The sequence below is a fragment of the Prunus dulcis genome, chromosome 8 (genome assembly GCF_902201215.1).
Source record: "Prunus dulcis chromosome 8, ALMONDv2, whole genome shotgun sequence".
NCBI classification, from domain to species: Eukaryota; Viridiplantae; Streptophyta; class Magnoliopsida; order Rosales; family Rosaceae; genus Prunus; species Prunus dulcis.
This window is the reverse complement of record NC_047657.1, coordinates 18,346,950-18,459,030: the sequence shown is the minus strand read 5'-3', so window position 1 is coordinate 18,459,030 and position 112,081 is coordinate 18,346,950. Positions and strand designations below refer to the sequence as shown.

General features: G+C 37.3%; 16 protein-coding genes, 4 long non-coding RNA genes, 1 other non-coding gene and 1 pseudogene across 39 annotated transcripts; 11 read left to right on the top strand and 11 right to left on the bottom strand.

Annotated features, from left to right (window-relative positions):
* Positions 1 to 8,086: 8,086 nt before the first annotated feature.
* On the bottom strand, positions 8,087 to 11,618 carry LOC117637598. 8 transcript variants are annotated; one of them, XR_004587210.1, is made up of 6 exons: positions 11,167 to 11,618; positions 10,828 to 10,919; positions 10,548 to 10,698; positions 9,049 to 10,181; positions 8,862 to 8,918; positions 8,087 to 8,311 (listed from the first exon to the last, which is right to left on the bottom strand). It is a non-coding gene; the product is annotated as an uncharacterized LOC117637598 (long non-coding RNA). The 8 variants fall into 8 exon arrangements; XR_004587204.1 differs by lacking the exon at positions 8,087 to 8,311 and having other exon boundaries at positions 8,685 to 8,918; positions 9,049 to 9,153; positions 9,435 to 10,181; XR_004587205.1 differs by lacking the exon at positions 8,087 to 8,311 and having other exon boundaries at positions 8,685 to 8,918; positions 9,049 to 9,674; positions 10,103 to 10,181.
* A 1,064-nt stretch (positions 11,619 to 12,682) lies between these two features.
* On the top strand, positions 12,683 to 14,806 carry LOC117638255. The gene is made up of 2 exons (XR_004587285.1): positions 12,683 to 12,858; positions 14,497 to 14,806. It is a non-coding gene; the product is annotated as an uncharacterized LOC117638255 (long non-coding RNA).
* Positions 14,807 to 15,808: 1,002 nt separating this feature from the next.
* LOC117638664 (GABA transporter 1-like) lies at positions 15,809 to 17,773 on the bottom strand. Its single transcript, XM_034373759.1, has 7 exons — positions 17,572 to 17,773; positions 17,356 to 17,478; positions 17,147 to 17,241; positions 16,851 to 17,037; positions 16,634 to 16,764; positions 16,311 to 16,526; positions 15,809 to 16,204 (listed from the first exon to the last, which is right to left on the bottom strand). The coding sequence occupies exons 1-7, from the start codon at positions 17,771 to 17,773 to the stop codon at positions 15,809 to 15,811; spliced, it is 1,350 nt and encodes a 449-aa protein (XP_034229650.1).
* A 4,244-nt stretch (positions 17,774 to 22,017) lies between these two features.
* On the top strand, positions 22,018 to 24,778 carry LOC117638254 (signal recognition particle 9 kDa protein). Of its 2 annotated transcripts, XM_034373390.1 has the most exons (4): positions 22,018 to 22,246; positions 22,616 to 22,684; positions 23,746 to 23,839; positions 24,397 to 24,778. In XM_034373390.1, exons 1-4 carry the CDS (start codon positions 22,175 to 22,177, stop codon positions 24,471 to 24,473), a joined length of 312 nt encoding a protein of 103 aa, XP_034229281.1. In that variant the 5' UTR covers positions 22,018 to 22,174; the 3' UTR covers positions 24,474 to 24,778. The 2 variants fall into 2 exon arrangements, with proteins under 2 accessions (XP_034229281.1, XP_034229282.1); XM_034373391.1 differs by lacking the exon at positions 23,746 to 23,839 and having other exon boundaries at positions 22,091 to 22,246.
* Positions 24,779 to 29,546: 4,768 nt separating this feature from the next.
* LOC117637462 (probable WRKY transcription factor 21) lies at positions 29,547 to 32,705 on the top strand. The gene is made up of 3 exons (XM_034372354.1): positions 29,547 to 30,963; positions 31,103 to 31,228; positions 32,215 to 32,705. The coding sequence occupies exons 1-3, from the start codon at positions 30,167 to 30,169 to the stop codon at positions 32,357 to 32,359; spliced, it is 1,068 nt and encodes a 355-aa protein (XP_034228245.1). The 5' UTR covers positions 29,547 to 30,166; the 3' UTR covers positions 32,360 to 32,705.
* A 2,114-nt stretch (positions 32,706 to 34,819) lies between these two features.
* Positions 34,820 to 35,596, bottom strand: LOC117637704 (ethylene-responsive transcription factor 8-like). Its single transcript, XM_034372681.1, has one exon. It carries the CDS (start codon positions 35,527 to 35,529, stop codon positions 34,984 to 34,986), a length of 546 nt encoding a protein of 181 aa, XP_034228572.1. The 5' UTR covers positions 35,530 to 35,596; the 3' UTR covers positions 34,820 to 34,983.
* A 1,463-nt stretch (positions 35,597 to 37,059) lies between these two features.
* On the bottom strand, positions 37,060 to 39,877 carry LOC117638663. Its single transcript, XM_034373758.1, has 5 exons — positions 39,865 to 39,877; positions 38,786 to 38,920; positions 38,567 to 38,618; positions 38,399 to 38,458; positions 37,060 to 37,463 (listed from the first exon to the last, which is right to left on the bottom strand). The coding sequence occupies exons 1-5, from the start codon at positions 39,875 to 39,877 to the stop codon at positions 37,376 to 37,378; spliced, it is 348 nt and encodes a 115-aa protein (XP_034229649.1). The 3' UTR covers positions 37,060 to 37,375.
* A 3,225-nt stretch (positions 39,878 to 43,102) lies between these two features.
* LOC117636621 (histone H1.2-like) lies at positions 43,103 to 44,487 on the top strand. Its single transcript, XM_034371211.1, has 2 exons — positions 43,103 to 43,442; positions 43,547 to 44,487. The coding sequence occupies exons 1-2, from the start codon at positions 43,245 to 43,247 to the stop codon at positions 44,246 to 44,248; spliced, it is 900 nt and encodes a 299-aa protein (XP_034227102.1). The 5' UTR covers positions 43,103 to 43,244; the 3' UTR covers positions 44,249 to 44,487.
* A 3,953-nt stretch (positions 44,488 to 48,440) lies between these two features.
* Positions 48,441 to 52,002, bottom strand: LOC117636620. 3 transcript variants are annotated; one of them, XM_034371209.1, is made up of 9 exons: positions 51,884 to 52,002; positions 51,578 to 51,760; positions 51,165 to 51,388; positions 50,983 to 51,044; positions 50,640 to 50,864; positions 50,125 to 50,251; positions 49,333 to 49,655; positions 49,084 to 49,228; positions 48,441 to 48,685 (listed from the first exon to the last, which is right to left on the bottom strand). In XM_034371209.1, exons 1-9 carry the CDS (start codon positions 51,891 to 51,893, stop codon positions 48,446 to 48,448), a joined length of 1,539 nt encoding a protein of 512 aa, XP_034227100.1. In that variant the 5' UTR covers positions 51,894 to 52,002; the 3' UTR covers positions 48,441 to 48,445. The 3 variants fall into 3 exon arrangements, with proteins under 3 accessions (XP_034227100.1, XP_034227099.1, XP_034227101.1); XM_034371208.1 differs by having other exon boundaries at positions 51,578 to 52,002; XM_034371210.1 differs by having other exon boundaries at positions 48,616 to 48,678; positions 51,578 to 52,002.
* On the top strand, positions 48,541 to 49,784 carry LOC117636622. Its single transcript, XR_004587093.1, has 2 exons — positions 48,541 to 48,656; positions 48,867 to 49,784. It is a non-coding gene; the product is annotated as an uncharacterized LOC117636622 (long non-coding RNA).
* A 506-nt stretch (positions 52,003 to 52,508) lies between the features above and the next one.
* On the bottom strand, positions 52,509 to 54,886 carry LOC117637561 (small nuclear ribonucleoprotein Sm D2-like). Its single transcript, XM_034372470.1, has 6 exons — positions 54,694 to 54,886; positions 53,919 to 53,957; positions 53,795 to 53,813; positions 53,126 to 53,203; positions 52,926 to 53,030; positions 52,509 to 52,804 (listed from the first exon to the last, which is right to left on the bottom strand). The coding sequence occupies exons 2-6, from the start codon at positions 53,921 to 53,923 to the stop codon at positions 52,688 to 52,690; spliced, it is 324 nt and encodes a 107-aa protein (XP_034228361.1). The 5' UTR covers positions 53,924 to 53,957; positions 54,694 to 54,886; the 3' UTR covers positions 52,509 to 52,687.
* A 604-nt stretch (positions 54,887 to 55,490) lies between these two features.
* Positions 55,491 to 58,061, top strand: LOC117637531 (putative pentatricopeptide repeat-containing protein At1g12700, mitochondrial). The gene has a single exon (XM_034372439.1). The coding sequence runs from the start codon at positions 55,596 to 55,598 to the stop codon at positions 57,489 to 57,491; it is 1,896 nt and encodes a 631-aa protein (XP_034228330.1). The 5' UTR covers positions 55,491 to 55,595; the 3' UTR covers positions 57,492 to 58,061.
* Positions 58,062 to 59,573: 1,512 nt separating this feature from the next.
* Positions 59,574 to 60,675, bottom strand: LOC117637872. Its single transcript, XR_004587237.1, has 2 exons — positions 60,378 to 60,675; positions 59,574 to 60,003 (listed from the first exon to the last, which is right to left on the bottom strand). It is a non-coding gene; the product is annotated as an uncharacterized LOC117637872 (long non-coding RNA).
* A 2,627-nt stretch (positions 60,676 to 63,302) lies between these two features.
* On the bottom strand, positions 63,303 to 66,732 carry LOC117637998. Of its 2 annotated transcripts, XM_034373086.1 has the most exons (3): positions 66,651 to 66,732; positions 66,396 to 66,446; positions 63,303 to 65,911 (listed from the first exon to the last, which is right to left on the bottom strand). In XM_034373086.1, exon 3 carries the CDS (start codon positions 65,809 to 65,811, stop codon positions 63,514 to 63,516), a length of 2,298 nt encoding a protein of 765 aa, XP_034228977.1. In that variant the 5' UTR covers positions 65,812 to 65,911; positions 66,396 to 66,446; positions 66,651 to 66,732; the 3' UTR covers positions 63,303 to 63,513. The 2 variants fall into 2 exon arrangements, with proteins under 2 accessions (XP_034228977.1, XP_034228978.1); XM_034373087.1 differs by lacking the exon at positions 66,651 to 66,732 and having other exon boundaries at positions 66,396 to 66,640.
* Positions 66,733 to 69,814: 3,082 nt separating this feature from the next.
* LOC117612168 (fructokinase-1) lies at positions 69,815 to 73,162 on the bottom strand. 2 transcript variants are annotated; one of them, XM_034340923.1, is made up of 6 exons: positions 72,997 to 73,162; positions 72,555 to 72,958; positions 71,840 to 72,087; positions 71,425 to 71,716; positions 71,122 to 71,274; positions 69,815 to 70,662 (listed from the first exon to the last, which is right to left on the bottom strand). In XM_034340923.1, exons 2-6 carry the CDS (start codon positions 72,945 to 72,947, stop codon positions 70,276 to 70,278), a joined length of 1,473 nt encoding a protein of 490 aa, XP_034196814.1. In that variant the 5' UTR covers positions 72,948 to 72,958; positions 72,997 to 73,162; the 3' UTR covers positions 69,815 to 70,275. The 2 variants fall into 2 exon arrangements, with proteins under 2 accessions (XP_034196814.1, XP_034196815.1); XM_034340924.1 differs by lacking the exon at positions 72,997 to 73,162 and having other exon boundaries at positions 71,840 to 72,091; positions 72,555 to 72,648.
* Positions 73,163 to 73,397: 235 nt separating this feature from the next.
* On the bottom strand, positions 73,398 to 77,816 carry LOC117637156 (iron-sulfur protein NUBPL). The gene is made up of 8 exons (XM_034371977.1): positions 77,591 to 77,816; positions 77,386 to 77,503; positions 76,812 to 76,934; positions 75,996 to 76,093; positions 75,539 to 75,665; positions 75,066 to 75,151; positions 74,827 to 74,952; positions 73,398 to 74,182 (listed from the first exon to the last, which is right to left on the bottom strand). The coding sequence occupies exons 1-8, from the start codon at positions 77,615 to 77,617 to the stop codon at positions 74,012 to 74,014; spliced, it is 876 nt and encodes a 291-aa protein (XP_034227868.1). The 5' UTR covers positions 77,618 to 77,816; the 3' UTR covers positions 73,398 to 74,011.
* On the top strand, positions 77,774 to 77,935 carry LOC117612324. Its single transcript, XR_004583364.1, has one exon. It is a non-coding gene; the product is annotated as a U1 spliceosomal RNA (small nuclear RNA).
* Positions 77,936 to 79,686: 1,751 nt separating this feature from the next.
* Positions 79,687 to 90,230, top strand: LOC117637151 (probable myosin-binding protein 4). 4 transcript variants are annotated; one of them, XM_034371969.1, is made up of 4 exons: positions 79,687 to 79,854; positions 80,503 to 81,770; positions 81,952 to 83,516; positions 90,065 to 90,230. In XM_034371969.1, the coding sequence occupies exons 2-3, from the start codon at positions 80,621 to 80,623 to the stop codon at positions 83,493 to 83,495; spliced, it is 2,694 nt and encodes an 897-aa protein (XP_034227860.1). In that variant the 5' UTR covers positions 79,687 to 79,854; positions 80,503 to 80,620; the 3' UTR covers positions 83,496 to 83,516; positions 90,065 to 90,230. The 4 variants fall into 4 exon arrangements, with proteins under 4 accessions (XP_034227860.1, XP_034227858.1, XP_034227859.1 ...); XM_034371967.1 differs by lacking the exon at positions 90,065 to 90,230 and adding an exon at positions 83,628 to 83,807 and having other exon boundaries at positions 79,688 to 79,854; XM_034371968.1 differs by lacking the exon at positions 90,065 to 90,230 and adding an exon at positions 83,628 to 83,807 and having other exon boundaries at positions 79,688 to 79,854; positions 80,435 to 81,770.
* LOC117637154 lies at positions 85,943 to 87,983 on the top strand (annotated as a pseudogene).
* Positions 88,931 to 89,594, top strand: LOC117637157 (inhibitor of trypsin and hageman factor-like). The gene is made up of 2 exons (XM_034371978.1): positions 88,931 to 89,146; positions 89,245 to 89,594. Exons 1-2 carry the CDS (start codon positions 89,083 to 89,085, stop codon positions 89,436 to 89,438), a joined length of 258 nt encoding a protein of 85 aa, XP_034227869.1. The 5' UTR covers positions 88,931 to 89,082; the 3' UTR covers positions 89,439 to 89,594.
* A 1,502-nt stretch (positions 90,231 to 91,732) lies between the features above and the next one.
* On the top strand, positions 91,733 to 93,691 carry LOC117637153 (cytochrome P450 94A2-like). The gene has a single exon (XM_034371971.1). It carries the CDS (start codon positions 91,955 to 91,957, stop codon positions 93,482 to 93,484), a length of 1,530 nt encoding a protein of 509 aa, XP_034227862.1. The 5' UTR covers positions 91,733 to 91,954; the 3' UTR covers positions 93,485 to 93,691.
* Positions 93,692 to 93,739: 48 nt separating this feature from the next.
* On the bottom strand, positions 93,740 to 96,689 carry LOC117637155. 4 transcript variants are annotated; one of them, XM_034371975.1, is made up of 7 exons: positions 96,444 to 96,689; positions 96,291 to 96,317; positions 96,063 to 96,113; positions 95,419 to 95,466; positions 95,060 to 95,306; positions 94,816 to 94,881; positions 93,740 to 94,664 (listed from the first exon to the last, which is right to left on the bottom strand). In XM_034371975.1, the coding sequence occupies exons 1-7, from the start codon at positions 96,497 to 96,499 to the stop codon at positions 93,966 to 93,968; spliced, it is 1,194 nt and encodes a 397-aa protein (XP_034227866.1). In that variant the 5' UTR covers positions 96,500 to 96,689; the 3' UTR covers positions 93,740 to 93,965. The 4 variants fall into 4 exon arrangements, with proteins under 4 accessions (XP_034227866.1, XP_034227863.1, XP_034227864.1 ...); XM_034371972.1 differs by lacking the exon at positions 95,419 to 95,466 and having other exon boundaries at positions 95,991 to 96,113; XM_034371973.1 differs by lacking the exon at positions 95,419 to 95,466 and having other exon boundaries at positions 93,740 to 94,661; positions 95,991 to 96,113.
* Between the last annotated feature and the right edge of the window lie 15,392 nt (positions 96,690 to 112,081).

Below are 112,081 nucleotides of genomic sequence, written 5' to 3'. Positions count from 1 at the left end.
CATTTCTAGCCACATGAGAGTAATCAAAGGTCAAAACTTCAGTATTATCTCGGGTCAGAACTTCACTACTTCTGTACTCCCCCTGAAGTGAGGATGTGGGGGATCCAAAAAACATTTCATTCTCATGGAAAATCACATCCTGAGTAATAAACATCTTTTTACTCGAAGGATGATAACAACGATATCCTTTCTGGGTAGTAGCATAACCCAAAAAAACACAACGAATGGCTCGAGGCTCAAGTTTATTATGCCGTTGATGGGGATGGAGGTGAACAAAAGCAACACACCCCAAGGTCCGTGGGGGAAGATTGGGAGTCGGTGGACTGCTAGTCTGAGATGTGAGCTCCTGAAATGGTGTATGGAAGTTGATAGTACGAGAAGGAAGACGATTAATAAGATAAGCTGCGGACATTAACGCCTCTCCCCAATAATGTAGAGGCAGATGTGCCTCAATGAGCGAAGCACGAACCATTTCTAACAGGTGTCTATTTTTGCGTTCAGCAACCCCATTCTGTTGAGGAGTATATGGGCACGTGGTCTGATGAACAATACCATGCAGTTCTAGGAAGGAACGAAGTTCCATATTAACATATTCACCACCATTGTCACTTCTAAGAACCTGGATATTCCGATTGTATTGCACAGCAACCATTTTATGGAACCTTTGAAAGTCCGAACTAACTTCGCTTTTCGATTTTAACAAAATAACCCAAGTCATTCTGGTGCAATCGTCAATAAAAGTAACAAACCAGTGAGCACCACCGAGAGTAGGTATTTTTGACGGTCCCCATACATCAGAATGCACGATCATAAAAGGAATGATACTTTTATTGGAACTGGGAGGAAATGAGGTTCGATGGCTCTTAGCCATTTCACAAACATCACACTTGAATTGAGAAACATCAGTCTTGACAAACAAACTAGGAAATAACTTATGTAGATAGCTAAAGGAAGCATGCCCAAGGCGCCTGTGCCACATCCAGATGTCCGACACTTTATTAGTATCCCCATGAGAATCATCAACAGAAAGAGCTTGAGTCAGCAAGCTAGAACTACTGGTGGTCAATTCCAAGTAATAAAGTTTTCCTCTTCTAATACCATAACCAATCGTCTTCCGCGTCCGGATGTCCTTAAAAACACAAAAATAGGGCCAAAAAATAACCAAACATTGTAAGGCAAGGGTTATTTGAGCAACAGACAACAAATTATAATTTAAAGAGGGAACCACAAGAACAGTGTCAAGTTTCATGGTTTTAGAAAGGGAAACAGTGCCTTCCCCAATAACCGGGACGACATTACCGTTAGCAACATTGACCTCGGTTTGTGTTGATGTTTTTAGTGATGGAACCTGTCTAGAATCGCAAGTCATATGTTCAGTAGCTCCGGAATCAATTATCCATGTATTATTCATAACAGAAGTAGAGGTACTTAGTGCCTTACCATCACTACCTGCCGCAGCAATCATGGCAGATGCCTTGTCTGCGATTTGGTCCGAATCATTCTTGGTTTCTGCAACAGAGGCTCGAGACTTGTTGCACCGAGGATCACGGGTCCTATCCCAATTCTCGGGATATCCAATCAGCTCAAAACAGCGACTCTTGGAGTGTCCTGACATGCCACAGTGTGGGCACTTACCTTGAGGACGATCTCGGCTTGGCTGGCTAGTCCGAGTTTGTCCTGGCCGGTTTTGTGACCCTTCTCGGTTAGGCCCATAAGGTGATCCACGGGCCTTTGCTGCCATGGCAGCGGGTTCACTCTTGTCAACCTCCGTCTTCATTGCTTCCTTCCGATCGGCTTCACGACGAACATATGCATAAGAAGCCTGAAGGCCAAGTGGGGGATCCTTCCGTAGCACTTCTCCACGCACCTGATCAAACCTATCATCGAGACCACCAAGAAACACATAGACTCGTTGTCTCTCAGTGGATTTTTGAAACACCTTGATGTCATTTTCACACTCCATGGATACTTTATTAAAGTGATCCAATTCTTGGAAAATCTCAGTTAGCTCCCCAAAATAGGTAGCCAAAGGTCGGCCATTCTGACGAAGACGTGATGCCTTCTGATTCAACGAATAAATTCTAGCCTCGTCATTCTCATCGAAGTATGCTGTCTTAAGGGAGTCCCAAATCTCCTTTGATGTAGACAGCCTAATGTACCGTTTCATAATCTCAGGCTTCATTGAAGACAAAAAGCCAACTCTTAATTTTTTGATCTTCAGAGAACCAATCATCATATTTAGGATCATCTTCATTAGGTGCCTTGATAGACCCACGAAGATATCCCATCTTTTTCCTTCCAGCAATATGGATTTGAATGAGAGGAGCCCATAAATCATAGTTCTTTTCATCCAAAACCATACCAATATTAAAGCTTGAATTCTCTGACTGCACCATAATTGGAGCGGCCGCTGGAACAATCTGAGAACCAGCTCCCTTTTCTTCAGCCATCTCTCTTGCTGTCGGTATAGCCTAAAACCTGCAGCGTTGATGGGATTCTGGAACAATACGGACAGACTAACAAAACAGGGGGCAGCAACAACTTCACAATTGCTCGCTGCAATTGATCAAGAACACGGCAGAAGAGAAAAGAAAAAAAACAATCAGAGAATGCTAGCTCTGATACCAAAAAGAAAGAATGCTTTTTTCCTTTTTAATTTCAAAGGTCGGGTTGTTTTTAATTACAATTGTACAACAACATATATAAGGAGATTGACTCCTTGATTTATGCCACACTTGGCGTCACAATTGGAGGGGAGACAAAGGAGACAAACTAAAGTGGAGGGAGACAAACTAAAGTAACTAAAGTGCAGAGGCAAAGTGGATCCAATAAGGAATCCAATAAAGAACAAGTCAACATAAAGAAGTATTAACTCATCTCTGTAACCCTTGCTGGCTGAGATTATTATTGATTTAACTTCATGAACAAGACAGTAATAATGAGTAAGTCTGTGTAACCCCATTTATTGTTTAGGAACTTCAATCAACTTTCTTTTGTTAAAAATTGATTTGAATTACCGCAGTTTTGAAAGGCATAGGAAACGAGCAGCCTGTAATGTTAATGCTCTTTCTAGTGACAGATTAAGTGAACCTGTGATCTTCTTTCTTATAATGTTATATTTTGATCAATAAAGTAGTTACATCATTTTCGGGCGAATCTTTTGCTTGTTTCGTTATGATGTTTTATATTCCATATTTCTTTTTTCTTACAGAACAGGGTTTTCTGAGAGATGTTAGGTCCACAATTTTAATTTTTTTGGTTTACATGATTCATTTCTCTTGTTTACTCTGTAGGCAGGGTCATCAATTTTGTTTTGTCTGTTCCCCCTTAAAAGAAAATAATCAAATTGGTTCATTTCGGTATGTGGCTTATTAAGTGTTAATATTTTCTATCAACATTGCTGCGACTTTTTATTTCTTGGGAACCTGCCTGTGTGACAGAAATTTATGTGTCACCCCTTTGTTTGACTTAGATGCTAAGATCCTTCACCTCTATTTTTCACATTATGCAAATCTGTTAATGTCACCTAATCCATTTCAAACTGTGTTGTTTTGTTTTTTCTTCTTTGTTGAGCTCAGGGAGTGATACTCAAACTGTTTTGTATAGGAAAACATCTTTGAACACAATAAAAATACTTGAAGGATTCCTTTTCTTGCCGAATTGTTCCCAAATTGAATTTGTGAATGCCATTACTTGGAGTCTGGGTAGTTTTCATGGTGATGGTGCATAGCTGCATAACAATGTATTTCCTTTTTTTTCTTCTATCTTCCTTTTCTTTCACTATACTTTTTTTTTGGGTGGACAAATCCAAATCACGGAAAGTTCATGTAAGTAGTCAAATGAGACGTCTGGCTGAATTTGACATGATTATGGTTGTCTTTCTGCATTTTAGGAATATGGAAAATCTCCTATGCATGCTTATATTTAGAACACAGACTATATAAAATCCTGATATGTCCTGTGGTTGTCTTTGGAAACCTGGATTGAAAATTTTATGTTGCTTACTAGAAGCTTGGTATATTTTCTGTAAACTCAAATTTTTAGATACCAGAAAACAGTTGAATATCATTGTTTGAATTTGGAAAAGTTAGGTTCCAATAGTGGCTCCTTTTTCTAATCATGCTCAATGAAGCTTTCATTTTATGAATTTGCAGGCGTGGTTGTTGATGTTTTCTGGATAGAAATCAGCTCGAGGGAAGTATTTCATCTTCTAGTCCGTGACATTAAAATATGAAGTGCGTGGGGCAGATCAGCGCAGGCCCTTGGTTTATTGGATTGTCATTTTGTTATTTGTGGATGTTTTATTGGATCACTTATCCGAGAATATATTCTAAAAAAATGTACATATCTGTAGACATTTTCACACAAACGAACTTGAGTGAAGTAGTTCAAAATATTAAGATGAATATTTGTAGACATAATTAAGTTGTTGATATAAAACTACAGCCTAAAGTGTTAAAGGGAGCGAATTTTTTGCCCTTTTACAGTTTTAGCGACGGTCTCACATTTCGCTGATAAATATCTTATTTGCTGCGGCTAGCGACGGTTTTATTCGTCGCGAAAGACGTTTTACACATTTGAGACCCAAAATTCGTCACGGAAAGTGTAAAAACCGCTGCTAAACAACAAAAATCGCCGCAACAGCGGAAAAATCGTCATTTTAAATGAGATTGCCTGTTCTCTACTGGATTTAAGTGTATTTGCTTCTGTTTTTCGGTGGACATTTATATTCCTTCCCTTCAAATACTACAGGCAATTGAGGGAACCACGAAAAAATAATTCATTTCTTATTTCTCTGATGTTATATATGTAATCAACAATCAACTTGGAGGAGCATATTCTTCTATCGTGTGAAATTAACCTGTAGAGTCGGATATCTTTCATTAAATTTGATTCCACCAGAGCTACTCGACTCTGGAACAATTGAGAGCCAAGTGACTATTGCAAAGTCAAGATTTGAATGTGCTCAAGTTTCTTAGCAGCGTATGGCTTCTAAGACAAAATGAAAGAAAAGAGGAGAGGGAAAAAACCAAATTGTGTGAACAGGAAAAACAGAAAAAAGGCCACTAAGCAATATTAATCCCTATTCTGTTTTGTATTATCAGCTAGTGCCTTGCACCTTGATTGCTTAGACAGGGCAAGAACACTTTTATGCTTGAATCTAAACATGCATAAGTCAAAGTACACTAAGTCTTCCTTGCATCGCGCATGAGGTTATGTTCATGGTTTTGTTCTCTTGACCAATGTGATATGCATTCAATTTATGTCAATTTTTCTTCAAGATTTTTGTTTTGATGTAAGGGTTATCTTTTAAAACTTTTTTAACAAATAAATAAAAATCATTGCTAAAATACAAGAGGCAATTTGGTAAACACAATGAATCTGTTTATTGTTTGTCCAATATGCTTTACATATCATATAACTAGAGTTCCTCACATATCATGAAAGAATTTGTAAGTCTTGACATCTTCCACAATGAACTTGACTGCACCAATGGAGAACCAAGCCTCCATGGCAAAGTTAAGAAGCAGCAAAGAAAGGTACATTTTGGTATTTTGGGGCCGTCTTCTCGCTTTTAGATATGCCAGAGCAGGGAACACAAAATCCAGTGGTGTGAACCCAGTTGCTCCACAGATTGACAGAAAATCCCCAAAGAAAGGCATGGCTGCTGCAACAAGAGTAATGAAAACCATATACGTGGACGTAAAAACAAGACGAATTAGACTGTTTCTGGATGTGATGTGATTGGTCCTGATTTGATGATTTTGTAGTCCAAATATGTTTATCAGGATTTTCTATATCCGATTTGCGTGCTTTATGTATATCAATTCTGAATTAACACATCAAGAAGACAACTTAGCTATGCTTTTCAGATATTGATTACCACTTTAGTCCTTAACCATAATTTGTGTTCATTATTTAATGAAGTGCTTAAATCAGGCATGACTATAAGTTTCTAAGCTCTCAATAGAAAAAGAAAAGTAGTTTTTCTTGTCCACATTGAAAGGACGTCTTAGGGAATCATCTTCGGTTTTCACAGAATTGGCCTTGCCAAGTTCTTCTTAGACAGTGTGTTCCTGGTATTTTGTCTTCCTATAGTCTGTTTGCTTGAACTTTCTGAAAGATACATTAAAGAAATAATTTCAAGCTCAAGTTTGGACTTCCATTGTTTCTGTGTCATATTGGTTCCTCCCCAGGTTTCGAGGATGGAAATTTTGATCTGCCAAGTGAGTTTGGACTTATATCATGCTTAGTCTAGGTTTGAGAAATAATCAATTTTTCTGGATTATTTTTTTTCTCTCTTCAAGTGAGTTTGTTTTGTACTATAATACTCAATTACTCATTTCAATGCATGTAATTTTGAAGTTGGACAGATGATTTTGAAACAAAGTGAAGAATCTGGAGTATGTTCGACCTTCAAGTTTTCAAATTTTGGCATCCTTGGAATACCTTATTGGTTGTCTTCTTCTTTGGAAAAAGTTTATACTCTGTATGCTTACAAAGACAACAATAAGCTAACTAGTTTCCTTATAATTCCAATTTTCTTTTATACTTTTCCATGTTCTGATTATGTGACAATGAATTGCTGAATTGTTTTCTCACCAACTCCATGTTTTTCTTCATAGTTTTGGCTGATTTAACAGTGCTGGCAGACATCAGGGAGAGATTGATCATTTTCAATGTTTTAGTTTGTTACCAGCTATTTTTCTTACTCTTAAATATGCTTCTGGTATTCCTTGACACGGTATTTCACTCTTTGGTGTGATATTTGAATTGGTTCTGCCTATATTTTCTTGATATTTCCAACTGGAATATGCATCGCCTTGCCATGATTTATGATTATTTCAAAGTTAAGCAAAAGAGCGACGTTTCCTCAAGATGTTAGAGAATATTTCAACTTGGTGGAATGTTGTGCTAGTTGTTTGTCTTAGCTTCCTCGCATCTTATTATTGGCATCAAGTCAACATGCTGGACCCAGAGAAAAAGAAAAAAGAAAAAAAGGTCCTTTCCCAACATTAGTTCTCATGTAGAGTAAGCTGTTTTGGTAATCTAGGCAACTTAAAAAGTTAATGCTTCTTTGATCCTAGAGTTTTATTGTCTGTGTATGTTGAAGAATACACAGTCTCACATCGGAAACTTGATAAAATAAAAAGTCCTATATAATGAATGACTCCACTCCTAATAACATTGAGGCCCGCGCGGCTATACTATTTCCGCTCGGCTATCCTTTTTTTTGTTTTTTTTTTTGAAATAGTATATTATTTAAAGAGTATAGTTGCGTGGCTATACTTTAAAACTATAGTAAATGTCGATTTTAGGCCTGCGATTTAGGCCAACTAGTTATCGTCGACATAATGTGTTGCAAAATCCTCAAATCTATTAGACCAAATACAAAATCCCTAACCCTAACTCTTCAAAACATCGTTGTGTGCCATAGCTGTTGAAGTAGACATTTTTGGGTGTCAATGCCTTGTGCATGACAACCTTACTGGGGATATGGGCTACTCCCTTTAGGAGTTGATACATGATTCTTTGAATTTCCACACCAAACAACTTTGTCACCGGATAGTCCCTTAGCCGATGCATGCCCACCGAGGCTTCGATCAGCACCTTGTGCACTCCATGCTTGCTAACCTTGTAATCCAATAAATTCATGATATATCTTGAGCCCTGGACCTTTCTTAGAGAAGAAACCTCGATGGCGACCTGCCTTGTGGTGGCGGGTTACCCTGCTTCTCATCATAAAGTTTGATGATGACACTTTCCTTCGAAGTGTTGTTAACGCCACGGTAAGCGAAATGATCTTGCACCTAACTTACTAACTAGCTTCTTAACTAATTACAACTAATCAATATAGTTAACGCTAGCAAAGGTCCCCGCACGATGTTGCGGTTTTAAAATCGTCTAAAATGTCTACAAAGTTGTGAAAATATGTAGCAAGTTTAAGTTACAAAATAAAGACTAATAACATGTTTTATATGTTGCTTGTCATGTTTATTAAAATATGATCAATATTTTAATAAACCCAAAAGGAAAAGGAAAAGGAAAATACGAAGACAGTATGAAATGAAAGAAACCCAAAAAGAAGGATGAAATACCAAACTTTCATTCAAATCAAGAAACACAAATAAAACATTTTGGACGAAAATTTAACTACTTTGAACATAAAATTCAAGGAGAATAAGTGAACAAAAAGTTTTGAAGGAAAATAGGGAGAGAAAAAAAAAAACCATTTTCAACCTTGTCTAGCCTGCAAAGAACCTCCTTCTACTCACCGCCTCTTCTTGACTCTCTCGTACACGGTTAACATCTTACAAAAATTGAAAATCCACAACAACAACAAAAATATAGGATAAGCATCTTTCAAAATAGAAACATAACAAAGTGGATGAAACACATTAAATAAGAGATATAATTAACTGCAATCATTAAGTTTTACTAAAGGTTTGGCAAAATCTGGGAATCAGGAGATTGCAATCGACAAAAGTCTCTCTTCCAAAAGCATAAGCAAATATCATAACAAAATCATTAGCCTTCAAAAAGGATGGAAGCAGTTTCATAATATCAGAAAAATCAAAAGGGGAATTTAACAATTTGTCGATTGTTACAATTGTTTTCATGGTCACAGGCTGCACTTATAGCAAAGTGTAGAATTGGGACAAAAATCTTTGAGAAATTAGACATAACCTTTAAGAATTGGCAAGACAACTTGTCATACTTCATACCAGTTATGAAATTTATATTGAAAGTGCAATTACTGCTCAAGTAATCATAAAGGCAAAAGTAATAGAAATGTTATTTCTGTACATGGTGTACAACCCTCATAGATACAGAATCCATTTTGATGCATTCAAAATTACCTTGCTCTTTTGCACTCTTACATGAACCCGAACTCCAATTACTTCCTCTCCATTTACCTAATCAGTACAGAAGTACGTTCTATGAGCAAACAACATAGATCAAACTTTATTAGATGACCTAAGAGATAAATATACTCATCCATCAAAAAGCTGTCATGCAATAAGAAACAATGGCTATTGTTCTTACAGACTTTATCTTCCCTGTAGAACATATTTCAAGCCGAACTGAGGCAAAGAATTTTAATGCAATTCCTCCAAATGTCGCTTGTGGAGTACCATAGTATACACCAATCTTGCAAAATGAACGAATGATGCCATTAGTTTCTGGAAGTGAAACAATTGTGATTAGGGGAAAATAACTAATAAAGAAACCTGACGGAACAATCAAAATCATACACATCTGAAAAATTAATGACTCAAATTCAGCTGCTTAGACCTAAGCACTCAAATCTCAATTATTGCAATGGGCCCAAGAATGGGTCATCATAAATATCTGAAAATTTTAAGGCTCAAAGTCAGCTGCTAAGATATAAGCACTCAATCTCAATTGTTTCAATGAATCCAAGTACATACCATCCAAATATAGATATACACACCATCCATTCAGCTGCTTAGCCCGTACTCTAAAATCAAGCCCCAACTCCTTCAGTTGCTTCTCATAGTGAAAGGAACCAACCCCAAAACCAGGCAGAAACAGCACTGGAAGGGAGCCTAAGGTTTCACATCCAGCTTTCTCATAATGCACACTGAATTCGGGCTTCCATTCCCAAAAGCAACTATTTACTGGCGCACCTGATTCACCTTTGGATTCATCTGGTAGACCAGGAATCAAAACTTTAGTTACTGGTTCCCCTATTTCTGAAATACTTTCATTCTCTTCCCTTTTAATTACGTAGCCATCAGAGCTTCCACTTGATAAAATTGGACCAACATGTTTGAAGTTTTCACCGGTGTCTAATGACCTAAAACCTCCTTGGTGATTTAGTTGCTTCAAGAAAGGCTGATCTAAATTGTAACAGCTCAAAAACTTCTTTCTAACATCAAATTTAGCACCAAAAACTCTGTTTTTTCTAAAACCTAGGAGACTGAATTGATGTGAACTTGAGCTTTTCACAATCAATTTCCACCTTAAATTAAAAGTATCATAGCATGGTGCAGAACTGTATGAGAGTACTTCCATACCCACAAACTGTTCTACAATGACCAATCAAAACAGGGATTCAACAACAATTTGACTTTACCTTTTATTGCATGAGACTAATAAAGTATCATAGCATGGTGCAGAACTGTATGAGAGTACTTCCATACCCACAAACTGTTCTGCAATGACCAATCAAAACAGTGATTCAACAACAATTTGACTTTACTTTTTATTGCATGAGACTAATTGAGAAAATGAATAAGAATAATTTGCAAATCACATGTTGTATATGTAGCTTTCATGCTTCCAACTTTTCCTCAACACACACACACACACACAAAGCATAAACTGATATGAACAGAACTTAATATCAATTACCAATCATGAACTTCAGTAAACACCCAAAAACTGGTTAAGATATTTATTATAACTTGAGAAAAAAGACTAAACAAAATTAGCAACCAGTAGCTTTCCTGCACAACTCTAAAGGAAACACAAAGATTTATGGCAAAAGAAGAACAAATTTCTTAATTGTTTTGGGTTACCTTTAAAGTGAGCAGCCAAGTGTCGTTAGAATTGCGATGCTTTGTGGAATTCTCAGTCTTCTCCAAGTATTTAGGAGATCCTTGCAAAATCGAGAGAGAGAGAGAGAGAGAAATATATTTGGGCAGTTGCTTGCTTACACGCTTCTTCTTGCTTTAATGACCAAGCAAAAAAATGAACTTTTAAATTTGTGTTTTATATGCATTTGCTAAATATCAATCAACCGGCCAAAAAACACGACAAAAGATTAGTTCAGGCTTGCACACTGTCAAGTTCTTGTACCTGCTGAATGGATTCTTTTAACCAAAAAAGTGCACCACAGTAAATGCACTTATAATTCTTCTCTCCCAAATCGACACATCCTTCAATACTTCCTACAGAGAAAAGAAATGTGGAATGGAGACAATAGAAGACACAAATGGAGGTTATCAGCAATAGAACAATACAGTTCAAATTTAGGAGAAAAAATTTAAATCACCCTATACGTAGCAATATCAGAAAGTCAAATATGAGCAATTGCATATCTGAAGTTTAAATTTTCCAAGCACAATTGCAATTGCATATCTCACCCTTAAATTCACTAAAAGCAGAAATTTTAACAATAAAAGGAAATGGAGTTACCTATGCAAAAGTCACCCTCTAAACAATCAAAATCACAAAACAACTATCTCTGCATTGTCGTTGTCATCAAAGATTTGAAAATTCTCTCTCATAACCCTACACCACCAAAAACGCAGCATCAATGCTAAACTCAAAGAATAAAAACTATGGAATCAATTTGGGCAAGGAATCGAGGATTCAACAGTATGCTCAGAAACCCATCAGCAATGGAAGAACTAGCAGATCGAAAATCTCTCAGACGAACGTTGGACAGAGGATGAAAGATGGTTGAACCAACGAATGAACAGATGAGATGCGATGAAGACCAAACGAACGGTGAGATTCGCAAGGCGCCAGCCCAAATGGAAATCGACGGCCCCAAATGCCGAAGACCGAATCCGTGCATCCCATGGCTGCCCCCAAATAGCCTAACCAAGCTGGTTCGAAGCGGACGATATTTCTGTGGAAACGAAACAGTGCAGAGAGTTGGCATCCAAAGAGAGAGGGGCAAAAAGGGGAGAGCAGAAAAGGTTTAGGGGAGGGCATTTTCGGTAATTCACTGTGATGAAAAGAAAACAAAACAGCAAACAACAGTGAAGGGGGGCATTTCCGTCATTATACTGTGCTGAGCTACAGTGTTTAGTTGCATTAGTATATATAGAATTTTCTATGCACATATAAGTTCCCTAATTGCTCTTTATGTAGGCATATGTATTGTACAACCAAATCTTTCTTTTGCTCTTTATCTGTTACAAAGTGATAATCAATATCAAGTGTTTTATTCTGGAGTGATAAAACTGGATTGGAATTGTAAGTGAGAGATAGTGCAGACAGATTATCACAATAAGAGGTGAATTAAGAAGATATACAATCCTGCAATACTTGTTGAATCCAAGTAATATCAGCATCAATATTTGCCAGTGCTCTTATGTGGAACTTCTAAGACACTGAAACATGTTTATTGGATTGCTAGAAAATAAGATTATTGACCAAGAAAACCACAAACCTAGTTTTAGACGATTGAATATTGATATCTCCAGCAGAGTATGCATCAATTTATGCATCACTTGTAGCATCTTATCAAATATGTAGGTTTTTACCATATATCATACCAAATATATAGATTAGAGTTGATTTGTGAACTTATTATTTTCAACATGGTTTAAGTTCTCACGATTGTCTCAATCACTCTCACTGCTGCTAACTTGTGTTGAATCAAATTTAGTTTTCTCCAATATCTTACATAAATGACAAAAACAAGAATGTTTTATTTTTTTATCCTATTCAAAACCAGCTTTAAGATTTCTCTTTTATTCTCACATTTTCATATATTGTAATAGATCATGCTAAACCTTTGGGCTAACACGGTTAATCAATGTATAGAAGCATGACTGGGTTGATCACACGAAAAAAATGTTGGAAGTTAGAAATGCTGATGATGAAGATAAGGGTATTACAGGTATTTCAGATATTAATTTTTGGGTTTTTTTTTTCAGAAATGTAATGGTCTAGAGAAAGTCCGAAGTCCAAAGTTTAAAACGACGACGTGTACTGGTATCGTCGTCCAGAACCAGAACGAGTGCCTTGTATCGTCGTCTACAGCGCTGCATGGTGTTTGATACGAGCTCCATTGTTCGACGGACGATTTGTTTGTGCTGTGGAAGCGATTGAAAATTTCTCTAATCGCATAGAAAAATCCTGGTTAATTCTAAGGTAATTCCGACTAATCATATTTTGTAAGACTAATTTTCAACAATTTGGGGTTTAGATTTTCTGGGCTCCGATTGTTGTAGTCGCTAACTGGGTTTGTATCAAAATTTCAAACTTCAATCATATTGTTAGATTTATTCAATACTTTAATTCAATGAAGTTGAATTTGAAAATTGTTCATATATACCAGTGCTATATTTTCAACAATTTTGTTGATATGATTATGCAAAATTTTGAATTAGACACAGTGGATTAGTGGACTGGACGGTTCCAGTTTTCTAGTGCATGAAAACCCTAAATCTTCAGTAGTCTAGTGGATGGGAAATTGGTTCTCAAATTCACTGATAATAAAGAGGTACTAATACTTTCTTTCTCCAACTGTGTATTAACTCATCTCTGTAACCCTAGCTGGCTGAGATTATTATTGATTTAACTTCATGAACAAGACAGTAATTTAGTAAGTCTGTGTAACCCTATTCATTGTTTAGGAACTTCAATCAACTTTCTTTTGTTAAAAATTGAAATGAATTACCGCAGGTTTGAAAGGCATAGGAAACGAGCAGCCTGTAATGTTAACACTATTCTCGGTTTTGTACTGTTAATGCTCTTCTAGTGACAGATTAAGTGAACCTGTGGTGATCTTCTTTCTTATAATGTTATATTTTGATCAATAAAGTAATTACATCATTTTCTGGTGAATCTTTTGCTTTTTTCGTTAAGATGTTTTATATTCCATATTTCTTTTTTCTTACAGAACAAGGTTTTCTGAGAGATGTTAGGTCCGTGTTTTTTTCCTTTTTTGTTTACATGATTCATTTCCTCTTGTTTACTCTGCAGGGTCATCAATTTTGCTTTGTTTGTTCCCCTTTAAAAGAAAATAATCAAATTGGTTCTTTTTGGTATGTGGCTTATTAAGTGTTAATATTTTCCATCAAAATTGCTGTAACTTTTTTTTTCTTTGGGAACCTACCTATGTTGTGGCAGAAATTCACTTGTCACCCCTTCGTTTGACTTAGATGCTAAGATCCTTTACCTCTGTTTTTTACATTACACAAATCTGTTAATGTCACCTAATCCATTTCAAACTGTGATGTCTTGTTTTTTCTTCTTTGTTGAGCGCAGGGAGTGATACTCAAACTGTTTTATATGGGATTATCTTTAAACACAATAAAAATACGTGAAGGACTATTTTTCATGCTGAATTGTTCCCAAATTGGAATCTGGGGAGTATTTACTTTTCTTCTGTCTTCCATTTCTTTCATTTTACTTTTTTTAGGTGGACAAATCCGAATCGCAGAAAGTTCGTGTAAGTAGTCAAATGAGACATCTGACTGAATTTGACATGATTATAGTTTCTTAGTGCATTCTAGGGATATGTTGGAAAATCTCCTATGCATGCTTATAAGCAGAACACACACTACATAAAATCCTGATATGTCCTGTGGTTGTCTTTGGAAACCTGGATTGAAACATTTTTTAGGCTTACTACAAGCTTTGGTATGTTTTTTGTAATCTCAAATATTTAGATACAACAAAACAGTTGCATTGCATATCATTGTATGAATATGGAAAAGTTGGGTTCCAATAGTGGCTCCTTTTTGTAATTATGCTTAATGAAGCTTTCATTTTATGAATTTGCAGGCATGGTTTATTGATGTTTTCTGGATAGAAATCAGCTAAAGGGAAGTATTTCATCTTCTAGTCTTTGACATTAAAATATGAAGAGCATGGGGCAGATCAGCGCAGGCCCTTGGTTGTTGGATTGTCATTTTATTATTTGTGGATGTTTTATTGGATCACTGATCCGAGAATAATATCCCACCATGATTATGTTTAGTTGTTGTATTCCATTGATTGGGTTAATGGACTGTCCAAAAAAAATGTACATATCTGTAGACATTTTCACGCAAATGAACTTGAGTGAAGTAGTTCAAAATATTTTGATGTAATATCTATTGACATAATTAAGTTGTTGAAATAAAACTACACCCTGAATGGATGGAGGAGTCGAATTTTTTTCCCTTCTCTAGTTTTAGCGACGGTCTAACTATTAGCTGCTAAATCCATTATTTGCCGCAGTTAGCGACGGTTTTCTTCGTCGCTAAAGACGTTTAACACATTTGAGACCCTAAATTCGTCACGGAAAGTATGAAAAACGCTACTAAACAAATAAAAATCGCCGCAACAGCGGAAAAATCGTCATTTTAAACGAGAGAACCGCGAAATACTACAGGCAATTGAGAGAACCACGAAACAATAATTTATTTCTTATTTCTCTGATGTTATATATGTGATCAACAATCAACTTGGAGGAGTATTCTTCTATCATGTGAAAATAACTTCTAGAGTCGGATAGCTTTCATTAAATTTGATTCTACCAAAGCTACTCGACTCTGGAACAATTGAGAGCCAAGTGACTATTGGAAAGTCAAGATTTGAATGTGCTCAAGCTTCTTAGCAGCATATAGCTTCTTAGACCAAATGAATGAAAAGAGGAGAGAGAGAGAGAGAGAGAGAGAGAGAGAGAGAGAGAGAGAGAGAGAGAGAGACCAAATGTGTGAACACCAAAAACAGAAATAAGGCCGCTAAGGAATATTAATCACTATTTTGATTTGCATTATCAGCTAGTGCATTGCACCTTGATTGCTTAGACAGGGCAATAACACTTTTATGCTTGAATCTAAACATGCACAAGTAAAAGTACATTGAGTCTTCATTGCATCGCGTGCCCGGTTATGTTAATGGTTTTGTTCTCTTGACCAATGTGAAATGCATTCAATTTATGTCAATTTTTCTTCAAGATTTTTGTTTTTATGTAAGGGTTATCTTTTGAAAGTTTTTAAAAATAAATAAATAAAAATCAGTGCTAAAATACAAGAGGCAATCTAGTAAACACAATGAATCTGTTTATTGTTTGTCCAATATGCTTTACATAAGATATAACTAGAGTTTCTCACATATCATGAAAGAATTTGTAAGTCTTGACATCTTCCACAATGAACTTGACTGCACCAATGCAACCCAACACTGCAACACTGGAGAACCAAGCCACCATGGCAAAGTTAAGAAGCAGCAAAGAAAGGTAAATTTTGGTATTTTGGGGCCGTCTTCTAGCTTTTAGATATGCCAGAGCAGGGAACACAAAATCCAGTGGTGTGAACCCAACTGCTCCACAGATTGACACAAAATCCCCAAAGAAAGGCATGGCTGCTGCAACAAGAGTAATGAGAACCATATACATGGACGTAAAAACAAGACGAATTAGATTGTTTCTGGATGTGAAGTGATTGGTAGTTTTGTGAGACAATAGTCTTTCCTCAAAGTAGGCATATGTTGGCCTGCAATATATCTAACACAAGGAAATACAAATACACTATCAGAAGATAATTCCAAGGGATTTAAGAAACTATTGACACTTGTTTTCTTTTGAAGTATAGGAAGGAACTGAAGGGTACCTGAAAACATCCTGAGATCTGTATAACAGCAAAAAGATTGGCCATGACAATAGTCCATTGGGGAACAGTTAGGGAAGACAAGATGTAAGGCTGGACTCGTGAACCAAAAGCCCAGTAGCCAGTGAAGGCCAATTGCCAGTAGCTCAACACAATGACAGCATATGCTGCTGATACTCCTTTATACATGTTCTTCTTTGCAGGTTCTCTCACAGTATTCTGGTATAAAAAACAAAATGACCCAAATTTAACAACTTGGTTACTATTGACTCTCAAAGTTTCAAACTTCAAATTGGTAAAGAAATATATACAGATGTATAAATGACCTGTATCTCTGGAAGCATGGCATCTCCAAAGGAAAAGGCAATTGCCCCAAGAGCATTAAAGGCTCTGAAGGCTTTAGAAGATGAGCTTCCATCCAATCTGTAACTGACTGATTTCCTATCAATCTTTTTCCCTATAAGCAAGAAGAAAGAAAATAACTCAAATTTCACAGAAGCCAAACTTGACAGATTAGTAAGATGTGCAGGATGAGGAGGCTACCGTTATAAATAGTGACACCAATGGTTGTGCCAGCAAAGCCAATGGTGCTGAAAGTGCACAAGGCATTTACCCATCTCAAGGAGTGAATATCAGGGAGCTGAGACAGCAAGAGCTCAAAGGCCCCAAAGAAAATAATAAAATGCTGCAGGGTTAAGCCACCATCCTTGTCATAATATTTGTAAACAGCCTGCAACAAAAGATTGCAAAATACATATACAATACAATTCCTTCTCAAGTCTCAACCTACAAAGACCAAAAGCAATATGAGATTGATGAGTTCAGTCAGAGGAACCAACCTTAAGGCTGCTTCCAGCTGCAATATGAATGGCAATATTATTGCCTACAGAGGCTACCTGTTGAAAAAATGCAATTGACCAATAACCCCAGAACCCTTCAAGATAATTACATAAAAATAAGTGTATATGAAGTATTCAACATGGAAATATTTGTAAAGTAAAACTCAGAAAATCAAACTGAAAGATGAAAAAGTTAGAACAAGTGGTACCAAAAATGCTGTGTGCTAAGTGGCGATAGGTGACATGTTTCTTGCCATCCCAATTCCACAGAGATGCAATGAGAAAGCTAGAATACCACGTGGCTAGTGTTGCAGCCACCAAACTGCTTACCCCTATTATAAAAAGTTAATTAAAACAGCAAATCAATCACTTAATAATAATATTTGATATAATTGGAGCATTAGAAAATGATAAAAGTTAATTACCGAGAGGCCAACCGAGAGAAGCGAGAGCAAAAGGCAGGGGAGCATAAGCGGCTGGTGTGGCAATCGTGGTGGCCATGTGGAAAGCAGCGTGCTTCCACGTCCCTGTGCCTTGTTTTGCTGCTTCTTCTTCTACTACTAGTACTACTACTGGTCTTTCTACTTCCACTTCTGCTGTTGAATTTGGTAGTTCTGTTTGTGACATTTTCTTCTCTCTTTTCTTTCTTTTTTCGCTGCCTTCGGATCAGAGTTCAATGCTTCAAGAGTTCATGCGTTTGAGTTAGCTAAATGCCTGATAGCTAGCTAGCTACTTTTGACTTTTACTTGTTGAGGTGGTGGAATGTGGACGCTGGAAGATTAGAATCTTTGGGATTAATAGTATTAAAGAATCTTTGAAAATAATTAATAAAACAATGATGGGTGGTTGGTACCCTCACTCATATCAGACTTGTTTTTTATTTATTTATAATGTACAAATAATAGTCTCAATTATACGAGATTTCTCTCATACACACAACTAAAATGCTAAGACTTTTTTCAACAGTACTTATTGTTTTGTTTATTTGTTATTCGTTAATATGGTTTATTTTTTTATACAATCTATAATCTATACTAAAAGGGTATAAAAGTTTCTCCCACATATATTACTAAAGTGCATTGGGGTTCAAACTTAAGACTAGTCAATATTCTTTTTTATTGTTCAGACCAAAAAAAAAAAAAAAAAAGAAGTCATTTTCCATTAGGCTAGACGACATTGACATTATTAGTATGGTTAGTTTTGCTTTTCAATTTAATATATTATTAACACCCTAAAATAGTTATCCTATATTTATTTTCTAAATGAAATTCTTATAAGAGAGTTGTTATTTGGAAACTAACCGACTTCCAATGAAACCCAAGGCCCAATCCTAAGTAAAACCCAGGCCCAATTTTCTTTTTACACTTTCTGCTCCTCGAATTTCTCCTCCTCTCTCTCTCTGAAAGACGCAGAGTTTTAACCAAGCAATGGTTCTGGGATGAGTTCGTCAATCGATCCGTACAGCCTGTCCGTGCCGATCTGAAAGACGCAGAATCTCTACGTTACGTTCTTTATTTTTCTTATTTTCTGTTTGTCTTCCCATAAAATCAAAGAAAAACGAGTGGCATTGCATAGTTCTTAATTGTGTGTTTCATTTCAAAGTCTTTGGTTTTCAACAAACGCTCTCTACAAGTAAGAGCGAGTAAAATTTTGAATTAGGCACAGTGGACTGGACGCTATAGTTTCTTTCTTGGCTCCAGTCTTCCAATGCATGAAAACCCTAATCTTCAATTGTCTGGTTGATTTTGTATTCTTATGTTTTTAACAACCAGATTATTCTGTCCAAATTTGAATTCTACTTCTTTTAAATACCTTGCAAACGAAGAATTAATTTCTCTGAATTTTATTTATTTGACTGTTACTTAACTATTTATGATAATTCTGATGGGAAATGGGTTCTCAAAGTCACTGGTACTAATTACTTTCCTTTTCCTACTGTGTATTAACTCATCTGGGTAATCCTAGATGGCTGAGATTATTATTGATTTAACTTCATGAACAAGACAGTAATTTAGTACTTCTGTGTAACCCTATTCATTGTTTAGGAACTCCAATAAACTTTTGTTTGTTAAAAATTGAGTTGAATTACCAGTTTTGTTTAGAAAGGCATAGGAAACATGCAGCCTGCAATGTTAAGTATTCTCAGTTTTATACTGTCAATGCGCTTTCTAGTGACAGATTAAGTGAACTTTTATATATAATGTTATATTTTGTAATTCTATCATATTCCGGTGCATGTTTTGCTCATTTATACTTGTTGTGCTTGTTAACAGTATCACGTATGCTTTCAGAAAAATAAATATATATTTGTTTGATGTTATAATTTTAGAGTTCCATTGTATATACATTAAACTTTGCCCCTTCATGCCAAATTGTTCCCAAATTGAATTTGAGAATGCCATTCCTTTTTCTTCTGTCTTCCTTTTGTTTTACTTTACTTTGGCTGAGATTATTATTGATTATTATTAGTTATGCGGTACTTCTGTGTAACCCTTTTCATTGTTTAGGAACTTCAATAAACTAAGGATTGAGTTGAATTACCGCAGTTTAGAAAGGCATATGAAACAAGCAGCCTGTAATGTTAAGTGCTCGCAGTTTTATACTGTAGATGCTCTTTCTAATGACAGATTAAGAGAACATGCGAGCTTCTTTCTTATGATGTTATATTTTGATCAATAAAGTAATTATATCATCTTCCATTGAACCTTTTGCTCATTTATACAACTCGTGCTTTGGCGCGGGATTATGAATTTTACTTGGTTTTTGCAACATGCGCTCTTCTACTTAACTTACTGAGATGTTGCAAAGAAATGCTTTACACATCATTTTTATTGCGAATTTTGTGAAGGAATTAGTTTATGGCTATTTGTATTTAAAAATTAATTGTTACTGGAGGAAGCAAAATGCATTGATTGAGTAAGGCCCTTTTTTTTTTTTTTTTTTGGGGTGGGGTTAAGATGTTTTATCTTCCATATCCTTTCCTTAGAGAACAAGGATTTGTGGGAGATTTTAGGTGCACAATTTCTTTTGGTTTACATGTTCCATTTTCTACTGTCATAAAACTTGTGTGGTTGAGTTTGGTGATCACTGTATTGGCATGCATCAATTTTTATTTGTTTGTACCCATTATTGGATAATAATCAAATTGGTTCTTTTTGGTATGTAGCTTATTAAGTGTTAATTTTTCTATCAAAATTGTTGGGACATTTTTTTTCTTTGGGAACCTACCTATGTGCAGAAATACACTTATCAACCCTTTGTTTGACTTGGATGCTAAGTTCCTTCGTCCCTGTTTTTTAGGTTACAAAAATCTGTTAGTCACCTAATCCATTTCAGACTGTCTTGTTTTCTCGTCACTGTTTAGCACATCAAGTGATACGCAAATTATTTTATATAAGAAAACTTCTTTGAACATAATACAATAGCCAGTGAAGGACCCTTTCATACCAAATTGTGCCCAAATTGAATTTGAGAATGCTATTACTTGGAATCTGGGGATTTTTCATGGTGAAATGACTGGTGGTTTTTTGAGAAAGAAGTGTTCCCTTCAGAGTAGGCATATATAGGCCTGCAATATCTAAACACAAGGAAATACAAACGCAGCATTAGAAGATAATTCCAAGTTGTGATAAATGGGTGATTGGGGATTTAAGAAACTATTGATTTGTTTTTTGTTTTTTGTTTTTTGTTTTTATGTTTAAAGGTACGTGAAAGAATTGAAGGGTACCTGAAAACATCCGAGATCTGTGTCACAGCAGAAGGATTGGCCATAAACCCTGAACCCTAAACCCTGAACGGGTATGGGAGGCGAATTTTATTTTCCTCTCCAGTTTTAGCGACGGTTTCTTTCTCGCAGCTAAAACTATTATGTGCGGCGCCTAGAGACGGTTTTATTCGAATATTTTCGTCACGAAAGATATGTAAACCGCCGCTAGAGAACAAAAAACGTCGCAACAGCTTAAAAATCGTCATGTTAAACAAGATTTGCTATTTTCTGTCGGATTCAAGTGTATTTGCTTCTGTTTTTCAGTAGACATTTATATTCCTTCCCTTCCAATATTGCAGGCAATTTGAGGGAACCACGAACTCGGAGTATTATTCTTCTATGTTGTGGAATATAACTTATAAAAGCGAATGTATTCCATATTAAACTTGATTGCACCCAAGTTACGTCGACTCTAAAACAATTGAATGTGCTCAAGTCATGCTTCTTTACAGCATATATAGCTTCTTAGATTAGACAAAATGGATGAAAAGATTTTTAAAAAGACACAAATAGTTTGAAAAGGAAAAGCATAAATGAGGGCCATTAAGCAATATTAATCACTATTTTTATTTGTATTATCAGCAAGTGCCTTGCACCTTTGGCAAGAAGAACCCTCTTATGCTTGCATCTAATAATGTTTTGCTTCTTCTTCTACTTCTAGTGTTGTGACGTTTTCGTTTTTATTGGTTTTTTTTTTTGGTTTGGGCTGCCTTCATATTTGAGTTTACAAATCAGACAAATTATTGCCTAAGACTAACATTAGTAAAATTGTTCTTTTGTTTAGGGTTAGCTATATAGAACTCCCTAATCTATTACCAATTTTTCAAGTTTATACACTATTATGTATTAGTAATATTATTTTTGTTTGTCAATTCAATCTGTTATTTATACTACAAAATAGTTATTATGTACTAATTTTGTTTTTCATATTATTGTAAGAGAATTATTATTGTGATTTTCAACACACGTGAACGACTGATGCTATTTCGAAGCACATGAACAATTAACGCCCCACGTGAACGACTAATGCTATTACGACGCTCGTGAACGTTTGATGCTATAACCGAGCTCGCCAAGGCCCAAATAGCCAACCCGACTTTCAGTGAAACCCAAGGCCCAATCGTAAATAAACACTAAACCGAGCTTGCCTGCACTGAACACATTTAAAACCCCCTTCCCCAAAATTCTGTTTTATTCCTTCTACTCCTTGAATTTCTCCTCATTCTCTCTGAAAACGCAGCTTTTTACCCTAAACCCTAACAATGGTTTATATAACTTCCTGGGATGAATTCGTCGACCGATCCGTACAGCTTTTCCGTGCCGATCCCGAATCTGTACGTAACTTTCTTTTTCATATTCTCTGTTTGTCTTCCCAGAAAATCAAAGAAAAACGAGTAGAATTGCATAGTTTTTAAATATGTGTTTAACAAGCGCTCCCTACAAGCAAGAGCGAGTAAAAATTTTCGTTAGGCACAGTGCTCTAGTGGACTGGATGATTTATTTTCTTTCTTGGTTCCAGTCTTCCAGTGCATGAAAATCCTAATCTTCAATAGTCTGGTTGATTTTGTGTTCTTATGTTTTCGCAACAAAGAATTAATTGTTTTAAATACCTTCCAAACAAAGGATTAATTGGTCTGAATTATTTATTTGACTGGGATTTAACGATTTCTAATCATTCTGATGGATCTATTTTGTTGATGTAGACGCGATATGTGATGAAGTACAGGCATTGCGATGGGAAATTGGTTCTCAAAGTCACTGATAATAAAGAGGTACTAATTTATTTCCTTTTACTACTGTGTATTAACTTATCTGGGTAATCAGAGCTGGCTGAGCTGAGATTATTATTGATTTCACTTCATGAGAAAAACATTAATTTAGTACTTCTGTGTAACCCTATTCATTGTGTAGGAACTTCAATAAACTTTCGTTTGTTAAAAATTGAGTTTAATTACCGCAGTTCAGAAAGGTATAGGAAACAAGTAGCCTGTCATGTTAAGTATTCTCAGTTTTGTACTGTTAATGCTCTTTCTAGTGACAGATTAAGAGAACCTGTGGACTTATTTCTTAAAATGTTATATTTTGATCAATAATGTAAATATATCATATTCTGGTGGCTTTTTTATTAAAATTGTTTAGACTTTTTTTTTTCTTTGGGTAGTGATGTGGCAGGAGTACACTTATCACCCCTTTCTTTGATTTAGATGCTAAGTTCCTTCGCCTCTTTTTATTATTATTACACAAATCTCTTAATGTCACCTAATCCATTCCAAACTGTTGTCTTGTGTTTTCTTCACTGTTGAGCACATGAAATGATACTCGAACTGACCTAAGTAGGAAAACTTCATCGAATATAATAAAAAGTATGCATTTGAAGGACCCAATTTCATGCCAAATTGTTCCCAAATTGAATCTGAGAATGCCATTACTTGGAATATGGGGATTTGTCATGGTGATTCTTTTAGTTGCATAAAGCAATGTGTTTCCTTTTTCTTCTGTCTTCCCATATTTTTTACTCTACTTTTTGGGGTGGAGAAATCCTAATCACGGAAAGCTGGTGCAATAAGTCAGATGAGGCATCTGGCTGAATTTGACATGATTGCACTGTTCTTTGTGCATTTTCGGAATATGGAGTATATGTAGAACACAGACTAAAGCCCTGTAGTTCTATTTGGAAACCTGGATTGAAGCATCTTTTTGTGGCTTACTAGAAACTTGGGTGTTTTCTGTAAACTGAAGTTTTTAGATACAAGAAGACTGTTCCGTATCATTGATATCATCATCAACATTTGCCTGTTTTACTCATGTGATTGATCCTTTTTGCATTTTGCAGTGTCTGAAATTTAAAACAGATCAGGCACAGGATGCAAAGAAGATGGAAAAACTTAACAATGTATTCTTCACTTTGATGTCCAGGGGTCCAGGAGGTATTATCTTTATCCAAGCCTAATCTTAAACTTTTTAATATTTCTTCTGGAACATGGATGAAGTATTTCATTGTGTATTCATATTAGTTTAAATCCAGTTAGATTACTTGCTATGTGCCCTTTTCACTTGGTCCTACAACTGTAGGGCCCAATCCAATATACCAAAGACTAAGAAGTTAGATTACTTGCTATGTGTTTGAACTTGAGTGGCCTTTTACGAAAGGTCCTTCAAGGGGTAGGCACCTAGGCACCTTTCACTAATACGTAGGACCTTTGGAGAAGCTAAAAAGCTTGTTTCAAATGGCATGTGAAATGTAATGGAGAAGTTATTTTCTGCATGGAGTCTAGAGAATTAATGTTCTGGAATGATACAATGGTTGAAGCAGCATTGCCTTTCTTAAGCTGCTATTTGGGGCTCCCTATGGACCCCCCTTTGGAGCATCTGTTATGGTGCTGTAGTGTTTTATGTATAGCTTCCAGTTTGACCTTAATGTGAGTTTTACTAATTATTCTAACTAGAACTCTTTCTTTCTTTCTTTCTTTTTTCTCTTGCACAGCGGATCCTGCAGAAGTTACCGGGAAAGACCAGATGGATGCACAGCCAACCAAGAAAGGAAGGGGAAGGAAACAATAGTTTTTGTTGGCGTACAGTTAGAAATTTTTTTGGATTGATCTGTTAGGATCCAGGGATTTTATTACTTGAATGAATCTTCTACAACTACGAAATTTGTAACTACAAAAGTTGTCTTGAATTCTCATTCGCTAATTTTCGCTTTTGATTGCATTTTATAAACCAGGATTATTGGCGACGTTCACTTGCTTTATCTTGGTCAACATGTTCAACAGTTGAAAATAAATTTGTGGTAACACTGACTCCCTCAGGAGTTCAAACAAACAGAGGCCGTTATTGGGTAATAACTGGCCTGAACTATGTGATCACCTTGAGACTCCTTTGCTCTCTTTTTGTTTCTAATTTGTGGGTTTTGTTTTGGGCCTCAATAAAATGATCTGTGTGAATATATTTTTTGGGTCAATGATCTGTGTGATTTAGGTTATAAAATTTTGGGACAAAATCCAAATGGCATATAGATCTCAATGATTGACTGGGGACTGCAGTCAGCTATGTTACTATGTACATTGCTCGTGACTGGTAAGAGAGGCATTTTCCTTCGTGGTTTTAATGCTCAATCATAGCCTAGGGGGAGCAAAAACTGCAGCCCACAGTATATTTCCAGTTACCAAATAAATCAAACTGGGCTGGCAGCAGCAAATGCTAGGCTAGCAGATAGCCCACACAACAACACATCACAACTCCTTGGCTCAAACGAAGCTAGACAAGCTTTACTGTGAAGAGACGTACGCACTTTCTGCTCCAAAAATACCACAAATGTTAAAAAGAATTCAAGGCTACTCCATCTACAAACAAATTGGAGATGCATATGAATATGGAGAAACACTTCCACATCTCTATTTCATTGTCTCGTTTTCTTTATCGCTTTTGATATGTGATATGAGAAAAGAGAGAGAAACATTACGGCAATAAAACGGAAATAGATAAGTTTTTGTCGTGAATATAAGAAGGAAGAGCTCTCTAGACAACCAAAGATAATGTTTTTGCCTTTGGCATTCTAATGATAGCCGTACAGTCTTACCAGATCCCAAGACACTCTTTGCCTTTTTTTTTACTTTATCCTGTTAGCCCATTAAAAAAGGTTAAAGTGTTAAATCCATGTTCCACAAAAGCTTGTGAAGCTGAGCTCAAGCTCTGTGCCTTTCATTTGCCCCTAAGAAAGATAGTATCTGTAATAAGAGAACAAAATAAAGCCGGAGCACTTGGAGCTTGGGAAAATATTCTTCAATCAAATTAAAGAGACAGATGGATACTGTCACACTGGGACAGAATGTCTAGGAGGAGGACAAAGTGAATTAATGTTATCTTTATGAACAGGGTTCCTTCCAATGAGGACCATTTTGTGCTTTGCTTCCATCCACAAACATTTAAAAAAATAATAATAATAGTCTTTTCTGTCTCTCTTTAATGTGGGTTTTGCTCATGCAGGCACTAACCTGAAAACATGCAAGCTTGGGGCGGGGGGGTTGATGAAATCATTACGTTGTAGAAGTGTGAGTGAGAAGGGAAGAAGGAAGAATAAAAGGGTAATAAAGAAGCTTTTGTGATTCCTTAAAAGATAGTTTTAAAAATTCAATCCCACGTATGCGTGGGTTGAATCAATTAACCATAAATATATGCTCGTTTCTTTCAATCAATTAGACTATTGTCTTGCTAAATAAGGAAAATTCAATCGTCATTTTAGTTCTTTTGTAAACAATTAGGAAAAGAGGATCACGAAACTCCCATAATCCATATCAACGGAAGGAAAAACAGAACTGTTGAGAACAATATTAATGCTCCAATGAAAAAAAGAGAAGAAAAAACTCGATAACCATAAAGAATAAGAGAAAAAAGCAAAAGATTTGATGTGTTTCGTGGCCGTACATTTTGGGTAAAGTTAACCTTTTGTTCCATAAAAAATCTGAATTGTTCCAAGTAAAACGTTGTAAAGTTTGAATTCGTGCACTTTGTGAAGGAAAAAAACCATGCTTTGATGCGCCTTTTCTTTTTCTACTTTTTATTACTCATAATTATGTTTTGATTCTATATAGAAATTAAATTAATAAAATAAAATATTCGTGTGTATTTCACTTTCATGTAGAAAAACTAGAGTGCTAATAAACGAACCCTAAAATTAACTGAGTACACCATACTATAAAAGTATATATTGAATTACTGATTTACCATAATATAAAATGACCAAAAAGGATATATGGAATTGTGAAACAAATATAATTTTAATAAGTACACTCTACTAACCATATTCAACCATAATCAAGAGATTGCTTGTCCTATTGTGTTTTTAACGAAAGAGGTGGTGATTGCAAGAAGTTGGAATTGCACAAAAAGTATCAACAGTTTTAGTAGAAGCATAAATCCATATTAAAAGTCAAAGATTTATAAACACTATTAAAAAAATCAAGTTGAAAATCAACTATAAAATAATGCTACAAATATTATGGTGTACCAGAGGTATTTTTAGTAGTTTTATAGGGTGTACTTAGTTAATTTTACATTTTAATTAAAATATTATGGTGTACTTATATTATAGGGTGTACTTAGTTAATTTTACATTTTAATTAAAATATCAGGGTGTACTTATATTATAGGGTGTACTCAATTAATTTAGGATTCGTTTAGCAGCACTCAAAAACTAACACTACCAAAAAAGACATTTTTGGTAACTAAAGTCTTTAGTCACCCCAACATTAGTCACCAAGACTGTTGCCATTTTTATTTTATTTTATTTAGTGAGAGAAAATTGGTTGGTTAATTGAAAGTACAACGAAGGGAAATTAAAATGATAATGTAACATACAATTTTAGTAATTCCTGTTGTAAATGTCCACTCTTCTTGTTTTTCTTTCTCTAGTAAGATTTGATTTTATGCTTTTTCTTTCCTTCATTTTATGTTGAAATTTCATCATCGGGAGATATGGTCTTCCTCCTTAAAAGGGAAAAGGATTTAAAACCCAAAAAGGACTGTGAATGTTGGTTTCCTCAGATCTATCAAAGCAATTGTAATTGTTTCCATCAAAATAAGAAAGAACCACATCATTATTGTTAGGGTTTCAAGTACAAATAGAACATGTATTCATCTCTCAAGGGCAGTCTGAAAATGATGCTCATGATGTCAACTAATTTGTATGAGTCCTAATTACTTTATCCTTATATGGAGGAGAGTATAACTAATTATGGTGCACTATTAACATCTCACTTAGTTATGGTACAAATCATCATTTAGAGATCATTTTTATTTTTATTTTAAAAAACAATCATATTGAATTTCATATTTGTCACGAGGAGGATTTGGATGACCGAACTATCTCCAATATGATTTTTTTTTTTTTTTTGCATGAACAATCTTCAAATTTTAATTTAGTAAATAAATGGTCACGATTGTAGCAATGTGATCAATATTACTTAATCACAGCGGGACAAAGAGGTGCACCGACCTAAGTATTATATTTTAACATTTTCTTATCACTAATTATGGTACACTATTAACATATCGCTTAAAATTTTGATCATAATAATTACATTATGATCACCATTAATTATGACAAATATGCATGATTGCAATATTATAAAACATGAATCATTATTAATAAGAAAAAATTGCATGGAATATATGAAACATATTAAACTGAATAATAATTATATAAGATACATTCGTTATAATATCAAAACATTTTCACGATTCATCATAATTAGGTATGTAAAAGTTCATAAAAAGAAAGGAAGAAAAAAAAACTATAATTAGGTATTAAATAATTAAATTGTGTTTTATTTAATATGTATTAATTAATTGGAAGTGGGCTGATTACGCCAATTAGAGAGGGGGTAAAGTCAACGGTGCTAGGATCGTGGACCCCATGCGGTGTCAGGCACCGAACTAACAGTGTTTCCACGGCGCAAGATAGAAAATGAGAGAGTCGGGCAGTCAAACAACACATTGGTTTACGTGTGAGACTTTAGGGATCAATTTTACGCGTGTCGACGTACGATTGGCCATCTTCGGCAACGGCTATATTGGATGCTCTCGAGTGCTGGACTGTGCTTGGGCCCCACTTATTGACGGACGTTGGGATAAGCCGCGCAGACAGAGTAAAAAAAAAGACTTCAAAGCAAAGTAAAACAAGGAGCTTTGGCTGAGCCTTTTATTTTCTATAATAAATTTGTTTCTTATTTGACCCAAAGAAAATGTTTCTTATATTTTATTCTTTGATTTTTTTAGTTTTAATTCATCTCTGACTATTTGCTTTTTTGGTGTACCTTTAAAATTGAATCATGAAACTACGTTACTTCATGATCTTGAAATGGTAAAATTCAACACTTAAAGTGGTGCAACAATAAGAGGAGTGATATTTGTGAGGCACAAATAGCAATATCTAGCAAATATAATGGGGGTCATTAATATTGATTCTTAGTAACATTATATGTTATATAGAGTTTTGTTGCGCTATGCAGGTGCGATCAATTTTAAACCGTTGATACATGTTATTCACAGTCGTTACGCTGTATAAGTGCGAGTAATTTCTAACCGTTGATACTACTTGTTCACGACACATTTTGCATGTGAGTAGGTTCAAACAAGTGTCAATGAATTGCAGACTCATGAGGTATGCCTCATTTTTTTCACACCCAAAATCCAAATCTGCAGGTGCAGGTGCAGCAAAACATGCAAAGAGGCCAAAGCTCTGAACAAACCTCAACAACCTAATAACCGTATGACAACTCAACAAAGCGCACAGTTTTTTTTCTGGAACTGGAAGTTACAAAAGCTAAAGCTGAATTAGTGGGTCTGGTCTCTCAGGAAGGATAAAAAATTTGAAAGTTGAAAAATTGAAATTGGGTTGAAGGAGTTTTATACATGCAATACAAAATCAAATCTGAAAAAGTAAAAGCAAAAGTGAGAGAGAAAAAAACATCGTGTACACCGAAAAATCAAAGGCTCACTTTAACATTTTGTGGACGTCTGTGTAGAGAAGACTATTTCCCAAAAGAGAATAACAAAGGTCTTTGGTGGGACCCGCCTTCAAATCTGTGACATAGACGGCAGTTTCATTTTATTTCTGAGCTTTCCTGGTTCACTGTTTATTTAAATGCCTCTCTATTCTCTCTCTCATCTCTCTCCCCTATTAAATTTTTTGATTTCTATATCTCCCCTCATTCTCTCTCTCTGTTGAATTCTTTGGGTTTCTCCCTCTAGAAAGAAAGAGATTATATTATTAAATAAAGATGGGGGCTTTGTATTCTTATGGCAGAGTGAATTCTCAAGCGAAACAAAAGTCTTCTCATTCACACCCTTCAATCTCAAAAGCATGAATTGAGAATCTAGGGTTTGACAGCACCAAGTCCAACAAGGTCTGTTCTTTGGTTCTTTTCTTGCTCTATCACTCCAAATTTTGTCAATTTCTATGTTATAATGTCTTGATTTCTATCTGGGTTGTCCTCTTTATCAATCAATTTTCTTAGACCCAGTTGGTTCTGATCTCCTGCAGAAATTTCAATAGAAAAATCGTAGCTTGTTCGGTTAAAAATGGGATTTTGGCTATCTAGGTACTTGTTTTTGTCTGATGTGGATTGTTGAACATCCTATGACGTAAGTAGGCTTTCAGAGTTTTTGGTTTCTATGGTGTGTTTTGGTTAAATTTTTGGTATTTCAGAATTTAGGATAGGGGTTAGTTTTTGTTAGTTTGGTTGGGGGCTAAAATGGAGGACGTCGAAGAAGCTAACAAAGCAGCTGTTGAAAGCTGCCATAGAGTTCTAAGTCTTTTTTCTCAGCCCCAAGATCAAGTTCAGTATAGGAATTTGATGGTGGAAACTGGGAAGGCCGTGTCTAAGTTCAAAAAAGTTGTTTCCCTTCTCAATACTGGTTTAGGTCATGCAAGAGTTAGAAAGCGTAAGAAACTTCAAATTCCTTTTCCTGAAAGAATCCTCCTAGATAATCCCAATTGTATTACAGACTATCCATCCAAAACTCCTCACTTTATTCAGTCTAGCTTTCCTGAAAACCCAGTTCAAGATTTGGGTTTAAATGTTAAAAATTCCTTGTGTTTGGGAAACCCATCATTGGAATTAAGCACTAATGGGAAAAATCCGCTTCAACCGGCGCAACAAGCACCTCCAACACAGTATCATTTCCTTCAGCAACAACAGCAGCAACAGCAAGTGCAACAACAGCAACAGCAACAGCAGAGGTTGTTCCTTCAGCAGCAGCAGCAGATGAAACACCAAGCAGAAATGATGTACCGTAGGAGCAATAGTGGCATAAACCTGAATTTTGATAGCTCTAGCTGCACACCTACGATGTCATCTACAAGATCCTTCATTTCTTCCTTGAGCATTGATGGAAGTGTGGCTAACTTTGATGGTAATTCCTTCCATTTGATTGGGGCTCCTCTCTCTTCGGATCAGAATTCACAACATAAGAGGAAGTGTTCTGCAAGGGGAGACGATGGGAGTGTGAAATGTGGTAGCAGTGGTAGATGTCACTGCTCAAAGAAGAGGTGGGATTTATCTCCTTATGTTCTACTTGGTTCATCTAAACCTTGTCAACAAATATCTTGTAATGTTTCTCTTTCATGTCATGGAGGAGCAGTTCTATTTGTTTTTAACTGCTTTTTGTTAATTATGTTCTGTTGGCAGGAAACATAGAGTGAAAAGATCTATTAAGGTGCCTGCTATTAGTAACAAGCTTGCAGATATCCCTCCAGATGATTATTCATGGAGGAAGTATGGACAGAAGCCAATCAAAGGTTCTCCTCACCCTAGGTATAATATATTTCTGCACTTTGAAATGAGAACTTGATTGATTATGGTGCATAAAATTTTGTTTCAATGTTTTATATCTAATATGCAGAATTGCAGTATTTTAGTTAATCTTATTGATAGTTATGGGAATTTAGCTTGAAATGCAAAATAAGTTGATGAGCATGGTTGAATATTTATTTTTTGCGAATGTCAGTGTTGTTAACTCGTTTTATTTTACTTCTTCACATACACAGTAGAGGCATGCATTCCCCCATTTAAAAATCAGATAGTATGATTGACCAATTGGATTGTGATATCTTTGGTAATCAGCAAGTCATCTTGTGGGTTATCTGTTGTTAGTATTCTGCAAATTGATGCCACTGGATTGTTTTGTTAGATGTAATGTCTAGTAGGCTCCATTGGGAATATGGAATAGCCCGGGATTTACTGATTTTATCAAGTATGCTAATTATGACCTTCAATAGAAAAACATCTAGTGTCAAGTGGTTTGAAGTTACTCTCCTGGTTCATCTGTTGCTGAGAAGAGATGGTGGCCAAAAAAGTTCAGTTTCCTAGCAATCCTGCATGTTGCAATATGCATGTTTGGTTGTCAGATTCTATTTTCTTTTGTTCAAATTTTTATCCACTCTCACAGTTGAATGATGGTCAAGATTTGTTCAAAGAATCAATTTTGAGGATGATATGTGATTGATATTGTAATGTTTGTTGATGCACATCAACTTTATTCAATACTACTACACTTTTGAGTTTGTTCGATACTAGCATGCACTTTTGAGTTTATTCTATACTTTGCACTTTCAAATGTAGGGGTCAAGATTTGTTCAAAGAATAAAATTTTGAATATGACTTTAAGTGATATTTAATAATGCTTGTTGATGCACTTTTGAGTTTATTCGATACTACTATGTTTGTAGAAGATCATGGACTTTTAAGTTTAAAATTCTTAGGTACTTAATTAACTGTTGAACTCCTTTTAACTTTTGCAGGGGATACTATAAATGTAGTAGCATGAGAGGTTGTCCAGCAAGGAAGCATGTTGAGAGGTGCTTGGAAGAACCCTCTATGCTTATTGTTACCTATGAAGGTGAGCATAACCACCCAAGGATACCATCACAATCGACAACGACATGAAATTCATGGAGAGCCTCGCCAAGCCCAAGCCCAACAGTCAATTTATCAAACCCTCATCTATGTTCGGCTTGAGATGCTCCTGTACATATTTTGCATGGTTCAAGCATGACATACAGTCAGAGCAGTTATTTTGGCTTTGGGGAGTTAGCTCTACAAGCGTTTTGGCGTTCAGGCAAGCAGGCGTGAATCCCCAGGGAGGACTGAAAGAAGTCTGTAAAATTGGGTCATCCTTTAAGAACTCTCTTTCATGTTTTTTTTCTTCCTTTTTTAGGCAATCAATGCTTTAAACAATGTAGGGTTTTTGGAATTAATGAAATGCCTTTCATGTGGTACTTGTTTTCATTTACTTGTTTGCAGTACTTAGCAGTTGTTTATACTTTCTGGGTGGAAAGTGCAATCATGAGTGGTTTAGGCAAGTGGTCTTTGCAATTTGAGAGAGGGTGAAGTGGGCTTGAGGCAGATAGTTAAGGAAGGATGAATTAGAAGCCAAGTAACAAAGAGAGAGAGAGAGAGTAAATAATATTAATATATATGATTGTCCTTACCATTTACTGTTGCTTTCTGTCCTTGCCAATTACTGTTGCTTTCAGTTGTTGTGAAGAAAAGGGAAAAAAGAGATTAGGTGTGACCAATGAGGGGGAACAAAAGGCAGTCATTCAAAATCTTTTGAAATGTTATTATTCCTTCATTAGAAATTAGAATCCAATCCAGTGTGTTTTCTTTGGGTCCAATTCCAAACGTCCTTTAATCAAAAAAAGGAAAGAAAAAAAGGGAGGAAAATTCTGTTTGGCCTCCCAATGGCCTACTAATTGTTGGGATTTGAATGAATTATGAATCAATCAAGTTGGTAAAAAGGGCACACTGCCACTAGAAGTATACATTCATTCATGGATAGCTTTGGTTGGGATTCTTGGGACCTTGCAATAAAGAAGTGATCACATATGGCCAAGTACGCTACCAAAAAGTTATAGAATAAAAGACAATGTACCACAAAGAAATGATTGATGTTGCTGAGCTAAGCATGTCTTCTTCAAGCTAGTATTTTTGCTTGTGATATGGATTATCTCATTGTTTCAGCTTCTATATATATATATATATATATATATATATATATATATATAAAGAAATAGCGGGATTGAATGAAGGTCAATGGCGTGTTATAGCAGTCATGAGTGAGAAGATAGTCAACTAGATTGGATGAGGTTTTGGACTCTTCAATTGTTTTAGATGGTGTAATTAGTAATTGTAGTTGCTGCAACATTTTCCAAAACCTTTTTGATTAACGGGCGCTTAACCAACCAGAGGAAGACAGGCGGTCAACACACCAAAGTAATACATGATTACGCAAAGGTGTTGATTCTTGACAATCAACGAGCAGGCTAGGCTTTCTCAATCGTTTCGGTGAGAAGAAATGTTTCAAAAATATATTTATCTTCGATGGATACTGCTTGCCTCCTTTCAACCGCTAGAGATACTCCTTATAAAAAAGCCCGCCCAGGCCCATGCATGAACATCTGTCAACTCCCATCCAACCAAATTTTATAGTTAGTTATAACAAAAATATGGGCAGGGCTGAGGTAGGAATGTAACTTGTATCTAATTTCATGCGATGCCAAGCCAGTCTTTGTCTTGTGGATAGAAACTGTTGAGTTGGGCTTCAGTTATAGAGCTCACAACCCAAGCCCAAATTGTTTAGAATGAGATCGTCTTGCCAAGTTGTGTTAAGAATAAAAGTGCTATGAGCCTTGAAATACAAAGATAAATGGAACGGACCACCCAATACTCATGGAGGAATACTACTTGACCCGAAATAAGAAGTTTATGAAATTGAGTCATTGAGTGATTGATGTAGGAATGGCGTTTTCCAAGCAGTCGCCTAAGTACGTCGAATGCTTTTTGACGGATGAACAACTGACGCTAGTATAATTATTTTTTCTTTTGTATAGTGCACCAATGCAGTGGTAAGTAAGCGTAATTTCTCTAATTATATCATTAGCAATTGCCTGAATCTCAAGACGTTCTTCAAACTAAACATAAATTTTATTGAGATAGCTAAATCAAGAAGACTCTGCCCGGCGAGCACCTACATATGCCATATCAACTTGATTAACAACAGAACATCAAGTTGGACGATGATTTTAGCTGCCTTAACTTTTACCTACCCTTTGATTTTGTCAAGGGATTTTCATAGTAATTGCATATAAAAAATGGAAACAGATTTAATTAAATATCAGTTACAGTATCAGTAATCCATTTTTAATGAGTCAAATAAACACGTGCGTGGCAATTCTAGCACCAAACTAAGAAGTTATTTAATTAAAATTAGTTAATGCAAAAATAAAAAACGCAAGCTCACCATGGAAGTTGCAACAAATAATCCACTGAATCTAAAGCTCAGTGGTGCAGCGATGAAAACCATAGCAAACAGATTTAACAGTCGTTAATTAACTTTTTTTTAACTTTGCCCGCCCTTAACCGCCTTTTTTTTTTCTTTTCCGATATTTTACAAAAATGTACACATGTGATGTGGAAATAAGGAGTAACTGCAAAGGGCAAAAATGGAATGGAGCCAAAAGCTTCACCAATAAAACAAAGCCAAACTACCTTCGGAGGCTCACGGCGGGTCAGAACAGCGGCGCCGGCAGATTCAGATCGAACAAGAACGGTTTCTTCTCTTTCCTCATCTTCTTCTCCTGCTCGCTCACCACTAGGTCCACATTCTCCAGCTTGTACCCCTTGTACTCCGACCTCACCGGAGCCCCCGACGGAGCTCCGCCCATGAAGTACATCGGCGGCGGAGTCCAGAAAATCTCGGATCCACCGCCGATCAAAAGCGTGTGAGGCAAAGCTGAAGCCGGAGCTCCGAAGTTAGTCTTGGCTTTCGGACCGCGGAGGCTACGCGCGGCTTCGTCGTACGCAAGAGCCGCCTCCTCGGCGGTGTCGAAGGTGCCGAGCCATTTCCGAGTCTTCTTCCACGGATCGCGAATCTCAGCGGCGAATCGGCCCCACGGCCTTTTGCGCACGCCTCTAAAATGCGCCTCCTTGGCTCCGCCGCCTCTAACGTGAGCCGAGTGCTTGGGCTGAGCCGGAGGCTGACGTGGCGGTGGTGATGGCGGTTCGACAGCGAGGGAGAGTGAGGTCTTCCGAAGGTGGAGCGCGTCTACAGCCATTGGGTGTGTTGTCCGAGTGGACTGTACGGACAGAGAAATGGGGGAAGAGTGAGAGTTTAGGGTTCGAGTTTTGGAGGTTATTTATAGTGGAGGAGACAGTCTGGGTTAACGCCGACAGGCTTTGGCCTTTGGGTTGGATAAAAAAATATTTTTAATAATATTAAATTAAAATAAAAGGATTTTTTTTTTCTTCCTCGTTTCTTTAATGGGTTGAAAAAGGTAGCGATTTCATTATGGGTTTGACGCATTAAGTGCATGCGTGTAACGATGAGATTTGGTGGGGCATAATTGAAATGCTTTGCACAAATCCACACTATTTTTTCAATTTATATACTGTGGGACTGTGGACCAACATTTATAATTGTCGGTTTCAATGTGACAGCCAAAAGCATCATCTTTGGCACAGTCTCTGGTTTGCATAATCTTTGGATCTTAAAATTTTGGATAATGTACTAAATTGGTATCCATTCCATTAATGTAGGATTTGATATGGGAAAGAAAGCTTGCCTCCTCCTCAATATGTGATCATGATTTTTAGAACTAGGGCGGAGCTTGAAATTCAGTATGCACATAGTTTTGCATCTTCAACTAATAGGGCAACACTGAATTAATTACAGATATTGTATTGTTGGGGAGGTCAGGGCCACGACACGCCTTCTTGTGTTTCCGCCTTTATTTCCATTCATTCTGTTTTATGAGTGATTCATGTGTTAGGATTGCCCTCTATGACAGTGTAGAAATAACATGTTAGATAACCAAGTTCATATACATACGAATAAAATCAGATACTTAAGACGTATGTTATTTTTTACCGCAGTAAAATTTACATGTATGAACAATTAGAAATTAATCACAATATAATTAGCATATTGCATGTAATAAACAACAAAGGCGCCACAGTTTGGGTCAACATTAACACGATGAGTCAAACCAAAGTGCGGAGGAGAGAGAAGTAAATGAAACGGCGGCAAGCGGTGGTGGGGTCGAGTGGTGAATAAAGGGTTTAGGAGCACGTGGGGCATGAACGATGGCAGTGAAGTTAAAATTAGACGACTTCTTCTTCGAGTGAGTGAGTGGTGTTGTAGGGCCCAACGTCGTGTCTCTACCTGACAACGCTGACACTATCATTACCTAAGCCTGAAAGTTGAAAAGCCAAAGCCTCCCGCCTCGTAATCGTAGCCCACCACCCCATAGACTACACTGAAAATTTTTTCACGCTCAGACTCTATCTCACCGTTTTTTTAATTTATAATATTATCTTTTAACTTTTACTTTTTCATCACCCGCCATCACTTGTCATTTCAAATTAAACCGAAATGAAAATTGTTTGGATATTTATTTTTGGGCTCGGGCTGGGTATGTTCTGTAGGATTTTCATTTGAAGACCTTTCTGAAAAAGCAACTATAAAGACAAGTGATTGTGCATTAGGCCCGGACCCAATAGAGGAGGCCTACGTCTTAGACGGCCCAATTCAAAAACCAGCATTGTAAACACCATGACATCAAACCAAACTGAGTTGAAACCTACCATAATATAAGCTCATTTTCAATTTCATTGATTATAATCTGTGCATTTGAGATGTGATCACACAGGCTTACATTATTTAAGCAATAATTGAGCAGATTTCAGAAAATATAACGATACGACTGCTATTAAGTGTAGAGTGAAGAAATGTGTAAAATATTGTTACTTGAGAGGAGTGAACCTGGAGGAATGAGTAGCATCAATACCAGGGGAGCTTCCATGCTTGACAGGCTTGTAACTGATTGAGAACTCAGCTAGATAGTGGCCAATCATTTCAGGCCTGGTTTTAACTTGATTGAAGGTTTTGCCATTGTAATGATGCTACAAATCATCTCCGGTACAATGATCATGTTGCGCAGGAGAGTCCAAACTAGCTCTCTGGCTTCTCACCAGGTTGTGCCTCTTGCTTCTGTTTCGAGCATAGAAATTGACAAAGAGAAAACATAATAACCTTTTTAGTTCATCACGATCACAAGTTTCCAAAATAATCTCGTACTATTTCAGCTTACAACACAACTTTCTATAGTATTGGTAGCAATGCAAACTACATGAAGTTCAACTTACAAGAAACAAACATGGTGGCAGTGCAAAGTAAATTGAGTTCATCTATACTCTTTATGAAGTTCCAGCATCCACTCACCACACAGGTTTATGTTATTCGAGGACCACTCATGCCATATCTATCATATTCTTAGAATAACAAGTAGCATGATCACTGACAATAACAAGGCAGATAAAGAACATTGTCCCCTGTTAACAAGATTAGAAAATCAATGCCTTTGAGAAGAAGAACCTGTGATGATTTGCCAAACTACAATATTCATTCATTTAGAACCAGTTTCCAAGTGCAGCTTTCTACTTTCCTTATTATGTCTACCTCTTGTGCAACTCACATTAGCCTCTTACAGTGAATCGGTATGCTTTTTGAAAATCAGTCGCAGTGTCCTAGCGCGGCAGTTAACAAGAGAACAAAACCAAGGGTCTTCAGAAAACCCCTCAGGCCTAAGCTAAGGATGTTTAAATTTTCATATCAAGAAGCTGAGAACCCCACCCTACTGTTATCACACGACTACCGTAATTTAGCCAACGGCTATACAATCAGCAAGGGGCAAGCAGATGTCGCACAAGAAAAAACAGAATAAACTCTAAAGAAAAGTTTACAAAGGCACTTATAATTTTGAACATTAGACACAGATAATGAATCCAACCAAACAAACTTGTTGAAATAACACAATGTTAAATCTAAAAGATGAAGCTAATTCAGAAACTGATAGCTTTGCATACTATTCCACCATTTATATTGTAAATTAAATTCCATTGCCAATGTCGAATTAAATCGCTTACCGCCCCTTTCGCAATTTCTTGATCAACGCCATTGGTTTCTGGTTCGATCCGCGTTGAAATCTGACACAAAATGAGCACATACAATTTAAAGCCAGACATGTATTTTCTCATTTGAATCATATTGGAAATTCACAAACAAGCCGTCTGTACTGTGTCTTTTGAGATTACCTTCCTTCTGCGAGTTCGGCTGCCCTGGATCCACATCTGTTTCCACTTCGGCGTAAAATTAATTATTAAAATTTAAGAAGGTTCGAGAAAATTTCAGAATCTGACGCGCAGTATCAACAGTCTGTTTGGTTCCGGGAAAAAATGGATAATATTCCCGGGAAACAAACTGAAAACAAAATTAGAAATTGATTTGATGGATATGGACGTGAGATCTCTTACCATCGCTGATTCGCTGGAAATAGTGAAGCAAAACCCTCACTCGTTGGCGGGAGTTGTCTGTGGGTCTAGGGTTTTTGTGAAAATAAAAGGAATCCGAGAAGCAATGGAGTCCTCTATCTCGACCATTAAAAAAATCTAAAAACAAAAATAGAGGGAAAGAAAACCTATGCCGTTATTCTAAAAAAAACCGTTGGAAAAATGGACACTTTACCGTTGGTATTTTTAATTTAAAATTATAAAAAAAAATTTGTCATATTTCTTCAAAATAGCAACTTTATAAGAGCTACTACTTTTTAGACAAAAAAAAAGGTAAAGCTTTTGTTAGTTTTGATAAGAAAATATTTAATCAATTTAGTGATAATTAACAGTATTATTTTAGTGGTTTTACAACCCACACTTGAATAAGCAACCAAAAAAAAAAAAATGTGACTTGAAAAACAAATGAAGCCGTAACTGGATTTGGTTGTCACATCATATAAGCTTCTTACCTTTCATTTGGACAAGGGAATTTGAAAATGTTAAAATTTAAAGGCACGTCTGATAATCATTTTAATTTTAAGTCTTAGCTTTTATTTTTTACGGTAAAGTATAAAGGAAAATGGGAGTGAGGATGAGAGGAAATGATAAGAGGAAAGAGTAACAAAAGTGAAAACAATTTCAAATAGACTTCAGTTTTTAGTTTTGTTTTCACTTTTGTTACTCATTCCTTCCTCCTCCCCTCTCATCTTCCCTCTCAATATCATATTCACTCTCATTCTCGCTTCCATTCTCCCTCTTTTTCCTCTTTACTCTAGCACAAAAAATAAAAAATAAAAACTAAAACTGAAATGGCTATCAAATGGGCCCTAAAGTTCTTAAAATTGTGAAATTTCTTGTTATGCTAATATAAAAATATAATAGAATTTAAATATGAAATATTTAGTATATTTTATAGAGTTATCAAGATATAACGGCCCGTTTAGTTCGCGGATTGAACTTAGGAATAAACTTCTCATGTCTAATCCCATGAGATGGAAATTGAGGATGGTCATTCCCATGTTTGGGAATGCTGGGAAATGACGAACATGAAATGCAATTACCTCTCATTCCCATGTTTGGTTAGTGCAATATTAGGAATGAAAAGTTATTAGTTTCCAACAATACCCTTTATATTATTATTAAAGGTTATTAATATTAAGAATTTTTTAAGGGTCAAAAGTGACATTTAAAAATAATAACATGGGTAAGTTAGTCCAAAAAAACTCCATGAAATGCTTTCCCAAGTAGGTGGAAAAAATTTCCAAGGGTGAGCCCAAAGGTATGAAATTCTCCCTACATGGGAAGTCCATACCCATGAGTCCAGTTCTCAATAATGCACACTTACCAAACATGGGAATGCAATTTGAAACTCATTCCCAAGCTCCTAAACCTTGAACCAAACATGCCCTAAATTGTTAAGATTTTAAAACGACACATTATCGGCCAACTACTACCAACATCGATATGGTTCCCAACTTAACCACCTATAAGCCTAGTAGGTATGAAGTTTTATCACTAAAGACCCAGATGTTATTAGTAGTAGAACCACTAATTATATATTATATTTACTTTCTATATATTAAATATATAGTAATAGTTTTGGAATAATGATGCGTATATTGGGTAAGCTAATTAAGTTTCAAATTAGAAAGGATATGATGAGTAAATAAGGCAAAACAACAAACTTAATACCATAAGCTCACACTACAAGGTAAAAAGAGCATAATATAAGGTTTTGCAATCAAGATAAGCCCAACAAGTTCTTATGCACTCACTATACTAGTATTTAGTCTAGTGTTATTTATCTTTACAATATTGGAATAAATTCAAGTTTGAACTCCAGTATCCCCAATCACTTAATAACTAAAACTCAAAAATATATGCCAATGGGGTTTAGTTAAAAGGTCTTCATTTGCAGACCAGTAATCTCAGGGTCAAATCTCAATGACACATTGGTAGTGTGTGTGTGTGTGAGAGCCCCCCTCTCTTGATAGTTTAGACTATCACTTGTATTTTAAAAAAAAACCTCAAAAAATCTTGGTATTTTATAGTATTAATGTTAGATTTATAGTTGAGTAAAGCTCTTATGAATGTTAATCACCTTGAAAGTAGGTAACTCCCAGTTGTGGGAGGTGAGTGTGCCATGGACGAGGGCTATTATCTTGCAACACATCTCTAATCTGCAAGATTTGTCTTTATCTTTGAGATTAGAGGCCATTTGAATGAGTCAAATTTAGGATCAAACTTAATGCATTTTAGGCATCTTCCCAAAGAGTTTTGATCCCATATTGATCTGCCTTTATGTCTAAAACTACGTTTTTAGCATGCATAAATGCAAAAAATCCAAAACGCTTAAATGCCGTTGTTTTGGACAGACGCACAATGATATGGGTTAACACTTAAGTTTAAATACAAGATACACACAGATGGAATGTTAATCTAATGCGATTTGTATGATTTTGACTTAACTTTCCAATCTACCATATGTTCTTATCTAAGGTATAACATATCAAGTTTCCCATGTGACATTGCCTGTTCACAATTGCTTTGAGTTTGAAAAATAGTGATGGGGCCTTGGATAAATTCATAGTGTGCTTTTACTTTGTTTGGCATAACCAGTCGAAAGAAAGATAAAAACTATTAACGCAACAATCAACTATGAGAAAAAGAGTTCTGGATATCCACACAGATTTGTCTAGAGGAAGTAGAAAAAAAAGAGAAGAAATTAACTTGGTAATTAGCCAAGAAAGAGCTAGCAGGTCATGTGTAAGTCGTTGAAGAAGAAGGAAGGTTAATTACTGTATGCATGTATGGGAGGGCTAGGTTGGCTTAGATATTAACAAAAGTTATGTGTCTTTGTCAACAAGTACAAAAATAAGATTTGGATCAAACCAACCCCTTAACTTCGATCCTGCACCAAATAATGCAAGAATAAGTTAATAAGCTTTGAAAAGTTCATGTTATATATGCTTCAGATTCAGTCAATTGATCTTGGCTTGAGCCAATATGGTTCTCGACTTCTTGTTTCCTCCGCTTGATATATTTTATCTATTAGAAAGAGCCAATGTCCAGTTGATGTAAGGAACCAAAATGAACCATCACAGAATGAAGACGACTACACCTATGTTCTTCATAACTTCTTATGAAATGTTCCAACAGGCCAAGTCAATTGTCTGCAAGACCAAAATTTCCTCTATATCTTGTTAATTTACATACGAGTTCGATTGCGTTGCACGATTTCGGGAAACATATGCAGAAGTTAGGTATGATATATAAGCTGCTACAAGGAAGGAAATTCTGGTTCTGGGTATGCAAAGCCTTTTTATTGGTTGATGCAGATAGGTGCAACTAGTAATCTAGTGAGTGAGGTAAGCAAAGATAAGAACAGCTGCTACACTATTTGTGTGTTTTACATCAAAAATGTTTGGTTGACACAAATTTGTGGGTATATAATATGTATACAAGGATAAGCAAAGATATCTTACCTGGGTTTGCAAGTGGCACTATGTGTTAATGTTATAAACATGCTCAACTTATCATATATACTTTTAATTGTTAAAAAACCCAATGACCAATAGATTTAGAACTCACTTGGGATTTATGTTCCAAAATCACTTTTGATGCCACATAATGTGTGAGATTTAGTGCTAATTTGTTTGGTCATTTTATTTTTTATACAAATAGGATAGATACCATATGTAATATGTCACACCTTGCACAAGGTGCAAAAAGATGTGCAACTTCATTCATGTTCCAAGCCACATTTCTATACCCAAATCCTGGCCGATTTTCCCAATTCTTGAACTCATGTGTTCCTTAACTACGTTTAAATGAGATGAGGTGAAAAAATTCAGATTTGGTTCCAAGCATTCTCTTAAAATAGCTTGAGACCACAATAACATCACTAAAAACCCTAATCCTGACCATTGTGGATTCTAGACCAAATATCTCCCAAACCCAATATCCAAAAAACACAAAAAAATAGTCATTAGAAAGCTCATATAATTTCCTAAAAGATGAAAAAAATCTCACTTAAATCCATCAAGTTTAGGCCAAGTTATGCTCAAATCAATTGGGCACAAAAGCACACCCAAACCAACAATGAACAACCCCATTCTTCCTAACCCAGCCTTCTATGCCTCATCTTTCAAGCATTCACAACCGTCCACAACGTTCTATCCAAAGGCCCACATTCAAACTTTCGAAAGGGAGCGATCCCAGTGCTAGGCCAGCCAGCCAATCAGCGCTCAGCTTTTGGATATCGTCTCTCAGGCACTTGACTATTTAAACCGTTCAATTTCCGTCATCCTCTCACAACGAAATTACCAGTGAACACACATTGCTATAGATCCAGATCTCCATCCTTCGATTTCAGTTCCTCTTTCTCTTCATTTCAAGCCCTAACCCTAAATTCGAATCCCAATCTCTCTTTCTCAATCCGATGGCATCCGAAGAAGCGATCGCCGCCGTGGCTGAGACGGTCGAGAATCCTCCACCGGAGCCGACCAGCACCGAGCCGGCCGAGGAAAAACCGGCGGCCAAAACCGGCAAGGCGAGCAAAGCCAAGGAACCGAAGGCGAAGAAACCAGCCGCTCCCAAGAAGGCTAGAACCACTCCCACTCACCCTCCTTATGAAGAGGTATGCATTTTCTCGAATTCGAATGCGTTTTTCTCAATTGGTGTTTCTTAAGCTTGAAAATTTAGGGTTTTCGATCTGATTTTCATTTCGTGCCATCGCTGCAGATGGTTAAGGATGCGATTGTGACTTTGAAGGAGAGAACTGGTTCGAGCCAGTACGCGATCACTAAGTTCATTGAAGAAAAGCACAAGCAACTCCCTCCAAACTTCAAGAAGCTTCTGCTTTACCATTTGAAGAAGCTTGTTTCTTCCGATAAGCTCGTCAAGGTCAAAAGTTCATTCAAGCTTCCTTCTGCTAGGTCCGCCGCGGCACCCAAGCCTGCTTCTCCGGTGAAGAAGAAGCCAGTGGCCGCCGCCAAGCCCAAGGCTAAAGCTGCTGCGAAGCCTAAGGGAGGCAAAACGACTAAGCCAGCAAGCAAAGCTCCGGCGAAGCCAAAGGCTGCTGCAGCAAAGCCAAAGCCTAAGCCGAAACCTGCTGCAAAGCCGAAGGCTGCTGCTCCAAAGCCCAAAGCTGCTGCTCCTGTCAAGTCTAAGCCGGTTGCAACTGTCAAGCCTAAAGCTACCGCTGCCAAGCCAAAAGCTGCAGCTGCCAAGCCAAAGGCAGCAGCTCCAAGGCCCAAGCCCAAGGAGAGGCCGGCCAAGGCTGCGCGGACTCTGACGAGGTCATCTCCGGGAAGAAAAGCTCCGGCGGCCAAGCCTGCACCGAAGAAAGCTGCGACTCCAAAGAAGGCTCCAACTCGGAGCGTGAAGCCCAGAAGCGTCAAGTCGCCGGCGAAGAAAGCTCCAGCTCGGAAGGGAAGAAAGTGAGAGAATAGGGAGGAAGAGACTCTAGTTGGTTGTAGGGGTAGTCTTGTAAATCTCTTCGTGTTTGCAGTTAAGAAAAAAATATATATCGGATTTTTTTTTTTTTTCTTTCACTTTCATTATCGAGTTTTTCAGCCTGAAAATCGAATTGTTTTTCTTTCTAGGGTTTGTGGACAGTTTGAGATTGTAACAACTTCAGTACACTTCAGTTGAATTAGTGAGAAGATGAGTTATCGTATTCACCCTGCGCATTTTAGCATTCTGCAACCCTTCTATGATGTATGTTGTTATTGCGATGAAGTGCAATTAGGGATTTCGAAGGTCTCTGTATAAACCTAATGGTGTGTTCGATGTGAAAACGCTGGGTTTGGTAAATTTCCACACACTTCAATTCAAACTCAGCTAGATGCATGTTGTTTGCTATTCTTGTAGGTCTAATTTGTTCTGCAATTTGATCCCAAATCAGTTGATTTATCTGCAACAAATTTTACTTCATTTTGGATTAGGGTTTAATCAAACTACATTGTTGTTCATAATTGGATTAGGGTTTCTTCGTTTATTGGGTTTTTAGTTTGAGATTTGAAAGCATACCTACCAACTGTTTGCCAACAGTTGGAAGCTGAGATTACACATTGTATGCCATTTACTTGTTCACAGTTAATAAGACAGGAGGGGAATTGAATAATTGAGCTGCCCAGTTAATGAGGCATATGGCTTTGCCATGCTCACCATATTTCTGTCTGTTTTGGATGGTTGCTTGGATCCCTCTTCTTAATTTGAATTTCCAATTTTTCATTTTGTTCTAGTCTTTCATGGAATATTTTCTTTATACAGCATGAACTTTAAATGCCGTAGGTTCCTTACGATTACACGGTCACGTAGTTTTACAAGGAAACAAATCTACCAAACTAAACTTGCAAAGCCATTTGATGATATGAATGACTTTAGGGAGATGGTATGAAGTATGAAAAAATTATGCAAGAGAAATTTGAGAAATCCTTTGATATATAGCTGAGTTTATGGCCGAAATTAGAGATAGAATACACCAACAAGGAGGTGTCAGAGTCAGCACTATATTATTGACATAGATGTACCATAACATGAGATGATTATTGAAACACCAGTGTAGAATAATCTGCTGAGTGAGATCATGCCGTACAGGAAAACAATGAAACCAGTGAAAGTTGGAAACCATATCCGAGTTGTTGAGATGAGGCACGAACAATAACTCACAAACACTGCATTCTTCAAAAGGCCATGTAAAAATGCAGCCCTTGCTCTGGTGGCTTCTAGTCTAGCGTGACCCCTGCTCAGCTCTTCCTTATGCTAGGGTTTTATAGGAACAAACAATGAGGTTGCATTCGGAAAGTGTGACTCAAGGCATGAGCCAGCAAAGTAGGATTTCCGCAATGTAACTGGAGTAGTTGTAGTGCAAGTCTTGTTTCTTTTTGTCATTAAAGTTCATTACTTGTAGAATGTTCTGAGATACAGGTAAAGTTTAGCTGAACCAAGGAGATAGTTGGGTTTGAGATTGATCAAGATGTGGAAGGCTGATATTTCCCATTTATCTCTATCAGTTCTTGCATCATTCTAATATTGTCTTCTTAGGTGTTCATTGGTATACTGGTTTTTCAGAGTAACGGGCAGGGTGACCCCCAAAATTTGGGCACCTTTCCCTTCAAGATGCCCAGTAAATTAATGTTCAATCTTGTTTTCTTGCATATAAGATAAAGAATGTATGAATATGAGATTGGAAAAGAAAGCAGTGGGAGCTGGTGTTCATTTCACAATCTTACATCCATTGGCTCTGATATCGCGAATTCTTGTTCTTGGGATTAATAGGTTATTTCTAATTATGGTAGTAACTTAAAATGAACAGAATACGTAGCTTCACTATTGATGATGATTCTGCGAGCTGCAAGAAATTGAGATTGAAAGATGCTTATTGTGAGATGTATGCTTGGGTATACCACTGGAAAGGTCCCTCTCCTTGACAAGACTGAGCATTACCTTGCCTGCTAGACCACGGAGGAGATAAATTATAGAGATTGAGCATGAGGAGGGACTAGAACCTACATGTGAATCTCTTAGGCAGTTTCCATTTCTCTTATATGCTCTGCTGTTGTGCAATTATTTCTCAAAACTATGTTCCAATCTCCATATTATTCAGGAAATTTTTTCGTCATTCATATGTAGTTGCTTTTTTTGGTTCATGTTTTCCTTTTCTGCTTACCATTGTATTTTCTGCATTCTGGTTACATTTATGTATTTGTGAATTTAATGTCATGCAAAAATACGCATTAGCCTTATCTGTTCGCTCACCTGTCACAAGCTACACATAGGTGAAATAATCGTCCTATCAAGGAACCAGTTGTAAACCAGGACTTGGCTATCCATATGACTACACTCGTTCTCAACTAACAGAAAACTCTTGACCAGATTTCAGGCTGTTCCATTAGAGGTGTGATTGAGAATCAATGGCCAGACATAACTTGGGCCAGTTCATTTAGGATCAGCATGGAACACTAAAGTAGTTAGATCCCAGGTTTGTAAATCACACAAAACCTTTAGGAATTTGGAGAACTTGTTTGGTGGAAATAAGATTCAGAGCAAACTGGAGAAAAGAGACATGTATATTCATCTTTGCATAAACCAAAAAGGATTGGCATTTGGTTCTACTATTGTTGGATGAACTTCATGCCCGTATATAAGACAAGTTCTTATGTTGCCTGTTTTCTAGAGGTCACAAGCTACTCAAGATATGGTGTAAGAATTCACTGGACTTTACGAAACAACAATCCTATATGCGGGACTTAATTCTACCCATGCAATGCCAAAGTAAAGGAATTATTACTGATGACTCGTTGACCAAGGAATACTTGGTTGTGAACATCTTTGTTTATTCTGGGGATGTACAGGGACACAAGCAGGCATGTATTTTACCATGTTTCCTTTAAAACTTAACCTTGTTTACTATTGATCTTAGCTTGAGAGAGCTCTCTCTGGCCCCCCTCTCATTTATCTATCATTTTCTCCCTCTTTTTATTTTCTAACTTTTGTTTACCTAACGCGGGGCAGGTTTTCAGCCTCAAATCCAGGTTAAACATTGAATGTAGCTGGCTGATATCCATCAGGTATTCATTCATGTCATCTATACTTTGTTAATTGTTAATTTGATGCTTCAAATGCATGGTCCTAGCTTAGAAAATCCTTTTTGTTCTTTTGACTTCTGAAAGCGTAGAGGAAAGAATCACAGCAATAAACAGTACAAATTAAACGATGGTTTATAAGATATCATTGTTTTTTTGTCAGATTATTTCTTTCTCCATGATGTATCCCAATACCCTCCCCAATGCATTTGCTATTTAGGGATCTGGAGTGGAATTTATTTGGCAGTTAGCTGTGGATCTTTAGATTTAAGAGACGTGTATTGGAGATTACTGTGTGAATGCTTAACGCTTAACTGATATTCCAGGAATTGCAATTCTTTATCATTCCTTTGATATTTAAATAACTCATTTGTTCTTACCAAAATAATACATGACTCATTTAATACTTGCAGTTTCTTCATTACCAGGAATATCTGAATTCAAAGTCATTAATCCATTCCTTTCATGCCAAATATTATTTGAAAGAGAATGAATATTGGGTTATGCGTGGATGCATATCTAGTTAGTGTAAATGCCTTGAGATCGAAGATTTCCAAATTTTCCTTTTGGGGCTTGCATTGCTTTTGTAGTTATACTCAATTATAAATAGGCATCACATGCATATACATTATCCCTACTCCACATTGGACTTAAAATTTTATGTTATATTGTGGGTAATTTTAGGCTACCAAAACAGTAAAAGAAAAAGAAAAAGGAAGACATCTTTTCTACACTGACCTAATGAAGGTCATACAACAGGGAGATTCAGATATTATCAATCTCATAAATATGTATATACCTATGACCATTGACAAAGATAAGTCCGAATTTTGACCTTCAAATCTTCACTTTCTCTATATATAAATCTTAGGAGTAAGCTCCTCATTTTTGGTACAACACAGACAAAAAGATCCTAGTTTTTGGTAAAACACAGACAAAATACTCATTGGTTGCAGATATTGAAAACTTCCAATGCTTTGTTCAGTCTCCATCTTCTGATCTGTGCTGTGAAGATAAGAAGTTTAAAACGCACCTGGCCTGGACCATTGGTTTATCGTTTCAATCTTTCAGCTTTCTGGATGGAGTACTTCAGCTCTTTTTGAATGTTTAATCTTGAAGGTGATAAGACAATGTCCTTCCAGATTGACCCAGTTTCACAAGCTGGGTTAGGGTGCTTGTAAAGTTCGTATATGGAATTCGCTGTGTCATTTAATCGGCCCACCCTTTTCAAGCAATCAATTTCGTCCGGATCAACAAGCAAGGTTCTGTCTTTGTCTTTCCATCCTATCAACTTCACAACAATTATTATCTTAGTATCACACATATAATGTTAGACTACTATAAACTACTTCCAAGCGGAACTTTTTGTTATTGGTCTGGTCCTGGAAGCTATGTTTTCCATCCATGGTTGAATAAATTATATTTCGCATCTTACATTAGGACTCTTAATGTCTAAAGCAAGGTTATTTCAGGTCAGATAGAGGGGCTGGCTCATCACACGTGCAACGACTATGAGTTCCGAGGCTAGGAGATACAGAATTCAAGAAAGTCCATTCAGAGCCTTGGTTATGTGGAAGTCTGAATGCATGGAATGTAACACTCTTGAGTTGAGTTAAGGTATATGTGCAGGTTCTTTACATTGGAAAGGAAGGAAGATATATAAACTAAAAGAAGGGATAGCAAGTGTACCTTAGGTGGACCTTCCAATGCATTAGTGCAATATAGTCTTGCGTTGTCAACCAGTTGGCAATATGTTAGAAATGCATTTGCAAATCTCTTGTGGGATTTCAATTGTGAGTTTACTCGTACAGCTCTTCTACACATGATAGCTCTCCTGTTGTCATTGACTTTCATTTATCAGGGCCTCAAGAGGAAATGCTTTTCTTTTTACTGCTAAAAGTTCGAAAGTGAACAAAAAAATAAGGTAAGACCACATACCTTATGCCTCTTATAGCAGCTAGATAAGCATCACACACAACTCCAACAAGCTCTATCCTGTATGGTTTTCTCTTTCTGCCTCCTACTTGTTCTGGTTCTTCATCGTCAAGTCGTTCCCAATAGTTTTCTATAACAGTTCCATCTTCACCCTCCTTGTAACCAGGTCCCATCCGATAACGGCGGCGGTGGACATTTCTGGCCATTGTTACCGTCTGCACAACAAATGGTACCCAAGAGAGTGTGCCATCCATGATCACATCCCGCCCTTCATTAAGTGCTGTGACCAAGAGTGATGATGCTGCGTCCGTAGATGATTGGTGTACCTGTTTGAAATCATTTTAATCAGCTCATACTATCCTTAAAAAATTATTTGAATGAACTGTAGTTAAGGATAGGTATCTATGAGTTTTATATACAATAATATAAAGTTATCCAACTGAAGTTTTTCCACATAGGAATTTTCTTTTAAAGTCGAAAACAAAATCCAGAAAACGGGGCTTAATTGCAATCCCACTAAAATGAAAGAGTGTTTATGAGGATTTTTATTTTTGCGTAAGGAGCAATATTGATCAACAAACTTGTTATAATCATTTGCATTGCTCGCTGTAGTTGGCGATATGTGGTAAGATGAGTATAGTTTAGATTAGTGTGATTAGCTTTTCATCTAGATTCAGATATAAACACACTAAAACCAAGCTCCCTCCTATAAAAGGCTATGTACAGTTGTATTTATGTAGCTGAGTTGATGGGTTAATTTGTAGCTATTTGTAGGGAGAGGGATTTGGCGTATACCAGTTCAGCAGTTTGAAGCATGTCATGATGTCCTCTAGAGCTGAGGGCTCTATATATAACATCTGTTTCTTTGAAGGCATCTGCCTCAATGACTACTGCATTCCCCGCTGCTCCAGCCCAGAATGTTCTACAACACACATTTCAACCAAAAAGGTTAACATTAAATGATGTTTTCTTTTGCTTGAAAATGATGGTTGAATTGAATGAAATCTACCAAGCCGTGATGATGGGAAGAGCTTGCCTTGTCGTTGCTTGGTTGTAAAATGTGCTTACAGTAATGTAATATAATTGTTTATGCTTATGATTTCCAATTAACTACAGTAGCAAACAGAATTTCTACCCGATATATAATAGGATCGGTTATCAAGATATTCATGTAGGCTTCAATCCATGCCATGCGAGAGAGAGTTGAGAAGGAAAATGTTAAGGGAAGAAGAGAAGTTGCTTTATATATATATATATATATATATATATATATATATAGCATGCATTTTGCTTGAAAAATGAACTCTTACTCTTTGAGGATGTCCTTTAGCACAGTGCTCTTCCCTGCTCCCATTCCACCTCCCATGAGGAGGAGGACTGGACTTCTATCAGCATGTGCTACTGGAGCCATCACCTCTGTACATGTTGAGTCATCCACCGCCGTCGCCAGTCCCATTGCTTTCATCTCTTCCACTAACGTTGTGAAAACTCTAGCCACCTTCAAATTTTTTGTCACCCTCTCAAATCTCTGTTCTCTATATCACAACACAAAGTCAAGATTATATTCAATTTTCCCTACCAAAAAACAAAATTACAATAATAATTGTGCTTCACTTTGGTAATGCTTGCGTATAATAAGTAATTCCTACCTACCTGGTTGCTGCCATGACAATGTTCTTGAGCTTCTTTTTAGGCTCAGCATCACAGCTCAAGATCTGAAATTTCACAAATCCTTATCACTTGAGGTTCCACAGAAGAAAAATATGACTAATTAGGATTTTAATTACATTCTTTCATATTGTCTTTCAATGCAAAATGATTAGGATCTTAACCACCTGACTAATCATGAGGTCAGCTAGGCTCCAATGAAATGCAAAATAGCTGAGGATGCATCTCTCAAACTCCTCCACAAGCTTCACAAACAGCGAATCGGCATCCGGTTCACTTGAGAAGAAGTTATAGATATCATCCTCAAACCCTTCGAATTTTCTGATGTATTCAGTGGCTAACTTGCAGAGATGTGGACATTCTCTTCTGTCTTTAAATCCCAGCTGCCTAGCTGCATGTGCACCCACAAGGCAATGCAGAAAACACAAACACACAAACACAATTCCGTTAAAATTGCTTCTTGAATTTTCTGCCAACAGGTTTTTGCAATAACAAGGCCTCATATATAGATCACAATAAGTCTTTTTTATTTTTACATGGAGATAATAAGTGGAGATATCATGTTCTATGAATTACCTACCTACATAATGAGGGAACCTTTCAAGCTTGTGTTGAACACGGCTAGAGTCAGATATTTTTAGGCGTGGGATGATCTTCTGATCCTTGAGCTTTCGCAGACGGTAATGCACCGCGGCGGCGATGATGATCCCGATGGAAGAGGCTACAAGGATCTGTGTGAAGGTGGGTTTGCTGTTGTTGTGATCTGAAGAAAATTGAGAGGTGAGGAGTGATAAATTACATAGGTTTGTGCATGAAGGATGGAAGCATATAGCCACGGAAGAGGCCAATATCCAGAGGCTCACTAGTTTTGTTCCATGATGCTTACCTTTCTGCATGTCTTAAAAAATTCCAGGAAAAATAGCTAGCTAGATGTGATGTGAAGAAAGATTGAGTCTTTTGTTACTTTTCTGCGATCTGATTTGGATTTCGATTGTGAAGATGAGAGAGAAAATTTGGCATTGGCTTATGCCTTTTCTAGTTGCATGTTAATCGTTATATGGTTACTTGTTTCGAAATTGAGCGGTGACACGTCTGCGATGCGAACAAATATTTATATTGTTATTATTAATGATGTTTCTAAAATTGTACCCAATAAACCTTCTGTCCTCGTCCCTGCCTCTCCCTCCCCTCACAACACTCACATGAACTTTCCCACCAATGGACTTTTCACTTTCCTAATAATGTTCCTCAGTGTTACACATCAATGTGTTAGTAACAAATTTATGAACTTGGATTGTTGTAGTAATTTTTCATTACATACTTAAAAATATAAACTTAAGATTGTTATAGTAACAAAGTGGTTATGAAAGAATGGAGAAATGAATTAGGATTATGACAACGGCAATAATATGATCCACTTTTTTTTCCCCATAACTACGATCGTATTATACATCGCACCGCGTGTATGATCCATTTGGTAAGATAATCATTTTTCTTCAAAAACAGTAAACTGTTTATGTATGCATCACATAGCATGTGCATGATCCATTTGGTAAAAAATATACAGCACTTGAAAGTTGCTCAAAAAAAGTGTACATAAAAGCTCCCAACCTTGGTACATAAAATTTTCCACATGGACACTACTTCTGCAAGTCGTTGGAATTGTCAAAGCTACATACAATAATACACCTCACTTAGGATTCCTAAGAACAATAATAACTGAATCCCCACGGAGAAACATCTTGCTGATGAATCTATCCTTGTTAACAGGTTGGGCCTTTTTCTTGCCTTTTCCAGTCTTTGGCACCTGCATAGACAAATAAAAGATAACACAAATATCATGAGATAAAAAGAACATTGATAATTGATGAAGATCTACCAACACAAAAGGAAACAGAACACGAGAAAAAACCCATGATTGGGAATACCTCAGTCCACATCTCCCTAACGTTTTCCAGAACCATGTTGCAATGCCTGTCAAATGCTCTCACACGGCCAAGAAGCTTTCTGTTGTTACGACAATTGATGAGCACCTGTTTGCACAATGAGAACCAATTTGAATAAGAATATTTTCCTGATATGTAAAGCCTTTATTGGCAGAGAACTATGAAATTATAGAAAGCACTACCTGAGTATTATTCTTCACACTCATCATAAGAACAGAGAGTGGTCCTGTATTAAATTCCTCCTCCTCGTTCTTGACAACCTGCAGCATTCAGGTTAGATAAGAATCTTCACAAATTAATGATACCAATAAGAATAAATATGCTGACTTTGGGTTTCAGAATGAGAATATGACAAAATAAAAGGTTTCCAGAATGAGAAGGGAAATAATCACATGCGACCATGTCATATACCAAGAGAGATCACTCTCAAACATTTGGTATGGTTTTATTTAGCAGGAATGGGAAATGAGTAAATGTTTGGTGGTCCTTTAGAAGAACATGGCAAAAGAAACACACAAACATAGGAGGCACAACACAATTACTCTTTGATAATTACTAGTGCTCTGATGCATTAACCAAAAAATGACTAACTGAAGTGCAACAATATTTTGAACTCAGATTAGTTTCCATGAAATACCATCAAAGTACCTATGGAGTACAATTCAATACAATCACAGATGGGGGTAACTACGAGATATTGCCAACTGCCACTAGTTCAAAGTTGCAAATTCCATATCCAAATTCAGGACAACCCATTTTACTCGATCTCTCAGATAATACATAACATTTAAAGATGCAGAGAGAGACATAATAAAGATGAACAAAATTAACTCATGAGCAGAATAACTTACATCCTCCTCCATTGGCCGGCTGGAAACAGAGAGGGAAATAAACACAAAACAAAAAAGGAACCTTGTTAGTATTTCAGTAAAAAGCTAAGGACAATTGCAATTTGGCACATCAAACTAATCATACCTCATCTTGAACAAGGGGTATGTTTCTAGGATTTTCAAACTGGCAAGGAACAACAAGATATACCAAATTAATCCGAGTATTAAGTAAGTTCACCAAAAAAATTAAGTAATACACTACTGATATTACAATGGTATTACATACTGAGATCTCATAAATTCATTGGATGTATCATGGCAACAGTAATTTGCAAATGTTTTCAGTTCTCAACACTATTGTACCAACTTTCGTTTTTATTGTTTAATTTTAATTCTATGAGCGGCGACACTAATTTACAGATGTTCTCATAAATTCATTGAAATTGGACGTTTCCAATGAAAACCAAAGTTGGTACAAAAGCTTATTACAAACCGAAGTCCAGTGACTCAAAATTTAACCCTCCAAATTTCATCTATCTTAATTAGCTTGATATACTTATAAGCAACTTAAGCTACAAAACCAGAACAAACAATTTAAGCATCACACCAGCTAGCAGCTATGCATGCAACAGTAAATTTAGGCATATTATGAACTCATTTAAACTAAGCAGAGGTTAAAAACAATTGATTATAATTGAATGGTGAAGAGATAGTTTGATCCAAACAGTACGACATAAAAAAACTACGATTGCTTCTTCCCTTCCTGTAATGCACTATTAATAGCAACAACAAAACCCGAAAACACAGCAACATCAGCAGCAAAACACAAAAAACAGTCCAATATCAAATACCAACAAGTTAAAACAGTTCAAAAACACCAAATCTGAATCACCCAAACAGTCAGGCAGAGATTTTCATACCTTTATGAAAGCCTAGAGGCAGTGAGATCTGAGGGAGAGAGGAGGATATAAGTGAGACAGAGAGAGCGTCAGATCCCAGATAACTGAGCGCAGTGAGATCGAGCGAGGAGGGAAGAGGCAGAGAGAGAATTGAAAGAGAGAGAGAGAGAGAGAGAGAGAGAGAGAGCGCGCGAGGGAGATTTGAGAGAGCGAGAGCGAGCGTGAAATAATAGAAAAGGTTTAGGGTTTAGCGTGGAAAATTGATTTTCGAGAGTTTTCAAAATTTTGGCTCATTTTAAAATTAATTTTCATTTGTTCAAAAACTAAAAACTAAAAATAATTACCAAATACATTTCCACTTTCTAAATTTTCAAAAAACTGAAAATAAAATTGTTTGGCCTTAAATTAAAATTAAAATAATCTAATACATTATATTTTGAAAAGCAAGAAATAACATATCCACATTTCTCTAACCATTCTATTCCGATTTCTCAAATTTTGTTTGGATAGAAAAATTCAAAACTAATCACATGTCATTTTTTAATTAATTTTTACTAAATTTTAATATTAAGAACTAATTAAAAAATGACAAGCAGTTAATTTTAGAATTTTCTCTCTAAATATGTTCTATATGAGTTTTTGTATAATATGTCATATTAAAATGAGTTTATTTATTAAAATGTTATTAGAGTAATAGCTAATAATTTATATATATTTTTAGAGAAGCTAATAATTTGTTAATTGGCCAACAAATTTGATTAATATAAACTGCAAAAGAGAGAAAATGAAGAAGTTTTTGTTTACCGCTAAAACGACACCAACTACTACAATGTTCTCTTGATTCAATACCAAGTCGTCGACACAAAAACGACGATTAGGCTAGCTGCTGCTGCTGAAGTTCTTCTGCTAACTGCTTCTCTACGATGAGCTCTTCGGGAACAGCTTCAAAAGTAAAGTTGTCATCTTTATTCACAAACCCACAAAGACCCACATCTTCAAATTCCAAAACTTCAAGCAAGCTTTCATCTTTGTTCATCAAGAACCAAGGCACGCCCACTTCTTCAAATCCCACAACTTCATCAGAAAACCCAATTTCCAAAGTTCCAATCCAAACCCAACTTGAAAGATTTCTCGAAACCAACTGTAAGTCAGGTAATGTTACCATCAATGAAGCGCTGCACTATTTTGAGCACATGATTCAAATGCAACCCACTCCTCCAATTTGGTCATTCAATCGTTTATTTGGTGGACTTGCCAAGAGTAAGCATTGCTCTCAAGTTTTTTTGTTTTACAATAAGTTAATATCTGTTGGGTTGTTGCCTAATTTCATTACGCTTAATATTTTGCTTAATTGCTTTTGTAACGTGAACCGGGCTCGTGATGGTTTTGTGGTTATGGGAAGTCTTTTAACGAGGGGCTATAGACCAAGTACTGTGACTTATACGGCATTGCTTAAAGGGTTGTGTATGGAGGATAGGATTGATGAGGCAACCAGGTTGTTTAAGACAATGATCGAGTTGGGGTGTCAGCCTACTGTGGTTACTTTTGGTACTTTGATTAACGGGTTGTGTCGAACAGGAAATACGAATGTTGCGCTTCGGTTACATGAAGAAATGGCTAATGGGAATGGTGTCTATGGTGTTGAGTGTAAGCCAAGTGTAGTATCTTATGGGACCATTATTGATGGGCTCTGTAAAGCTGGGTTGGTAGATAAGGCGAAAGAACTTTTCATAGAAATGAAAGATAGAGGATTTGTCCCTGATGTGATTGTATATAGTGCTCTAATACATGAATTATACTACAATGAAAAATGGGAAGCGGCTAAAGCTTTGTTAAATGAGATGGTGGATCAGGGTGTCAGGCCTAATGTGGTGACATTCAATGTGTTAATAGGAGTGCTTTGCAGAAGGGGACATCTGAAAGAAAGCAGTGACTTGTTAAAGTTGATGATTCAAAGGGGCATAGATCCTGATGTATTTACTTACAACACTTTGATGGATGGCTTCTGTTTAGCGGGTAGGCTTAATGAAGCAAGAGAGCTGTTTCATTCTATCCCAAGTAGAGGGTGTGAACCTGATGCTATTAGCTACAATGTGTTGATCAATGGATACTGCAAGAATAGGAATATACAGGAAGCTGTCAATCTTTACAAGGAAATGATTGGCAAAGGAACTAGGCCAACAGTAATAACATATAACTCCTTATTAACTGGTCTTTTTCATATGGGTAAAGTTCAGGATGCACAAGAACTTTTTGGTGAAATGCAAACTCAGAACCTGTTACCAAATTCGACAACATATAAAATATTGTTGGACGGGCTTTGCAAAACTGATTGCGTACCAGAGGCAATGGAAGTTTTCCGTACTTTAGAAAATTGCAACTTCAAAATTAGTGTCGAAATGATAAATTGCCTTATTGATGGCTTCTGTAAAGCAGGGAACCTTGAAGTTGCCTGGGATCTTTTTCTTACATTGTCAAATAGAGGCCTGGCACCGAATGTTATAACATATTCCGTGATGATTCATGGGCTCTGTATAGAAGGACAACTGGAAAAGGCAAATGGTTTGTTTATAGAAATGGAAGCGAATGGTTGTGCTCCAAATGTCATTATTTATAATATCCTCATGCGTGGTTTCTGCCAAAGTGATGACTCGGCGAAAGTGGTCGAACTTCTTCACATGATGGTCGCAAGAAATTTGTCACCAGATTCATGCACAATCTCCATTGTCATAGACTTGCTCTCAAAGGATGAAAAGTATCGTAAATGTCTGGACTTGCTTCCAACATTTCCTGCCACTAGCCAATCGAAGATGACATGATAAGTTTAAAAGTCACGAGCATGATTATTCAGTCATAACTTCTAATCCGAAAGTCTTCTGATTTTGTTCACACATTCAACCAGAAGTTACAAAATGTGAAGTTGCATTGCCATGATCTCAAATGGACAATCGTTATTGTATTCAAAGAAAAAACTTCAGTGGTGCTGTCTCTGCGAGGGCAGATTGCATAGATGGTGTAATGATGGATTGAATATGCATCCGCTAGTGCCTGCAGTGCGTGAGTGACTCCCCTGAATCAAGGTTGCAAATAAACAAGACCTAGCGCATCATACTGTTTTTTTGGTTGAATAGTGCAGTGTATTCGTGCAAGCCAAAGTTTTATTATTTTTTTTTTCTGGTCTCACGTTCTTTGGCTTGGTGTTAAGTAGAAGAGAGGCTCACCTAAAAAAGGTACTGTTATGTCACTAAAATGTTACCCTTCTGTCANNATTAATGAGAGAACATGATCGGCAGAGTGGTAGTAATCAGTCGGCCTCCTGTTGTACTTGATTCTTTTGTAATACAGATATTAAACTTCTTTGTATAGCATCAAACCTTAAATTCTGTGAAATATTTATGCAAAGCATTTAATGAGAATTGTAGATTTTTCTGCTGCAATACCTTTTTCTAGCCTTTTGTTCGCTTTCCTTTTTTGATGAGCACGAAATATTTCTCAGCTGATGAGTGCAGTCTCAGCGAACTAGCATTTCATTCTGGAAAAGAAAAATATCTATCCCATAAGTTGGAAGAGGGGCATTGAAATGGTTTGAGAGTCTGTCCTCACTAGTTGATCCATGATGGGTAAAACGTATTGGAGTATGTCTTCGAATGTGTGTGTATATGCATATATGTATATATTAGTGTATTTACAGAATACTTCAGTATTTGCTGTTTGCACTGAGCATAACTGGTAGGTATGTGGTTTCTTTTGCTAAATGGCCCAGTTTGGTGGGGAAGAAGAAAGTAAACTTGGATACTAATAAAACTGAATTTTTTTTTAAATTTATTTGTAGAATATGCTTTTACTTGTACCATCTGGTTGACAGCCTATAGGGAGATTGGATATCCACCATGAAGAATGAAAACACCCACATAAATACAATTAGTTTCTAGTTTTGAAGGAAACAACAATGCCACATAAATATGATTACTTGTACCATATCTCTCTCTCTCTCTCTCTCTCTCTCTCTCTCTCTCTCAGTTTTTTTCCTGTCATTCAGCAATAAAAGTAGTTCAAATGATGACTGAAAAATGGCATGTATCAACAAATATCACCCTTGGGGTCCCATTGCTGAGCCAGTACTCAACCCAAAAGGCTGTATTTTGTTAGCAGATCAGGGTTGAATTCTTTTCTTTTCTTTATTTTTCTCTGTTATTTTGGGTGGATGGGTTTGTGCCCCAAGGTAAGCTAGTGCTTAGCAAACGTTTCTTTACAGCATTAGAGACCATCTGATGATAGCAAACCTCTCACATCAGATGAACAGTTATGAGATTTTTCTCCTCAATTTCAGATCCCTAAACTTGAAAGGATAGGTGAAAAAGTATACATATTATTGTACCAAGAAGCTTTTGTAACACGTTCTCTCTAAAGACATGAAATTTCTCTTTTTATCTCCTGCTTTTCACTCAGATGGTGAGACCTCCAAATGATTGGGGTAATTACAACTTAATTTACCAAATCTTGTTGATTGGAGTGATTGCAGCTTAAAAGATAAGCATATGGGTCATGCAGGCAAGACGTCCTTTGATTAGATTTTTATTTATTTATTTATGTTTCTTGTTGGCTGCTTTTCAAGCATCATTAGTGGGTAATTCAAGAAAGTACTTGATTGTTAGATTATATGATAATCCACCTTTAAACTTAATACATATGATGTATGTCAGGAGAAAAACTTGCATGTCCCGGGTTCATGGCCTGGTCCCCTCCATCGCTGTCTGACACAAAATCAATAAATATAGTTCATTTTTATTGTTGAGAAGGGGCCAAGGGCAGAGTCAAGAACTTCATCAACATGATCAAAGACCAGTAGATAGAGTAGGTGGTTGTGGCTTTATCCTCATTACAAATTTACTAGTATTTGGTAACACTATTTATTGAGTTATATCATATCATTTGAGTAGAAAGAAAAACACATAAGCAAGCAGACAAGGTCATATTGGTTGGCATACACACACTCCCTCCTTTTTCTCACTTTGTAATCTTTCATCCCCCACTATTATTTCTCATCCCCTCTTAAGTCCAATCAAACCCTACAAACAAAAGTACTTGGATTCCATTTTTTTCAACCTTTCTTTCAACATGAGAATCCGAACCACAATTATAACTCTTACACATTGATATTGTTCTCACATCATGAAACTTGCAATTGCATTTGTTTCTCTTGCCTTAGCTTGTGGATACACTGCTCTGCTTGTGCAAGTTTTTTCCTTTTTCCACCCCGACAAAGTAAAATCATATCAAAGAAGCCAATTGAGAAGTTACAGTTGTCAATATCCAGGAGGTCTGTCCCACCTGAAATCATGAACCTCACATGTAAATCTGAGCCACATGGAAATATCAGTTTTTTGGTTCCCCATTTAGGGTTGACTCATCTTGTAGATATGGTGGTTTGGCATGGAAGAAAGATATGCATGTACTAAAATCTTAAGAAACATGCTAACCCAAATCACGGAATAGAGAGACTCTCTGTCTCTATATCCTTTCCCCTACTTTTCCCAGAAAATTTAACAAAAAAGAAAAAAAAAAAAAAAAAAAGGGACACTAGCAAATAAACAAAACCAAAAGGACAGAAGAAAAAACTTAATTTGCAGTCATATGTTCACAATGGCACTGCATATCTTAGTCAACATATTTTAGGCATGGAAGAGAGAGAAATTAGACTCAACTGATGACGCTTGCTCTGGTTGCCAATTTCGGCTACAGGTAGGCTAGCTGCTCTGCTTTCCTCAATTGAAAATCTGCAGCTTCTGCATAAATACTATCATAAGTAAGGCAAGAGGCTCTTATTCATTGCATTTTAATTAATGCATGATATGTATATAAAGTAGTGAATTATTTCTCTTAGTTGAGGGGAATGAAGCCTGGTCCGAAATCATTCAGACTATGCTTAAGCTCCACAGTTGTGAAGGATCTCGAACCAGACAACATTCCCCTCAACTGTTTTGTTCTTGAGAGAGAGAGAGAGAGAGAGAGAGAGAGAGAGATGGGCTGAGAGATTTGATATGGCCATGCATTATATATATAATGGGGTCCTTATACACGTAAGGATGAAATGAAACCCAAGATTCTTTCTTCATGTCACATGACTTGGAGTCCACTTTCTACACGAGTACTGCAAACCTTGCTTTTCAGTTCACACATAGCCAACTGCATGTATAGATTTATATATGTATGTATACATATATATATATATATATAATGTTAACGAAAAAAGATCCAAAGGAAAAGGAAATTGTCAAGATATTTTTTATTTTTTCTCCTCCTCAAGCATACATTTGTGAATTGTGATGAAGTCAACCGAAATAGCAACTTTAGGTACTTAAATTAGATTAGGGAACAAGCTACGCTCTACTGCCAATTGTACAGTTGCTTTTTTAACATTCAAATTAATTTTGAACTTGGTCCCATGCCATATGCATAAACAAATTAAATACATGTATATATGTTCAAATTATTTAACATTTTTATTTCTTTTGTTGAAGTAGCTTTAAAGAGACTTAGGGCTCGTTTCAAAGTGATTTTACATAGGTCAAAATCACTTATGGGGAGAAGTGTCTCCCACATGCTTCTCCACATAATCACTTTTAGTGATTTTAATAAGTGATTTTGGGGAGAAGCACCTCCCATATGCTTATCCATAAAATCACTTAAAGAGATTATTTGAAGAAGTGAAAGATGATTATTAGCCTCTCCAGAATCACTCCCAAACTAACCCTAATAATTGGTGAAGTGATTAATTAGTTTTTGAGGAGGGTGTTGCTTTCATGCAAGGATCTTGACCTTGTGTTGATTGCAGCTCACAAGTAAAGGATATGTCTTTTGCTTGCCACTAGGGTAAAGGGATGGCTCATAGCAGGTGGAGAACCTTCTTCTATATATATCATGCAATGCAATGCAATGATGGCATGCATATGTGCAGCTAGCTAGTCTTGATGCCAAGCTTAAATCCCAAGCTTAACACAGATTGGCCTCTTAAAGCTATAAGACAACCAACCAACCTACCAACAAATTTAAAGAAGAAAAGGAAAAGGGACAAAAGAAAAGTGGATTATAAAGTCCATTATGCATAATGCTCTCACCTTAATTTTTGTCTTGACTTGATCATATTTTATTATCTCCTCATTTCATATTTGAATGCAATGAACAACCCTGCTCTGTAATATAACCAAGTCAAACTTAGCCCACAAATTTATAGATTGTGGAAGAGAGAGAGGCATAGATTCAAATTAATAAGATTTCTTTTGCTTGACTACAAATTTATAAAGTTCTTCTTAGAGATATTGGAATCAAAATCAACTTTTTAATTGGGCCCTATATGTTGTTTTGTTTGGAATTGCTGGCCTGATAAAGTCTCTCTGCATACTACTACAAAAGATAGATATTAAATATTGTATCACAAATCAAGTTTAATACTAGAAGCTAATGAAATCATTACCTCTATGCATATCAAAGATATTATGCTCACCCGGCCTACAAGTCAAAGCGCCTTTCCGAGTAGGCATTCTGTTCCCACATTTCAAGCACGTTCTTCTCAAAAAGTGGTATCAATTTTCATCTTGGTATTTGAAAACTTATACACAGTATCACAAATTACCCGCTATATGTATAATAGTATCTTTCTTTCCAATGTTTCGAATCCTGCCTATTCGCTGATTAAAAGAAAAAAGAAAAACCCCGAAAAAGAGTAGCCGGTACCTGTCGATTTCTGTAGGTATCTTTTTTCATTTTGTTGAAGAATGCCATGGGGGTTAGGCCTCCATCAATGTCAAGGCATATGAATCCCACCTTATGAAAATACATGAATCTATATGAGCTGTTGCCTTCTGTACCAATGGGTAAAAGAAGTAATTGCTAGAGCTTTCCTGGTTAACACTGAAATGATAGAATATATAAGACAGTAAAAAGGTAAAATGTGACAGCATTTTAACATTTGAATGAATCCATGATATGCTATGGCCAAGCCAGAAGTAGCAGTAAATGGTTGAATGTGAAAGGACAAATATTTGATGATTGATGAGCTTTCTTGACTCAGAAACCCAGCAGTGGCATCATGAATACTTTTGAGTCTCTCTTTTCTTACATCAAATCTATGACTCTGTTGTACTATATACAAACAAAAAATGTTGGAAAACATTTGTCAACAAATGTGTATTGGAGCTGTAGGTTTATCTTCTTCAATTTTCAAAACAATTAAACTTTACCTTACATATAAATAACCTTCTGATGTCTGCTATTATGCCAACAAATGGCTGAGATATTTGACTTGCACATTTCAACTTCCTCCAAGTATCTGACTTTTTTGGTTCTTTGACTTTGTGGTGAACTTCTTATATGTAAGAGAGTGTTTGGTTTGCTGTGGAGATTGAAATATACAAGCAACTTTTGGCTGAAAATTTTGACTTAATATGCAGGTATTGGTGAAGTCAATTTGCTGCAAACTTTTTAACTCCTTTCGGTTTTTGTTGGGTTACTTTGCCAATGGTACTTGATTGCTTGTGATGGAAGCCGTGTTGGTTGAAGTTCAAACGAAAAATTTGTATGCATATTTCGAAACTATCCCTCTATAGAATAAGAAGATGAAAATTTCCGGGAAAAAAAGAACTAAAGCCTCATCCTTAAGACATGAAACAACGAACTGGACATTGATTATCATCCGAAAATAAATAAACCTACAGAAGATCGTTTCGTCAGGAAAGCCTATGAACATGAAAAAAGAATACAAATCCAGAAGAAGAAAAAAAATATAGAAAGAAGAGAAACGTCTATATCCTCTTTGCACAGTATCAACTTTGGTACCCGTAACTAAATGGGCGCTGCACAAGTTGTTCGGAAATGTCCGGTCTGATTACAGCGGCTGCAATGGACAACTCGTTTTGTGCGACTACCATCTTCTGTGCGGATTCGCCTCTTCCTTGGTCGTCCAGGTGGTCGAAGAGACTTTGGCGGGTTTATAATAACCCACATATCTGTATTACCATCAGTCTGGTATCCAACCATCTCCTTCCACAGAGTTCTATCTGGAATTGGATGAATCGTCTCTGAGTAGGCTTTTCGATAATTTGCCACTGTGAAGCAACTTTCAGTGAACCGATAAACATGTTGCCTACAAGACTCCAGAGCTGCCGCAGCATGAGAACATGGCAGCCCACATAGCTGCCATCCACGGCATTCACAACAACGGTTACGAATATCAACTATATGTGATCCTTCATGGGATCTAACTTTAAATTCAGCTTCATTTGAACGGACCACATTATAAGTACGAGCAAGCGCAAGTGCGTCTAACACGCACTTTTCAGCAGAAGGAACGAGTATGCCTGTCCACTGCATGCTCATTTCACGGCGCTCATTGAACCAAGTCATCAGATGCCGTCTGATACACTCCATCATTTGAATAATTGGAAGCCCAGATGCTTCTATTATCCAAGAATTTATAGATTCAACCATATTAGCCGTCAATTGCCCAAACCTTGTTCCCTCAAAATATGCTGTTGCCCACAAGCGAGGTGAAATTTGTTCAATCCAATGGGCTGCTTCCTGTGATACAGCTTTAATCTCAAGAATTTTTTGTTCAAACCCAATGCTAGTAAGAGCATAAGCAGCTTCCCAGAGAAGGTTAACAAGCAAAGTATTGTTAAATTCCTTGCGTAAACTGTCACTTAGATGGCGCATACAAAATCCATGAAAAGCAGTTGGGAAGTTAACTTCCACTCCATCGACAATGCCCTTTTGTCTATCAGACAGAATTGTAAGTCTTGGCATGTACTCTGCATAATTTTCAAGCAGGACACGCAGCTCGGAGAGAAACCACATCCAATTTTCATCATTCTCTTCGTCAACCACCCCAAATGCTAATGGGAATAGAGCTCCATCTCCATCAAATCCAGTAGCAAAAAGCAAAGTCCCAAGATACTTGCTTTTCAGATGAGTTCTATCAAGTCCAAGAAGAGGCCGGCATGCATTCAGAAACCCATATATTGATGCATGTAATGAAACAAATAGGCGTTGGAAGCAGTTATCATCAGGATTACCATAAACCTGTGCAATACTTCCAGGATTGGTCCTTCTGATCTGGTCACAATATTGAGGAAGGAGTCTATAATCTTCCTCAAAAGATCCACGAACAGCAGCCATGAGCCGTTCCTTTCCTCTCCATGCCTGCTTATATGATAGTGCAATCCCATGAACTCGGTGAATCTCTTCTAGTATCTCTTTTGGTTTGTAATTAGGATTTTCCCTCAAGCGTTGTTCCACAGAATCTGCAACCCACTGGACTGAGGCTTGTTGATGACCAAGATGGGTGATTCCACCACAGGTGTGTTCCTCATGGATGGTCCTTATAGTGAAAGTAGGAACACCTGGCAGCTTTGCAGCATGAATCCGCCAAGAGCATCCTTCAGTTGCACATTTGGCAGTGAAACGAGTCTTGTCAGACTTAACTGTCTGCATCTCAAAGCGAAGCGCAATAGCAGCATCTCTCAATGCCCTTCGACAGCTCTGGACATCAGGAAACTCTTGCCCAACAGCCAGCTGGTGATTAGAAGCTATAGCTAGGGATCGACACTGGAGGACAGGAGGACTATCTAAAAGCTGGGAATGCTGCAAAGTCAAGTCTGAGGCAGGCACAATACCCATATCCTGATTTTCATCTATCGCTAAATCTAAATTTCCGTGAAGATCATGTTCCTCCACAACAGACAATTCATGATTCTCTGATAAACCCAACCCGTGAGTCACAGTAAGAGCAAGTTCGTTATCATGGTCATCAACATCAATATTCTCTTGATCAGTTTCAAGACCAATATCTGGATCCAACTCCAAACCTTCTTCTTCAAGATTTTGAATACGACTATGCTGAAGCGCGATCTCATGTTCATTTGTCTGATCAAAAGTTAATCCATGATCATGGGCATGTCTAAAAACCTGCTTATCGTCATGAGTACCATGCCCTAATTCCAAATCCTGATCATGGGCATGCCCCAATGCAAAGTCGTGACTTTGACCTAGAACCAAATTGTGATCATGCCCCAGTCCCGGATGTGAATTCTGCCTCAATGGCAACTCCCCATTTTGACCAATAATCAAATTATGGTTTGCCATGACAAGGCCAGAGTTTTAACAGAATCAACCCCCACCAACTCAATCAAATGATGAACTTAAAGTTGAAAGATTTCTGCCCACTTTGTATTTTTGAGTATACCTGTGTCACGAAAAATGCATTTTTGGATCAAATTTATATTCATTTTACCATTACACTGAACAGTGGGATATGTAGTCCAAGCTAGAGCACCATATTGTTACCAAATATTGTTTGCCTGTGTAACTTCCCTCGAAAATCAGAGAAATAACAGTCATATAGATTGAGATCAGCACACAGCATTCTCTGGCGCATGAATTCTTAAACGAATAAGCTGAAAAAGTTTTTAAATTAAAGTCTGAAACTCGATATGCTATATCACGCTCTAATTGGCTGCTGAGAAATCATGAGGAAAAGAAAACAAAAATCTCAACTCAAACCAACACGACCGAGGCACACCTAGAACTGGGTAACTCAAAGTTATTTAAATATTTTGTTGAAGACCAGAAGAGCACACAACTGCTAATTTTCCTGAGCTTTCTCAGCAACCAAACATATAATTCTAGCCAGAAAAAGAAAAAAAGAGTTGGAGTGCGTTAGAACTCACTGAATTAAAGCGTGCCCACTGCCCAGAAACCACCAGAAGCTCAAACTGAACCTGCAAAATTATAGCCAAAAGAAGAAATATAATTAAAATCATACCAATCAGAAATTTCAAGAGATGAACGAGAATAGAACAGTATAGATGCATCTAACAAACTAAATAAGTAAATAAAAAATTCTAATTGATTTTCCGAAAAAAGAAGAAAAAAAGAGCAGAGAGAGAGAGGTTTGAGTTTGGCGGGTGGGCGAGAGGGAAAACCTGAAAGGAGAAGGGTAGAGAAGGGGAAGGCACAGAAATTTTGCAGGGGCAACAAGGGCAGCGAACGGACTTGGGAGATTCTAGGGTTAGCCAATTTCGAGGGTATTTATGTCATCCTGGTTTTCCTTCTCGTTCAATTTTTTGGAATTCCCATATTACCCCCATCTCTCTTTTTCATAATTTGTTATCCTTTTTCTTTTTTTGCATTTATATTTTTTAAATGATCATGAAAAATTGGAATTTAATGTTTGCTCATTTTTCCATTCCCATCCCATGAGGAGGGAAAATAAAACTCGAATTGGAAAAAGGGCTTCACTTTCCACCTTACTTTCTTATGTGACGAACATCTATTTCTCATTCCTAAACTTACCAAACATGAAAAAACAATTGAATTCTCATATCCAAATCTCCTTTACAACCAAACAGACTTATAGATGAAAATCATCATATTGGATTTCAAAATTATATTTATGGTAGCAAAAACAAAGTATTTTAAACTTTATTATTTACAAGAAATCATTGAGATGCTTAATTATTATAATTTATATTATTGCTTTCATTAATGAGAGACGAATATTTAAACTTTGAGCTTCTTCTAGTTATTAAAAAGAGAAATGCTTTTAATTCCTTCAATATCACTTATGATATTGAATTATAATAGATGATATCAGAGTTGTCAATTGAAGAATAGACTGTCATTCTTTTTATTTTTAATATTTTATAAGAAGTCCTCTTAAGAGAAATTCATGACTATATTATACCGTTCTCTTAAACACTACATCTATAAAAAGAAATTCTCGAAAATATTCCTAAAATATGCATGATTGTGAATTGAGCTAATGTAATGTAATTAATGATGAGTTGGGGAGGGGGCATTAATGGAAGGGAGATAAAAGTAGAATGGTAGGGGCGTTGTTTCGTAGAAGATGAGGGCTACGAGCAATAGGGGCAATTACAAATCAGGAGAGAGTGAGGGGCACTAGTGTAGTTGTGTCACCATCTTCACGGTTTTTTTGGGACTTTACGTATTTTCTTTTCCACATCAAAACCAAAAACCAAGCAGCCCCGGTTTTGAAATTATTTACGTATTTTCCCCTCGAGATGTCTTGTCACTCATAGGCCAATTCAACACTGTGGGCCCACCACATTCACAGGTCACTGTTTATGTCTAGTGAAATGTTTTTGTGGGCCAAACCCCAAATAGTAAATTTAATTGGCCCACCACATTCACAGGTCACTGTTTACGTCTAGTGAAATGTTTTTGTCGGCCAAACCCCAAATAGTAAAATTTTTTGGGTTAAAAAAGCCCAAATAGTAACTTGTCTGTCTTTTTTTTTTTTTTTTTGTGTGTGTGTGTGTGGTTGGAACTGGTCTCTCTTTCTAAGTATTATTATTTTTTTATAAATACTACAGCCGAGGCTATACATTTTTGACACCTTTTTTTTTTTAAAATATAAATAGTGTAGCCGATTGACTATATTTGGGACTTGTTTTTTTTTTTTTTTTAAAAGGCGTATACCTGTGCAGCTGTACTCCTATATGTGATTATACTTTTTTGACACGTAGCGAAGCGGGAGTTAGGCACCAACTGGGTTCTTTTTTATAAATAGTATAGCCGCAATAAAAAAAGTATAACCGAACGGCTATACTATGTTTGACACGCGGTGAAATGGGCTCTAGGCGTGAGGCGGGTCTCTTGTTTTTCCTCATAAATAGTAAAGCCGTGCGGCTATACTTGGGGCTATTTTTGACACGTGGCGAAAAGGCCCTAATACCAGGCGGTTGCCTTTTTTCTTTTTTTATAAATAGTATAGCCTGGCGGCTATACTCGAAGTTTTTTCCTAATAAAATTAGTACAACAGCACGGCTATACGCCAGTTTTTTTTTTATAGTATCGCCGCATAGCTATACTCATGATTTTTATTTATTTATAAAAAATGAACTTTCAAATTGATTTATTGTGAAATTTCTCTCTCTTCAATATCTGCTTTGTAGATGTCGAAACTAGCAAATTAATAACTATAAAGTATAAACTAATGCAACTAAAAGGGACCTTTTTTTATGAAGGTATATGCATTACAAGAAAACTCATGTTCATCCTACTTTATGCATTTAATCATCAGAAAAGGTAATCCTGGCATGCTGTTTCTGGAAATTCATCCTTGGCATGATGCTAAGTATTCCGTTAATTAAATGTCTTGAAAAATTGTAGATACTTTGCCGACGAAAAACAACAGAGAAACACGAGACCACTGCCGTCTCAGCATCATGGAGCTTGATGTTACTAGCTGCAAATCCAGAGTGGCGAGTTTGTGCCCGTTTGCATGGATCGCATTCCAGATGCTGATATGCTTCGAAGCATGAAAACAGTATGTTACTTTAACAGATATATATATATATATATATATTCTGTTTTTTTTTTTTTTTTCACTCACTGAACATACTCAGCTAATGGAGCAATTGCAAATGCTACCAAAGCATTTTTTGGCGTTTGATGTAAATAGTTCAAAATGACTATGACAGGAGCTCTTAGAATAAATGAATAGGTTCCTAGTTTCTTAGAATAAATGACTATGACAGAAGCACTGAAAAAGCACATGACAGGTGAATTAACAAAAGCACTACGGAGTAATAGCGCTTCATACAGAAGCACTCCCGCACAACCCCAGACTCTATACATACTCTGCTAAGCTAACGAGCTCATGCAGTGTTACTGTACATGTATAAATTTGTTATAAGAATTGATTTCCTCTTTGCCAATAAAATGATATGACCTTTTATTCTAAACTCATTATAAATATCCTGGCAGTTGAACGTGGTGATCCAAGAAAGCTTGCGCCTGTACCCCCTATCATTGATTGTTGTAAGACAAGGCTTGGAAGATATTGACCTCAACAACATTCAAATTCCCAAAGGAACCAACATTGAGATTCCAATCCCAATACTGCAGCAACTGCCTGATATCCGGAGGCCTAATGCCCTCGACTTCAATCCAAACCTGAGACATCTAGTCTGTAAGTCAAGACCCTTTTCCACTGGACCAGTTGGCATAAAAATAGCTCTTTGATATTTCATCAATCTGTTTATCTCTTTCTTCTTCTTTTTTTTCCCTAAACTTCAAAAAAAAAAAAATATATGTATGCACGGTTGCTGCGAATGTCCAATGAATAAAATCTATGATTTTTGCATTTTCAAAAATAAAAATAAAAATTCAGTACATATAAGATCCTTTGCTATTCTTTTACACGACATATCATATCAGGTAAAAAAATCACCTCCCCACATCCATGCAAACGAAAAGGATAACAAAGGCACCTCACCTGCTCAATAAGCAATGTATTGAAGAGGTGCAAAGAATCGAGCATCTTGCGCGCAGGAGGGTAAAAAATCTTCTTGCAGAGAGAGACCTGGAAAGCAAAGCTTTACTGCCTGCTCGAACTGATGTTTCCCCCGGAAAGTATTGCATTCTGATCCCATTTGCAACGAAGCCAGCATAGTTACAGTTAACTTAACCCGGGCCTCATTTTGTGTTAGTAGAACTGCAAAGGTCCAAACAAATCCAGAGAATGAGATAGCTCCAACAGAACAGAATTCATTGCTAAAAACCTACTGCTGTTATAATATGTCAGCATGGCACTTTTTTCTGTAAATGTGTCAATTTGAGCTTAGGAAGCAATTCTGACACCACCTTCTGCAAGGATACACAATTTGGCTGGTTTTCACTTCCTTTTATGACCAATTTTGAGAGAGACTTAATTGCCTGGACATCTAAATTTTCATTGAGTAATTCATCAAAAAATTCATCATCCTCATTGAGATTTGATGCCTTCATAAGTTCTATTACTTTCTCCAAGGTTGCCACATTCCTACCAGCACCACAACCCATGGCAGTTGCACCACCCACTGCATTTGCAATTGCTAGTGTATTAACCGCTGGCATATTGTGGATGAAACCATATGCAATAGCAGCTACAAAACTATCTCCGCATCCAACAGTGTCTATGACATTTACCTGTCACAATTCAAGATAAAAACTAAACTTTCATTGTTGCATCAGCTAAAAAAAAGAGCTGGATTTGAATTCAGACAGGCTGGAGCAACAGAAAATAAATGTACTTCCTGGATGCATAAATTACTTTTGGCCAAGAGATATGGTCTACATACACATACACACACCAAACAGGCATATTCAGAGCATGTACATCATTTTTGTTAGAATATGAAAAACATGATTTCGGTTTGAAGGGCTTCCATGATGGTGCAATAGCAAGCAATACGAATAAAATTTGATACAGAGTCAGATTTAGACACAGAAGTCTAAGAAGAGTTCATAAATTATGTGAATTAGTATTGTTCCCATTTCATCGGATGTTCTCGAAGGGACCATGGGTATCAGTACTGTGTCATAAAACAGGAAAGTTAAAAAGTTGACTGCAAGATCATGTGAGAATGTCAAGTTAGAAACTAATACCTTGAATGCTGGTGCGCAAGAGATACTTGACCTAGTTATTAGAATTGATCCCCTTGGACCCATTTTGACAATCACCCATTTTGTGTGCACCCCTTGCTTGAGCAATTCCTGCCCTGCTGATATTGGGTTTTCAATGCCAGTCAATGACTCAGCCTGGAAATCATTAATATCAGTATAACGGATTAGCAGAACAACAATACAGAAGAAAAATTTTACAGTACAATTTAAGGTAGAATTTTAAATGCTTTTTCACTAGTAGAATGGATTATCATAGAGAATAATTTCCATCAGCAAATGTCAAACCTCATCAGAAGTTAGAAGAAGAACGTCACTCATCCTCAACAATTGGCTAAGTGCTCCTTGTTCTTCAGTTGTACCAGCAGAAAGGCTCTTTCCACGAGGTCCAGGGTCAAAAAAAAGTGCTGTTCCAACTTCAACGGCATACTCTACAGCTGAGACTATTACACCAGGAGGGAGTTCATCAAAGCCATAACCATTACAGAAAAGAATCTTTGACTGTTTTATAGCTGTCTTGACTTGTTCAGATAACTTGCTCATCCAACTGAATGCAGGATCCTTACTGAAATCAGCCCGACTGATGAACAAAACAGGTTGATTCAGATTGCCAATCATATGCCAACTTGCTGAAGGACAGCAATTAGGAAGCATCTTCTGAAGGCCCATGACTAAAAGAAAAGAAAAAGGTGGAAGAATTTACCTGCAAAAACCATGTCTTTGCAATGAATCCACTAGAACCCAGCACAAGAGTGTTTCATAAGAAGCACTTGAACTGTCAACGTTGGTATTTTCACACATGCCAACCATACCAATTCCTTCGTCATGAAGAACATCTACAAGGAACTGCCCATATACTTCGTTACCCACATGGCCAATTGCAATACAATGAAGTCCCAGTCTTGCAGCTGCTATAGCCATATTGCAGTTTCCACCAGCTTCCCAGTATTGCTTAATGTAGAAGCATATAATCAAAGTTGAAGAATTTATCAGCAGACGTGTATAAATTATCAATGTTCTTTACAGACACTACATAACGCAAAAAACATACTTTTGACAAACCAATAGCAGTAACCATTATTTTCACCCAAAAAAAAAAAAAAGGCGGTCACCATTATACGAAGTCTAAAGTTATAGCTTGAGCACAAAGCAAGCTGTAATCAAACAATCCCAACAAATAAAAGAGTCCAAATTTCGCCAGAGTTAAAAGAAAATACCACCTAACAAATTCAGTTCTTTTACTTCAGTTCTAAAAATAAACAAAATAAACAAAATTTCCTACTTACTTATTGAAATCAAAAGGAAAAAACTCAAATGGGTTAATTTCAATGGTACAGTGAAAGAAATACAAAGAATTACCCAACAAAAAAGAACAAGACTTTTTACGCACACAGTCAGAAGCTGAGCGAGAAGCAAACCTTATCGGGCGGCGAGGCAGATAAGCGGTCCATGTAAGCTTTGCGGTCGTGGACATCGGGCGGGGGCAATTTGGGAACATTGAGGACGATATCGACGCAGAGATTGCCAAGAGTGGCGACGTCTATGTCTTTAACACCGACGCTCTTGGACTTCAAGTCGTGTACGGAGCCATTAATGGCGTTGGAGTTGGAGTTCGAGGTGTGTTTAGGCGCGGAGATGTCAAGCCCTCTGGTGCTGTTGAAGACGGAATGGGCGCGAGTACAGATTGGCGCCAAAATGGGGTGGGATTGGGATTGGGTTAGCCTAGGGTTGTGGGGAAAAATTGGGTGAGACTGGGAGGAGGGTGCATGGTATGGAATTGGGGATTTCAGGGTTATGGTGCACTGATGCATTCAGACAGAGACAGAGACACAGAGAGAGAGAGAGAGAGAGAGAGAGAGAGAGAGAGAGAGAGAAATGGGCAAGAAAATGAAAAACCAAATGACACTGGAAATGGCGGAAGAATGGAAAAGATTGGTTCCAGTGGCTGAGGCTGCAACTTTCCGTAGTATGATCCCCCAACAGCTTGTTATCGTATTTTTTCTCCTATTGCCTTTTGAATTATGGAGCTGTTGTTAGCTTATTTGTTTATTCTTTTATCTTGTTATGTGAGGAAAAAATATTCGTGTTGCAAAGCCAGTGTTCTGAATTTAATTTAAATTTCATATTGGGCATTTGTGTTTCTTTTCCATTTTAATCACTGAAAACTTGAAGCAACCTGGCATGTACAAAGGGAACAAAACAACATATTTATGTAATTTTCACACGTAAAAAGTCTCAATTCATTTCCAAGTACATGAAAGTGGTTGACTTGTTCTTTAATAATCCATTTAAAAGATAGGTCCACTATTAGAGGTCCAAATTTTAGATGCATGTTCTAAAGCTTCCCTATTCAGGGGGGTTGGAAATATGAACCATATTCTGTCGTCATCATGACAGAGATTGGATGGAAACGCAAGTTTGCAAAGCTAAAAGAAGAATACATGCAAATTGGTTCTAACCCTCAAAATATCCAGCACCTTAAGGACTTCTTGGGAAGTGTACCTACTACAAACACTTCAATTAGGGTTTCCAGGTGCACCTACTGCAAACATGACCATGATTGTTGATACACGCGATATTGGAGGTCATGAATTCGAACATAAGATCTTGAGTAGGACAGTTACTACTTTAAATCAGTTGAGCTACAAGTCACTTGCAGAATGCGACAAATTTCCATAACCAAGTCCACCCACCCTTTACCGCTAGGGCTAAAAAGGACTTGGCATTTTCCCTACTTAACTCGCAGGTCAAGACAGCTCTAATAATGTTAAGGAAAAATTACAAAAAGCACGCATGCACAAGTGAATCTGCCACTACTGCCCTGCTGAATGTGTAGCAAAGGTTTCATTCAGCTGCTAACGTGGGCAGCACAAAATCAAAGGTTAAACTGTGGACGAGATTGTTCTTCCTTTGACAATTCCTCAAGTCTGTCAACAACTTTCTGAGCCATATCAACATATGCTTTGGAGACATCACAATCAGGTGCCGATATTACTATTGGGACACCGTCGTCGGAGCCTTGTCTTATCCCCACTTCTAATGGTATCTGAAACATTACGCAGCTTGATTAAAAAGATTGATGACCATAGTTGCTACTCATCTCAGAAAGGAATTAAACTCAGCTACTTGGGGATGGCCAAACTGACGAAAATCCAGTTATGAAAATCAAAATGTGTTGCTATTTATAGATATGGGATCAACGATAAAAAATGAAAACACATAAGGTCATAAAGCTTCTTTCGATTTACTTCACTACCCAGCAAAGAACTTCTGAAGAAGCCCTTCAAGTGTTGTGTGCCAGACACAGCATGGCACTCAAATTACAATTTGAAGTTTTATCAAATATGTGTACATTGAACTAACATGAGGTACGCATATTATGCAGCTGACATTCATGGCATACGTGCAAAAACAGAATCTGGTTAGCAGCAAAACATAATGAGTTGAAAAGAGATCTTAGAACGTCACAATAGGCTCAGTATTGAGATCCTAAAATTCTCCCCCTTTGTACTCTAAATTAAGTAACTGCCTCTCCCTGAAACAGAAAATTGACAGAGACAGAGAGGGAAGGAGAGAAAGAGAAGCATCCAGACCCAACTGGAGTTGATACCAATTGAATCAACCTTAAAGGGTTGCACGGAAAGCTATAACAGTAACCAGTCATGAAACAGATGAAACTAATTAGCATACCTCGCCAGCAAAATCCACACCCATCTCAGCGGCCGTCTTACGAGACCCTCCTTCCCCAAAAATGAACCAGCGTTCAGCACAGTTTGGACATTTAAAACAGCTCATGTTCTCTACAATTCCCAAAATCTACAACAGCAATCAGAATTTGACTATGGTAAAAATTATTCCATAAATGATCTCCACAAACTTTCAATGATAAATGAAGACATATCAAAATATGATCTGAAGAATATCCATACAGGAACTTCGACTTTAGAGAACATGTTAATTCCTCTCCGAGCATCCATTAATGCAACATCTTGAGGTGTTGAAACAATTAATGCACCTATTAACAAACCAACAATTGTTAAAAACCAAATGAAAGTTGCAAAACCAAAACTAATTTTGGAAAGGTAAAAATGGATTGTTACTTAGATGTTCTGGAAGGAGCGATGGGTAAGAAGAGAGGGGAGGGGAGAGGGGGTGTTTGTTATGAGCACTAGTTTGCATGTCTTCAGAAACATGAAAATTTTGGTACTGACAAATACACAATCACTATCCTTTATTTATGAATTCCTTTTTATACGAAATCTACCGAAGCCAGAATTGATTTTCCTTGATATCTAACATAATGCATAAAAGGATCCTTGAAGAACCATAAGATGGCAGCCAGAATACAAGGAATGTTTAAACATAGCTACAAAAGCATTTTGAGCTTAAGTTTTTCAAGTACCTGATAACTGCAGCCTTTGGGATACAGTAATATGAGCATCACCAGTCCCAGGGGGCATATCTACCACAAGAACATCAAGATTTCCCCAGTCAACCCCCCTTGTCATTTGTTCAAGAGCACTTGATACCTGCAATAATTAAATTAAATCCTTGTGAGAAACAAGGAATGGAAATACTTTCTTTATCTTTGTATCATATAAGGGTTTGACCACCCAAAAAAAAATAAAATCAACTTGGTTACATTTCAAACGGAACCTCACTTGAATTAATTAGTTTACATTCTCTCATGATTCTAAGTACAATTACATCAAGGGGTTGAAAACAAAATCTCTTGAACTGTGTTTAAATAATAATATAGTCTGCACACTGGCACTAATTCTTAGCATCGACAATCAATTTACGAGAGGGAACCTCAAGTTAAATAGAACCTTAAGCAAGAAAAGATTTAAAAGTTATACCATAGGACCTCTCCAAACAAGTGAGGCATCCTTGGCCACAAGAAGTCCCATCGACATACACTTGACTCCATAGCTCTCAATTGGAACCATTTTTTTATCTGGTAGAAGAAGACCATAATGTTAATATTCTCTAGTATGAACTAAATAATCAATACATAGTAGGATAAAAGCTAAGAAATGTATATGTCTGATGGTTTTGTATGTCTCAGTTTTAAGTCCTTACTAGATGTTTGCTTCACAATAAAGATAACATCAGATTTAATGGGTCCATGTTGTGATGCAGAGTGATACTTGATTAGAGGACTTGTATTCTGCAGAGCCCACAAGCAGACTTGACGATGAAATGACACATAGAAGCTTATTCCTTAGATCATGTTTGATTAGCAAATACGAAAAACTGAATTTAATTCGCATTATAATGGCTGGTTTAGCAAAAGGAGGAGTTAACAATCTCTTAAATTGTGAAATTGCAAAGACTGATACATCAAGTTTTGTTTTTGAGACACTTGAGCTAAAACTGATTGGAAAGTTTAGTTGCCAGGTTACATCTCTTAAGTGAGAAATAAGTAAATAATAAATTGTGAAATTGCAAAGACTGATACATCAAGTTTTGTTTTTGAGACACTTGAGCTAAAACTGATTGGAAAGTTTAGTTGCCAGGTTACATCTCTTAAGTGAGAAATAAGTAAATAATAAATTGTGAAATTGCAAAGACTGATACATCAAGTTTTGTTTTTGAGACACTTGAGCTAAAACTGATTGGAAAGTTTAGTTGCCAGGTTACATCTCTTAAGTGAGAAATAAGTAAATAAATACCTTCATTCACTTCTGGCATTTTGTCGAGCTTCATCATGATTGGAACATTTGGTCCATATACATCAGCATCAAGCAAGCCAACCTTCATTTGACACTTGTTAGCAAGTGCAACAGCCAGATTAACTGCAAGTCCAACCACTATGCTAAGTTATTCTAAATCAGCAAAACCAGAAAATAAGCACGGCTATGGAAGCGTTAATATGTTAAAATGTGAAATCAGAGAGAAGGTGAATACAAAATTATCATGTCTATATCGACCATCTCAAATCGGTAAAGCACTTAGAGCTACCTCACAACTCCAGCACCCAATAAGGCAAAGATTCTTCCTTTTTCAATCGGAAAAATAAGCCAAAGAGCTGAAAATCAACAAAGAAAACTTGGTTCTTTAAACTACTCTTGTCCAAAATCCCAGAAAACTACTCTTGTCCAGACCAATGTAATTACCGAAAAGATCCATATTTAGACAAATTTAGCATGAGCCACAAAGCTAAAACACCCAAAAACTCAACAAAGCTCATCCCTTTCAGCATAACATGTAGACGAAAACCATGTTGCCAAAAGCCAAAAGACATACCTGCAGTGGTGGACTTGCCCACACCCCCTTTACCAGAAGCAACGGCTATGGTATGCTTAACCCCCTTAATCCGAAGGTCCTTCCTCCCCGCGCTATAACCCCTAACACCTCCAAGCCTCTGTGCACACAAAATAATCAGCTCATTTCACAAACTCCAAACGAAAAGCAAACAACTTTGGACATACCCAGAAGCACAAAAACTCACAGTGAACGACCTCAGTAGCTCCTTCATCTTTCCACGACTCTTGTCACCCTGAGAGTGTTCTTCTGTTCTTTTTTGGGTTTTAGAGTTTTAGTCGGTGGTGGTTGTTATATCCCACATCGACAGAGTGAAGCCGAGTGCGAGCGAAGGGAGATGATAAAAAGGGTCGAGGAGGACAATTGCTCCATACTTACCTGGACGGGGTCTATGGGTGATCAAGAAGGCCCATGGCCTGGGTTGGTGACCTCCATTGCACTTAGGAGGGGTGCCCGCCTATGGTCTCCCCAACGTGGGAGAGCCAACGTCATAATTTGTGGCAGTGGGGGCCTGCGTTCGCGCGGCCCCTTTCAAATTTCAGTTTAAATTTAAGCCCCTATAATTTGGGCCTTCGGTCATTTAGGCCTCATTGGGCCTCTGATTGCACGTGTCAAAAGATGTGTTGGCACGTGATGTGAGAAAGGGCTTTGGAGGCTAGTTTCTATTTTTGATAAAATTAGACACTATAAGCCCTAATATTGGCACACAAATTACCATTGATTTGGTTTTGATTAAGAAGAAAAGAAATAGTCCACATTGGATTTGGGAGAGCAGCTGTCAACATACTCGATTTGACAGGCACTGGTGAATCTACAGAGGCGCAAGGAGGTGCACTTGCACCTCCCCTAGCCTGAAAATCACTTTGAGAAGTTGGACCACTTGCACCTCCCCTAGCCTGAAAATCACTTTGAGAAGTTGGACCAGCTATTCGATTATTTGCTCCAAAGAAGCTCTTTGCACAGGCTGCAGCGCGATAGGCTGTTTAGGTTCTTTTTTTTAAACGTGATATGTCCAAAACTAAGTAAAACCAAAATAAAAAGAAATAAAAAGAAAGGGCCACCACTACCCACACCGGCCAACTCCCCAACCACATCCCTTTTTTCTCAATCCTCTTTTGCCTTCATCCTCCATTAGCTTTTCTCTTTGTGCTTTTTTCATTATCATTGACTATCTCTCACTCTCTCAAATTGGTATAAGTAAATTCCATTACATTCATTCAGCAACGACACCCTGAAAGGATCTCTCTCCCTCTCTGTATTCTTTTATTCATTTGGTGGAAACCCATTTGTTTTAGAGGCAAAAGAAGAGTTGTGAAGTGGGCATAAGCCATGGCAGCTCTAAAACCAGAAGAGATAAGCCATCCACCAATGGACCAACCCTCCACAATTTGTTTGGAAAATTAATTTCTCTCTCAAATTTCAAAGTTATTTCTCTTTATGCTTTAATTAATTCGGATGGATTATTGGGTTTTGGTTAATTGATTGAGTTTTTGTTTTGGTTATTTTGTATTGATTTTTTTGAATTTATTTATTTGTATATATTTGTTGTTTGTAATTAATTAATAAAGATTGTTGTGGTTTGATTAAATGATTAATATTTCAATGTTGTGTTTATTTGTATATAATTAACATGATGAATTGGTTAATGTGATTAATATAGTGTTTTTAGCCTTTTTTAATATCATTTTAGACTTTGAAATATTGCCTCTTCTTTGAAAAATTTCTAGGTCCGCCGCTGTTGACAGGTGAACCTATTCGTGCCCCCAACCATCGTACCAGCAATATCGGCTAGAAGAGCGATGAGTTGGATATGATCATAATTCTATCATGTATCATATCAAACGCATTTGTGTTATTTTCTTCAATTTGATGCAATTCAATTTTATCTCACATTTCAATCTAATCTCGATCACTAAACATGACCTTTGAGTAAACTTGTTGTATATAGGTAAAGTGAATGCATTATTTACATATTCTACACATGAGCATGTACTTTCAAGGATGATACATATATCATTCGCTTGTTTCATTCATATATATTCTCACGTACAGATGCACTTCAAATAAATAGTTTTGAATTTTTCATCATATATATTATTGAAAATGTATCCAATAATACATAACTTAATGACTATCTTATCTATCACAATAAAATAGGATGGGTGGCCACATTTCATGATTTTTATTACGTGTTATTTCGTGCGCAACTAACAATACATAAAACCAGCTGACCTTGGAGCTTCGCTTTTATTGGCATCCAAACAAATCTCAGACGGTTGGTTTCAACGGTCAGTCACTTTCCCACGCTAAGGACCTGCTCGTAATTCCGCCTACTTCTTCCTTTTGTTTTTTCAATTTTCTTTTTACAGATTTCTTTTCATTATGCTTTTAATCCATATTTGCATTTCTTCCTCTTTCACCTTTTGATCCTCCGTCAAGCTTCCATATCAGGTAAGCCCGCTTTTTTTTTTTCTTTTTCTTTTTTTTTTCTGCCCTCCTTTTTCCGCGAAATGTATAAAAGATGTAAAATTTCATTCTGTTTAGGATCAGACTATTTGGTTTAATTTGTTTTCTGAAATCGCAATGTGCATTGTGTTGGATGGTACCCTTTTGATGATCATATCTGTGTGTGGGTTGTTTTGTTCATTCCTTCATTTTATACAATTATGCGGAGAAATTTCTATGGTGGGTAATCTTTGAAATGCATGAAAACATTAGAATTTGCTGAAAGTTTCTTGCTTTGTTTTTGAATCACACAAAATAGGTTTTCTTGAACTGAATCTGGGTTTGGTTGATCACATTGATTAGGTTAGGTGAGTTTCCTTTGGTTTCTATTTAAGTTTATCGTTGTTAGTTGATTTGTCATTATATCGCACAGTTGGGGTGGTGAGAGTTTGATGGGTGGTTTTGTTCTGGGACTTGCTGTTAGTAGCTTCTATCATGGTTGGTGATGCACAATTACATATGGTCTGCATTGAATTTTTTAAAAAAAAACATTGTTGTTTTTAATTCCTTTTTTTGTTGTTTGTAGCTTAACTGCAATGCTGTGGTTTTGATGTTCCTAATTGATTCCTTGTTTCTTGCTTTGGCCGGTTGAAGATGGGATGCTTAACTTTGATTTGGGAGGGTAGGAGCATCTATTATCTTGATCAACCAGTGATTTCCTTGAGTTTTCCTAACTGGAAGGTCATGAGATTCTAGAGCAATTGTTAGGCAGATGGCAGCAAAGGAAAATTCTTCTGTACAAGTGCAGAAGAACTTAGAGGGGTTTGTAGCCATTCTAACATCTGCAGCATGTGAATGGTTTTTTATATTTCTTCTGCTTGTCAATGGACTATTATCCTATCTGCTGACTAAGTTTGCAAACTATTGCAATTTGCAAAAGCCTTGCATCTTTTGCTCGAGGTTTGAACATGTTATAGGCAACGAAAAACCTCAACTTTATCAGGATCTACTTTGCAGCAACCACATATCAGAGCTCTCGTCTTGGATAGCTCGTCAAGTTTATGGTAAGCACGATGGAAATGAAACTTGTGAAGATTCCAACCCAGAAACGCACATTCTTTTGGATGGTAAGTCAGGATTGGATCTTCAAAGTTCCGGTTCTAAGAGGTCCAACCAGAAGAGAAATTTTGTTCATAGTTCTGTGGGTGCAAGTCCATGCTCTTATTGCAGTAGGCATCGGAGACCTAGAGAAAATGCTCAAGGACTGCGACGGAAATCACCTAGTCCCAAACCTAATATTCCTTTGCCACGTTTTTCAACCCGTAGCCGTTTACCTCGTCGGGATGGTTCAAAGAAGATGAGGGATAAATTTCCTGCCTCAGTAACTGTTCGTGGTCCTGGAAGAGTTGGCTGGGATCCCATGTCACATGTAGGAGGATACACTGAGTTGAGGGTTTGTTCTAATACTGACTCTGCCCGTTTTCCGGGAAAAATTGGCTGGGATCCCTTGTCACATGTAGGATACACTGAGTTGAAGATTAGTTCTGATACTGACTCTGAGTTTCCATTTTCTGATGACGACGATGGGAGCAGTTTCATCAGTGGAATTCATGAGCCTAAGAGGGAACGATTTGTAGTTCAATGTGCTTCAGAAAATCCATTCAAAGTACCAGTGGAAGGTTTGAATCCAGCAAAGCAGAGCAATGTTTCCTACAAACACAAACCTTCACCTTCTGATCCATGTGTGCAGCCAGATGGTAGCAAGGCCTCTGAGGTAAAGGTCTTGGGTGCCAATGTTGCTGTTGAGAATGGCTTCGATGAGCCTAACTGGCAGCAAGCGAGTTGGACGTCCAATCCTTCTGCATTAGCTGAGCTTATTTCACCAGATGATGCCCCTCCATCATCTAATGTTGTTGAAAAAAGTAAGCTCAACCTTCCTCATCTTAGGATTCCAATTCACTTGAGTTATGAACTTATTACTCTAGATGACACTTGTTAGTTGGGGAATCATCAGAGATGTCTAAATTCTCTCTCTCTCTCTCTCTCTCTCTCTCATGCATGCCATTGATAAATATTACATTGCTCCTTTTTTGAAATTTTTAGCAGATGGTACTGGGACAAGCGACATTGGACATGCATCCACCAATAAGAACGATGAACTTTTGAAGTCTATAAGGGCAACAGATGGAGCATCTGCTAAAACTGATCCTATCATAGATGATCCAGCTCTTGTAAAGCCAAATCATATTAGTGTAAATGCTGTGTCTGAGTCAGCAGCCACCGGTAAAGAAGCAGATTTGTCTGGTATTGTTAAAGAACCTACATTGAAGGAACCTGATAGAGTTAATGGGGAACTGAAACCGTTGGCTTCACAAATTTCTTCTGCTCAGGAGAGTAATTTATCATCAAATAATACAATGTCTGGGGTAAATGGTTGCGCTGATGAAAAGCAGGTAACTGATGCTTCCAAATCTAATCCAAAGCCAATGCTTCATACATCAGCATCAGTAGAATCTGCTCTTGAATCTCTGGATGAAGGCTATGTCAGTGAAATTGAAGGTGAAAGTCTAGATGATCGGTTAAAACGACAGGTTGAATATTACAGAAAATGCATAAAGGAGTTGTATAAGGAATTAGAGGAAGAAAGGAGTGCTTCCACAATTGCTGCAAATCAGGCAATGGCCATGATCACGAAGCTGCAAGAAGAGAAAGCTGCAATTCATATGGAGGCCCTTCAGTACTTAAGAATGATGGAAGAGCAGGCTGAGTTTGATGTAGACGCACTGGAAAAAGCCAATGATCTCCTGGCTGAAAAGGAGAAAGAGATACAGGACTTGGAAGCAGAGCTAGAATTTTCAAAGTTTGATGTCCCAGATGAAACAATGGAGAATATGCCGCTCAAAAGCTCTGATTTGAAGGGTGAAATTGACACCACTGAGAGTACTGATGTGCCCATCATAAAGAATGATGTCGAAGTTACTTGCAACTCAAGTACTGTTGTGCCCGGCATAGAAAAGGATGTTGAAGTTGCTTGTAACTCAATGGATACTGAGGTACCTGAAGCTAGTAATGATTGTCTTTTTTCTGAAACTACGCTTTTAGAGTTTGAGGATGAAAAATTATACATTTCAAATTGTTTGAAGAGCTTGGAGAGGAAGCTTTCTGAAATTTCCTGTAATGGGGTTCCCTCCAACATGCCTAATGGTGGGCAGCCTAGAAAGTATATGGATGATGAACCAATTCAAGAAGAGACTCCTATAAAAGAGAGGGTTCTATTAAATGGTCAGGTTGAAGAGAATGTTGTGCATGGACAAAAAGATTTACATGTATCTAACGGAAGCTCTGCTGCTCAAGAGGGGCCAGCTCATTCTGAAAGTTTAGACCATGAAGAAAAAAATGATTCCGATTTCCATGGGCAAAATGATTTCATGGATCATAGAGAAACCGAGTTGGTTGTTCTGGAAAATGAAATCTCAGACCTTAATGATAGGTTGGAGGCACTAGAGACTGATCATGATTTTCTTGAGCACATGCTTTACTCTCTTCAAAATGGAAATGAAGGCCTACGGTTTGTTCAAGACATAGCTCATCAGCTGCGAGAATTGCGAAAAATTGGGACCGCTTTCAGATGTCAGTCTGTTTCCTAACCTCAGATGCACCATCACATGGTAAGTATGTTATCAAAAGACTTAAATGTGCTTTTGCTTTCTGCATAATTTTCCTACATTTTTTCAAAATATGTTTTCCTGCATTTACCATTCATGCATTTTTTTTCTCAGATTTATTTGAAATACAAAGGCAGAAATCAAAACCAATGCTTCGAGTTTCAATCAGTGATCATCTGAGTGCAAAAATGAAGAAATCAATTGCATTCCTTCGGTCACCTACAATCATGAAAAACCAAAATGAATTTCATGTACAGGTACCAGCCAAAACTCTTGGAAGAAAAAAAAAAAAAGGGTCTATAATAGGACATAGCTTTCCCATCTTGGAAGCTCAATTTTGCATCTTCTTTTTTCCACTGTTGGGTCTATTTGGCCCTTCACTTTGTTTGATTGGAGAGCTGGCAGGTTTTAAGTTCCATGTTTTTCTATAAGGCTGTAAAATTAGCATTTTTATGTAGTTCCTATTTCTTCTTCTCCAAGGTTGGCTCCATTATTTGTCCAAGCCACTTCCATTGTAAATTCAAGCAGATCTTTTATAGTCAGTTTAGAGAGTTTACCCCAAAGTTTTCTCAAATAGCGTCATGCAAATTTGGGTTTGCAACACCGGACTGCTTGTATCTCTTATCGACCAAATTCCATTTGTTTGCTAAGTAAATTAAAGTATGCAAATCCAACATAGGAACGAAAAGTTTTAAGATGTAACATGTATAAACAACATTCATCTCACAATAACTAATCACACGAGCACACTATGTAAGAAGTTCCTTTGCTAAGTAAATTGCTTGGTGGTTACATATAATAACTCAATGACCTTGGCAATAATGCGTTCCTTGACTTTTGGAACACGACGTGTGCAACGGGATTGGTGGATACTTCCTGGCTAAGCTTTCAAGTTTCAAAAGGCTTACAGGCCTTTGTCCAATCCTTTGGTGACCGTACATTGAACATAGAAAACTCCCATAACGAAGAAACAGTAATGTGCCATTGTCACAGATGATAACGACCCTCATTGCCTTTGTGACGGTTTTGCTTACGTAGTGGAAAGAAAAACATACAAAAATAATGAATACAAACACAAGAATCATGTTAGAACCCATTTATAAAGAGTGTTGCTAAACGAACCTTAAAATTAACTGAGTACATCATATCATTTAAGTTAATTCTAATATTTTAATTAAAATATAAAATTAACTAAGTACACCTCATTTAACTTCCAAAAATAGCCATAGTACAACACTCTAGTACCAATCCTAAACCAAATTTCTCTTTTTACATGAATTTGTGCCATCTTTTCAAATTTTGGATTTCATCAAAATCTTTAATTTCGTAATACCAATTCTAAACTAGTACTCGTTGCGTTATTTGTGAGCACCAAGCAATATGAAGACTTTTCTACATCTGATAAGGGTTGAATATAGTGAGTAAGGTGTATTTATTAAAATTTTATTTGTTTCATAATTCAATATATCATTTTTGGTCATTTTATATTAGGGTAAATTAGTAATTCAATAAATAGTTTGGTAGTAGGGTGTACTCAGTTAATTTTAGGATTCGTTTAGCAGCACTCTTTGTAAATACTTGTCTAGAAAGCGTTTCTGCTCATAACTGTTTTTACTGCTTCTATCAAAAATACACTGAAATTTTTCATAAAAACCCAAGTGCTTCATCAATGTGCCTTTGTTAAGAAGCGTTCCGAATGCTTTTATAACCCATAAGAACTTCTAATGTTTGAATCATTTTTTATTATTCTGAAAAATCTTTTACCCATTTTATTTCCCAGTAGCAATTCAAACAATGAAGGGGGACTTTGCAAAGCAGGGTTGCTTCTACTGTCTTAAAGCAAACACAAACAAATAGTATATAGTGAGAGGATCACAGAAAAAGAAGAGAAATGAGAGAAACTCAAATTGTCATATTATTGTCACCAATCCATAATATTATCAAGAGACCAAGGGAAGATAAGGGCCCAAGACAATACATGTTTTTTGGTTCACCATAGTGTTAAAGAATACACAAGTCGCACATTGGAAACTTAACAAAATAGAATGTTCCATATAATAAATAGTTTTACTCATAATAACATCGAGGCTTTTTGTATAAAACCCTACACATATTAAACAAGTGATTATGTTAGCAATAATATCGATGTTGCTAGTGGTGGGCCAAAAATCCGCTCCTCTGAAGTCTTAATATGGTATCAAAACGGGCCGGTTGACTAGGCCAGATTAAACCCAAATCAAACCAAAAATTCCAAATTGAACCAAAATCAAACAAACCCCAAATAAAGAAAAAAAAAAGATAACTAATACGAAATTGGTTGCACGTATGGTCCACTAAAAAGTGGTCCCACGTAAAGAGCGCATAGGTCGGTGCCTCTTAAGTGTTTACACATACATGTGCCTGCGTCTAGTCCAATCGAACCATCATGACGACTTTGCTTACGTATCGACGTCTTTGTCATTCTGTGAACATTTCATAAGTCCGTGAAGCTCTTTATGAAGCAAAGACTTCCAATCCAATCCAATCAAACCAAACCAAAGTGACACTATAATGGCAACCAAACCTTGCCACCTATTCATCAAGAAATCACAAACCAGAAGCACTACCAAGCAGTACAAACCCATTACTTCAGTCAGCCATTTCGTCGAACACCCAAAATAAGACTTCCATTTTTCTGCCATTATCAGCCATGTTTCTTCAGCTCTTAACCTTGGCCTCCCTGGTCCTCCTTCCCCTACTTTTCTTCTTCGTCTTCAAGGCTTCATCACAACCAAACCCCAAAACCAGCAACAACACCAAGCTCCCCAAATCATACCCAATAATCGGCTCTTTCATAACCCTCTACAAAAACCATGAACGCAGGCTCCCATGGTTCACAGACCTCCTCCAAAGCTCGCCATCAAACACCTTCACCCTCCACTCTATGGGCAAGCACTTCGTCGTCACGGCCAACCCCACTGTCGTCCAGCACATCCTCAAGACCCATTTCCCCATCTACGAAAAAGGCAACACCTTCCGCACCATCCTCACCGACCTCCTCGGCGACGGCATCTTCAACGCGGACGGCGACAACTGGAAGTTCCAGCGCCAAGTCTCCAGCCACGAATTCAACACCAAGTCTCTGCGTAAATTCGTCGAACAGGTCGTGGACACCGAGCTCTCCGACCACCTTATTCCCATTCTCTCCACCCCCGCCACCAACAATTCAATTCTCGACTTCCAAGACATTCTCCAACACTTCGCCTTCGATAACATCTGCAGAATCGCATTTGGATACAACCCGGCTTACCTGCTACCCTCTCTGCCCCAAGCCAAATTAGCAGTGGCCTTCGACGACGCCGTTCAAATCAGCAGCGACAGGTTCAGTTCGTTACCCCTAGTGTGAAAGCTCAAAAGGGTTCTCGGAATTGGCTCCGAGAAGCGCCTCCGAGCTGCGGTCTCCGAAGTTCGCGAACACCATTGTCAGGGAAAAGAAGCGAGAGCTGAGCGAGACGAAGGCTAGAGTCCGTGGATCTCCTCTCCCGGTTCTTAAGCTCAGGCCACTCGGATGAAAAGTTCGTCACCGACATCGTCATCAGCTTCACCCTCGCCGGCCGAGACACCACGTCGGCAGCTCTCACATGGTTCTTCTGGCTACTCTCGCAGAACCCACATGTGGAAGACGAGATTCTAAAGGAGATCAGCGGAATGGCGGAGTTGGAGTCGGCCGCAGGGGGTTACGACGAGGTAAAGGAGATGGTATACACTCACGCGGCGCTGTGCGAGAGCATGAGGCTATACCCGACGGTTGCCGCGGACAGCAAACAGGCGATGAAGGACGACGTTTTGCCGGACGGGACGAAGGTGAAGAAGGGAATGGCGGTGACCTACCACGTGTACGCGATGGGGCGGATGAAGGAGATTTGGGGGGAGGACTGGGCAGAGTACAGGCCCGAGAGGTGGCTGGAGAGAGAGGAGAATGGGGCCCACAAATGGAAGTTTGTCGGGAGGGACTCGTTCAGCTACCCTGTGTTTCAGGCGGGGCCCAGGATCTGCTTGGGGAAGGAGATGGCGTTTCTGCAGATGAAGAGGGTGGTGAGTGCGGTTTTGAAGAGGTTTAAGGTGGTTCCGGTGGAGAGGGAGGGTGGAGCCCCGCCAGAGTTTGTGCCCTACCTCACCGGAAAAATGAAAGGTGGCTTTCCGGTCACCATTGTGGAGAGGGCTTGATGAAGAATATGTATGTTTTGTTCACAGAGTTTCAGTGTGTACACGATGTAGGCTTAACAATAGCTACATCGTTGGTTTAATTAGTACGTGCGTAATTAAGTTGAAGGTTTACGATCGTAAGCATGCAGGTAGATTCTTAATTATTATTATTTCTTGAGTTGAGTATGCAATTAGCAGATTACTTGTTCATCAAGCACTATGTTTAAAGAAAAGTTTACCCATGCTCCCTCAACTATAGATTTTGTTCCACTTGGTCTTTCTTAACTTGTTCCAAACGTTCATCATCTTTCAAAACACGTCAATGTTCTTTTTGTCAACTATATTAATTGCTTCCTTAAATTTAAGGGCATTTCTGTTCATTCACGTTAATGTATGATTTGACCCACTCAAATGGACATTCTTCCTTTCACACCTCATTTTCACTCGCATTTTGACCGTTTTCAGCTTTACCCCCAATCGAATAGTCAATTGGAAGTCATGTTGAGTGAATTGACATTTATGCTCATAAAATTAGGAGAATGTTTGGCTCCTGATATATCAGGAGTCATTCCTTCTCCACACAAGATGTGGCCTCTTACAAAATGACACATGTTACAAAATTGACTGAAAAAGTATATTAACACATTTTGAAAGATTAGAGGAGTTGAAAAACAAATTAAAAGTACATAGCACAAAAATAGAATGATAAGGGGTATAATTCAAAAGGAGATTGCTAAATTTTTCTCATACCTTAATATAAACGATAATTAAACAAATATGTTCAATTAATTATAAAAAAGAGACACATAATTAAGAGCACTTCCATTCCATTGTGCTATGGCAAAAGACAAGGTAAACACTGTTTATATGAATAGTGATTGCCATGGCAACTCAAGAACAAACACTATTTATATGAGATATAAGGAGAGGAATTTATATGAATTTTAATGTGGGAAGTGAAGAATATTGTTAGTTATTTATAGAAAAAAAAAATTTCTAAATTTTTTAAATATTTTTTATAAAATATTTTTGATATTTAAATTAGTTGCTCACATCAGCTTGCCGAGACAACAACATACCATTAGCTTGTCAAAACAGCAGTCCAAATAAGTCTTACCCCGTTTTGTAGGCTCACTTCTTGTCATGGGAACTTTTACTTAGTGGGGATTGTTTTTGTAGCTAGGCCAAAACTATGGCAAAAGGGAGGGTGGAAGTGCTCTAATCAATGAAATACGAGGTCGGTCCAAAACTATGTGTGTGCATGAAGGACAAATGGACATGGAGCTCGCGGAGTCATTGACATGTCACGTCTGACGTGTCTGCTAATGAAACCTCCTTCAATTTCTTTAAAATAAATACCATCGCAAATATATATTACATATTTATGTATCAGACTGATGAGAGTGTGAGGGAGGGAGAAAGAAGAATGGCATCCGCATATTGTCCAGGTAATAATACAATAAATTTAGGTAGATTATTAGTCAATAATAATTATTGTAATTAATTATGGAAATGAAATAAATGTTTTTGTTTGATTTCGATGTAGGTAAGAGTTCATGGCCAGAGCTAGTCGGAGAATATGGGGAAGTTGCAGCGGCAAAGATAGAGCAAGAGAAGCCTGATGTTCATGCAATTGTCATCCCTGAAGGAACTATAATCACCCAAGAGTTGAGGTGCAACCGGGTCCGGGTCTGGGTTGATGAAAACGGCGTCGTCACCACGGTTCCCCGCGTTGGCTAGCTAGGCCTACTTACAAAAAGGGCTTGTTTGTCGATAGAAATTATCTACCATATGATGTAAATTGTGATGATATCAAAATCCTCTCATCAATAAAATTTCCTGGGAATTATCTAAACATTAGTTGTTCCAGAAAAAGAAAGAAAATACTTTTTATCATATCCATGGGTCTCATGTTCTTTGGATCTTCTCTATTTTATATCTCATCAAGCTCTGCCATGTAGTTTGAGATTGCCTTAAAATTCACTAGGCATTTTTATTTTCCAAAGCTTTTGTGATTGTGGGTTTTCTGCGTGTGTTGAAATGACTTGGCTCTGCATCAACTCCACCAGGTTGGGAAGAAGTCGACTCTGGCGAAAAAGCTTTAACAACTTCAGCATATCTCTCTGGAACAATCCTCTTTAAATCATATTCAGCAATCCAAGTATTCTCAGTAGCATTTTTACCCAACCATTTCACTAAAAACCGCCTATATTGGTTACCCCTCCTTGACGTCACCTCTTTGACATCCAACACATCCTACATAATTTCTGCATAATTTAAATGTGCTTTTGCCGTCTGCATAATTTTCCTACATTCTTTCAAAATATGTTTTCCTGCATTTACCATTCATGCATTTTTTTTCTCAGATTTATTTGAAATACAAAGGCAGAAATCAAAACCAATGCTTCGAGTTTCAATCAGCGATCATCTGAGTGCAAAAATGAAGAAATCAATTGCATTCCTTCGATCACCTACAATCATGAAAAACCAAAATGAATTTCATGTACAGGTACCAGCCAAAACTCTTGGAAGGAAAAAGAAAAAAAAAAAAAAAAAAGGGTCTATAATAGGACATAGCTTTCCCATCTTGGAAGCTCAATTTTGCATCTTCTTTTTTCTACTGTTGGGTCTATTTGGCCCTTCACTTTGTTTGATTGCAGAGCTGGCAGGTTTTAAGTTTCATGTTTTTCTATAAGGCTGTAAAATTAGCATTTTTATGTAGTTCCTATTTCTTCTTCTCCAAGGTTGGCTCCATTATGTGTCCAAGCCACTTCCATTGTAAATTCAAGCAGATCTTTTATAGTCAGTTTAGAGAGTTTACCCCAAAGTTTTCTCAAATAGCGTCATGCAAATTCGGGTTTGCAACACAGGACTGCTTGTATCTCTTATCGACCAAATTCCATTTGTTTGCTAAGTAAATTAAAGTATGCAAACCCAACATAGGAACGAAAAGTTCTAACATGTAACATGTATAAACAACATTCATTTTACAATAACTAGTCACACGAGCACACGATGTAAGAAGTTCCTTTGCTAAGTAAATTTCTTGGTGGTTACATATAATAATTCGATGACCTTGGCAATAATGTATTCTTTGACTTTTGGAACATGACGTGTAAAATGGGATTGGTGGATATTTCCTAGCTAAGCTTTCAAGTTTCAAAAGGCTTACAGGCCTTTCCCCAATCCATTGGTGACCGTACATTGACCATAGAAAACTCCCATAACGAAGAAACAGCAATGTGCCATTGTCACAGCTGATAACGACCCTCATTGTGACGGTTTTGCTTACGTAGTAGAAAGAAAAACATACAAAAATAAAAGATGATGAATACAAACACAAGAATCATGTTAGAACCCATTTGTAAATACTTGTCTAGAAAGAGTTTCTTTTCAATCATTTTTACTGCTTCTATCATAAATACACTGAAATTTTTCATAAAAACCCAAGTACTTCATCAAAATACCTTTGTTAAGAAACGTTCCGAATGCTTTTATAACTCATAAGAACTTCTAATGTTTGAATTATTTTTTATTATCTGAAAATGCTTTTACCTATTTTATTTCGTGGTAGCAGTTCAAACAATGAAGAGGGAACTTTGCAAAGCAGGGTTGCTTCTACTTTCTTAAAGCAAACACAAACAAATAGTATATAGTGAGAGGATCACATAAAAAGAAGAGAAATTATAGAAACTCAAATTGTCATATTATTGTCACCAATTCATGATATTATCAAGAGACCAACGGAAGGTAAGGGCCCAAGACAATATAGGTTTTTTGGTTCACCATACTTTTAAAAAATACACGAGTCTCACATCGAAAACTTAACAAAATAGAAAGTTTTATATAATAAATGATTTCATTTCTAATAACATTGAGACCTTTTATATAAAACCCTATACCTGTTAAATAGGTGGTTACTACATGAACTTCTCAACCATCATGACAACTTTGCTTACGTATCGACGTCTTTGTCATTATGTGAACATAAATCCCGGAAGCTGTTTATGGAGCTAAGTCTAGTCAAGCATACTTTCCAGGTAATTGTTTGATTGAAAAGTCTAAAATTTTCTTTTATGATCGAATCCAATCCAATCAAACCAAAGGGACACTACAAATAGCAACCAAACCTTGCCACCTTTTCATCAAGAAATCACAAACCAGAAGCACTACCAAGCTGTACAAACCCATTACTTCAGTCAGGCATTTCGTCGAACATCCCAAAAAAGACTTCCATTTTACTGCCATTATCAGCCATGTTTCTTCAGCTCTTAACCTTGGCCTCCCTGGTCCTCCTTCCCTTACTTTTCTTCTTCGTCTTCAAGGCTTCATCACAACCAAACCCCAAAACCAGCAACAACACCAAGCTCCCCAAATCATACCCAATAATCGGCTCTTTCATAACCCTCTCCAAAAACCATGAACGCAGGCTCTCATGGTTCACAGACCTCCTCCGAAGCTCGCCATCAAACACCTTCACCCTCCACCACTCTCTGGGCAAGCACTTCGTCGTCACGGCCAACCCCACTGTCGTCCAGCACATCCTCAAGACCCATTTCCCCATCTACGAAAAAGGCAACACCATCCGCACCACCCTCACCGACCTCCTCGGCGACGGCATATTCAACGCCGACGGCGACAACTGGAAGTTCCAGCGCCAAGTCTCCAGCCACGAATTCAACACCAAGTCTCTGCGTAAATTCGTCGAACAGGTCGTGGACACCGAGCTCTCCGACCGCCTCATTCCCATTCTCTCCGCCGCCGCCACCAACAATTTAATTCTCGACTTCCAAGACATTCTCCAACGCTTCGCCTTCGATAACATCTGCAGAATCGCATTTGGATACGATCCGGCTTACCTGCTACCCACCCTGCCCGAAGCCAAATTCGCAGTGGCTTTCGACGACGCCGTTCAATTCAGCGGCGACAGGTTCAGTTCGTTTCCCCAAGTGTGGAAGCTCAAAAGGTTTCTCGGAATTGGCTCCGAGAAGCGCCTCCGAGCTGCGGTCTCCGAAGTTCGCGAGTTCGCGAACACCATTGTCAGGGAAAAGAAGCGAGAGCTGAGCGAGACGAAGGCTCTAGAGTCCGTGGATCTCCTCTCCCGGTTCTTAGGCTCAGGCCACTCGGATGAAAAGTTCGTCACCGACATCGTCATCAGCTTCACCCTCGCCGGCCGAGACACCACGTCGGCAGCGCTCACATGGTTCTTCTGGCTACTCTCGCAGAACCAACATGTGGAAGACGAGATTCTGAAGGAGATCAGCGGAACGGTGTCGTCGGAGTCGGCCGCAGGGGGTTACGATGAGGTGAAGGAGATGGTGTACACTCACGCGGCGCTGTGCGAGAGCATGAGGCTGTACCCGCCGGTTGCCGCGGACAGCAAACAGGCTATGAAGGACGACGTCTTGCCGGACGGGACGAAGGTGAAGAAGGGAATGACGGTGACCTACCACGTGTACGCGATGGGGCGGATGGAGGAGATTTGGGGGGAGGACTGGGCAGAGTACAGGCCCGAGAGGTGGCTGGAGAGAGAGGAGAATGGGGCCCACAAGTGGAAGTTTGTCGGGAAGGACTCGTTCAGCTACCCTGTGTTTCAGGCGGGGCCCAGGATCTGCTTGGGGAAGGAGATGGCGTTTCTGCAGATGAAGAGGGTGGTGAGTGTGGTTTTGAAGAGGTTTAAAGTGGTCCCGGTGGAGAGGGAGGGTGGAGCCCAGCCAGAGTTTGTGGCCTACCTCACCGGAAAAATGAAAGGTGGCTTTCCGGTCACCATTGTGGAGAGGGCTTGATGAAGAATATGTATGTCTTGTTCACAGAGTTTCAATGTGTACACGATATAGGCTTAACAATTAGTACGTGCGTAATTAAGTTGAAGGTTTTCGATCGTAAGTATGCAGGTAGATTCTTAATATTTATTATTTCTCGAGTTGAGTGTTTGTGTACTTTGTACGAACGATTTTATTATAAATATATGCAAATAGCAGATTACTTGTTCATCAAGCACTATGCTTAAAGAAAAGTTTACCAACGCCACATCATTAAAATTAGATTTTGCATCAACAAACGACATAGTCTTTTTCCTTGAAGGCTTGGCCAAAAAAAGAAAATACTTTATCATATCCATGGGTCTCATGTTCTTTGGATCTTCTCTATTTTATATCTCATCAAGCTCTGCCATGTAGTTTGAGATTGCTCTAAAATTCACTAGGCATTTTTATTTTCCAAAGCTTTTGTGGTTGTGGGTTTTCTGCGTGTGTTGAAATGACTTGGCTAACGAACAGATGCTCCTGCATCAACTCCACCAGGTTGGGAAGAAGTCGACTCTGGCGAGAAAGCTTTAACAACTTCAGCATATCTCTCTGAAAAAATCCTCCTTAAATCATATTCAGCAATCCAAGTATTCTCAGTAGCATTCTTACCCAACCATTTCACTAAGAACCGCCTATACTGGTTACCCTTCCTTGACGTCACCACTTTGACATCCAACACATCCTCAACAATATCTATTTGTGCCTTTGGAAGTTGCTGGATTTGTGCCTCCATTGAAATTGTTTCTTCATCAAATCCCTCAAACAAATACAAATCAGACAAGTTGAAATATGGGCTAATCTGGAGATCCGGTGGCAGCTCTATCATGTAAGCTAATGAGCTCATTTTCTTCAACACCTTATATGGCCCTAACATCTTGGACTTCAATTTATGGTATGTGCCTTTGGGAAATCTTTCCTTCTTCAAATGCACCCAAACCATGTCACCTTCTTCAAAATCTTTGACTCTTCGGTGTTGATTGGCAGCGGCTGCAGACGACTCATTACTAGCCTTTATAACTGCCCTCACTTCTTCATGCACTCTTTTCACTTGGTCCGCCAAACCCTCTCCATCATCACTCATCTTCATCTCTTCTGGAAGTGGAACTAAGTCAAGAACATTTTGAGGCTTAAGTCCATAAGCACCTTCAAAAGGTGTCTTCTGCATCATTAGGTCATCAAATTAATAGATTAGGCTATTGCAAACTTAAATTCACAATATATTTTCGCTTTATTCAGACATCAACGAAAAACCACTGGAGTGTATAGAAAAGTCTATGAATTTTGTACGAGTTGCATCAGGGATGCTGTACCTCTTTATTATCCAGAGAAACTGCTTTGAACTCTTTCGCATCGGGACTTGACTTTGTTTTCTCAGACTGAAGCAAAAACGTATTATTAGTCAAAGCATCTATACAAAGATTCCATAGAGGGTTTTCACAACCAAAACTGAATGTGGTTTTCCACAGTTCAAAGCATCTATACAAGTGCATATTCTAGGAAATAACTTATTCATATATAACAAAATATTTTCTTCATAGAATTCGACCTACTTACTGTGGAAGCAACAATATTTTCCAGAGCTTCAGGTCCATTCTCCTTTACATATCTCTCCACCTCGGCAAGAAAATTGTCTCTGTCAAACGAGGATTTCTTCCGCTTGTTGAACCAGTTGATAACAATTTGTAGGTCCATGGAGAGGCATGGACGGATAAGGTGGTTATAGACATAAAATGCACCACCATAATGAGGTATCAGCAACCAGAAGACAATCATTAGCCTAATGTGCGGCCACAGTGGGAGCCTGCCAGGTACAGATTTGGAAAAATAGGAAACAAAACTAGATGATCATTGAACAATGAAAAGTTGTGTAACAAATGTCAGCAGCACCATATCCAAAAGGACCTGACCGGTACCTAACTCGGCAGATTTTATGGAAGTATGCACATTGCAGGGACAGATATCTGAAGATGATGAATTACATCCATTTCACATGTTTGAATTGAATTAGAAAAAGAAAAAAGAAAAGCAATAAGCAGAATGTCAAATATTAAAACATGAATATATTACAATTGTGTTCATACATACATCTGTTAAACTAACTGCTACTCCAAATAATTGTGAATTTATTACCAGAAAGCTACCACATATATGAAAACATGCATAATATATCACAACCATCTTGAAAAGTAACTTCAAAATTATTTACGAAACTCTCTGTTTCGTCTCAATAATACCACAATGAATGGATTATGCACACAAATTCACTTCTGACAATTTTTCAGAGCAGTAATTCCTTTTTCAATTTTATTTCCAATGTATGTATTAAGAAATAAAATTATGGACGATCAAATTAATTGAGCGAAACTTGGGGGAAACTCGCAACATTAAATTCACATTTCTGAAAGGATTTCATGATAACTAGCCTGAAAGTGCTGTCAAAGCTTTTCTTGCCTAAAATATGCAATAAAATAATCAGCAGAATTACCATTCAAGGAACTTCATAAATGCATGTTCAAAGAGCAAAATCAATGAGAAGACAACCCAATAAGCATTCAACCTCTGAGAATCTGAAATAGAATTGGCCTCAATCGCCCTAATCGTACAACATCTGTCAAAAGAAAATATAAACATCAAGGAGATCTTCATCACTGTTTCAACATTGATATTGCAGTATTATTAGCAAGTAATCATCATCAAATGTAATATCGAAAAATTACGGCCATTTTGGTAAAGAAAAACATTGTTTCTTTAAAATAAAAATGTATGTGGGGGCAGAGAGGCTTACAGAGGATACAGCAGAGCAAGTGGAGGCCTGCAAAAAAATAAAAAGACAAGAGAAAAAAGAAAAAATCACAAACAACATGGAAATGATGAAAAGCTTACTATATCATATTCTGAGAAAAATTTGATCAACTGTTTCTCTTAGAGCAAAGCATACCATCCAAGAACATCAAAGCATTGAAGGGCAAATTCAACAAGACCCACGAAGCCCATCTTCAGCTTCAGCTTCTTCGTATCGTTTTCCTTGTTGTCGTCCTCAGCTCTGAAATCGGAAGTTGAAAGACTTGGACAAGACCTTGCGAAGAAGCCAGACCTGTCCGTACAGGGAGGAACTTTTGTTCCATAAGTTTATGATTAAACCTTAAGAAGGTAAAGTTTCACTATGACTCGAAAGTCGAGAAGTCGTCCGTCCGACCAATAAAAAACAAGGGCAAAGAAATGAAACGCGAGCACTTCTGCATAGATGTGTACATTAGACCAAAAAAAAAAAAAAAAAAACACAAATGAACATCGGCTCAGAACGGTAACTTAGCAATAGAAGAATATGCCAACTTCTCAATAGGGATATGTGTCTCCCATTTTCCATTTTGAAGCGTTTGTCACTTGACATATACAGTACGAGTATTGTTTTGTTGAAAATTTGAAAGAAATTCAAAACTATTGTCCCACATTGAAAACATAGATAGGTTTTTATTTTATTTTATATATTTTTTAAAAAAATTAAAAATGTTAATTTTTTAAATTTATTTTTAATTTATATAAATAAACTAGGGAAAGCTTTAAGTCTTTATAAGTGCATGTTTATTTGTTGGAAGTCCATAACAGCCAAATATGAATTTGGGCATAAGAGGCCAAGCATCTCAGGCCGGACCTCAAATAGTTCGGTCGAAATGTGAGTCCAAACTCAATCTCTACTAACAAATTGCACTCACTTTGGAGGACGACCTACTTGGTCTTGCTGAGTTGATTTGGAAGGATTGCCCGATCTCAATCTCAAGAGGTCGACCTGGTCAGCATCAAAGTCAAATAAGTGATTGACACGAAGCTATACATAGTCAGCATCAAAGTGAAATAAGTAGACGCTTGAATTGAAAGTCAACTCTTCAAATCTATAAATATCATCAAAATATATATAATATCAGAGTGTGTGATCAGGAGGAAGCTAGCTATAACAATGTCACATTGTCCAAGTAAGATTAATTGTGGGGTTAATATACTTAATTATTGGTTACAATTATTTAATGTTTACAACAACAGGTAAAAAGTAGTGGCCGGAGGTGGTGGGGCAAAGTGGTGAAGATGCAGAGGCAAAGATAGAGTGAGAGAATCATAATGTTCGAGCAATCGTCATACTGGAAGGCTCTCCAACCACCAGGGACCTGAGGTTACATGGTCTGGGTCTGGGTCAATCGAAACCGCGTCGCACCGAGGCTCCTCAGGTTGGCTAACTAGTAGCTACTTTAGCTAGGGCACCAAACTAGTCCTAAATAAATATAAGGGCCTAGCTGGCTACCTTCCAGGATTTATATATGTTTTTGCTTCTTAGAGAGGAAGCTTATGTTATAACGAATAAATTGCTATGTTTAAATTTAATTGCTGTCCAAAATTTTCTATATAGGGTGAAAGCCCCCTGCTGGCCATGGCCAACAAAAGTTTTACAAAGAAATAAAAAGAGTAAAATAGAAAAAAATAAATATTGAATGATTGCCTAATATATATGCATGTATGAAATAATAAATTATTTAGACATCAAATGGTGATGAAATAGATAACAGACATGATGCTTTCAATGGTAAAGTATTTGTCAATTTGTGTGATGTTTTTGTTGTTGCAAATATCATACGTGAATTACGATTATTAATCCAATGCAAAGTGAGTCTTATAACGGTTGTTTTTGAGAGTTTTGTCAATCAAAGGTTTAATTAGCACTTAATCACTATGAACTAACTCAATTTATTTTATTTTATTTTTGGTTTGCAAAAGTTTAGGGGGTAAGGCATCATTGTCGGAGTTGATGCGACAAAGTGTGGATTTGTTTGACTGATATTAAAAATAAATAAAAAAAGGTGTGGGTTTGTTGGAGCCAGAGAGATTATGCGAGAGAATCAAAATCTTCGTGCAGCCATGCATGCATGATGGAGTTTTTGTGGGATCGATCGCGTTCGGGAGTGTGAGTTGATGACAATGGGATTTGGATCGTCACCACTGTCCTAAATTAATCAATAATTATCTGCTACCATAAAAGAATTGCTTTGGATTGGATGTGACTAAAAATCCAAACTCATTGCTATTGTGATCATCTCTTTACGTTCATCAAGATTCTTTTCTTCTACTTTTCTTTTCGAAAATTTCATTCCCTTTTTAAATATTGTTAGTGTCCAAGTTGCATCATTACTAATGAAACAACTATATGCAAAACATTATATTTATATTTAGAAACGAATATATGTATATGTAAGAAGTCATTTGAAATTCATTTGGTTTTTTTTAAATTTCATTCTTATTCAAATTATGCCAATATGGTTTAGTCTAAAAGAAGAGGGCATTAACTTGCAAATAAGTGATCTCTGAATCGAACATTTTGGTAGCATGTGTGAGAAACTCATCTCTTTATAATTTAGACTATTGCTTGTATTAAAAACAAAAAAAAATTGATATACATGCATTATAGTAGTCTAAACAAACAATTTAACATTATAAATTAAAATGTACTCTATATTTGAAATCACTCCACTCAAATGGACCTTAATTTTCCGGACTGGTAGTGATGATGGAGACTGGAGTCTGTGTAGAGATTCTAATGCAGATGAATTTACATAAAGCCTTCGAATCTTTCATTTCACCAACGAAAGCAAAGGCAAGAGTTTATGCTCATCAACTGATCCTGGACTATATATATATATAACCATATCCATCTTATAGAAAGCATAAATAGAAGGAAAAAAACAAGTTGAAGAATCTTCAGTATTTGCTACCATTTTTTGTGACAACCAGTGCAATTCAAACCTAGAGGATCTAGGTTCTTACCACCATGTCTCCTCCAGCTCATGAGAAACCATTATCTTCTCTCTTTTTTTTTTTTTGGTCTGAAGATGAGAAACCATTATCACATTCGTTAAATTTATGCTGGGAATATGATAGTCAGCACCTGAGAATTTCATAGCCAGGGAATCACTTGAGAAAGGACATAAAAACATATTTGTTTGACTAATAATAGCTCAAGCAATTCGTCCCTTCCATCACTATTTTTTTGTTTTCTTTTGTGGATTCAGTGAAAAAAGAAGGTAGATCAACCAGCAGACAGAAACTAAAGATTTGCAGAATATCGATCCATGCATGTGAGAGAGAGAGAGAGAGAGAGAGAGAGAGAGAGAGAGAGAGAGAGAGAGAGAGAGAGAACTTGGATTCTATTCTCCAACAACAATTAAGGCATAATTCCTCCAACAAAGGCGGTCTCAAGTTTGAAAGTGGCAACTCCCCCTCCCCTTTCCAAACTTTAAACCAAAAAAAAAAAAAAAAAAATCCTTTTGGATATGTTTACATTCATCTACATTGATCATCGGGCTATAGTTCTTTCTTTCCTTAATTATCCTCTTGTCTCTCAAGTGGGAATCAAGTAGGTCGATAATTTCCGACATAAAATAATAATATATAATATATACGATGCACACCTTTAAGTGAGACAGGAAAATACCACTGCAGTATATATATTTTTGAATTTATACACAAAGTCAAACTGCGACTCATTTTGGTAAGGGAGGCCAGATTATTATTATTATTGATATTGAAGATCAAAAAGTAGGGCCCACTCTGTTGCTTTACTCCTATTTTCAAAGTCGAAAGGTTGGAGGCATTTACAGTTGGCTTGCTGACTTTGTTATTCACAGTGGAGGTGTACAGTGTGGAAGATGATTTAGAAAAAGATGGAGTGTGTCCAGAAGTCTTCTATTCTTTACATTCTAAATTTTAAATTGATTTCCAGAATCCTGTCCACAGCACGGGACATGTTGCTAAATGAAATTTTATTGGATGTATCGTATGTGGGCGGCAGCATGAAATTTGTGCAGATATTGTATGGGATTCCCAATATGGGGGGCATCTGTTTGCAAAGAAATGAATATTATGGAGTTAAAAAGCATTTTTGTTTTTTAAAGAAAAAAAGAAACTTAAGAAATAGAGGAAACAACACTGATAGGTGGATGAATTCATCTTAGCCATGGCCATAACATGGGCAAGAAAAACAAATAACACGTGAAATGTACGTAGCATCTATAGTTTGAGAAATTAATGGATTTTTTTTAAAAATACAAGTAATAGTCTAAATTATCAAGGGAAGAAGGTTTTGTTGGCGTGACTTGTGGATATTGACTTACTTTCCTTACACACCAAGAATTCCTATTATAATTGTAATTGATTTACTTTAATTCCTGATTTCCTACTGCAAATAGATTTAGGAATTTATTATTTACTTGCCCATTCAGGTTTCGTTGTATTATAAATATGACCTCCTACAAGGAGAAGAATACACAGAAAATTCTCACAAACAAATATTCTCTCATAGTTTTCATATTTTAGCATGGTATCAGAGCGGCGATCTTGGACTTGCTGACTCTAGTTTCAAACCCCCGCCGCTGCTATGGGGGTTGATGATTTTTTCAACCCTCATGGAGGTAGCACCACCGACTCCTTTTCTCATTCTCCACCAACCATCGTTGAGTTGAGTGCCCAGATGGCTCCGTTCTTACAGATGTAGACTTTGACCCCGAACCTGATCCAAAATCAGGATCCTCTTTTGACGACCCCGACCCCGACCCCGACTATGACGACGACGACCCCGACCCCGACTCCGAAGACGACCCCGACCCCCACTCCGATGATGACCCCAACCCCGAATTTGTCTCTGATTCAGACCCTGATCCCGATTTCGACTCCGACTCCGGCCCTGACTCAGGCTCAGATTCCGATCCCAATTCCTACTCAACCTGTATCCTTTGTATCTTCCGCTGCACAAATTATGACTTCTAGACTAACGACCCCGACACATGGACCAGATTGCGCATATTGTGGTGATCCGAGACACACTTGTGAAATTGTTTTAAATCGCATGGCTCCCCCAATTGGTGGGCTACTCTTATAGATCGAGGACAACGCAATATGACCAGTAATGGTACTGGTTATGGATTCCATACTTTCGATAAGATTGATTCCAAGAGCTGGATAATTGATTCCGGTGCAACTGATCATATGACGTTTGATCCTGATAATTTTCTGAATACTACACAACCTCGACGAACCTGTATTGCAAATGCCAATGGTGTTACTTATCCTGTGACAGGGGCTGGCACTGTTGCACTCTCATCCTCTCTCACACTGTCTAATACTTTACTTGTTCCATCTTTATCCACTAAATTGTTGTCAGTTAGTCAGCTTACTGAACAATTGAATTGTTGTGTACTCATGTACCCGAGTTTTTGTTTGCTTCAGGATATTCACACTAAGGAGATTCTTGGTCGTGGTACTAAGAGAGAGGGGCTATATTATGTCGATGACTTCAGTCCCGGCATGGCTAACAGCGTGACACATCCCTTTGATAGCAAACAAAAGCAAATCTGGTTGTGGCACCGCCGATTGGGACATCCGTCTTTTAGTTATATGAAGCATCTTATACCAGATTTATTCTCAGGTTTCAAGGACTCTGACTTCACATGTGATACTTGTATTTTGGCCAAGAGTCACCGTGTGACCTACCCGTTGAGTACAAACAAGTGTACTACTCCATTTACGTTAATTCACTCTGATGTCTGGGGACCTTCTCCTATCACTGCTCCTTCTGGTGTTCGATGGTTTGTCACATTCATCGATGATTGTACACGGATGACATGACTTTATTTGATGAAGAATAAAAACGAAGTGTTTTCCTATTTTCAGTCATTCCAGAAACAGATGAAAACTCAGTTTAATGCTCAAATCCAGATTCTTCGCTCAGACAATGGTGGAGAATTTGTCAATCATGACTTTCAGACTTACTTCCAACAACATGGAATTATCCATGAGACGACTTGTCCTCAGACACCGCAACAAAATGGTGTTGCTGAACGAAAGAATCGACATCTTCTTGAAACCGCCAGAGCACTTCTGATTGGCGCTCATGTTCCTCGCCATCACTGGGATGATGCTATTGTCACCGCAGTTCATCTGATCAACCGCATGCCTTCTGGTGTACTGACCTTTAAAACTCCCTTACAGGTGCTTGCAGAACACAGACCTCTGCCTTCTGTTTTGGTACTCACATCCCGAATCTTTGGATGTGTGGCTTTCGTTCATCTCCACAAAAATCAACGTAGCAAACTTGATCCATGTGCGCTTCGTTGTGTTTTTGTGGGTTATGCCACTCATCAGAAAGGCTACCGCTGTTATCACCCTCCTACCCAAAGAACCTATGTCACTTTGGATGTGACATTTCTGGAATCTGAGCTGTTCTTCCATGACCCATCATCTAATTCTACACTTCAGGGGGAGATACGAAGTGAAGAGCAGAATTGGAGCAACTTGGAAAATAAAGAAATTCTCCTTTGTACAGAAATGATTGATCATTTCGAGTCTGGAGCACGAGATTACTCTTTGTCGAAAAGCGACCAATCGCCCATTCATAGCGATCAATTGCTTGACCCATCTGATCTATGCGAAGATATTTCTGATCCGAGTCTCACACCTATAGACAATACAGAACAACAAGATGAAGACCACCCTCTAACTCAACAGTACCAACAGACCAATCTCCTGAGAATATCCTTGAGGTAACTAATCCTACTAGACTTGTGCATTTAGATGATAAAACTATTGGATATCAATTACCTTTCAGGCAAAATCGTGGAAAGCCACCAAACCGTTATTCACCTGATATTGGCAAGACATCCAAGTATCCAATTGCAAATCATGTATCCACTGAGAAGCTGTCTGAACCACTCAAGGCTTTTGTGCATCAGTTTTCTGCTATCCATATTCCAACCAAGGTCTCTGAAGCATTGAAAGATCCTAAGTGGGTCCAAGCTATAAAAGAGGAGATGAAAGCCCTTGAGAAAAATCAGACTTGGACATTGGAGACTATACCTCGAGGAAAAAAGACTATCGGATGTAGATGAGTGTTTACTATAAAACACAATGCAGATGGATCTATCAAGCGATACAAGGCAAGACTTGTGGCAAAAGGGTACACACAGACCTATGGTATAGACTATGAAGAAACCTTGGCTCCAGTTGCAAAGTTAAAAACCGTCAGAGTCTTATTGTCCCTTGCAGCTAATTTGGATTGGCCACTACACCAGTTTGATGTAAAGAATGGTTTTCTACATGGCGAACTCACGGAGGAGGTGTACATGGACATTCCTCCTGGATATAATACTACTCAGACTGGAACAGTTTGCAGGTTACGAAAAGCATTATATGGATTGAAACAATCACCACGTGCATGGTTTGGACGATTCACCATGGCAATGAAGAACAATGGTTTCAAACAGTGCAACTCAGATCATACTCTGTTCTTGAAATATCGAAAAGGGAAGGTAACAGCATTAATAATCTATGTTGATGATATGATTATTACTGGGAATGATAAACAGGAAATATCATAGCTACAAGACTATCTGGCTACGGAGTTTGAGATGAAGGATCTAGGTGGACTCAAGTATTTCTTGGGAATTGAGGTGGCTCGATCGTAGCAAGGCATATTTCTCTCTCAAAGGAAATATGTCTTAGACTTGTTGACAGACACAGGAATGCTAGATTGTAAACCTGCGGACACTCCTATTGTTCAGAATCATCATCTTGGAGAATATCCGGATCAAGTTCTAACTAACAAAGAAAGGTACCAAAGGTTAGTGGGAAGATTGATCTATTTGTCACATACTCAACCAGACATTGCTTATGCGGTGAGCGTTGTCAGTCAATTTATGCACTCTCCAAGTGAAGACCATATGAATGCAGTTCTTCGGATACTTAGATATTTGAAGTCTGCACTTGGAAAAGGACTTATGTTCTCAAAGCATGGTCATCTAAATATTGATGGTTATTCAGATGCAGATTGGGCAAGTAATGTAACAGATAGAAAATCCACATCGGGTTACTTCACATTCGTGGGAGGTAATTTGGTGACATAGAGAAGCAAGAAACAGAATGTAGTAGCTTTATCCAGTGCAGAAGCCGAGTTCAGAGGCATGACTAAAGGGATTTGTGAACTTCTTTGGTTAAGAAAGTTGTTTACTGAACTTGGGTATAAACCTACATCCACAATGAATCTCTTTTGTGACAACAAGGCTGCTATAGCCATTGCACAGAATTCGGTTCAGCATGATCGTACTAAACATGTTGAGGTGGATCGACACTTCATCAAACAAGAGCTTGAGGCTAAAGTGTTTCAGTTTCTTTTTGTGAAATCCGAGGATCAATTGGCGGATATTTTGACAAAGGCGATTTCCAGTAAAGCATTCCACAATTCACTAGATCAGTTGGGCATTGGCGACATCTATGCACCAACGTGAGGGGGAGTGTTGGCGTGACTTGTGGATATTGACTTACTTTCCTTACACACCATTATAATTGTAATTGATTTACCTGATTTCCTACTGCAAATAGATTTAGGAATTTATTATTTACTTGCCCATTCAGGTTTCGTTGTATTATAAATATGACCTCTTACAAGGAGAAGAGTACACAGAAAATTCTCACAAACAAATATTCTCTCATAGTTTTCATATTTTAGCAGGTTTCTCACACACACGCTACTAAGGTGTCATGGGAGTTCGAACATGAGACCATTGGTCTGCAAGTCAAATCCCTTTTTTTACTGAGCTAGATCTCGTTGGCATTAATGGATCCATTTGATTAGGCCAGTTAAAGGAAAAACTGAAGTTGTGTTGTTGAATCCAAAGCTAAAAAAAGGAAGTTATAGTATTCGTATACGGATACAAACGATATTGACAGAGGAGAGAATCGACCATAGAACTTATGCTGTAGGGATATATAAATGTTCTTTACTCTTGATCTATAAGCCCCTTACTTCATACTATTATTTTGTTGTGGTAGATTAAGATAAATTGAAGCAATACGTATTAGATGAGTCTAGTGAGGCAGTGCAACATTTGTTTTTCCTCTCTTCTTAATTGAACTTTAAAAGAATAATCGATAGTAATTATTGATGAAAAAACAAAATTAGAAAGCAATTATAGTGCCGAATATGGGTAAATCTTCTCCATTGACCAAACACAACAACAAGTTGAATTGATATAAAGAGAATCACGCACAACTCACAAAATAATTAAAATAAGTTCACCAACTCAATCCTGCAATACATATCTGCCTTACATCGACAGAAACAACATATCGTATCGAAAAAGCTGTAGCACCATACCAACTGAGTTCATAGTGCCATGCCAACTAAATATAAACCCGAGACAACCCGACATCTTCCTTTCCTTGTAGAGCCGTATCGAATGTTCACAACTAAGTCCAACCCTTGTGTACATGGCCAGTTTTGAGATTTTGAGGGCTATGTGCGAAATTTAAACTGGGGCACATAAGTTAACACAAACTTACATCATTACGTAATGTCATATAACACAACTTTATAAATAAATAAAAAGTAAAAATCATCATCAATTAGCATGCAAATCACAAATAAAATCATCTTTCATTATATAATTATTTGAGATTTAAACCTGACTATTTGATTTTGAGTGACATTTATGAATTTAGGAATTTCGATTGTTGGTCCTTGAAATTGAAAAAAAAGTTGTCAAAGGATTAAAAACGAGAGTGAAAGATAGATATTGGTGATGATTATTACTTACAGAAAATCACAAAGAATGATCCGGAAAGAAATGGAGAATGCCCGCATATATGCATGAAAGATTTAAACCGAAAGTGATCTTAGTTTATAGTACTTTATATTTTTCCACTTATCGGAATCCCATTTAATGATGCAGGCTCTCTCTGAAGCCTTTCTCAAAGGATTATTGGTTATTTCAATTTTGATTGGAGTTTCAAGCCTTTCTTCAATAATGTTTTTTTTAGGTCCACGTCTCATTCGTAGCCCTCTATATATTTCCTGGTTCGTCTGCACAAGTTTGTCATCCAAAGCCTGAGCATCAGTGCACCACCCAGCAACCCGCGTACACTCCTCATCTATATCTTCCATAATTTTCAGTATGAAAACAATATTGTTCAACTTTGGGAAGAAAACCCTTTTCAACAACACTACTAAACTAGTGGTGTTTCTGTTCTTCATGATTTTGACTGCAGTCAATTCCAACCCTCCCATCCCTCCTACGAAGCCTCAAGCTAGATCTACAGGTCCGATCCTACCTCCTGGCCCTAATCCATGCACTAATATCCCCAGAGGCGGTAAGGGCCATTGCAGCTAATTCTTCAATCGTCGTCTGGTTTCCATATGGGGTTATGTACTATATTAGCCCTATGCAAAAATAAATAACTTTGATTTTTATGGATGGGTGCAGATATGTAAAAATATATATAGTGAATAAATGAGGAGTTCATATATACGTACATCAATGGTCAAAATCTTTTCCTTGTTTTCCTTATTTTTGCACGCCCTCCCCTTAATTTTTTCCACCTGCAACTATCGCACGAAAATAAGAGGTGAAAGTTACTTTTGATCGCTTTAATTAGCGCTCTCTCTCTCTCTCTCTCTCTCTCTCTCTCTCTCTCGCTTATATAGAAATTGGGGAAATTTATGATATAAAATAAAAATTCTAGGTTTTTTTCTGGGCAAATTTCTGTAAATTGTGAATATAGTTTTTTGTTTTAGGTTTATTTATTTTCTTTTGATTATTAAGTTTGATTATGATAATTGTGGATTTTTTTCTCATTCATTGATTTTGTAGATACGACCGCAATCTTGTAATATTGAATGAGAGAAACAAGAAGATAGGTAATCCATCTTCTATTAATTATACTGAATTCGGATCGGATTTAGATCAAAATCTGATTAATTGACAGGTCTAGATATTAAGAGATGAGAATTTTCTCACACACATTTTACTAAAATATCATGAGGGTTCAAACATAAAATAATTAATCTACAAGTCAAGACTAATTTCAATTGAGCAACACACTTGAATCAATCAATCCTTATTTCACGCACTACTTACTCCATTGATCCCAAGTAGGCTGGCTGCGGCCTCAAGGGACTACAGTTACCATGGACCAGTTCAGGGGCGGCCGGGTTGCTAAGTTTGGGTTGGGCTTGAATAATGAGAATTATGAATTCAGCATGTAACCCAAACCAATCCAAACTAGTCTTAAGCAAGATAAAAGACCAAGGCTGATGGGGAAAAAAAATCCAAAAGGAACCGCTGTGTCTGAATTAGATGAAATTCCGTGGCATTTGATTTTGGATGAGCATGCTTGCATGCAATGTGTGAAAATATGTGGAGCAAACACAAACATGCAGCAGCACAATCAGCATTCAAGTGATTGACACGTAGTCAGCATCAAAGTGAAATAATTAGATGCTTGAAACTCAACTCTTCCAATCTATAAATATCATAAAAAACATATGAATATCAGTTTGTGTAATCAGGAGGAAGCTAGCTAGAACAATGCCACTTTGTCCAGGTGCAGGTAAAAAGTCTTGGCCGGAGGTGGTGGGGCAAAGTGGAGAAGATGCAGCGGCAAAGATAGAGCGAGAGAATCACAACGTTCGAGCAATCGTCATACTGGAAGGCTCTGCAACCACTTTGGACAGGAGGTGTGACAGGGTCTGGGTCTGGGTCAATCGAAACGGCATCGTCACCAAGGCTCCTAAGGTTGGCTAGCTACTTTAGCTAGGGCCCCAAACTAGTCCTAAATAAATATGGGGTCAGTGTTAGTCTACAACCCAAACCACCAGAATGAATGTAACTCATGATGCATGTGTCTGTTAGGATGGTCACGTGTCTGTTAGTTAGGACGAGCTGGCTAATGAGCTGGCTGGTTGTTATTGTTGTTAATTTGTTCTTAACTTAATTCACTAGTTAGTTAACTAGTAGAGATATACAAGTCTAATTGTAAACTCTGTAAACAAGTAAGATGAGAAAATCAGTTTGAGAACTCTATTCTGTTTCGCTTACTTTCTCTCTCTCTCTCTCTCTCTCTCAATACTTCTAGTCTGAGAAGCTTGATCTGGTCCATCCATGGCTTCCATGAAGAAAGTTTTCAGCCAGCCGGTTACCTTCTAGGAATTATCTATGTTCATTTTTAATGAATAAATTGCTATGATCAAATTCTATATATTACTGTTAAAAAATTTACGAATGTTGAAAAGGTGGAAGGGAATTTTCTCATACACACGGTTAAGGTGTTATGGAAGTTTGAACTTAAAATTTCTAATCTGCAAATCAATATCCATTTTCATTGGACTATACACAGTTGGATTAAATTTTATATCCACAGAAGAACCCCTTCCTGGCGGCGGGTAAAAGCATCTAGGCCACTAGGTAGTTTTCCAGACAATATACGGTGGGAGATTGAGATTCTATTGCAGATTAATTAAACATTGGGGACTATATTTGTTTATTTTCCTTAACTGGGAAGAAACATTTGGAGATAATATTGTAATAATCTAATGGCAAGGTGCATGCGCGCTGATTAGGCTTCCTCATGTCCTGGAAAATGTCTCCTTTGTTTCTTCTTATTATTTTATTTTTAAATTCATTTTCATTGTTATTTTGGGTATCAACCCAAATCATTTTTGCTATTTGTACCATCTCAATTTTGTAAAGCAGGAGGATCTACAGTTGAGAATTCACATCAACCGACCCGTTTATGATCATCCCTTCCATCTGTTCAATATCTAGCTCTTCTATAGATATATATTTTGCCCATATATTGGAACTTGCAGGGTATTTATAGTCAGAAATATTTATGTTCATTGATGAAAGCTAAACCACCAGTTCTTTTGGAATTAAGGAAATAATTAACAGGAAGGGACCAAGAAAATGTCATGTTGAAGAATATAAATTTCAAAATAGAAAATTTGACTAAATAAACTACAACTTATTAAGTTGTTTCACTACTAATAATACCGAGATTTTTTGTGATAAAACATCACATTTACTAGGCTTTGTGGGTAGTTAAGTTAAGGACAATATCGGTGTTAGTGGGCCGCTGACTTATCTCTCTTAAATTTAATATGTCAATTATTGCAAACATCGGAGGACCGGACTTAATTATTTTATTAAGATGCTAAAATTTTCCATACATGTGCAAACTTTTGTAGCTGCGTTAATGCTCCTAAAAATCAAGATTCTTCATATGTCGTAATTGGTGTATACTTTATATATAGAATTCTAAATGGGGCCTTCATCATAAATCACAAATTCGCAACAGTTAGAGCCTATAGCTTATAGCGACAAAATCCATCATCATCATTTGGCAGCACTTTGGCTTACTGATCTATTAATCTAATTAATAATTAATGAATGAATTAGAATAATAACAGATACTCCTTATGATCCTGAGCCCTCTCTTTACTCTACTTTTCCTACTCTTTTGGATAGTGGGATGGGAGGCTTTAGTTCCTTACTTGCACAAGAAAGTTACTAAGAATAACAAGAAGAGCCCTAATCTCTGGCTTATTAATTAATTCATATATAATAAAGTACATAATCTGTGATCTAGGCTTTACTAAAATGATAGACTACCTTTTAATATGTCAAAGCTCTGGAGAAGTTTAGCATCTTTCTCATTATGCACAACTTGATATTGAATGTGTGACAGTTGGAAGGTATTATCTTCAATCATTAAAGCACTGTTACTTACTATATATTATATATAAGATAGTGATTAGTTCTTACAGCTTAATTATAGATAATATCATGGTACTTCAGTGCAAATCAAACACGCAATCTACAGTTTATTTGCTAATTAAATATGAGTATTGTTATTTAAACCGCATTTACTGACTACATTGCTGATCACCGCTCTAATACAAATATATCCCACATACATTGGTTTTCAGATTAGTTTTAGCTCAATGTACGTAGTTTCAACTTCCTTTCCCATTCCCAGTGGTGCTCAAGACAAGAGGAATATGAGTTCAATATTTTTTACATATCTCACTGTATACCACAGAAAATTTGGTGACATATATTATAAACAATTATATTTAGTGCACCTGTCACTTGAGCAGACCAACTGACCTTTTTCTTTTAAAAAGAAAAGAAGAAAAAAGAAGAAGGGAATTGGAACATTTTCTACTGACACTAGTTGTTGTCGTCCATGCGCGTAATCTTATACCTTCCCGCTCACTCACCAGTTGTTTTTGTTTCAAATATATATATATATCATAGGACGTCTGGACAAGTTTGCAGCCAAAATCTTTTTGGGAAAAGAAGAAAAGAAAGCTCTGCATTATTGCGCGCAGTCTTGTTAGTCAAGGTTGCTAATGCATTATGCAGCAGCAGAAGACTATTGGTATGCATGCAGAAAACAGAAGATGGTGAATAAATTTTAGAACATGAAAATGAAAATGCATCTAAAAATATGGTGAATAAAAATCTTCTCGAACCCAGATGAAATTGAAAATTTTCTATTAGTTTTCTTTAACTATTCTGATGGAAAACCATTCATTGTGCAGCTCTTTTGTAAGATTATAATCTATAATACTTCATTTGAGGCCAATTAGATCTAGCCTAGTGGAAAAGAGTCTTGACCATTACCATGCATCAAGTTGAAATTCCATGGGAAAAGAATCCAAAAGGACCGCTGTGTCTGAATTAGATGAAATTCCGTGGCATTTGATTTTGGATGAGCATGCATTGGATGCAATGTGGGTGGATGTGGATCAAACACAAACATGCAAAATCCCAACCAGCATTGAAGCGATCGACACGAAGCTATGCATAGTCAGCATCAAAGTGAAATAAGTAGATGCCTGAAACTTGTAGAACCAAAGCTCAAGTTCAACTCCTTCAATCTATAAATATATAATATCAGAGTGTGTGTGTGTGTGATCAGAAGGAAGCCAGCTAGAACAATGTTACATTGTCCAGGTAAGATTAATTGTGGGATTAATATACTTAATTATTGGTTTATTAATTGTTTGTTACAATTAATTACTAATGTTTACAACAACAGGTAAACAGGCGTGGCCGGAGGTGGTGGGGCATAGTGGGGAAGATGCAGCGGCAAAGATGGAGCGAGAGAATCATAATGTTCGAGCAATCGTCATACTGGAAGGAAGGCTCTCCAGCCACCAAGGACTTGAGATGTGACAGGGTCCGGGTCTGGATCAATCGAAACGGCGTCGTCATTACGCCTCCTCATGTTGGCTAGCTATACTTGGCTAGGCCCCAAACTAGTCCTAAATAAATAAAGGCCCAGCTGGCTACCTTCCAGGAGTTATCTATGTTCCTTTTTAATGAATAAATTGCTATGATCAAATTTTATACATTGCTGCTACGAAAATTGGAAAGGGGGAAGGAGGAAAATTTTCTCACACACCCTGCGGAAGTGTAAGCGAGGTTTGAACTTGAGATCATTAATCTGCAAATCGAATTAGACATTTTTTGCTAGAATTTTATATGGATAGAGAATAGAGATACCAAACACAATTATTTTGAAAGTTTCCGTAATTTTGGTAAAATTCAATTCGATCATGTTGAGTGCTCTGAAAAGATTGAATGGTTGCGTACGCATGTAATGTAAGGACCCAAATTCACTGCACTAGTGATCTCTTTTCAATCATCGAAGACTTTTCTCCTCTTCTTTTTTGTTTTGGAAATTTTATATTCCCCGTTT

What these genes read in the sequence shown, in the direction of transcription:
- LOC117638664 (XM_034373759.1), bottom strand. Translation starts at nt 17,773, where the DNA reads ATGTCACAAACAGAACTACCAAATTCAACAGCAGAAGTGGAAGTAGAA. An exon ending in CTTAGCACACAGCATTTTTG is followed by an intron (nt 17,242 to 17,355) that starts GTACCACTTGTT and finishes ATTATCTTGAAG; the next exon opens with GGTTCTGGGGTTATTGGTCA. An exon ending in CCATGCTTCCAGAGATACAG is followed by an intron (nt 16,527 to 16,633) that starts GTCATTTATACA and finishes TTTTTATACCAG; the next exon opens with AATACTGTGAGAGAACCTGC.
- LOC117638254 (XM_034373390.1), top strand. Translation starts at nt 22,175, where the DNA reads ATGGTTTATATAACTTCCTGGGATGAATTCGTCGACCGATCCGTACAG. An exon ending in TCCGTGCCGATCCCGAATCT is followed by an intron (nt 22,247 to 22,615) that starts GTACGTAACTTT and finishes TTGTTGATGTAG; the next exon opens with ACGCGATATGTGATGAAGTA. An exon ending in AAGTCACTGATAATAAAGAG is followed by an intron (nt 22,685 to 23,745) that starts GTACTAATTTAT and finishes TGCATTTTGCAG; the next exon opens with TGTCTGAAATTTAAAACAGA.
- LOC117637462 (XM_034372354.1), top strand. Translation starts at nt 30,167, where the DNA reads ATGGAGGACGTCGAAGAAGCTAACAAAGCAGCTGTTGAAAGCTGCCAT. An exon ending in TGTCACTGCTCAAAGAAGAG is followed by an intron (nt 30,964 to 31,102) that starts GTGGGATTTATC and finishes TTCTGTTGGCAG; the next exon opens with GAAACATAGAGTGAAAAGAT. An exon ending in AAAGGTTCTCCTCACCCTAG is followed by an intron (nt 31,229 to 32,214) that starts GTATAATATATT and finishes TAACTTTTGCAG; the next exon opens with GGGATACTATAAATGTAGTA.
- LOC117637704 (XM_034372681.1), bottom strand. Translation starts at nt 35,529, where the DNA reads ATGGCTGTAGACGCGCTCCACCTTCGGAAGACCTCACTCTCCCTCGCT.
- LOC117638663 (XM_034373758.1), bottom strand. An exon ending in TTTCCAGCGAATCAGCGATG is followed by an intron (nt 38,619 to 38,785) that starts GTAAGAGATCTC and finishes AATTAATTTTAC; the next exon opens with GCCGAAGTGGAAACAGATGT. An exon ending in AAGAAATTGCGAAAGGGGCG is followed by an intron (nt 37,464 to 38,398) that starts GTAAGCGATTTA and finishes TGCTCGAAACAG; the next exon opens with AAGCAAGAGGCACAACCTGG.
- LOC117636621 (XM_034371211.1), top strand. Translation starts at nt 43,245, where the DNA reads ATGGCATCCGAAGAAGCGATCGCCGCCGTGGCTGAGACGGTCGAGAAT. An exon ending in CTCACCCTCCTTATGAAGAG is followed by an intron (nt 43,443 to 43,546) that starts GTATGCATTTTC and finishes CCATCGCTGCAG; the next exon opens with ATGGTTAAGGATGCGATTGT.
- LOC117636620 (XM_034371208.1), bottom strand. Translation starts at nt 51,893, where the DNA reads ATGCAGAAAGGTAAGCATCATGGAACAAAACTAGTGAGCCTCTGGATA. An exon ending in CTGACCTCATGATTAGTCAG is followed by an intron (nt 51,045 to 51,164) that starts GTGGTTAAGATC and finishes GTGAAATTTCAG; the next exon opens with ATCTTGAGCTGTGATGCTGA. An exon ending in TGCTTCAAACTGCTGAACTG is followed by an intron (nt 49,656 to 50,124) that starts GTATACGCCAAA and finishes GATTTCAAACAG; the next exon opens with GTACACCAATCATCTACGGA.
- LOC117637561 (XM_034372470.1), bottom strand. An exon ending in GTGTGAAGAATAATACTCAG is followed by an intron (nt 53,031 to 53,125) that starts GTAGTGCTTTCT and finishes TTGTGCAAACAG; the next exon opens with GTGCTCATCAATTGTCGTAA. An exon ending in TTAGGGAGATGTGGACTGAG is followed by an intron (nt 52,805 to 52,925) that starts GTATTCCCAATC and finishes TTGTCTATGCAG; the next exon opens with GTGCCAAAGACTGGAAAAGG.
- LOC117637531 (XM_034372439.1), top strand. Translation starts at nt 55,596, where the DNA reads ATGAGCTCTTCGGGAACAGCTTCAAAAGTAAAGTTGTCATCTTTATTC.
- LOC117637998 (XM_034373086.1), bottom strand. Translation starts at nt 65,811, where the DNA reads ATGGCAAACCATAATTTGATTATTGGTCAAAATGGGGAGTTGCCATTG.
- LOC117612168 (XM_034340923.1), bottom strand. Translation starts at nt 72,947, where the DNA reads ATGCATCAGTGCACCATAACCCTGAAATCCCCAATTCCATACCATGCA. An exon ending in CTGCCTCGCCGCCCGATAAG is followed by an intron (nt 72,088 to 72,554) that starts GTTTGCTTCTCG and finishes TTCTACATTAAG; the next exon opens with CAATACTGGGAAGCTGGTGG. An exon ending in TTCTTCTAACTTCTGATGAG is followed by an intron (nt 71,275 to 71,424) that starts GTTTGACATTTG and finishes AATGATTTCCAG; the next exon opens with GCTGAGTCATTGACTGGCAT.
- LOC117637156 (XM_034371977.1), bottom strand. Translation starts at nt 77,617, where the DNA reads ATGAAGGAGCTACTGAGGTCGTTCACT. An exon ending in TCTCTAAAGTCGAAGTTCCT is followed by an intron (nt 74,953 to 75,065) that starts GTATGGATATTC and finishes TTGCTGTTGTAG; the next exon opens with ATTTTGGGAATTGTAGAGAA. An exon ending in GTGTGGATTTTGCTGGCGAG is followed by an intron (nt 74,183 to 74,826) that starts GTATGCTAATTA and finishes GTAATGTTTCAG; the next exon opens with ATACCATTAGAAGTGGGGAT.
- LOC117637151 (XM_034371969.1), top strand. Translation starts at nt 80,621, where the DNA reads ATGGCAGCAAAGGAAAATTCTTCTGTACAAGTGCAGAAGAACTTAGAG. An exon ending in ATCTAATGTTGTTGAAAAAA is followed by an intron (nt 81,771 to 81,951) that starts GTAAGCTCAACC and finishes TGAAATTTTTAG; the next exon opens with CAGATGGTACTGGGACAAGC.
- LOC117637157 (XM_034371978.1), top strand. Translation starts at nt 89,083, where the DNA reads ATGTATCAGACTGATGAGAGTGTGAGGGAGGGAGAAAGAAGAATGGCA. An exon ending in GGCATCCGCATATTGTCCAG is followed by an intron (nt 89,147 to 89,244) that starts GTAATAATACAA and finishes ATTTCGATGTAG; the next exon opens with GTAAGAGTTCATGGCCAGAG.
- LOC117637153 (XM_034371971.1), top strand. Translation starts at nt 91,955, where the DNA reads ATGTTTCTTCAGCTCTTAACCTTGGCCTCCCTGGTCCTCCTTCCCTTA.
- LOC117637155 (XM_034371972.1), bottom strand. Translation starts at nt 96,499, where the DNA reads ATGGGCTTCGTGGGTCTTGTTGAATTTGCCCTTCAATGCTTTGATGTT. An exon ending in TTTATGAAGTTCCTTGAATG is followed by an intron (nt 95,307 to 95,990) that starts GTAATTCTGCTG and finishes TGTACCTGGCAG; the next exon opens with GCTCCCACTGTGGCCGCACA. An exon ending in AAAATATTGTTGCTTCCACA is followed by an intron (nt 94,882 to 95,059) that starts GTAAGTAGGTCG and finishes TTTTTGCTTCAG; the next exon opens with TCTGAGAAAACAAAGTCAAG.